This window comes from Lactuca virosa, chromosome 9 (assembly GCF_052849685.1).
Source record: "Lactuca virosa cultivar CGN04683 chromosome 9, Lactuca_virosa_CGN04683_v6, whole genome shotgun sequence".
In the NCBI taxonomy this organism is placed as follows: domain Eukaryota; kingdom Viridiplantae; phylum Streptophyta; class Magnoliopsida; order Asterales; family Asteraceae; genus Lactuca; species Lactuca virosa.
Genome location: NC_136434.1, coordinates 285,059,304 through 285,203,482, shown reverse-complemented (window position 1 = coordinate 285,203,482; position 144,179 = coordinate 285,059,304). Strand labels below are relative to the sequence as shown.

Here is a 144,179-nt window from a genome sequence, read left to right as displayed (position 1 = left end):
CTCAAGGCTTCATCCAAAATGTTTTCTGGTTTTAAGGCTTCCAGCTGAGCCTCTCTGATCTGCGCGGACAGATGGGAATGGATGGTCATTGTTAGTGCCTTCACATTACGCCCTGAATACTCCTTTCGGCTGAGGGCATCTGCTACCACATTGGCCTTTCCGGGATGGTAACGAATTTCGCACTTGTAGTCACTGAGTAGCTCTACCCATCATCGTTGTCTCATGTTTAACTCCTTCTGCTCAAAGATATGTTGCAAGCTCTTATGGTCGGTGAAGATAGTGCACTTGGTTCCATAGAGATAATGTCTCCAGATTTTTAACGCAAAGACCACTGCTCCCAACTCTAAATCGTGAGTTGTGTAATTGACTTCGTGTGTTTTCAACTGCCTCGAGGCATAGGCGATGACCTTTCCTTGCTGCATGAGCACACAGCCTAGGCCCTGATTGGATGCATCACAATAGACCACGAAGTCTTCCGTCCCTTCGAGCAGGGACAAGATAGGTGTGTTGCATAGGGCCTGCTTCAATGTTTGAAACGCAGTGTCTTGCTTGACTCCCCAACTAAAGGTTACTCCTTTTTGTGTCAGGGTAGTTAAAGGCTTAGCGATTCTGGAGAAATTTTGGATAAACCTGCGATAATAGCCTGCGAGACCCAAGAATTGCCGGATTTCTGTGGGTGTCTTTGGTGCAGACCAATTCTCTATCGCTTTGATTTTGGAAGGGTCCACGTGTATACCTTCCTTGCTAACCACGTGTCCAAGGAAGTTCACCTTCCGGGTCCAAAACTCACACTTTGAAAATTTTGCATATAGCTTCTCCGCCCTTAATGTTTCCAGCACCTGCCTCAAGTGTTGTTTATGATCGTCCTCACTCCGTGAATAGACAAGTATATCGTCGATGAACACGATCACGAACTTGTCTAGGAAAGGGCGGCACACTCGATTCATCAGGTCCATGAATACTGTCGGTGCATTGGTCAGACCAAAGGGCATTACTACAAATTCGTAGTGTCCATAGTGAGTTCGGAATGCTGTCTTGGGCACATCATTCTCGTGAACTCGCAACTGATGGTACCCTGATCTTAGATCTATCTTTGAGAAATAACTGGCTCCCTGAAGTTGGTCGAAGAGATCATCGATTCTAGGTAAGGGATATCGGTTCTTGATGGTCAGCTTGTTCAGTTCTCGGTAGTCAATGCACATCCAAAAGGATCCATCTTTCTTTTTCACGCATAAGATCGGAGCTCCCCAAGGTGAGGAACTCGGCCTTATAAACCCCTTACTGATCAGCTCATTGAGCTGGCTGGATAACTCTTGCATCTCCGCTGGCGCTAAACGGTAAGGAGACTTAGCTACAGGAGTAGCTCCGGGGATCAAGTCGATACGAAACTCGACTTGACGCTCGGGAGGAATTCCTGGGAGGTCTTCGGGGAAGACGTCAGGAAAGTTGCAGACTTCGGGGATGCTCCCGAGGTCTTTACCCTTTTGTGTCTCATCAACAACATTAGCTAGAAACGCATGGCATTCCTTCTGCAGGTACTTCTGAGCTTTGATGCACGAGATGATACGAAGGTTCGAACTGATTTTGTCACCATAAATCATGAGGGCTTCGCCAGAGGGAAGGTTGATGCGAATAGCTTTTTCGAAACAAAGGATATCGGCACGATTGGGGCTCAACCAATCCATACCGATAATGACATCGAAACTCTTGATAGGTACAGGCATAAGATCGATAGGAAAGGAATGTTTGCCTAAGGTAAGAGTACAGCCTATGAATATGTCGTTCGCGCTCTCTTTCTCTCCGTTAGCCATTTCAACGGTGAACGTTTTGGTTAAAGGTTGGGATTTACATTAGATTAGATGTTTGAATGCATGACTAACAAAACTCCTCTCCGCACCAGAATCGAAAAGAATGCATGCATGAGAGTTGTCAAGGAGGAATGTACCCGTAACAACGGTAGGATCAGCGACCGCTTCCTCCTGGCCCATCGCCAAAAATCTTCTTGTATTGCCACCAGTTGTTGCCTTGGGGCAGTTTCTCCTGAAGTGCCCAACCTCTCCACATCTATAACAAGCTTGACCAGAACCTGCTCCCGCAGCCTGGTTCGTTGGTTGGACTGGTGCTCTGCAGTATCGCATCGTATGTCCCTTCCTCCCATAGTTGTTGCAATTCAAATCACGGCAAGGTCCGTGATGATGAAAGGTACACTTGTTGCATAGAGGTAGTTTCCCTGAATAACCACCGGTAGAAGCTTGGGTGGTTGGAACAGTAGCTAGAGCAGCAGTAGGAGCAGTAACAGCATGAACTGCCACTATTTGTTGTTTCTTGGAGGGCTCCTGCGAAGACTGACCCTTGCGTTTGTTCCAGAATTTCTTCTTCTTCTCACCACTCTCCTTTTGTGGCTCGGAGACAGCTGCCACCTCATCCAGATCGATTCCATGATCGATCAGAGTCTGAGCCAGATCCTTGGCGCTCTCAAATGTAGCCGGTCTAGCAGCCAAGACATTCCCCTTGGTTGGTTGCGTCAATCCCCAAATGTACCTCTCGATTTTCTTGCTTTACGGGGTGACCATTCCCGGACAGAGGAGAGCCAGATCACAGAGTCTCGCAGTGTAGGAAGCGACGTCGGAACCCTTCATCTTTAAGTTCCAGAGTTCGTGCTCCAACTTTTGCACTTCGCCCCTCGGGCAGTATTCCGCAAGCATGAGTTCCTTCAGTCTTTCCCAACCCATGGCATTAGCCACTGGCAGGGTTAGGGTTTTGACTCGACCATTCCACCAGGTCAAGGCTCTGTCGGTGAAGGTGCAAGCGGCGAACTTCACCTTGTTTGTTTCGGAACAGGCGCAAATTTCGAAGATGGATTCGATCTTCTCGAACCATCGAGTCATAGCGATGACACCTCCATTCCCGTCGAAGGACTTGGGTTTTGCAGTCATGAAGTCCTTGTAGGAACACTCCTTCTAATGTCCCTGACTTTCGTCTTGTCTTTGTGGGTCGGTTCCACCTCCAGCCCTACCAGAGTTTACTTGTGCCATTACTGCAGTCACGGCGGCTGTAACTGCTGCCTGAAACATGACGGGGTCGAACTGAGGGGGTGGTGGTGGTGGCGGAGTGTTGTCGTTTCTTCTGATGGGTCTTGGTCGAGGAGGCATCTTTTTCAAGCGATAAGCACAGGAAGATTACTAATGCAAATAAGTTATCGCTTAAGGAAGAAGAGGTAGCAATACTTAGAGTGATTCTGTATACTGAGTTCGGCTCTAGCTAAAATACTCCTATAGTATTTTATGTGAGATGATTTTTGGTAAGTTTTAGGTCTGCTGTAACACCACAGTCACTCCCAAGCACATGTTGGTCATGTCTCGACTGAATATAGTTGATCATGCTATATTCACCCTAGACAGGATTACATAACTGCCCAGGTTTAACCGCAGCGTCCCAACATCCAAATACTTTTGTTTTGTTCTACTAATGACACGAATTCTGCTATGTTTGCATGCTCGTATACTTTTTATAAAAATACATATATATTTGAAAGTATACTTTTAGTGTAGAGCACTTAGGCCCCTTAGTGTTTATAGTTGTATACCACGTAAGGTTCGGTATACTAGTTTGCTATAAACAAGGGCTCTGATACCAATCTGTCACACCCCGAAACCGATGGCGGAAACATTTCGGGGCGAAGGACGTCACGTATAGCATCACAACCAATATATAATAGCAACTATAGCAACACAACCATCACAGTGTATACATATATAAAAATGTTTACATCAGTTTGAAAACTTATTTGAATTACATCAGAGAGTATATATAAAATATAAACATAAGACTCTTATTGCTCCAGCTTCTCAAAAATACAGCAGGTACCTGTCTACTGATTTCCTGAGAATACAAGCAGTTTGAAAATATCAGCATAAAGCTAGTGAGTTCATAAGCATTTAGTTTTGGTGGAAAAATGTTCTTTGATTCTTTTGAAGAGTGTTTCCCAAGAAAATCCTATATTTTCTTACGAAAGCATGTTTGAAAAACCCATTCCTTCCATGACTTTCCGGTTCGTACTAAATACACACAATCCAAGGAGTCATGGAATGAATACGAACGTCCATTAGTAGAAAATGAACCATCAGTTTTAGAAATGACAGTGTTATCCTGGGAAAATCCTATATTTTCCCTAAAAGCAGGTTATCTGTCCTAGAGGTAGAGATGCCAGTTTAGAGATCCCCGATTACTATTAGCATATATAAAAGTAGTTTTATTACTCAAAATAAAACAAATGAAGATTAGAGTCCGTAAACCAAGGTTAGTTTATACTTATTTGCGAGTCGTATAACCATACTTGATATGACCGAGAGAACTTTATAACGTTCTTCAGGCGTTAAGCTAAATGACATCTGTTCACCCCAGGCGTGCCCGCCTAACTGTAGCTAGCAGTTCAGGTGTGCGATTGTCAGTCCCAAATAGATCTATTCACAAATCTCACGCTCTCCCTCCAGGAGACTCTGGTTATACTGGGATAGGATTTTGTTGGATTAATGTCTAAGTCCATAACTATAATTGGTAAGACTTGACCCGACCCGACATGGTCCATTTGGGTTGCATGGCATCATGCATTTGGATAGACTATAATGAGAGAAATAACACTTAAGGTTGGTTAATATATTATAAGTTCTAATATATTAATAAGGTTATTTAATTAGTATTGATCAAGAATTAATTTGGAATTAATTAAGTGATCAAAAGGAGACTAATTAAATATATGGGTTGATTGTGTAAATCATTCATTCTTATATATGTGGGCTTGTGATCCAAGATTCCTTATGTTGGACTAAGTCCATGGGGTGACCCATGGATACTCCATGGAGGTTAAAATCCATGGAGCATAAGGAATGGGTAAAGTTATGAGTTACATGGTGTAACCCTAATAGCCACCATATAAAAGAATCCCATGGCTCAAGAAATCGTGCACTAATGTGTGAATATGAGGGCTAGACGATTTCAAGGAGTGTTCCATTTTCTCTCAAGTCATTCCATGTGCATTTGGTGTTGTGTGAACCATTTGAGGTGTCACACTTGGGGCACTAGGCACTCAAGCTTCATGGAGACAAGCTACATCAAACAAAGGTATGTATTCTATCCATTTGATTACCCAAGTATCAAGTATTGTATGCTAGATAGGGTAATACCTTGGAAAGTTCATAATTGCATGTATAATAGAGAAAACATAGATCCAAGGTATTTAGGGTTGCATGTACACTTAGGAGTGTTAGAATGTGCAAAACCCATCAGTGGTATCAGAGCCAAGGTTTGTTTTCTTGTTATACTTGCAAAATTAGCTGAAAAATCGAATTGTATTAGTTTAAAAGTTATGCTAATTACTTGAAAAAAAATTTGATGTGAATTATCTTTGTTCATATGAGTTTATTAGATTAATAGAAAAGTTAATTGATTATGTGTTTTCAATCCATTTTAATCTAAGAGTTGATTCTAAAATGTGTTTTTGTAACTTGTCCTCAAGTTATATGAAAAGTCACATTTAAGTTTCATAAAACTCATAAAAAGTTGGCAATGGTTACAAAAGTGAAGAGTCTTGTCCTCATTAAATGGTTTTATGACTCCATAACTTGTCCTCAAGTTATGGAGGTTCAAGAGTCACTTCATTAAATGATAAAATGTGTAACCTTAATTAGTTCCATAAGTTACAAAAATAAAAGAAAAGTTGCATTCTTTTATTAGTTTAAAGTCTTCCATAACTTGTCCTCAAGTTATGGAACTTGAAGAGTTTTTTTTTTTTTAATTAAAACTACTTTAAACACATAAGTTATGGAATTAATTAGTTTTGAATATTTTCAAAACTTGCCCTCAAGTTTTGGAATTTGTAAAGTTTTCCCCATGAATACTTTAATTCCAAGTTAGCCCTTAGAATTTTAAAAGTTAAAATTCAACCCTTATACTTTATAGTATTATAAGTTAATAATAAATATATGTATAAGAGCAAGTCAGTCTTACCGTTAGTAGGCCTCATTCACGAAGCCGGTCTATAAGGGGGGTATAAGGTTACTGCCTATAAAATGGCAGTTTAATGGGTGTCCACTCTCACCCACCGCTTCCTTGACTGGTGGAGGGTCGTTAGTCGAACGGGTAGGACAAGGACTATAATTCTCCCTTCATTAAAAGTATTAATGATAAATACTAAGTAACTAAACACTTATAAATTCCCAATCTTAGTTACTTAGGAAAATATGAATAAGGTGCTAATCCATGAAATTACACTTTGCACTTTGTTTAAACCGTTAGTGGAGCGTGTGTGGTTAACCGGCACACTAACCTGGATTTAACAAAGTAGGCAAAGGGTAACTTAATATTTATCATAGTATCGGTGGAGCTCGTGTGGTTAACCGGCACATCGATTGAGGGGTAAATATTAAGGGTACCAAGTATATTTGCATGGTTACTTCACACCTTGTTTTGTGATCCTCAGCATCCCAGTCACAAAACCTGAAGGGCACACTCGAGATTGAAACATGCCATTGAAAAGTTCAATGAATCTCAAAAGATCTAGGAGTTTCAAATCCAATTAAAAACCTAATTACATTATTTCGTTTTTCATGGTGGAAATTGGTAAATCGTCATTTACCTACCTTCAACTATTTTATAACTCGGATTACGGCATCCCTCTTCCAGTTATAAATAGGTTGTTGGATCCTAGCCTTAATATTTCATATTGGGTGTTATATTAAGGACTTAAATCAACTTTACGTGAATTTCTCCCATTGTTGATGTCTGGTTTATACAACAATGATCTTCCCAAACCAAGCTTTCCTAATGAATATGACTTTCCGAGTTTGGCTCATGGAAGTCATACTTCTCTTCCTCCACCTCCTCCAATTATTCTCCCTAACCCACAAGTTCAAGGTCACTCAAGCCCTAATGGCAAGCAAGGTCTATGTGTGATCACATCTTAGAGATGAAGTCACATATTGACAAGTCGGGAGAGTTGGGTGTCAAAGTCTTGAGAAAGTTGGATGTTCAATCACTTTCTAAGTCACATAGTGAGTTCCTTTGGGACTACTATGAAACAGACTATGACATGAACCTTAATGATCATATCTATTTGCTTGGTGCTGCTGAATCAGCAATGATTTGGAACGATAGTAAAGCAAATTTGATTAGAAGATCAACTTCCCAAAAACTTTATGGACAGTGACAATGGTGACACTGGAAATCCAGAAAAAGCATTCTCTTCCCAATGGAAAGGGATTGGCCATAGTCAACCCGGTTGACCAAATGGTAAAGAGAAAGCTAAGTCTGAGATAGTCCCATTACCAAAGGGTCCATATGTTTATTTTGCCAAAGGAAGGGGCGTTGATTGCAAAGCTGCCAAAATTACCTAAGGATGTTAAAGTCAATAAGTTTGACTCTACATCAGGTAGAGCCCATTATCTAACTCTGTTAAGTTCTATTCTGAGATCCTTATTACATGATGTGATTGGGTCACATGTTGATGTTTTAAGAATCAAAGAATAGAGAGAAATCTTAAAGGAAGTATATGTTGATTCTGATCGCGAAGGTGGATTTCGATCGCATCAGAATTTTGAGCAAGGAATAGATAACAACAATTTTCCATGTGGATTGTAAGGATAAGTTTTTCCGCAAAGTTTTAAAATAAAAGAAAATTGTTTAATTTTATTTATTTGAAGTATCCTTACAATGGCATTTGTGGAAAATTGTTGCTTATATGATTCCACTGACAGCAATATTGGAAAATGGATTTGATTCTTTCATTTGTGGTAGTGTCTAAATTTACCAAATCAGGAAAGTTCCTCATCGCCCAAGTTTCAATTGGACCGAAACTTGGAATCATGCAAGTTGAATAGTATGATGAATGAGAACTTTCAAGCATTGGAAAATCAAGACTAATTACTTGTTCACATGGATGTGTGAGTCAAGTGAAGGACTAAAGGGATCGAGTACACATTCTTGTGCACTGGTCATGTCCACCACAAACCTCGTTAAGACTATTTGATTTACTAAAGTTTAGTAAATATGGTTATACTTACAAGTTTAAGTATAATTCTGAAACATTGGAAAAGTCTCAATGTATGGCAGAACGAATGGGAAGAATCAAATTAGGCAGAAAGATAAAAGTTTCTCAAATCTGAAAAGATGGGAGAGTACTTTAGTATCATGTTTGTGATCATCTTAATGATTTAGAAATCATATCGCAATTAGTCCTCTAAAGGTCATCTTAGTGCATTCTTATGACTAAGAAGAGGAGTCATGAATTGTTGAAATGGTTAGATCAGGAAGATGAGTCATACTTCGTTCCAAAACAATTCTTAGAGTCATACTCCAAGATTGTAACTTGAGTGACATATCTTAAAGAAAGGTTTAAAACATTTGTCAAATGTAAGAGTAAAAGTGTCCTACTCTTGTACATTTGAAGTTGGTAAGTTGTGATGTTTTGGATTAAACAAAGACCAACTAAGGCCAATTGTGTGAAGTGTTTGTCTGGATAAAGAATCCGCACTATCTCTTGAATATTTGGCAAGATAGTCTTATATGTCAAGAGGACAGTGGGAGTCTTAAAGATCCTAAAAAGAATTTCAAGAACTAATCAAGAATAAAACTCGAGGTTCTTCACTAGCACACGACTTGAGGTTTATAACCTATCATGTTGACATATTCTATGCCCATTCCAGTTAAAGTTGGCTTTGCATAGGAGTTCTGAAAGTTCTCAATTGGTTGCATAACAACTTGGAAGCAATGGCAGGCCCTGTACTGCCAGGTGGCAAGAAGTTAAGATTGCATAAGTTCAGTCCATATGAGTTTGGATTTGTCATTATCCTTGTCTTGTGACTATGGTTTTGACGATTCACATTGATAAGAACACATACACCATAAAATCTAAGGGTCATAAGGTTTCTCTCCGATTCATGAAAATGATGGTGAGGAAACACTTCCACCAAGTAGATTTGAAGCAGATGGCAAAAGGTCTAAACAATTGTGACTATGATTACAGCATCCCTTTTCATAGTTCTGAAATTGTTTAGACACACATGCATGCTATCTAAGGAAAGGTGTATGATTTTGATAAAGTTTTATCAAAGCATCTCGTATCAGAAATCTGAACTTTGGTAAGGAAGTCAATAAAGTATTGATTTCTAGAAGTCCAGCTGATTTCTGAGTACATGTCAAAGCTAGTGGGAGCATAAGTGTTATGCTAATAATCATCATGTTAGTGGGAGCATGATAATTATTGTTAGTGTTGCAAGTTAGCAATGTTAATTATAGAAAACAAAAGTTTCAATTCGTGAGGCTGCAGGGATTGAAAAAGTTGTTTTGCTATAATTAAGGGAGAGGATATACTTCATTTCAGTTCTAAAGGCTTAGATTAAGACCTTAATCATCTTTAGTCAAGAATATATATATGAATTTCATGTTGGATTGGTTCAACTTATGGAAATTCTATATATTGCGTTCTCAAAATTCGATTATGATTACGGCATCCCTCTTCATAGTCAAATTTTGAAAACATGGCAAATAAAAATATTGTAGCAAAAGACTGGTCTAGAATCATGTCTTTATGTGAGACATCATGAATCGTGTACCATTTGCTTTGGGTACAGGATCGATTGCATGTGCTATAATATTTGTCATTTCTAAATTTTTCCAAATGCCCAGAGGCATTAAGAAGGGAAAAGGTCTAGAATTGGATATGACTAAAATGATTAAGCAATTGTCGAGGACAATCTGAGGTTTACCAAAGATTGGTTGCTCAGGGACAGTTGGAAGTATAGTGCTAATTTTGGAAGGACCATATTGACATATTCTGAAAAGAGGCATCTCTTATTCAGAAGTGATAGTCAAAATGAGAATATGGAGTTGTCTCCATAGGTGGAAGTTATCTGTGTAAGATTAGAAAACTTAATGCAAGAAGCATGTCCAAAGCAATGTACTTTGAATATGAGACTTAGTTTCCATGGAGTTGATCTCCATTGGAATACCTTATAATGACCGTTGACAAGTCTTTGTGACTTTGTACATATTCATTACAGGAGGGTCAGTGCATATAAGTTTAAAATCTAAACAGATTTCGATAAATGATAGGAATTTGAAATTCTCACATTTTTCGATAAGGATTTGGGAGTGTGAAATTAGAATCATTGAAATTATTTTCAATTGGTTTATTTCACAAAGTAAGGATCATAGAAAAACATAGAGTGCATACTTGGTGTATGGCAAAGCTATTGTTTAAGAAAAACATAGTGTACATGCTTGGAGCATGGGACAACTAGTGTTTTTAATTCAAGTATAAAGTTGATAAAACCGAAACAATGAATAATGACTAATCAGTATGGTGATAAATAAAAGTGTTTATTTATATTCATAGGGTTTGATACCATATTTGATTCATATATTCATAGGGAGACTGTTGGATTAATGTCTAAGTCCATAACTATAATTGGTAAGACTTGACCCGACCCGGCATGGTCCATTTGGGTTGCATGGCATCATGCATTTGGATAGACTATAATGAGAGAAATAACACTTAAGGTTGGTTAATATATTATAAGTTCTAATATATTAATAAGGTTATTTAATTAGTATTGATCAAGAATTAATTTGGAATTAATTAAGTGATCAAAAGGAGACTAATTAAATATATGGGTTGATTGTGTAAATCATTCATTCTTATATATGTGGGCTTGTGATCCAAGATTCCTTATGTTGGACTAAGTCCATGGGGTGACCCATGGATACTCCATGGAGGTTAAAATCCATGGAGCATAAGGAATGGGTAAAGTTATGAGTTACATGGTGTAACCCTAATAGCCACCATATAAAAGAATCCCATGGCTCAAGAAATCGTGCACTAATGTGTGAATATGAGGGCTAGACGATTTCAAGGAGTGTTCCATTTTCTCTCAAGTCATTCCATGTGCATTTGGTGTTGTGTGAACCATTTGAGGTGTCACACTTGGGGCACTAGGCACTCAAGCTTCATGGAGACAAGCTACATCAAACAAAGGTATGTATTCTATCCATTTGATTACCCAAGTATCAAGTATTGTATGCTAGATAGGGTAATACCTTGGAAAGTTCATAATTGCATGTATAATAGAGAAAACATAGATCCAAGGTATTTAGGGTTGCATGTACACTTAGGAGTGTTAGAATATGCAAAACCCATCAGATTTATCACTATACACCTAAGGGTACAGTATTGAAGTAGAGCCTCATAATTCTGTATAATCTAGTTTACTAGCGAGAAAGAGTATAAAACAACAATTATCCTTGAATAATAGTAATATATACTCCTGAGAAAATATATAACATAAACTAAATCTGCCATAGTTTATATATATTCATTTATGAAATCTGATTAGGTAGAGATGCCTAGAGGGTTATCCCAAACTATACCCGTTATAGTTTATTAGAGTTGATATAGAGCTGCTTTGTAAAAACCTTTCTGAAAGCTATAAAATTAGATTTCCAAAATAGTAGTTTCCCTTATGCTCCACATATTACAAAAAGAGATAAAATATCCGAATATGTTATTAATGTGGAAATCGTTGGACTACATTAATAAGTTTAAAACTTAATAAAATACTTTGAGTTTGGCTTGTATTCCCCCCCTGAAAACATTAAAATCACGGAAAATGTAGGGGTATGAACTCACCTTGAGCGAGTGGTTTGATTGAAGGATCGATACGGAAAGTTGGGTGTTCAAGTGAAGCCTTGAACACGATTCGATCCTAAATAACACGCCAAGATACATAAACGAGTCAAATGAAGGTATTTCACCACTATAAGTGATGGAAAACCACTCTAGAGACTTGGATCTACTAGCACTAAGTGTTTGGACCTTGTAGGGTTTCATGAGGGGAGTGTATGGCCACCTTAAAGGTGTGTACGGCCATTGGTGTGCGGTCAGCATGTGTGTGCGGTTGCACACAGGAGTGTGCGGCCATACAGAGGGCGTGTGCGGTCGTACAAGGGAGTGTGCGGCCGTTCATAGAGGTGTGTGGCCGTGCACTCTTCATTCATTCTAAAAATGTCGATTTTCAGGTGTTTCCAAGCCAATACTAAGTCCAACTAGCAAAATGGAGGCCAAACTCTCACTTTGGAGAGTCTTTTAAGGTGTGTGCGGCCACCTTATGAAGGTGTGCGGCCGTACACCTTCATGTGATGAAGAACATGATGAACTTTGATGATTAAGGGCTTAGATTAATGGGTCATTCATGAATGATAAGCTAGGTGATGGAAAACTCACGTTTTTGAGGCCTTGAGAGTGTTCTTGGATGAAGTTCTTAGAGAGAGAAAGTAGAGAGAGAAAGTAGAGTGCAGCCAAGTGAAAGGAACGAGTGAAGGGATCACCCTACATAAATAGGGATGAGTGTACGGCTGGAGGATGGCTGTGCGGCCGTACACTCATGTGTGCGGCCGTACACTCATGTGGGCGGCCGTACACACCTCCCAAGAGGGTGTATGGCCCGGTTTTCTTACTATGGGACGTGCTGACTCATTCCTAAACTCAACCTTGGTCAAATGCAAGCTTAGAACACTTAAATGAACCCTTGAATGGCACCAGAAATCGAAAAAACAAGTTGAATATTGATTGAATCGACTAAGTGTACAGGATTGAAGTTCCGGGTTGTTACATACCGGTTGAAAGATACCGAGGATTATGCATTATTTGGTATGGGTATGATGGGGGAACTCAATAAGCTTTGTGCTTACGGTTTTTAGTTTTGGTTTCAGGTACCTCTTCGTCTAAGGGGAAGGAGTCGGCGGTGTAGCAGCGCATTACACACACATGATTTCCGCATTGAGTTTTCTGGGATTGTACTCTGATTTTTATTACTATTGGTGTTATGGTTTTGAGACACGTTGTTCAGTTTTATAAATTGATATGACATTGGCAATGTTTTTGGTAAACTATTTTACAAGTTACTTAATTAAAAATGAAATTTTTGGCCTTGAAAATTGGGATGTTATAGTGGTGGTTCTAATGGTGTCAGTCTAGTCAATTTGGAATAATAAGGATGTTGAAAGGGGGTGATAGTGAGGATAGTTTTCTAAGGCATATGTTTAGCTAGCCCTATTTTTCTTCATCATTTTTATACACCCATTAATTACAACATACATCTACTTGTTTTGTTTTTACTATTTTGATTTCCTTATTTTAGAAGTTTTTTTAGGTATTTGGTATAATTAGATGATTGCTACATATTACTAACATTAATGCTTCTATATTGGTTAGTGGCAATAATGTTATTTATTTGTTTAATTTGTTCTACATTAACATTACATAGTTCATTAACATTACATAGTTCATTATACACTATCATTTGCTCCATAAGAAACAAAGTACACTACAATCTCATCCATCACAAATATAGTACACAAATATTTGATCATAACAAAAAAGTACATTCACATTTCAGAAAAATATTATCATTTTAGCAAGTACATTACCATTCCATCTGTAAGATACAAACTATTTTATACTCACGTCTAACAAATTACAAATAACACAATTTACATTATATTTTCTAAGACAATTAAAAAAGCACAAATATAAGGATTGTTAAAATAGCCACCACAAACAACCCTACAATGCAATCATCACACTATGTCATATGTTTTTTATTTACTTTTTACATAACCCTTTCATCGCAACAACTTGCTGAGTCTAACCTATTTGAAAAACTTCCAATTACCTTTATGATATTATCAAAAAGCAAGTTATTTCACTAAAAATAATCAAATTATAGAAAAAATTAAAAATTTATTACCTAAAATATAAGGCAAGCCGACAGCTTCTTCCTTGGTTCTCCCATCTTCTTTTAGACCGAAATTGGACAAACATTTTATATATATATATATATATATATATATATATATATATATATATATATATATATATATATATATATATATATATAATGAAAATCTTGTTTCTGAATTGTGAACCTACATTGAATCTCCATTTGGTTCGAGAAGTTGATATTCTACAAAACAGGAAAGCTTGAATCTTTTTTCTTTGTATCATATGTTTGATTTAGTATTGTATTGTATGTCTGATTTAGTAAGGAGATATATGTGAAGTGTGACATTCTATGTGGCGTCTTACTCACCATACACAAAGCATGTAAATAGAGAGTGACCGACTAAGAAGATACAAACCTATTAATTAAATGTAAAAAAGAAAAAAAAATCTTAAGTTATGAGGTTTTTTACAAAAAAAAGTTAATGACTTGAAACGATAACCAATAATAAATTTTGTATATATTTGGTCACATAACGTTTTTTTGATGCACTGTTAACCCTTAAACTTGTATTTTTTTTATTTAAAACATATCATTATTACCTGCAATAGCAGGTAAAACCTGTTTTGAGGGTTTGAGTTCCACCTCCGGCAACATTTTCGACGTTCCTTACCTCCGTTGACTTCTCCAGTCAAGCATGAGTTTTCTGACCATAACAGATGTCAAGTTCATCTATGGCAAATTTTTGGAACACACCCATGTAAAATCAAGTCCATCTATGGTTTTCGAACACATCTGAAACACATGTAAAATCAAGCTCATCCATGGCACATTTTGAGTTCATCCATGGTAGTTTCTCTTGTCTTATTTCTTGAACCCTTCATCTTCATCGAGTTTAAACCCTTCAACACATATTTGGAATTGATTTTGTTTTTGAAGTTAGGGTTCGGTTCTGAGAAACAGTTTGAAACACACATCTGAAATCAATTTTGTTTCTGATGAAGAAACCCTAACAAGAATCTAACTCATTTCGAGTTCACATATGGTAGATTTCAAGTCTCGTTTTTATACCCCTTCATCTTAAACGAGTTTAAAACCTTCAAACACACATTTGGTATTGATTTCGTTTTTAAAGTACAATTAAGATACTAATGGATGATTTCAAACACACATATGAAATCGGTTTTGTTTTCCGATGGACAATTTCAAACATACATCTGAAAATGAAATCAATTCCAAACATACATTTGAATGAACAATTTTGTTATTGAAGAAACCCTAAATCGATCCCTAACTCGTTTCTGACGATGAACAAACTCTAACAAGAATCAAATATTTGAATCATTTTGTGTGTGTGTGTTCTTCAACCGGAAAATCCATAGTTAGCCGGAGAAGGTAACCAAAAAACATGTTTAGCTGGAAAAGACGCATGAAACCAACAAAACCCACTATACCGTGTCGTTATGTGTTTTTTTTTTTTTTTTTTTTTGAACAATTTCGACAAGTTCAATGATATATAAATATAAAAATTAAATTTAATGATTAAATATGTACAAAATCCAAAATTGATTTCCCTTAGAAATCATTATCCTTACCCAAAAAAATAATAATCTCTCTTCCTAATAAAAACCTCTCTAAGGTGCCACATGTCATCCTTTCAATCCACCTTCTTGCCACGTGGCACTCCTCCAACATTTTACTCCCTAATTTTCCCGCCCAGTACCTCATTGCTTCAATCGACCATCATGTCCTATAAATCAGATTTTCGGTTTTCTTTATTTCAAATCCATTTGATTTTTGAACCTAATTCACAACACGGTCTGTTTCCGTCTTTAGCGGTTACCAAGGGATTATGTGAGCGAAATTTTTGTGATGATCACCATATCTCACGAAATCATGAAGGTAATCTCAGTATTTATAGGATTTGAATTCCATAACCACCATAGTAGATATCAATTAGGTTTTTTCGAATTCAAATAACATGAAAAAGATGTACGATTTGTGAAAACTTATTAATTTTTTATGGGTATTTGCACGTTTTACTATTCTTTCTTGTTATTTCATCATCAGGTAATTCTTTTCATTTGTATTTTTCTCCATTTATCCCTCTTAAACCTAAACCTCTTCATCCTCTCGATCAGTTGTGTTTCTTCATCTTATTCATTTTATATCTCTTAAATTTTAACCCTCTTAAAACCTTATATCTAATCGCTATCACGATCGTTTTCTAACCTCACCCCTTGCTATCTGTTGTAATATTGTCGATTTTTATCATAGATAATGTGGTTGTCGGTGACGAAACCATCAATTTCAGGGAACTATTTTATCAGAGCAATGACTATGATGACTGATATTGTGTATCCCATCAGGTATATGATGCTTTTACTTTTCATACATGTAGGTTCTTGAATTCATAGATTTAGAAGTTATGTAAAACAGTTTTACAATGTCTTTACTCGGTTCTTTTAGGTAATACAGTGCATATACAAATGATGCAAAATGTTCCTAAGTTTCTTGACTTTAGTACCCACCGGGTGTTTAACAAAATGTCACAAAGAAACCTACCTTTCCTTTGTTTCTATCATTAAATAAAGTAGAGTCAAAATTTTGATATTTTTGGGGTTTAGCTACTTTTGTTGAGTTTTTAGTAATTATTTTTAACAATATTTCACTGAATTGAAAACTCCATTAGTTTCATATTAAATGATTTTTTTTTGTGAGAACTCATCATGTGACACTTTTTTGATATTAAATGATTTTTTTTGTGAGAACTCATCATGTGACACTTTTTTGATCCGTACAGGTTGCTCGAGATATAGATTATCATCACAATATCTTATCATCTCACCATAAGGTTAATCTAGAAGAAGTGATTGTTGGATGGTAATTCCTCATTAAATGTTCTTCTTGCTTTGTCAACTTCCAAAAATTGTTTCATTTGTTTTCATAGTTTTGTTGAATTATCTGATTGATATGAAATGCAGAGCATGTTATACCAATGCGTTTTTATACAGTTGGTTAAAAGGGGTGGAATATTTGTGCCCTCTAAATTAGTAACAACATGTTTTTGTCTTTGCAGAAGGGTTTTAAGGCTATGTCTGCAGTTTTTGGCATCATATTGGATTATTGGCTATTGGACTAGGTTTGTTAGCATTTATCGAGGTTATAATTTTGATAAAGTTTTATTATTTTTTGTATAATAGTTAAATACAAGAAATAATAATATACTCTCAATGGTTAATATATTATAGCATCGCACTTTCATTTATTCCTATTACGACAATGTTCTTCAAAAATATATCACCTATTAATAAATTAAAGTAGGATGCTATAAGAAATGATTAAATATGACTGCAAGTTATTTCTTGCATTTAGCCTTTCATTTTATTTAACCTGGTTTACCTAATTTTGATAAAATCTAGGTTCAGACGATACATATGTCTTGGGTTTTGCTACATTCACAACTTCTCTACAAGAAGCTACTATATATGCAAGTGTTTTTTTATCGTTTCATTAAATTGTTGTTTCTTGCTTATAGATATCAATTCAACTTCTCCATGGTCAAATCTACTTTTTTCAATCAGAGTTTAAATTAAAAATGCCACAAAGGCTACATGAACATCATGCATTAGATATGTTGGCATGCTTTTAACATAGTTACAATTTTCTTTTAATTAAAAATATGAAGAATGTATATCAATCTTGGAGTAAAAAATTGGTCTTTGACCTCAAAAGTCGAAATTTTACTTCTATTTTTCGTATGGAAGACTAGATCTTCACTTTTTTGGTTATGTAGCATAAAGATCTATTACTTTACAAAAATTCACTATGGATTAAGAGTAAAATGTCCAGTTACTCTCATTCAGACATTTCTATTAAACAAGAAGTTCAATAGTTTGATTTTCACATAGCTGGAGAAAGTTATGCACGTTCACATATACAGACTGATCTGCTTTCCACATTTAGTTGATGTGTATGATAAATATGAAGTAAAACCAACAACTTCCATGACTAAATTTAAATTATTATACTATATAAATGCAAGAATAGGATATTTGTTATGATTGATAAATATAACAGAGTTTTATTATGCGTTGATTAGAGGTTTGAAGTTCATCCTTATAGAACATGATTGATAATGTGAATACTAAGCCCTTTGTTTGTGACAATAGATTTGTGACAATAGAACTGATATGGTGAAGATTGTATATTATTTTTACTCCTTTTATATTTTGATATTTTTTTTATCTTTTATTATATTTCGTTTAAATCTATTTGGTTTGTTATTTAAATCCACAGGTTAGGTTTCTTGGTGATAATGCCCCAAGGGTCGTTATTTTGAGTATCGTAGACAATGACATCTGGTGTTATGGTAGGAATTGGCCAAAATTATGCTTATATAGGATAAAAAAATACCAAAGGGTTTCAATTTATTCTTAATTTAAATTATGCACTTATATATCATTAAAGGTTTTACTAAAGATTACTAAAGAGGTTGTTCGTGAGCTTATTAATACATTTTGATTTGTGTTCATTAGGAAGAACACATTGTAGTGACTTTACTTTAAAAATATATACCGAATTATAGTATAACACCTTGAATTTTTTCTATATTTGGTCATTATATGTAGAATTTTTTTTACCCAATTTTAGCTAATTAATACTTTTTGATGGTTACATTATGTTTACAGTGTATGCAATATAGTGACATTGATATGGAATGAGATAGGGAATAGGAAAAAGAAAAAGATAGACAGATAAGGAAAGTTAGATGTTATAATTCACAAAGTAAGAAATAACAATTTACTTTTATTGATTTGTTTATAATGGCATACTACTTTTAAGTATATTGGTGTTACATATGAATATTTTGTTAGTGTTTATGAGATTGGTTTTTTGTAAGAGAATTATAAGAAAGAACAAAAAAAATAGGGTAAGGTAATTAATAAGTTCGTTTCCTTTTTCCTTTCTTAAATAGTTAAAACTGAAGTTATAGATACTTAAATACATAGACGCACCATGTTTGGTTTTTTGGCAGCTTATCTCATAATTAAGATTTATATTTCAATCAAAATTTACCTTTTTATGTTGGTTATGATTTTGAAATTGTGAAATATTTGTTTATTTTTTAAATTCTTTTTGCCAAATGGGTACATAATGAGTTCCCCATACCCTATGGAAATTATAAGGAGCGTCGTCTGGTATAAGGAGCTAGAGGTGCGCAAACAAAACAATTTTTTTAAACAGAAAAAAAACCTGAATCGATGGTTTGATATAGGTTTTAAAAAAAATTGCAAACCGGTTTTTACCCGGTTTTTTCTATTATAACAAAATCAAATTGGTTTTAACCGAAAATAATAGTTTTTTTTAACTCAATTTCCCTTCCAAAAAAAAATCGTTCCATTTTTTTGCTTTCTAGAAATTATCATTTATAGCATCCTACTTTGTAAATGACATTTTTGAGGATTTCGAGCATTGAGTGGAAAAAAAAATTCTTTTGTAACATTCTATTTTCTGAAAACTATCATTTATAGCACTCTTCGTTATAAAATATTTTTTTTATTTACAATTTCGAATATGGGTTGTACAATAAATAAAAAACAAATCCTTGCATTCTATTTTGTGGAAACTTTTATTTATGTTTCGGAAAAAAAATGATAAACATTATATGGCGTACGTGTGCTTTTGTGTAACAAGCTGTTTATAAGAATGTACGTTTTTTTTAAACATGTTACACTTACCTAACATGTACTTATACTAAACTATTTCAATCGTCATCTTATTTTGTATCATCTTACGCTCATTGTTTTTTCCTTAATATCATTCTACTGTTATCATATTAAATGATAAGTCTAAACAGAAGATAAAATTAAATAATTTATATCCGAATAATGGAAAAAACATTAATTTGTCTACAACATCGATTAATCAAAGTCTATCGACTACAAATGTCTAACCTAATTTCTAAATATTTGAATAGTCATACACGATTTAGATTTATGAAATGTATTTTTCATTAGCTTATGATTTAAAAACATCTATGCTTTTAAATTAATAAAAAAAATTCTTATTGTTGATCGATCATTACCATATGATTTATTTATAATAGGAAAAGGCCTGTGCGTTGCACGAATGAAAGTTTAGTGGCAAAAATATAAAAAAGTAAAAATAAAGTGCCAAAATTATAAAGATGGAAAGTATGTTGAAACTTTAGTGGCAAAATTAGTAAAAATAAAGTACCAAAACTATAAAGAGGAAAAGTTTGTTGAAACTTTAGTGGCAAAATTATAAAAAAGTAAAAATAAAGTGGTAAAATTATAAAAGAATAAAGAAAAAGGGTTTTAAAGAAGTAAAAATGAATGTTTACTGGCAAAAATATGAAGAAGTAAAAATAAAGGGACAAAATTATAAAAAGGAAAAGTTTGTTGAAACTTTAGTGCCAAAATAAAGAAAAAGTAAACATATAGTGTTAAAATTAGACACATGGAAAGTTTCATGTTGAAACTTCCCATGTGCTTTAATATATAATATATAATTTGTTTTTCCTTTTCATCCGTGATGTACACGAGTTATAACCTAATAATAATAATAATAATAATAATAATAATAATAATAATCTCCATTCCTAATAATTGTCTCCCCTAAATGCCACTTGTCCCCTCCTTAAACCCCCAACAATCCACGTGTCATTCTCCTGCCTCTATTCTCACTTCTTTTCCCGCCCATTTCCTACTTCAGGAATGTATATCATATCCTAAAAATCAGCTCTTTGATTACGTTATATTGTCCCTGCATTCAAACAAATTTTCAATTTTCAATTTCAAATCTCCTCATATCCCATATAATCAGCAATGGTTTTGAATTAATTGATCTTTTACCAAATATATAGCCATCAAATTAGGAATTAAATCACGATTAGAATATTCTCTTCTCCTATTCATTGCATTTATAAATACCGAACCCCTAAATATTTTTATATGTTTTGACGACTTTCTGCTTCTTCATCTCTGCAAAGTGCAAAGTACCATCTTCTATCGTACATTTCAATCCATCAGGTTAGTGTAAATCAAAATATTCATACTTTCTTTTATTCTGTTTATTTCTATCTTCTTCTCCTTCTGTTACAAATTTCATATAGCATCCTAGAAACAAGTATGTCGATCTATGTGTGTTGCTCTCTGTGTGTTTCATTCGCATCATATTCATGCTTATACTTGTTTTTTTTTCTTTTTTAATACAAACATATGACTGTTTTACCAATCATAGCAATGAACTTTAAAACTACTTTGCAATGAACTTTAAGATCTTATATTGCATTATACATTAAAGTCGAACATAAATTAATTGTGTATAATTTTTTACTCGCGGTGCAGTTTTTTTTCCTCAATCTGACTTTCACAAATGATTGTTTTGCTACACCATGATATTTAAATAATTATAATTCAGAACCATATTTGAATAAATTAAAGACTTATGATAGTAGAAAAAATACCTGTCATAGAATACATATGTGCTTATCCAAATCTTCATCTCCATTCTTAATAATTGAGATAAAAGGGAGGTATCTGTTGAGGCAGTGAATATATTTTGATATTTTTTTTCGCTATTGACTATTTTGTTTCTAACCTGCAAACTAATTGTAGGAAAATAAATATTCATGAAAGAAAGTGGGGTTGTCCTATACAAGTAGGCAATAATGTTTTCTTCATTCAATTGAGTTTGAAAACAAAATTAATTTGACTGCAATTTTCATATTTATAGATTTTCAGAATTTCATTTCCGCAAACATTATTTACTATTCATATTGATTACATATGATATGAAACTTTTCAGTCTGACTTTCACCAATGACTTTTTTGCCCCTTTATTTGTAATTTAGCAATTTTGGCATAACATCAAGATCCCATGAAAAGGAAGTATGAAAATAAACACAAGACATAGTGTTACAGAATTTTGGCAATAATGCTTTCTTTTGTCTTATATAGTTTAAAAGTATACTTCTTTTAATAATTTGCAATTTGGACTTCTTTATGCAAGTAAATAATGACACTTTGACTACTTTTCATATGCAAAGTCAGTTTCAATATCTTACAACAATTTGTAGTAGTCTAAATTTCTTATTGACACCGAAGTATGAAGTCACACACAAAATTTAGTTTTATTATTCTAATTCTTTCTTATGAGAGCAGAAAAAATTACCTGTCATAGAATACATATGTGCTTATCTTGTCTTTTATTTAATTAATTTTTATTTTTTCTCATTTTTTGCAGATAAATGGCAGCACCAAATATTACCTTCATATCTGACTTTCACCAATGACTATTTTGCCCCTGTCTTTGTAATTTAGCAATTTTGGCAAAACATCAAGATCCCATGATAGACTTTTTTACTCGCGGTGCAGTTTTTTTCCTCAATCTGACTTTCACAAATGACTGTTTTGCCCCTTTCTTTAATTGTGAACTTTAAGATCTTTTGTGTTATATAGTTTTAAAGTATACTTCTTTTAACAATTTGCAATTTGGACTTCTTTATGCAAGTAAATAATGACACTTTGACTACTTTTCATATGCAAAGTTAGTTTCAATATCTTACAACAATTTGTTATGAAGTTGTTATTCTAATTCTTTTTTCACAGAAATGGCAGCAGAAAACATCACCTTTATAGCTGATGTGGATTTAACTAGGGATGACTTGGATTTCAAACTTCGTGTCATAAACTTGTGGAATCAAATGTCTTTCTACAAGAAGGATGAAATTTACTCAATTGAAATGATCTTAATAGATGAACAGGTAATTAGAAAATTTAAAAATATTTTTTCTTTATAGATACAAAATATAATTTTGTTATAAACGCCAATTCATATCAAACTTCTTTTAGGGAAACAAGATCCAAGCAATTGTCCCAACAAAAAACATCTACAAATTCAAACATATTATAAAGGATGGCCATGCATTTTACATAAAATTTCCAATCTTTGAATCACAAAGGATAAGTTGTTTGAGGTTAACTCGGTTTCATCATAAACTTACTTTTGTCCATAACACTGTTATTACGGAGCGTGATGACTTTTCTGGACCTACATTTGGTTTTGAGTTTGTTGATTATCAAACGATTATCTCATTGATACATCCTCAAAACATTGTTATCGGTTAGTTTGTTTTAATTTATATATTGAATAACTTCCTGTATGTGCGTAACATATAAAAAGAATCAGATTTCAAAATTTGAAATCAGTTAGAAAGACCGCTGGAGGTAGGGTCGGTGTATGATGGACTGAGCAGAGAGAGAGAAACACTTCGCTTCTTGAATCTGGATTGATGCGAACAGCAAAGAGCGGAGGGGCAACCATCAGAGTCTGTTTCCATTTAACCCATTTGCAGCAAAATGCAGTTGAATAAACCTTAAAAATTCGTAGATGGAGATATATGTGAAGAGCGAGATTTAGGGAATTGAATGTCACATTTGGTAACTTGGAGCAGATGATTAAGAATTTCAAAATTTTGATTGCACATTTCACGGGATCTGATTTGGAGATTACTTTTCAATTAAGGAGATATATATGAGCGGGAAAATACAATAGCGGGTAAACAGAAAAAGGACACCTGGCAAAATAGAGCGTAAAAAAGTGACACGTGGCGTTTAAGGGAGGTTTTCATTAAGTATGGAGATTATGGATTATACATTTTTTTTCGCATATCTATCTTATAAAAAAAAATTCTTAATGTTTCACCTGTATCTTTCTGCTATTATGTAAAATCATTGCATGGTTACAAAGTGACAAAGCACTTAGGTGTGGTTATCACTAAGTAAAATTTGTTAAATCATTTATTGTTTAATACTGTTAAGAGATGAAAATTATATTAGTCTGTGCCATGAATTAGTTTTATAATAGATAATACTGTTAAGAGACTACACTTTGATTTGATCATTTCTTCAAAAAAAAGTTGTTAATATAATTTAATTAATGTATTATTTTCCTAATAAATTTATGTATTTTATTAGGTGATGGAAATATTTATTGTTTTTTCTTATTGCAAGTAGTTATACTTTTACATGGCATGCATGTTAGTTGCTTCTACAATTATGTTTATTACACATTATTAAAAGTACATTGTTGTTTCTGGTAAATGAAAAAAATATGTTCAATCTTGAAGTTGCACGAGTACTTTGTGCTTGGCTTTATCGATGTATTTTTAAACAGTTATTAGGTAATTAAATAGTTATTACGCATTTTTAAGTACACATAGGATGAACAAAAAAACAATGAAAACAAATGGCAACATTAATAGAAAAGGGCATAATTGTAATTTTTCTATGTCAAAGAAATTATAATTGTTTTATCTTTTGCTTATTATAGGAATTTGACATTTTTGCCCTTTGCCTAAATAACTGTCATACATAAAACTTATTTGGTATAAGATTATATAAATATGAGAAGCAATGTACTTTTACAATGATATAATTTTTAAAACAATAAATATGCTAAGTAGAATGCTAACAATGGTCTAAACTTAAAATTACAACACCATGAAGATATTTACAATAAAAGACAAACCACAAAAAAACGTAAGTATATGCAAAAGGATAATGCTTTATTAGGAATTACCCAATATTTGTATAAGATAATATAAAATGGCATAATTATCATTTTATATTAAAAAAATAAATATGGCAGTTTTATTGTTTGTTCTTGGTACAAGATATTGCCATGTGCTATAAGTTATAGACCAATCAATGTTTGTTCATATACTTTAAGTTAATTTGATCAATATAAAAATAGAAAGCCTGAAACAAGATTTCGTAATTACAGACTAGGGGACATGTGCTATAAGAATTACCTGATTCTCATTACTAACAAATGTAGCATTCCATAATTTTCAAACACTTCAATAGAAGCATGTGGCTTTTGTAGGTTAAGAACATTTTGCGATTCTAAATATCGTTCCAGCCAATTCTGCAAATAATATGATATTCTAAAGCATTAGTCTTTTTTTATAACATCAAATAAAAACAAATATGGCTCTCTCCAAATATACAAAATAATCTTCAATAATTATGAAATCCTGAAAACTTATCAAAAGTCCAAACTACCCTCCAATAATGAAGAAAATGATGTTGACTGCCAATCTATTCCAATGTTTTTTCATAACAGCAACCTGGGCAACTTCTAAGTGAAGTTGCCCTGTGACTTATGTAGTAAAAAATACATGTAAAGATGTTGACTGTTGGTCAAATCATTTAATTGGAAGAAAAAATGGTTTTCGGTATTTTGAAGATTCTGAAAAAGGTTGTTGAACCTGTGTACACAACCATGTCTTTAATTGTTTCTCTTCTACTACCGACAAAAAAAACATTGGAATAGATAAGGTTGTTCACTTATGGTTAAACAGTGAATTCATAATTCATTCCATTCATGAATTTACTCAGATTTATCAAACTTTCTACCTTTCGTAATTTGCATACACACATGTATACCAAATAACATCACACTCTTCTCCTAATCCCTTTTAAAAATGGTAATACAATACCGGGATGTTTGAAATACAAAATGAAATTACACTAGCAGGAAGTAAAATTTTTTAGAGAGATATTCGGGATTTACTTTTTCACATACATAAACAATTGTTATGACCTCAAAATTTAATAACGACAAAGTATTCCACCCGATTTCAACCAATTTGCATCTTCATCTAAAAAAAGCCCTAATTTGTTACCTGTTGAAATCGCATGTAAAGAAGCCTTTCGTCGGTTCACTATTAGCTAAAAGTTCCTGTTTTCACCCTGTAATCGCACGAAATCCATCCTCCTTCGACCACTGTTCTTCCGATTCTGCACAATGTCTCCATCGTATCGTCTGGTATGTTCCTTTTCTCTTTTCCGATGCACCGATTTTGTTAGATGTCAAGACAAAGTTTCTATTTACTCCCTATACTATAAAAAAAATACTATCTGATTATAACCCTTTTATTTGTTGTTTTTATAAATTATTATTATTATTATTATTATTATTATTATTATTTTTGAAATTAACAAATTGATCTGGAATGGGCTTTTCTAACTAGATTTAATATTCGATAAACTGATACATAATTCCAATCCGTTAATATAATCATCACATAAATATTGTTTAACCCGTTCGGGACACAGTTTTATTGCTATTTCATTATTTATCAATTCATGTATTCAACTTTATACATGATTACATGACCTACCGTCTGTAACAGGTAGTTTTAAATTATTAATCTTATTTTTAACTATATTCCATTTTTTTCATTACATACCAAACAAGGACATGAATGCAACATTTGTTTTTATAAATTATTATTATTATTATTATTATTATTATTATTATTATTGAAATTAACAAATGATCTGGAATGGGATTTTCTAACTAGATTTAATATTCGATAAACTTATACATAATTCCAATCCGTTAATATAATCATCACATAAATATTGTTTAACCCGTTCGGGACACAATTTTATTGCTATTTCATTATTTATCAATTCATGTATTCAACTTTATACATGATTACATGACCTACCGTCTGTAACAGGTAGTTTTAAATTATTAATCTTATTTTTAACTATATTCCATTTTTTTCATTACATACCAAATAAGGACATGAATACAACAGACGCTAGAGAGAGAAGAAAAAACAAGAAGTTATATTTGGATAACAAAAAATCCAAAAAACAATTCACCACATCATCGTCTCATCGTACACCTACTACACATGTTATTCATTGTACCCAATACGGTAATTTTCTTAATTTATTTTGCATTAATTATATGTTTTATTTATGTATTTTAAATATGTTATTGACTATTATTTAAAAAATTAAATTAAATTAAAATAAAATATATTTATCTTTTATATCAGACAATATGACTTTAAATTGTTTTCTACTATTTTACAGGTTCAAATAATACTACAGAACCTACAAACGCCAAAGAGAGGAGAAAAATTAGAAAAATATATTTGGATAATAAAACATCCAAAATATTACCTGCCACATCTTTCTATCAAGATTCATCTGTTACACATGTTTCTTACAATTCGAATAATGGTATTTATATTTGTTTTTTTTTTTAATTTAATTTTTAATATTAAAAGTATATAAAATTTGCCACACTCTTTAATTTATTACTTTTTAATAATTAATATTATTTCTATTATTACTAACTATTTTTTCTCATTATATAACAGATGTCTACAGTCGTGGTCGTAGTTTATCTAGAGATAACTATACAGATGTTACCTTAGACAAGGAAAATATAAACTCTGTCAAATCATCTGTATATCTACATACAATTATTAATCCAACTTCAACAAATAGAAACGTTACAACACCATTTTCAACAATTTCAAATGGTATGCTTTCATATACACAAATTTAAAAATATATGCTTCACATTTATATAATTCATAACAATTTATAACATTCTAATTTTTATTTTATTTTTTTCAGGCAATTATATTTTTAATAAAAACGTTCAAACACCACTATCTACTAACACAGATAAGTATGTGTTTGGTACTGCCACGGTATCCACGAATCGTTCGACGATAATTCAGAATTTTCCTTCAATAAATATAAATGTTAGAACTCCACTTTCTAACATTTCAAATGGTATGTATTTCTAAATACACCAATTTAAAAATATATGCTTCACTTTTATATAAATAATACCCATTGCTAACATTTTTTTTTCAGGCAGTTATATATTCAATAATAACCTTCAAACACCACTATCTATTAACAAAGATAATTCTGTGTTTGGTAATGTCACGACATCATGCAATCGTTCGACAATAATCCAGAATTCTTCGTCAATCAAGTTACCAAGAGGAAAACATCAATTAAAAAGGAAGACTTCATCTATATCCGCTATACCTATGTTTGATCTGACATTAGATGAAGAAAATATTGATGATCCTATTATTCAAGATATTTTCTGCGGTATATCCAACGGTGATCATAATTCTAAAAGTTTTAATATTATTAAATTTTATTTTATAGTTTTGTTTTTTATTATTTTTTATATTTTTTGCATTCAACAGATTACTTGGATCATGGAGACCAGATTGTTATATGTCAGATTTGTCATGCAAAATTATGGAAAACTGAATCGATTAGAGGGCAGAAAAAAGGCAATACATCTTATTCCCTATGTTGCGGTTACGGCAAAGTTGAGCTACCATCCTTAAAAGAGGCACCGCCATCATACCGAAATATGTATAGATCGGTAGATTCGAAAAGCAAACTATTCATGAAGAATATTCGACGTTACAATTCGATGTTTTCATTTACATCGATGGGAGGCAAAGTTGATTCATCCATCAACAGAGGCAACGCACCATACATATTCAGACTTGGTGGTCAAAATTATCATAGTATGGGAAGTCTTTTACCTACACCTGGTTCAAGTTCGAAATTCTGTCAGTTATATATATATATATATATATATATATATATATATATATATATATATATATATATATATATATATATATATATATATATGATACGGAGAACGAGATTTCAAATAGATCAACAAGTATTGGGTATATTTTTACAATTAACTCTAATAGATCAATTCAATTCATTGATTTTTTTTACTAACATTAAATAATTGTTTATAATGTTTTCAGTGGACGAACAACCACTTCTACATCAACTTCAAGATCATATGATCTCCAAATTATAGAATTTCTGAAGGATATGTTAGATTCAAACAATGCGTTGGTCAAGTCTTATAGGATGGTAAGAGACACTCTTCATGAAAATCCTTCTGCTAATTTAAAGTTAAGATTAATTGGAAAAAGGGAACAAGATGGAAGGACGTATAACTTACCAAGTTCTTCTGAGGTTGCCGCTTTAGTTGTCGGTGACATTTGTGATTCAATTGAAAAAAGAGATATTGTTGTTCAAACTTCATCAGGATTATTACAACGTATCAGTGAATTGCATCCTTCTTACCTTCCTCTTCAGTATCCATTACTATTTCCATATGGCGATGATGGTTACAGAGTTGACATTCTTCACAGAGGTATTTCATCTTCAAGTAATAGCAAGCGCCTGACCTGTACAATGAGAGAATTTTTCGCTTACAGAATTCAAGACAGGGATCAATCGTTCTCACTAATTCTTAATGCAAAAAGGTTGTTCCATCAATTTTTGGTTGATGGTTATACCATGATTGAAAGTGAGAGACTGTTTTTCATACGTAACCAACAAAAAATTCTCAGATGTGAATCTTATGAGAATTTGCGTAATCAACAAGCACTTGGGAGTACAGATATTTCTAACGTCGGGCAACGTGTGATCTTACCTTCTTCATTTACCGGTGGTGCACGCTATATGATGCAAAACTATTTGGATGCCATGTCACTCTGTAAATGGTTTGGATATCCTGATTTTTTCATAACCTTTACATGTAATCCAAAATGGCCAGAAGTTCAAAGGTTTCTTAAGGACACTTCACTTCATCCAGAAGATAGACCGGATATATTATGTAGGTTGTATAAGATCAAGTTGGATGCATTTATTAAAGATTTAAGGAAAAATGAAGTTTTCGGCAAGGTTCAAGCAGGTATTTAAATTTATAGTTTAATGTATAAGTTTAAATATAATAATTTTTATTTTTCCTAAACATATTTATATTTATTGTTAAACTTATAATTTTAAACAAATTTTATTTGCTAACTTGTATTTTATTTGTATATTTTGCATGCAGTGGTTTATACAATTGAATTTCAAAAAAGAGGTTTGCCTCATAGTCATATATGTCTATTTATGCATGCTGACTGCAAGCTTCCTACAGTTGAATATATCGATCCCATTATTTCTGCTGAGATTCCAAATATCGATGATGATCCAGAATTGCATTCACTTGTCAAGGAGTTCATGATTCACGGTCCATGTGGAGCTGAAAATTTGAATTGCCCATGCATGGTTGACAGAAAGTGTTCTAAAAACTTTCCAAAGCAATTTTGTAATCATACTTCAGTTGATTCAAATGGTTTTCCCTTATATAGGAGAAGAGATGATGGGCATTTTGTTGAAAAATCTGGTGTTCAGTTAGATAACAGAAATGTTGTTCCATACAACAAATATATGTTGAAAATATATCAGGCACACATTAATGTTGAATGTTGCAATCAAGGATCTGCCATAAAATATTTGTTTAAATATATAAACAAGGGTCCTGATAGAGTTACCGTTTCTATGGAGCCGACCAATAATGATTCCGATAACAACGATGCAGTGGATGAAATTAAAGAATACTATGATTGTAGATATATTTCTGCATGTGAAGCATCATGGCGGATTTTTAAATACGATGTTCATTATAGGCATCCTGCTGTGATTAGACTACCTTTTCATCTTCCTGATCAACAATAAGTTGTATATGAGGCAGACGATGACATTGAAGATGTTCTTGACCGCCCTTCAATTGCTTCTTCAATGTTCACATCTTGGATGAAGTGTAATGCAATCAATAAAGAAGCACGAAAACTTACATATGTTGAATTTCCTACAAAATTTGTTTGGAAACGTAAAGATCTGATTTGGAAGCCAAGGGAACTTGGATATGCGATTGGTAGAATTCACTCGGTTTCTCCTAAACTTGGAGAAGCATATTTCTTAAGAATTCTTTTAAATAAAGTGAAAGGTCCTAAATCATTCGAAGAAATTCGCACAGTCAATGGTGAACTATGTTCTTCTTTTAAAGATGCGTGTTATAATCTTGGCCTTTTAGATGATGACAAAGAATTTATCGATGCAATTAAGGAAGCAAGTCTTTCTGGATCTGGTTTTTATCTGCGGTTCTTATTTGCTACGATGCTATTGTCCAACAGTTTGTGTAAACCAGAGATTGTTTGGCAAAACACCTGGGAATACCTGCCAGATGGAATTCTTTACAATCAACAACAGAGATTAAAGTCTCCAGGTAATCTAAAATTTTCTCATTATTATTAAAACACTATCATATGAAATTTTAGTATAAATCCAATTATATTTTACTTTTTAATCAATTTGTTTTTTTATATGTTCTAACTAATATATTATTTTACGTATAGGTTTATCACTAAACGAAGATCAACTTAAAAACTTGACTTTGTTTGAGATAGACCAAATTTTACTCCGTAACAATTCCAGCCTTAAAAATTATGGAAATCTGCCTTACCCAGATGCTGATTCTGTTTCATCTTCAAACAATCGTCTTATTACCGAGGAGCTAGATTATGACATACCAAATTTAAAGAACGAGTTCGATCAGCTATTTGTTGCATTAACAAGTGAGCAACGGGACATTTTTGTTGATATCATGGATGCAGTTAAACATAATAAGGGAGGTGTATTCTTTGTTTATGGTTATGGTGGAACAGGTAAGACATTTCTTTGGAAGACAATTTCTGCAGCAATTAGAGCTCAAGGTCAGATTGTTTTAAATGTTGCTTCAAGTGGGATAGCTTCATTATTATTGACTGGAGGCAGGACAGCACACTCTCGGTTTATAATTCCCATAAATCTTAATGAGGATTCTTTTTGTTCAATAACTCCAAAAAGTGATCTTGCCAGTTTAGTAAGAAAAACCTCATTGATCATTTGGGATGAAGCACCCATGGTACACAAACATGCATTCGAAGCTTTAGATCGAACTCTGAAGGATATATTAAAGTGTGTCAATCCTGCGAATTCAAATATTCCATTTGGAGGGAAAGTGATTGTTTTTGGAGGTGATTTCAGACAAATTCTACCTGTTGTTCCAGGTGGCAGTAGACAAAACATTGTTAATGCTTCTTTAAGTTCTTCTTATTTATGGCAACAATGCAAAGTTCATAAATTAACAAAAAACATGAGGTTAACTGTTGGAAGCGATCCATCTGCTATTGAACAAATAAGGGATTTTGCAGCTTGGCTTTTGGACATAGGAGAAGGTAATCTTGGTGGTCCGAATGACGGTGAAGCAATTGTTGATATTCCACGGGATATTGTTATTACTAATCCACATGATCCTATAGGTTCATTAATCAGTTTTGTATATCCTTCTATACTGGAAAACTTCAACATTGCTGATTATTTTCAAGAAAGAGCAATACTAGCTCCCAAGAATGAAGTTGTCCAAGAAATAAACGATCGTTTGTTGTCATTGTTTCCAGGAGAAAAAAAAAAGAATACTTAAGTTCAGATAGTCTATGCCGATCCGAGTTTGTTCATGATGAGTTTGATGCAAATTTATACTCACCTGATGTTTTAAATGGTCTTAAAGTCTCAGGTCTTCCAAACCATAATCTCATTTTAAAAGTCGGTGTCCCAGTTATGTTATTGAGAAACATTGATCAGAAAAATGGCTTATGTAATGGGACTAGACTACAGGTTAAATCTTTGGGCAAACGTGTTATTGAGGCAGTTATCTTATGTGGAAGTAATGTTGGAAACCGGACTTTTATTCCAAGAATGTCTTTAACTCCTTCTGAAGACAAGATCCCGTTCAAATTCCAAAAAAGACAATTTCCATTAGCTGTGTGTTTTGCAATGACAATTAATAAGAGCCAAGGACAATCTCTATCGAAGGTTGGTTTGTTCCTCAAAGAGCCTGTTTTCACACATGGTCAACTGTATGTTGCTTTATCCAGAGTTCAAAGTAGAGAAGGATTAAAATTGTTGATTTTAGATAAAGATGATAGACTAACAAATAAAACTTCTAATGTTGTGTATAAAGAAGTATTTAGAAATTTGTAAAAAAATTTGTACAATTTTATTATTAATATAAATTTCATTATTTGTTTTTTTTGTTAAATTATATTTCATTTCATAAAATTATAATTTTTTTTGCATATCTACAAATACAAAATGCCAATTGCATATTCAAACCACTACCGGTTCGTATTTTTAACGATTAGTTATGTCGTTATCTTATTATTGCAAAACATATAAACTTTAATAATTACAGTAATTATTATCAATTATTAATATTAATTTTAAATAAATAAGTACAATTTAATTAAAAAAATTAATTTCTAATCTGTGGTGAGTAATAATAATATAACCCAGAGGCAAAATCGTTAAAAAGTTATATCACTAGAATAAATTGAACCCACGCCCTTCACCAATTTCTTTATCCATTTCTTTCTTTTGCTAAAAAACAAACGCATCGCCGGCATATTTAACTTCTCATCGTTCCTATTCCCAACACCGGGGATCTTCCCAACTCTCCCTCCGGTGAGCAACTGACAGATCGATCAACTCTCCTACTCGTATTCACGGCTCCATCTAACGCAATCGCCATCTCTCTTTCTCTCTCTCTCTCTCTCTCTCACACACACACACACACCGGCGATCTTCCGATCTCACCAGCCCCACCTCCTCCGCCTCTTGAAGATTATCAATGTAAGGTTTTGTGATCTTATTTCTTGCATCGAATTTGTGGTTTTGAGCTATTAGGGATATGGGTTCAATTAGTTAATATATCTATATAATGAAAATTCGATTCGTGTTTATGAAAAAAAGGTTTTATTATTTGAATGGTATTCCATTTGAATCTTGGAGTCCACTATTAATTTTTTGCACCCCAGTTTGAAATTGTTTTGATAGAAACTTCTTCATTATGCTTTCCTAATTTGGGTGCTTACAGATCTGTTTAACTTTATTGGATTCTTTCCCTAATTTGTGGGTTCTTTTTGGTTGACCTTTTAAAACACAACTGTGTCCAAAACTCGTGTTTTATGCCATTTCAATGCAAATCTTGTGAATTACACCTTTCTTGTTTTCTTCTGTTCTATCATAAAGTTACACATGTTTCTTGAAGCATCTCTGCTAGCTTTATTGAAAATATCATTTGATTTCGATAATATCAATGGGAAAGCAACTCTGCTAGCTTTATTAAAAATTTCAACGATACTTTTTTTATTTTTGAGCTTTTCTTTTAAATCGCAAATTTCTTTGGAAGCTCATAACTCTTGATATTTACTTCATTTCATTTCATCCAGGTGCTCAACTTATGTTCTACCTAAACAAATGCACCCATCAATGTCATCTTCATCATTATCTTCTTTTTTGGCTCCGGTATTTTCTTGTGAAACGTGGAAACGTGATGTTTTTCTCAGTTTTAAAAGAAATGATACTCGCAAGACTTTTGTGGATCATTTCTACCCAGCTCTTGTACAACAAGGAATCTACACTTACGGGGATGAAAAGACATTTTCTTAAGGTGAACTGATCGGTCTATCCCTTATGAAGGCTATTCTGAGGAATCACAGATTGTCGTCATCGTATTCTCTAAAAACTATGTAGATTCATAGCGTTATTTGGATGAACGTGCATATATTATGAAGTGCAAGGATACAAGTGGGCAGATTGTTATCCCCATCTTTTAAATTGTCATCCCAATATTTTATGATGCGGATCCTATGTACTAACGAAATCAAAAAGAAAATATAGAGAAACATTTGTCAAACATGAGTTAGAGGACAAAAACAAAGTTGAAACTTGGAGTCTTGGAGAAAAACAATTGTGGATACAAACATGAGTCGGAGACAAAAACAAAGTTAAAACTTGAAGAAAAGCAAGTGTAGATACAAAAATGAGTTGAAGAACAAAAACAAAGTTGAAACTTGAAGAAAAGCACTTGTGGATGCAAGTAACCTCTATGCATGAGAACTCAAGTACGTGCCAACCAGTGATTTTCTTCTTTGTTTTTGCACTTTGTATGCTTAGGATTGTGTGTTTTACAATATATATATATATATATATATATATATATATATATATATATATATATATATATACCTCTTATGTTTGAATGTGAACACTTTATTTTATACAACATGAAACAAATTACCTCCATTTGTCAATGTGAGCATATGTTTATTATCCTTGTATATCCAATATGTAGGCATGGATCAAAGTGCATCAAAGAAATTGATATAATTTCGACTTACAACCGTAAATTAACACCCGAGTGGAATAGAAGCTCGCAACAACATTTGAAATGAAAGTTTTAATGGTGTGTGTATGATTGATGGTTGATGTTCATTTTTAATGGTGTGTGTATGATTGATGGTTGATGTATTTTCACATAGTGAAATCTCTAGCAAGTTTGATGGTTGCTGCATTGTTGAAGGCATTTTAGTCGATTCAAGCAAGTATGGTTTAGAAACGTTGTAAGAAAAAAAAAACCTTCAAACATTTCGAAACGAAAATAAATGGAAGTAAACAGAGTTAAAGCAGGATGATGCTTAATAATTAATAGGTTTCACTACAGAATTGTGTTGCTTGTTCTTAATGATGTGGATCATATTGAACATCACATAATTGGTATGATGAATGAAGCCGAATGTTAACCAAAACTAGAGATAATCATTTCATAAATGCTTACAAAGTAGACGTGATATACACTATTAGTTTATTAGATGAGGAGGCTATTGAGCTCTTTTGCAAGCGGATTATTAGTTGCTTTCAAAAAGATGTTTCTTAACGCAGGTGAACTCCCATCAGCATTTAAAATACATGATATGGATGCCACAAAGGAACTTGACATAATTGAAGCAATAACAACATGCAATAGGGATGATCCATCAAAACGTTTTCCTCAAATTGTTGCAACATAACTTTGTTGTATTACATAACTTTGTTATATTGCAAACATGAAGAACCTTTGTTTTATTACATAACTTTGGGAGTGTTATTTAGTCATTCTTGTTGTTTATGTAAAAAGTGGATGATGAATTGTCGACCTGATTTAGAAAGTATATTATAAGTAGTTATAGAATGGAAGTACATGTGTATGTCACTCTAGTTATTGGTGTCGTGTACAACTTGGTTGTAGTTTTATATAACTAGCTTTAGGAATAAAAAGCATAACATGTGTTATATAAATGATTTTTTGTGTTCTCTTAACATGATTTTGGATTTTTTTTGTTGGAAAAGATTATGTTGACTAGAACAAATTTGATGCACACTTTATTCACATGCTGTGCATCACTAGATATAGAAAAACCAATTACCAAGTTAGTTTGTCATACGGAAATCAGCTTTTGGTATAAAGCTGCAAACTGGATTTTGGAAACAGGCTTTTCCAAAAACGGTATTTTTTGAATTGTTTTATAAAATCATAAAAAATATTAATTTTCGACAACTATTTAACCTTCATGAAATACTTATTTGTAGTATATTTGATTATGAATACAGACAAAAAAATAGGACATGAAATACAAATATAGAAAAATATCAATCATCTATTTTGTTTTTACAAAGATATAATATTTATTGTCGCTATTTGTTTTGTTTACTAGATTACTAGATGAATATTCGTGCATGAATATAGTTAAATAGTCAAAATTATAACAAATATATTTTGTTAAAAATATATAAGTCATTTTCATTAACTTTGAAATAATTTTTTTTCTAAACTAAATTGAAATGTTGCTGTAAAACATTATCATTATTTGGAATAATGTGATAACATAGACAACTATTAAAGTTGATGTAACACCCCGTTTCCAAGTCAAACCCTAAAATCTAAAGAGGTGTTTTAAGTATTATTTCATTCCGATATATGAATATATTTAAATAGAGAGGTTAGCGAAAAGGGTGTGTAATTAGCGTTATAATTTGTTTTGGAGGACTAAAGAGTGCTTTCGGGGCTCGTAGCGGAAAGAATATTTGAACATATGGCTAAAGGATAATCAATCGGGCTCGTTTTGTAGTTTGTGGACTTATATTGAAAATATTTTGTAGATGAGGGGCTATTTGGGTAAATTTGAAGTTAATTTGAAAGAAAAAGAGAAGGAAGGGCTGAATATGTCATAATTGAGATCTCGGAGGTTAAAAGGGTAATTTCTGGACTGGTTTTGCAAAGAATTTCGAAAACGGATGGCTGTTTGGTAAATATTGTACCTGAATTGTAATGGATTTTAATGCTGAGGGCTAAAAGGGTAAATTATGGGTTAGTTTCGAAAATATTTCTAAAGGGTGGGACCATTTGCGTCACTATGGCAATAAGTTTACGGGGCTCGGGGTATTGTTGGATCAAAAATATGGTTTATACTTTACTTTTCTAGGAAATTGTAGTTTTCGGTCAAGGACTGAAAACAACATTGGGTTTACGGTTGGGTGGCGTTTATGGTCCATGTGGCGTTTACGGTTACTGTTCCCTATAAATAGTACGGGTGTTCATTTGGATGGATCGGTTTGATCCAATCCAATCAACTGAATCCAAATTGATTTCAATTTTCAAAACAAGGATCCGAATACTCCAAACTAAATTCAAATCCGATCCAATTTCAATTCGGTTGGATCGGTTTTTATAATTCGGTTTTTAAAAACTAAAATATTTTAAAATGACATATAATTATAATATTACCGAATTTTACACAAGAAGCAAAAACAAATTATTTAGTTACGATTTGAAATTTATAAAAACTATTAAGAATGTATATTATATTTTAATATTTTATAGATAAAAAAAAACTTTTGAGAGAAAATGTATATTAATATTTTCTACTAGGTGAAACTTTTTGAACCTATTTCAAAAAATAAATTACAAAATTAATAAATAATTATAGATATATATTAAAAATAAATAAATAATAAACCGTTATTCGGTTTTTTTGGACTATTCAGTTTTTATTTTATAAACCATAATCAATCTGAAATCCAAAATAATAATTCGGTTTTGTCAAAAACCAATCCAAAAATTCAAATATCTGAACCAAATAGTCCAATCCAAATTGTCCATTTGGACAATTCGGTTTTATCCAAATATTAAACAGCCTAATAAATAGTGACAGTAGATGCCAAATGGAATAAGAGAGTTTACGGTCAAGTGTGTGTGTAAATCAAGGTGTTCTAGAGAGAGAAACTAGAGAGAAGAAGAGTGTGTGTGTGTGTGGATCTTATGTGTATGGAACATCATTCATATTATTGAATCCACCATAGATTCATCAAGTTCTTTTTCTTCTTCTTCTCCATTCTATCTTGCATCATCCATTTGATTGGGATTCCGCACCATCAAGTGGATCAGATTGATACTCAAGCTAATTTTTGGGACTTACAATTGGTATCAGAGCCAATCTAGTGTCAAATCTGATCAAGCTTAGTTTACGGCTGTAAACGTGGCTATAAACACATCCATTTTTGGTGATTGTTTAAGCTTCTTATTGCAAATCTTCATTGTTGTTGTTGCTTGTTGCTTGGTTTTTACTAGTGATTGTGACTTCAAGGCTAAAAGGATCCAAATCTGCGTTTTGTCAAAAATCTGGACGTTTGCAGTTGTAATTTGTTTATCAGTTTACAGCTGTAAACTATTTTCCGGCTGTAAACTCTTTGGATTTACAGCTGTAAACCCTCGTTTCCGGTTGTAAACCATTCATGGCTGTAAACCGTTTACGGCCGTAAACCCTCATTGGCAGTAAACCTCTCTCGGCTGTAAACCTTTCACAACTGTAAACCTTTCTCGGTTGTGATTCTCTTTGATTTTTGAACAAGTTTATTTTTGATTAAAATTAAAAAAAAATGGAACCACAAAACAGTGCAATTCATCGGGAGTTGGATTCGATTATGGGAACTACCACAAGAATTTCACGTCTACTGTCTGCCGAAGGATTTCCTGAATGGAAATACAGAATCGAAAAATATATCAAAATGAAAGATTTCAAAGTTTGGCGCAACATTCTTAGAGGCCCTGTTAGGATTACCACTACTCTTGAGAATGGAGTTATAATTGACAAACCAGTGAAAGACTACACGGATGAGGACTTTGAAAAAATTGAGGAACAAGAAAAAGCTTTGGCAACTCTAACTATGGCTCTATCACCTGATATTGCTCAAGGCTTCAGAGAATATGAATCAGCTAAGGCACTGTGGGAAGCATTGATTGAGGTTTATGAGGGTAATGATGACATGAAGCAGAGTAGACAAGACATGCTTCATCAAAAGTTCAACTTGTTTAACCATGTTCTTGGGGATCTTGAGGCTCAACTCCAACGATTCATTACACTCACCACCGAAATGAGCACAACAAGAATTTCTGTACCACGATCTTAGATTAACAAGAAATTACTGAATTCTCTTCCCAAGTCATGGGACATGAACGTTTCTGTAATCAAGAAAACCAAAGATCTCAACCGAATCACTCTGGCGGAAACGATGGCTATCATTAAAGCTTGCGATTTGAATGATAAGCAACGCGAGATAAACCATGTGAACTCCTACTCCACAGCAAATCTGAGCATTTCATCAAACAATGCCTTCTCTTCATTCACTGTCCTACGAAATCAAGCTTTCACCATTCCACAGAATCATGCAATTCCTCAAACCCACACCATTCCACCAACCATGCCTTATCAACACTCTTATCAACACCCTGCCTCTTCATCAAAAGCTCCTATCACCACTTCAGCTCCCAAAGAAGCTGAAGAGAATATGGCTCTAGCCTCTGGTCTAGTAAATTGATACAATGCCTTCGTGGCTGGAGACTTGCCTCCCTAAATTTCATTTGTTGATCTTAACCAAATTCACCCTGAGGATGTGGAGGAAATGGATATTACCTGGCAGATTGCAATGACGGTATTCAGGGCTAAACAGTTTGCCAAGAAGACCGGGAAAAACAACTGGGGCATGAATGTCGATAAGAAGGTTGGGTTTAACAAAGGAAAGCTGAGATGTTTCAACTGTCACGAGCCAGGACACTTTGCTCGTGATTATCCGAAGCCAGATAGAAGAGAGAACCATGATAGGACAATGGTACCAATGATGAACAACAGAGGAACAATATCCAATAGTGAAACTGCAAATTTAGTAGTAGTGGCTCAGTCATTTGGTTGGGAAGATCAAATTTCAAGCATTGAACATTTCAGGACCTGAGAATGCTCACCTAGCACAGATTAGTGAATCTCCTGAAGAAAATGTTGAAGAAGATCCTGAAGCCGAAATGATGCAGCTACAGTTTGCCTTCATGGTATCTACCACTTCTGAGCCTAAGAAGAACGAGGCCAGTGACAATTCTTGTTCTAAAAAATGCATTGATATTGTTAAGTTTTTGCGTGAACAAATTGATTTATTGCGTAGAGAAAATTAGGACCTTAAGTACGAAGTCCATTTTAGTGGCTTGGAGCTTGGAAGGAGAAAGAAGAAGTTGGTGAAGAAGAACTTGTGTAGCTTGAGCTTAAGGATCTGAGACATCATCATCATTTAGCACTCGTTGGAGGTAAAAAGCTCAAAACTTGCCTCATGAATGCTTAGATCTCTTGTAATGGGGTTTTGGACCTTTTTGGTCCCAAAATGGAACTTTATGATTCCAAATCCGTTTTTAGGCTTAGGGTTGCCACCCTTAGTGCTATTTGAGTCCCAAAGACAGAAAAGTTACCATCTTGAAGGTCTTAATGCGGCCATGCATGAGTATTAGGCCTCGTTTGTTTTTCTACAAAAGTACTTTTTGAGCACTTTCCCCTTCTGGCGGGTAGACGTGTCTCAAGTGCACGTCTTCTTCCGCAAACATGGAAAAAGACAAAAGACATTTAACCACTTCCAAAACAAACAACACATTAGTCATTTCTGTGGAAGTAGGTTGCCATATTTCAATTTTGGGTCCATTTTGGGGTTTGCAAGCCACCAAGTAATCGACTTTATTGGTTAAGACACTTTATTGGACTCAGATCTGTGTTTGGAGCTTAAGGTCTTAAGGGATTAAGCCTTTTTGGAGATTATGGCTTAACATGGTAGTACGTTGGGCGTACAAGCCCGTACGCGCAGCGTACAAGCCATGCACCCTGTACGCTTAGCGTACAGAGGAGTACGCCACGCGTACTCACTAGATTTGGGTTTTCGTCATTTGGGCCTCAGGTTGGGCCATTCCATGGACGTTGCTATTTTGGGACATAGTGGGCCATCAGAAATCGGTTATTGTGGGCTAATAATATGTTGGGCTTAAGGGAAGGCCTATTTGAGGAGTTGGGCCCAATTTAGAAAATTGGGCCATTGGTGGGCCAATAGTGACCTTGGGAAGGCTATCTAGATTTGGGCCTTTCATGTTATGGTTTTGGGCCTTAGGCATGGGCCAAATCAGATCAAGGGTAAAATGGTCATTTTACCCTAAAGAAGGATTATTAGTTTTTGACTAAGTGTTATTGTGGTAATGATAGCTCGGGGAGTCGTCGGAGCAGCCGTTAGAGATTCCTTACCATGAGATTCTACATTCAGCTTTGCGAGGTGAGTTTCCTCCTATCGGAATGCGTCGAAGGCACCAATGTCGGCCCGTATGTATGATTACATGTTTCCGGATTTCGATCTGATGTCGGGCGGTGCCCGATGAATGTTTATATGCTTTCCAGACTACGGTCCGATGTTGGGCGATGCCCGAGGAATGTTTGGATGTTTGATGTCTTCGTGATTCTTGCATGTGTCTATATTTGTATGTTTCCGGATTACGGTCCGATGTCGGGCAAAGCCCTAGGAACGTTAGCATGCTTCCGGATTTCGGTTCGATGTCGGGCAAGGGCCCGAGGAATGTTTATATGTTTATGTTATGTGAATATTTTATGTGTATTTGTTGATATGCTATTATGTATACCGAGCTTTGCTCGATGCCGGGCGTGGGCCGATGTCGGACATTGTCCGATGCCGGGCGGGGCCCGATGAAGAGGCGGGTCCCACGATATGTTTATATGTGATGATGTGCTTATGTGTATGGTATGTGGTAGGTTGGGGAGACTCACTAAGCTTCTTGCTTACAATTTTCAGTTTTGGTTTCAGGTACTTCTGGTAGCAAAGGGAAGAGCTCGGGATGATTGTAGAGCACACACCATTATGTTTAGCCTAGGATGATTACTCTGATGTTTTGATTTGGAAACTCTGATAATAATGTTTTTGAGATAGTCTGACTTATGTTTTCGATGAAGTGTTTTGATAACTATGGTTTTATTTAATGATTTAAAACGAAATTTTTGGTCATGATTTTTGGGATGTTTGATATTTACTAGATCTTCAACTCTCTTTTACATTGTTTTGGCTAAAAATCAACCGATCTAAATTTTGAATTATGTGTCGCATGCTACTGTACTGTGTGGCACCAAAACTTCGAAAAATCATAATTTCCTCATACAAAGTCAGATTTGGACGTTCTTTATATGCATGTTTTTGCTTTTACGATTACTACAAAGTTTGTTTAGATTACTTAGGCTAATAATCAACCTATCCCCGATTCAATTTTTATGACACGTTGTGCCGTCTAGGGTTGCACGCGAAAATTCGAAGAATCATAACTTCTTCATACGAAGTCATATTTAAGCATTCTTTATATCTACGAAAATCTTATTGACGTCCACTACATGTTTATGATTATTATTTGGTTAAAATTAATATATTTGTACTTCAAATTTTATAAACAAACGTTTACTACAAAGTGAAAATAGGGTGTTACAACTCCGATGGATGAAATGACGTGTCCAAGGTAATCAATTTGGGTTACTCCAAAGGTAACTTTAAATACTTGGCATGAATTTCATGTTGAGCCAAAGTATCCAAAACTATATGGATATGGTTGTAATGTTGTTCCACCGAGTGGCTATAGACAAGTATGTGGTCGAAAAAGACCAAAACATATTATCAGAAAACGCTGTGGAAAAGATCATTCATTGTAGCTTGAAAGGTTGATGGTTTGTTTGAAAGGCCAAATGACATTACGAGAAATTTATAGTGTTCGTCCACTGTACGGAATGCGGTCTTGTGGGTGTCGTTTATGGCCACTCAAATTTGGTGATAGCCAGAGCGAAGATCGATTTTTTGGAAATACGGAGGCACCATGAAGCTCGTCGAGTAATTCGTCAACAACAGGTATGGGAAATCGGTCTTTGATGGTGATAGCGTTTAGAGCCCGATAATCAACGCAAAATCGCCAGATATCATCCTTCTTTTTGAAGAGTAATACCGAAGATGAGTAAGGGCTTTGGCTAGGCTTGATGATATCATCTTCACGCTTTTTGACAATAAATTTAGTCATGACCTACTTTTGGTAATATGGGTACCTATAAGGTTTCATATGTACTAGGGTGGAAGTGGGTAGAGTAGGGATATTGTGGTCATGGGAGCAAGATGATGGTAATTGTGTTGGTTTATCAAAAATAAATTGATAAGTTTGGAGAAGTTGGTTAATAATTGGGTTGGTTTGAATTGGAATCGTGGGTTTAGTGTGGGAAGCAACAAGTTAAAAGTGGAAATATAATGCATGAAGGGATGCAATACTTTCTTTTTGGATTATTGTTTTGAGTTGTGGGTATGAAACCGACGTGGACAACCCTTCACCTCGTAACATGATTGCTTTGGGCCCAACATTGAAGGCTAATTGTGGAATGGAAAAATCAGCCAAGATGGGCCCCAAGGTGTGAAGCCATGCAAGCCCTTAAATGAAGTTTTCACCTTGAACCGGTAATAAAAAAAAGGAATAATGAACGATGTTTGATCTAGGTGTACAAGTAATTCAAGACATACCCCCAACACATTTAATGTGACCGTCGTTCTTGTCCATCATGGGAAATTCAATAATGCATTTACTTGGTAGTTTGAAGAGCAAGACAAGTTGCGGTTGTATGATTTTGTGAGTCCTTCCATAATCTATCAAAATCGTGACTGGATGGTTTTGAATATACCCGATTATACAAAGTGCTTGAGGAGACATAAAGCCAAAGAGGGTTGTAGTGGAATTGAGAAGAATTGAGGTTCATGTAGTGGTGGTGTCAACTCGACAAACTGGTATGTTGGGTGATCGGTGTCGTGGTCCTCATTACTAACAACAAGCATAAATTGCAGAGGGTTGTACTTATGGTCGAGAAAGTATTTTCTTGGTCATTTGAAACATAGACCTTTAGCTCGTCATTTCTAAAATGTGTTGGAAGACAGTCGGGTAAATGGAAGTAGTGTTTTTGGGGTTGGTGGTAAGGGCAACAAGTTGGTGGTGGGGAGTCTTGGGTGTGTAATGGTCAGTGGTGATTGTGTGGAGCTTTGGAATGTGGCGGAAGAGGGGGTGCTGCTATAGGAAAATGTGTAAGGATAATGGTTTCGACACATATGAGCTTGTCTTCTACGAGTTTTGTGAAGCCATACGCTTGGTTGAGCGAGGTAGGGTGGTGGAGGGACAACTCATTTTGGATATTCGCATAGAGACCTAATAGAAAGCAATTGGGGAGTGCTTCAATATCAAGGTCATTCACAAAGTTTCTCAATTTCTCAAATTCGGCTTGGTAAGTGGTGATTGTGATGATTTGGTGAAGTTTAAAGAGGGTCGTCTGATGATTCTCGTAAGTAGAAGAAAGAATCGGAGCTCTAAAGCTCTTGAAAAACCGCCCCAAGTGTTGAGCAATTTGTTGGTAGCAAGATGTTTATACCAACATAAAAGCATCTCCAGTGAAGTAGAAGACTCATAGATCCAATCGTTGGACAAGTGAGATTGCATAATATACAAAGTAATTGTTGGCCTGAAAAAACCAGTCCAAAGGTTTGGTGCCATCAAAATCGGGGAAGGAAATTTTGGGTGGTCGGGGGTGGTTATCGGTGGTAAAATGGATTCGGTTTTGAAAAAAATGTAGGAAAATTATGGTTTGATTTGGGTTTGGTGAAGGTGACGATGAGGTTATTGGTCTGTTCATATTGTGTTCATATTGTGCAGAGAGTTGTTTCATGATGATATACGGCTGGGTGTGGGATGTGTTTTGTGTAGAGAGTATCAATATTTGTAGCGGAAGAAGTGATGAGTTTGGTGACATTTTCTACTAGAGCTGCCATAGAAGCTTCAATGGAGGGGGTCGTTTTGTGGGGTTGTGTGTGAGGACGACATGGAGGAAAGTAAGTATGGTTTGGGAGGCATGATTGAGAAAGGAGGAATGAAAGCACCAAATGGTAAGGGCCAATTAGAGGAGGCCAATCTCCCAAGTAGTTTGGAGAATAAGTCTTAGAAACGTAAACACAGACACAAGAACTTCCCAACATCATCATTTCATTCACTATGAAACATATGGTTTTACATCAACAGATTACAACTGAAACCTCACTACACAATCACTCACTCTCATATTAAAAATCTATCAGAATCTGTACAAAGAACATGGAATATGAACAAACCCTAGATAGAAAACCCTAACCTACAGTTGAGAGAGAATGAGAGAACAATTCTACAAGGAAAATATCTACTGAATGATAAAAACACCTTCAGCAACACAATTAAGTATACCGGGTAAAAAGATCCATGGATACAACCCAATGTCTGCGCATAAACCCGACCCCTGCATAAACAATTCACAACACACCCCCACAAATATACATATATACACAACTCACCCAATAATGTATAAATTAATGTTTAAGTTTGAATATGAAAAATGTTAACCTTTTTAACACGCCCCCTCAAACTAAACATTAATTTGAGAGAACATATAACTAGTTATTTTTCTTTAATAATATCATCCATATTAAGACGATTTACAATATATGCATGTTGATTACTTCCAAGAGATTTTGTTAATACATCTGCATTTTGGTTTGAAGACACAATTTTATTTACTCTTAAAATTCCATTTTTAATTTTTCCCTAACAAAATGAATATCAACTTCAAAATGTTTCGTTTTTTCATGAAATACAGGATTTAAAGCTAATTTGATTGCATATTCATTATCGCAAAAAATATCAACAGGTAAATTAGGTTTTATACCCAAATCATGAAGCAATTTTAAAATCCAAATTATTTCACACGTAATGCTACCTAAAACTTGTATTCAGACTCTGTGGAGGAGCGAGAAACATTACTTTTTTTCTTGCTCTTCCAAGAGACAAGAGACCCACCTAAATAAACAAGATAACTAGTTACAGTCCTTTGACTAAATAAACATTTAGTCCAGTCTGCATCAACAAACCCAATCAAATTAAAAGAACTAGATTTAGTCAAATGAATACCCATACCTCAACTGTTTTTCAAATACCTCAATAGTCTGAAAGCAATATTAACATGAGATTTATAGGGCTTATGCATATACTGACTTAACAACTGAACAACATAAGAAATGTCAGTTCGTGTGATTGCTAGATAAATCAGTTTACCAATAAGCTTTTGATACTCGGTTATATTAACAAAATAATCTAACTTATCCAAATCACACCCTCTCTTAATGACCAAATTAGATTCAAGAGGAGTTTTAACAGGCTTACATGCAAGCATTCCAAACTCATGAAGTAGCTCCATACAATACTTTCTTTGATTAAGACAAATACCACTATCAGTTCTTAACACTTCTATACCTAAAAAATATTTTAAATCCCCCAGATCCTTTATTAAGAACTGAGAGTTAAGGAAAATTTTAACATTATTTAATTCAACTTTGTTATTTCCAATTATAATGATATCATCCACATAGACAAAAAGCACAACAAATGTATCTTGAAAATTTCTAACAAACAAAGAATAATCATTTATACTCTGTTTGAATCCAAAACTGGAAAGTGAAGAGCACAATTTCTCATTCCACTTTCTAGGGGCCTGTTTAATTCCATAAAGAGATTTTAATAATCTAAAACTATGATATCATCCTTTGAATGATATCCTTCAGGCTGACTCATATAAACACTCTTAGAAAGATTTCCATACAAAAATGCATTGTTAATGTCAAGTTGATAAAGAGGCCATGAATTATAAACAGCTAAAGAAATAACAATACGAACAGTTACTATTTTAGCTACAAGAGAAAAGGTCTCCACATAATCAATACATTCCCTTTGGTTATACCCTTTAGCCACAAGTCTGGCTTTATACCTTTCTATATCACTATTGGATTTATATTTTATTTTATAAATCCAACGACATCATATAGCTTTTCTTCCTTTAGGAAGGCTAGTAATTTCCCATGTATTATTCCTATAGAGGGCTTCCATCTCCTCATTCATAGCTTTAATCCAATTTGGATCTAAAGCTGCTTCACTATAACTTTTTGGCTCAATAATTTTATTAATACTAGAAATAAAACAAAAAGTATCATTATTAAGAGTTGAATAGTTAACAGAACGCTCAATTCCATATTTTTGTTTACCCTCTATAATATAATCATTAAATCTAACTGGCAAGTGAACATTACGTCCAGATCTAGTAAACCTAGTTGACAAGCTGTCTGAAGGATTGGAATTAATTGAATCATTTTCCTCAGTCAAAGTAGAAGAACTTGGAAGCATCTCACCAGAAGGAGGCACATATGCCTCACCAGTCCGGTTGCTGACATTAGAGGGACAAGTCTCATCCAGGTCATGGTCTGCATTAGCACCATCTAACTGATGGTCACTTCTCAAGTTTTCTAATCTAGTGTTATCAAGAAGAATACTAGAATCCAATGACTCATCATAGGAAAACAGGTCACTTGAATTCATAGGAACATCAGATTTATCAGTCAAAGATGAAGATTTAAGCTTGAAAGGAAACACTGATTCATAAAACTTTATATCCCTGGAAACAAAAATGGGATTTGAATCAAGACTAAGAACTTTATAACCTTTTTTATCAAAAGAATAACCAAGAAAAATGCATTTATCATCTCTTTCAGAAAACTTATCAGAATTATTCAATTTAGTGGCAAAACATAAACAACCAAAAACTCTAAGTTTATAAAAAATAGGAGTACTATTGTAAACAAGTTCATAGGGAGAAGCACAATTTAAATAAGAAGTTGGAGTTCTATTAATTAGGAAAACAGAAGTTAAAACTGCATCTCCCTAGTATTTGAGTGGTATACCAGACTGAAACATTAAGGACCTAGCAACATTTAATATATGTTTGTGTTTTGTAACGTCCGCGTTTCTGGGCTAGGCATTAATATTGATGTAATAGTCTAGGTTAACCTTTGTAACTCATTTTGAAATAATAAGAATGTATTATTTGAGTATTATGTGTTTTATGCTTAATTGTGTGGCTTAATTGAATTAAGGATAAAAATAAGCGTCAAAATGAAATGTTAGATAAACCCGATATCTATGAAGGATGTGGTAGTGGTCGTGACGAGGTTTCAGAATATATAAAGAATGCTGAAATCTGAGTTATAACGAAGAAATTATGACCTGTCGAAGTTTCGCGACAGAACCGACACGACGCTGAATGACGTAAAATATGAATTTGAGATAGAGTGATATATAGCCTTAGTGATCTAAACTAAAGTCGTAGAATACGTTAAACCGCGAGCGTGCATAAAAAGAACGTCTAAATCTGACTTCGTATGAGGAAGTTATGATTTTCGAAGTTTCGACTTAGCGGTATGCAGTCCGAATACTCGAAATAGAGATCGAGTGATTTCTAGCCGAAACAATCTAAATGAGAATCGAAGATCTCATCGGTAGTAGTGTAACGACGGAAAGACAGACGAAAACGGACGCCAGACGAAGGAGTTATGATTTTCTAACAGAGTTTTCCTGTCCCGGCCTACTAAAAATAATATAATAAACATATAATAAAAGTAAAATCAAAATTAGCCGACGAAGTCTAAATGAGAGTTGTAGAGCATAATCTCACCTACGCGTGCATATAAAGAACGTCGGAAACAGAGCTCGTATGCGAAAGATATGAATTTCTAAAGTTCAGGGCACGAAATCCGATCCTGTGTCAGAACTCACGACGTGAACTCAAAAAAACGTCACCTGGACTCTGTCAGACCCCACTTGTGATGACGCATGCAGTGACGATCAAGCCCCACGACGTGAGCACTTGAAACTCACGACGTGAACCCAGAAAATTCACCCTATAAATAGAAATCAAGGGTCAGCCGATTTTGGTTGCTCCTCCCTTACTCTCTCACTCCCGATACCCTCTCTAAGCCCTATTTTAACCCCCCGAAGCCCAGGTATCATCCCCAGACCCAAAGCAAGTCCCGAAGCTCCGAAGATCCCGAGAAGAAAAGAGTTTCCGAGCCGAAGCTCTGCCCGCGAGAAGCTCGGTGTGTGAAGATCTTCCGGTTTCACCGAAGAATACTACTTTTAGAGCGGTAGTGTTGTCCGATCATCTTCTGATCAAGTGAGTAACACAATTTAATACAAGTATTGTTGAATGTAACGTTCTATGTGAGTGTATATTCCCTTTCTTCTAACACATAGATATGAAGTATCTACGTTAGAATACGTGTTACGTATGTATAAATATATGTATATATATATATATATGTTATCTGTTTATTTGGGATGAGTATTGAATGAGTATCTTATCAGTTTTTAAGTTGCATATGAATGCATATGTATGTTGTTATCTACAAAAATGTTGGGTAGAACTTGGGTAGATAGTTGATGTGTGATAAACTGATGAGAGGCCTCGATGTCATTGTGATCAAGTCATTCAGCAGAATATGGATGACGACCACGGACTCTTTCTAGACTGTCCTGTAGAACGCTGGCAGGCTCATAACCTGTAGGTGTTGGTGAACTTGGGTATTCATTTGTTGTATTCTATCCCCCTCTTGGTTGCCTTAGGACATTCATTGCTGAGGAAACCCCTTTTCAGTATTGTTCGTCCCGATGAAAATCCTAGATTAGGTCCCTTGTAATAGTTGTTGTTTTAGGGACGTAAACTGAGGATAACGGGAATGGGTAATCGGGTTATTGTTGGTTGGTGAAATTAAATATAATTATTTATTGTGGGTTGAAAACCCTATATGCTCACCAGGCTCCCAAGCCTGACCCACTCAGTTTCTTTGTATTACAGGTAGTGGCGCGAGAGCATAAGTTGGAGAACTTGTGAAGATGTTTTTGTTTATAGACCAGTAGTTATATATAACTGTGTAAGGTCTATGTTTTATTGTTTATGCTTTTGTGTCTGTATCGGAACATGACATCCCGAGTTTTGATATATAATGAAAATACATTTCTTTAAGAAATGCTTTGATAAACCTTATTTTATCATGTAATGTTTTTGGGGACAAATTCCGCAACTCTTTTAAATCAATGGATTTACTCTGAAATTATTTTAAAAGCATAAATGAAACCGGTCTTTTCTGGCCGTGATTTTGGGGATGTCACAGTTGGTATCAGAGCATTAGTTTAAGCGAACTAGGAATTTGTAGGATTTCTAGACTTCAACTTAGAATGCTAAGTGAAGATTGTGAGATGTGTGTTTGTTATATTTAGACATGAGCACTAGTTTATTTTAGGAGAGATGCCTAAAATGCCCTTATGTGTTAAATGTTATATGTTGCCATATATGATATTATTTTTTTAGATCTACGGTTTGTTGCCAACCGGATCTGGCGACCTTATGTGTTTAGGATTCTAAGCGTATGACGACGGTATTAGAACTAGCATGTAAACGTTTCGGAGTGATAAGGATGATTTGATTATCTATCGTGATTGAGGATCTAAATTCACCTTATTCGGTGTATAGATCAAGAATGGCAAGAACAAGAAGCGGAGTTGGAAACGTGAAAGAAAACAAGAATCAACCACCTATAATCAAGCAAATACCTGTTGTAGCAGCAGCACCTAAGCCAATGACAATGGCTGGTGTACAATTGATGATTCAGACGATGTTGGATCGTCAGATGGAAGAAACTAGATGTCTGCTTCAACAAAATCGTGAAGAACTTTCAATACAAGTTGAAGAGCCCGAAGTGAATGGAGGGCCGTCGGATGAAGGGAACTTCAGTGGGGTTGTTGGTCAAGCCAACCCACCGTTAGTTAGACAAAACCACCAGGAGGGAAGAATTGATGGACTTGGATGCAAGTACAAAGATTTCTTGACTTGCAAACCATCGACCTTCACTGGAAAGGAAGATCTGATTGGAGTCATGGATTGGATCTCGGAAATGGAGCTAGCCTTCATGACGTGTGGCTGCAGAGGCAAGTTGCAGACCACTTTCGCAGTTCGTCAGTTCAGAAGTGGCGCAGTTCATTGGTGGAACACTCTAGGGAAGACCCTAAGCCCTAACGAACCACTGCAACTGACGTGGGCAGAGTTCTTAGTGCAATTTAAGCGCAAGTTCTGCTCGGCCCAAAATCTACTGGAGTTGGAGAACAAGTTTCTGACCTTGACAATAGGTAGCATGTCAGTCGACGATTACACCAATGCCTTCACTGACAAAATGGAGTTTGCTTTGCGCATCGTCCCAGATGAGCTGACAAAAGTGGACCGGTACGCGAAGGGACTCCCATAGGAGTACGCGGTGCCAGTACGTCAGGCACCTACTCTGGAGGCAGCTATTTGGGCTGCCAAGTTTGTTGAGGACATGATCAAGGGAAGAACCGCCAGTAAAGTTGAAGTTGGTGAAAAGAGAAAGTTTGAAGGAACTTCAGGTTCCAGCAAGAAAAGCAAATTTTCGAAGTCTGATTCGAAAAAGTTTGGAGGAGGAAAAGGGGGCGAATCAAAATGGTGTGAGAAGTGCAAGAAAAAGCACTCTGGGAAATGTAGTGAGGAAGTGACCTACTACAAGTGTGGAAAGATGGGGCATTACGCCAACGAGTGTCCGTCCAACAAAAGAGTGTGCTTTGGATGTAATGAAGAGGGGCACATTTTGAAAGACTGTCCGAGAAAGAAGAAGGCAACAAAACCCAATATTCCCCCAAAGCCTAAAGAAAGAGCTTTCTAGATGACACTGGAATATGCTAAAGAAGAAGCTGATGTCGCTTCAGGTACCTTTCTCGTAAACAATTTGCCTCCCCAAATTTTATTTGATTCTGGAGCCAACTACTCCTTTATATCGCATGAATTTGGTAGAAAACTAGCTTTGTCTGTTGATAGACTAGATAATGCTTTATTAGTCGAAGTTGCTAGTGGCAAGTTTATACCTGTTAGTCATCGTATGAAAAACATCTTAATCGACCTGAACGGGAATAAGTTCCACGAGGAATTATTGCCTATCGAACTTAACGGTTTCGATATCGTGTTGGGAATGGATTGGCTTAGCGCCAATGATGCTGAAATACTGTGCAAGAAGAAGATTGTAAAAGTAAACCCGCCTGGGAAAGAGTCATTTATGGTGTATGGGGACAAACACAGAGTGAATTCTGGGATCATTTCACTAATGAAAGCCAGAAAGTGTTTGGCCAAAGGATGTACATCATATTTGGCATTCGTGATTGATGCAAAGAAGGAGAAAAAGGAGATGCAGAGCATTCCTGTGGTGTGTGATTATCCGGAAGTATTTCCCGAAGATCTTCCCGGATTACCGCCTGATAGACAAGTGGAGTTCAGAATCGACTTGTTTCCAGGAACGACGCCAATAGCAAAAGCACCTTACCGACTAGCACTGACGTAGATGAAGGAGCTGATGATGCAACTTCAGGAGTTATTGGACAAAGGTTTCATTAGACCTAGTTCATCACCCTGGGGAGCTCCAGTGTTATTCGTAAAGAAAAAGGACGGGAGTATGAGAATGTGCATCGATTACAGAAAGCTGAATAAAGCAACGATAAAGAATAGATATCCGTTGTCGAGGATTGATGACCTGTTCGATCAGCTTCAAGGTTTAAGCTATTTTTCGAAGATCGATCTGAGGTCAGGATATCATTAGCTGAAGGTGAAAGAGCAGGATATAGAGAAGACTGTATTCAGAACGCAATATGGGCACTATGAGTTTTTGGTTATGTCGTTTATACTAACCAATGCTCCAGCAGCATTCATGGATTTAATGAACAGGGTTTGTAATCCATTCCTTGATAAATCTGTAATAGTGTTCATAGATGACATTCTGATTTACTCGAAGAGCCACGAGGAGCATGGCAGACACTTGCGAGAAGTGTTGGAAGTCTTGAAGAAGGAGAAACTGTATGCAAAGTTCTCCAAATGTGATTTTTGGATTCGAGAAGTCCAATTCTTGGGTCACGTGGTCAACCAAGAAGGGATAATGGTTGATCCAGCAAAGATTGAAGCTGTGACGAAGTGGGAACAACCGAAAAGTCCAACGGAGATCCGAAGCTTTTTGGGATTAGCTGGATATTACCGAAGGTTTATCCAAGGCTTTTCTTCGATCGCTACTCCTTTAACAGCTTTGACCCACAAAGGAGCTACCTATGCTTGGAGCGATAAGCACGAAAAAGCATTTGAGAAGCTAAAGAAGAAGCTATGTGAGGCACCGATTTTATCTCTACCCGATGGAGTTGAAGACTTCGCTGTCTATAGCGATGCGTCTGGGGTTGGGTTGGGTTGTGTTTTGACCCAAAGAGAAAAGGTGATAGCATATGCGTCTCGACAGCTGAAAGAGCATGAAAAGAACTACCCCACTCATGATTTGGAGTTGCCAGCAGTAGTTTTCGCTCTGAAAATATGGAGGCATTACCTCTATGGCACGAAGTGCAAACTTTTCACTGATCATAAGAGTCTCCAATATCTCTTTAGTCAGAAGGAATTGAATATGAGGCAGCGACGCTGGCTAGAACTACTTAAGGACTACGATTGTGAGATACTTTACTACCCCGGTAAAGCAAATGTTGTCGCTGATGCTCTCAGTCGGAAAGTCAATCTTGAGAGAAAAAGGCCAAGAGCGTTGAGAATAGAAGTTGTCTCGACAATTGTGGAGAGTATAAAGAAAGCTCAAGAGGAAGCTTCTGAAAAGAATGACCGGAAGGAGGAACGTATGGGCAAAACGTTGGTGTTCGGTACAAACGGTCATGGACTGAAGGTATTCCAAGATCGTATTTTGGTGCCTAAGTCAGGAGGAATAAGAGATCTTCTGATGGAAGAAGCTCACAAAACCATGTACTCGATTCATCCCGGTAGCACTAAAATGTATAGGGACCTAAAACCCTATTACTGGTGGCCGACGATGAAGCTCGACATTGCAAGGTATGTGGCTGAGTGTGTGACATGTGCAAGAGTAAAGGCACAACATCAGAAACCATATGGGAGTTTAGAACCTTTACCTGTGCCGATGGGTAAATGGGAAGACATTGTTATGGATTTTGTCACTAAACTGCCCAGAACAAAGAATGGTCACGACATGATTTGGGTGGTCGTTGATCGCTTCACTAAGAGTGCGCACTTCATAGCAGCCAATGAGAAATTGTCTATGGATAAGCTTGCAAATTCTTACGTGAAGGAAATTGTGAGGCTTCACGGTGTTCCGTTAATGATTGTATCGGATCGTGATAGTCGTTTCACCTCAAGGTTTTGGAAAAGTCTACAAGAGGAATTGGGTACCAAGTTGTGTTTAAGTACAGATTACCATCCACAGACTGATGGGCAGAGCGAACGAACAATACAAACGCTTGAAGATATGTTGAGAGCATGTACCCTGGAATTCCAAGGCAACTGGGATGAACATTTGCCTTTGGTAGAATTTTCCTACAATAATAGTTTCCACTCGAGCATTAAGATGGCACCTTATATAACTTTATACGGACAAAAGTGTCGTATGCCGTCTTGTTGGCTTGAGGCTGGGGAAAAGCAGGTCATGGGACCTGAGATAGTCCATCAGACTGCTGAAAAGCTGAAAATAATCAGGGAAAGAATGTTAGTAGCTCAGGATCGTCAAAAGAGCTATGCTGACAAAAAGCGAAGACCGATGACTTTTGAAGTTTATTGGACCGTTTAAAGTTCTTCAGAGGATTGGGAACCAAGCTTACAAGCTGGAATTACCCGAAGAACTGAAGGGAATTCATAACACTTTCCATGTATGTTATTTGAGGAAGTTCACGAGAGAAGTTCCCGATATAATTCCAATTTCTGAGTTAAGAATTGATGAGAACAAAAGGTTAATTGAAGAACCAGAGGCAATCGTTGACCGAAAGACTAAGAAGTTACGACGCAAGATGGTCGAGTTAGTGCTTGTCCGATGGAAACATGCGAATGGGCCAAATCTCACCTGGGAGACGGAGAGTGACATGATGAGTCGCTATCCGCATTTGTTTGTTGATGTGTGATTCCGGGGACGGAATCATCCTAAGGTGGAGAGAATTGTAACGCCCGCGTTTCTGGGCTAGACATTAATATTGATGTAATAGTCTAGGTTAACCTTTGTAACTCATTTTGAAATAATAAGAATGTATTATTTGAGTATTATGTGTTTTATGCTTAATTTTGTGGCTTAATTGAATTAAGGATAAAAATAAGCGTCAAAATGAAATGTTAGATAAACCCAATGTCTATGAAGGATGTGGTAGTGGTCGTGACGAGGTTTCCGAATATATAAAGAATGCTGAAATCCGAGTTATAACGAAGAAGTTAAGACCTGTCGAAGTTTCGCGACAGAACTGGCACGACGCTGAATGACGTAAAATATGAATTTGAGATAGAGCGATATATAGCCTTAGTGATCTAAACGAAATTCATTGATTAAGACAAATACCACTATCAGTTCTTAACACTTCTATACCTAAAAAATATTTTAAATCCCCCAGATCCTTGATTAAGAACTGAGAGTTAAGGAAAATATTAACATTATTTAATTCAACTTTGTTATTTCCAATTATAATGATATCATCCACATAGACAAAAAGCACAACAAATGTATCTTGAAAATTTCTAACAAATAAAGAATAATCATTTATACTTTGTTTGAATCCAAAACTGGAAAGTGAAGAGCACAATTTCTCATTCCACTTTTTAGGGGCCTGTTTAATTCCATAAAGAGATTTTAATAATCTACAAACTATGATATCATCCTTTAAATGATATCCTTCAGGCTGACTCATATAAACACTCTTAGAAAGATTTCCATACAAAAATGCATTGTTAATGTCAAGTTGATAAAGAGGCCATGAATTATAAACAGCTAAAGAAATAACAATACGAACAGTTACTATTTTAGCTACAAGAGAAAAGGTCTCCACATAATCAATACATTCCCTTTGGTTATACCCTTTAGCCACAAGTCTGGCTTTATACCTTTCTATATCACTATTGGATTTATATTTTATTTTATAAATCCAACGACATCCTATAGCTTTTCTTCCTTTAGGAAGGCTAGTAATTTCCCAGGTATTATTCCTATAGAGGGCTTCCATCTCCTCATTCATAGCTTTAATCCAATTTGGATCTAAAACTGCTTCACTATAACTTTTTGGCTCAACAATTTTATTAATACTAGAAATAAAACAAAAAGTATCATTATTAAGAGTTGAATAGTTAACAGAACGCTCAATTCCATATTTTTGTTTACCCTCTATAATATAATCATTAAATCTAACCGGCAAGTGAACATTACGTCCAGATCTAGTAAACCTAGTTGACAAGCTGTCTGAAGGATTGGAATTAATTGAATCATTTTCCTCAGTCAAAGTAGAAGAACTTGGAAGCATCTCACCAGAAGGAGGCACATATGCCTCACCAGTCCGGTTGCTGACATTAGAGGGACAAGTCTCATCCAGGTCATGGTCTGCATTAGCACCATCTAACTGATGGTCACTTCTCAAGTTTTCTAATCTAGTGTTATCAAGAAGAATACTAGAATCCAATGACTCATCATAGGAAAACAGGTCACTTGAATTCATAGGAACATCAGATTTATCAGTCAAAGATGAAGATTTAAGCTTGAAAGGAAACACTGATTCATAAAACTTTATATCCCTGGAAACAAAAATGAGATTTGAATCAAGACTAAGAACTTTATAACCTTTTTTATCAGAAGAATAACCAAGAAAAATGTATTTATCATATCTTTCAGAAAACTTATCAGAATTATTCAATTTAGTGGCAAAACATAAACAACCAAAAACTCTAAGTTTATAAAAAATAGGAGTACTATTGTAAACAAGTTCATAGGGAGAAGCACCATTTAAATAAGAAGTTGGAGTTCTATTAATTAGGAAAACAGAAGTTAAAACTGCATCTCCCTAGTATTTGAGTGGTATACCAGACTGAAACATTAAGGTCCTAGCAACATATAATATATGTTTGTGTTTTGTAACGCCCGCGTTTCTGGGCTAGGCATTAATATTGATGTAATAGTCTAGGTTAACCTTTGTAACTCATTTTGAAATAATAAGAATGTATTATTTAAGTATTATGTGTTTTATGCTTAATTTTGTGGCTTAATTGAATTAAGGATAAAAATAAGCGTCAAAATGAAATGTTAGATAAACCCGATATCTATGAAGGATGTGGTAGTGGTCGTGACGAGGTTTCCGAATATATAAAGAATGCTGAAATCCGAGTTATAACGAAGAAGTTATGTCCTGTCGAAGTTTCGCGACAGAACCGGCACGACGCTGAATGACGTAAAATATGAATTTGAGATAGAGCGATATATAGCCTTAGCGATCTAAACGAAAGTCGTAGAATACGTTAAACCACGAGCGTGCATAAAAAGAACGTCTAAACCTGACTTCGTATGAGGAAGTTATGATTTTCGAAGTTTCGACTTAGCGGTATGCAGCCCGAATACTCGAAATAGAGATCGAGTGATTTCTAGCCGAAACAATCTAAATGAGAATCGAAGATCTCATCGGTAGTAGTGTAACGACGGAAAGACAGACGAAAACGGACGCCAGACGAAGGAGTTATGATTTTCTAACAGAGTTTTCCTGTCCCGGCCTACTAAAAATAATATAATAAAAATATAATAAAAATAAATTCAAAGTTAGCCGACGAAGTCTAAAAGAAAGTTGTAGAGCATAATCTCACCTACGCGTGTATATAAAGAACGTCGAAAACGGAGCTCGTATGCGAAAGATATGAATTTCTAAAGTTCGGGGCACGAAATCCGATCCTGTGTCAGAACTCACGACGTGAAACACTGTGTTCACGACGTGAACTCAGAAAAACGTCACCTGGACTCTGTCAGACCCCACTTGTGATGACGCATGCAGTGACAATCAAGCCCCACGACGTGAGCACTTGAAACTCACGACGTGAACCCAGAAAACTGACCCTATAAATAGAAATCAAGGGTCAGCCGATTTTGGTTGCTCCTCCCTTACTCTCTCACTCCCGATACCCTCTCTAAGCCCTATTTTAACCCCCCGAAGCCCCGGTATCATCCCGAGACCCGAAGCAAGTTCCGAAGCTCCGAAGATCCCGAGAAGAAAAGAGTTTCCGAGCCGAAGCTCTGCCCGCGAGAAGCCCGGTGTGTGAAGATCTTCCGGTTTCACCGAAGAATACTACTTTTAGAGCGGTAGTGCTGTCCGATCATCTTTTGATCAAGTGAGTGCATAGTCTCTTTCATAAACACGATATAATACAAGTATTGTTGAATGTATTAAGTATACGTTCTATGTTAGTGTATATTCCCTTTCTTCTAACACATAGATATGAAGTATCTACTTTAGAATACGTGTTACGTGTGTATAAATATACGTGTATATATATGTTATCTGTTTATTTGGGATGAGTATTGAATGAGTATCTTATTAGTTTTTAAGTTGCATATGAATGCATATGTATGTTGTTATCTACAAAAATGTTGGGTAGAACTTGGGTAGATTGTTGATGTGTGATAAAATGATGAGAGGCCTCGATGTGATTATGATCTAGTCATTCAGCAGAATATGGATGACGACTACGGACTCTTTCTAGACTGTCCTGTGGAACGCTGGCAGGCTCATAACCTGTAGATGTTGGTGAACTTAGGTGTTCATTTGTTGTATTCTATCCCCCTCATGGTTGCCTTAGGACATTCATTGCTGAGGAAACCCCTTTGCAGTATTGTCCGTCCCGATGAAAATCCTAGATTAGGTCCCTTGTAATAGTTGTTGTTTTAGGGACGTAAAGTGAGGATAACATGAATGGGTAATCGGGTTATTGTTGGTTGGTGAAATTAAATATAATTATTTATTGTGGGTTGAAAACCCTATATGCTCACCAGGCTCCCAAGTCTGATCCACTCAGTTTCTTTGTATTACAGATAGTGGCGCGAGAGCATAAGTTGGAGAACTTGTGAAGATGTTTTTGTTTATAGACCAGTAGTTATATATAACTGTGTAAGGTCTATGTTTTATTGTTTATGCTTTTGTGTCTGTATCGGAACATGACATCCCGAGTTTTGATATATAATGAAAATACATTTCTTTAAGAAATGCTTTGATAAACCTTATTTTATCATGTAATGTTTTTGGGGACAAATTCCGCAACTCTTTTAAATCAATGGATTTACTCTGAAATTATTTTAAAAGCATAAATAAAACCGGTCTTTTCTGGCCGTGATTTTGTGGATGTCACATGTTTCCTCTCCACAACCCCATTCTGTTGTGGAGTATGAACACAAGAAGTCTGATGTAAAATTCCTTTTGACTCAATCAATTGTCTCATTCTGTTGTTTAAAAACTCAGTACCATTATCTGATCTAACAACTTTAATTTTAACACAAAACAGATTGAGTAAGATATTAAAGAAAATAAGAACACAATCATAAACTTCATCTTTAGACTTTAACAGATAAACCCAAGTTGCCCTAGTGAAGTCATCCACAATGGTCAAAAAATACCTAAATCCTTCTACAGTTGTCACTCTATGGGTCCCCAAACATCTGGATGAATTAACTCACCAAGTTTAGAAGTAGATGTTGACTAATAGGAAATGGTTCTCTAGTTTGTTTAGCTTTATGACAAATATCACAAGGTGGAAGGACTTCATTACCAATTTTAAGTTTGTTTTTTAAAGAACCCAAGGCTTGATCAGAAGGATGACCAAGTCTATTGTGCCAAGTCAATTTAGACACACAACAAACAGAAGAAGAATTAACAGAACTAGATGGAATACCTGAAGGCACACAATTTATGTAATAGAGACCTCCAGACTCTATACCATTCCCCACCATCACCTTTGACTGTAAACCCTGAATTTTACAACTATGCTCATTAAAAACAACCTCACAATTACTCTTTGCAAACCTTATGGACAGACAACAAATTAACATTGAAATCAGGAACAACAAACACATCAAACATGGTTAAGAAATTAGACAAATTCATATTACCATTTTTTTTCAATATTAGCAGATGTACCATTAGGATGAATGACAAGTAGATCTAACTTAGACACGTCCACAATGCCATGAAGTAGTGACTCAGAAGCTATCATATGTTGATTAGCTCCAGAGTCAACAATCCACTTTTGAGAATTAACAGAAGCATTAAAGGCTTGAAATAAGCAAGTACCTGCCATATTAGCATTAATAGATGATTCCTCATTGACTTGCCTATCACCAATAAGTTGTATAAATTTGATGTATTGATCCTTAATTCCTTAGTAAGTTGATGAAACTCAGAATCCCCAACAGAATAAGAGAAGTTGTAAGTAGTAGCACTTCCAGAAGTAGTAGTGGAGTTGGCAGAAAAGTTTTTAACAAAATTATTCTGATTATTAGTTTCATTTCTTGGTTTAAAATCCTTAGGATACCCAATTAAATTGTAACATTTTTCTATGGTATGACCCTTAATACCACAGTTCTTACACTGAATAATTTGACTCTTATTCTTATTAGTATTAGGTGTGTTATTAAACCTGTTATTAAAAGCAGTAGACTGAGACTTTGAAACAGACTGAGATGACTGAAGAGAAGTCAAAGAGCCATTTCTTTGAAGAGATTCTTCTCTTGACACAATGGAAAAAGCAGTTTTCACATTAGGTAAAGGATCCATTAATAAAATGTGACTTTTCACTTGACTATATGAGTCATCAAGTCCAGACAAAAACTGCATAAGTTTCATGAGATTAGAGTGATCCTTGAGTTTAATAGAAGCATCACAGGTACATTCAGTTAAACTAGTAAGACCATTAAATTATTTCCATAAAGAATCAAGCTTATTGAAGTAATCTGACAGAGAAATACCATTTTGTTTAAGAGAACTAATCTGTTGGTGAATGTTAAACACAACTGAACCATCAGACTTATTGTAAGTTTCGAAAATATTTTCCTAGATATCCTCAGCAACTTCAGAATAAGCTTGACTCTGATAAATGGATTAAGAAATAGAAGATAAAAGTCAAGAACAAACAACAACATTAGCTCTATTCCATTTAGTCTTTTTTGACTCATCAACATTACTCTTTTTAAAAGTAATCAACAAAACCTAACTTATTTCTGGCCTTAAGAGCCCTAGAAATAGAACTTCTCCATAGTCTAAAGTTTTCATTACCAGTTACCTTGGCCGTAATAATTGAAGTAACAACATTATCAGATGGGTGAATGTAGAGAGGATCATCAAAGTTAATCTGATCATCCTTCCCACTTCCACCAGGCGGATCAGTGGAACCACCAACCATAAAGCACAGATAAGAAAACAACCAAGAAAGAAACCTTCCCCCTGCGCTGATCTTATGTCCAGATGGTCACCACATATGTCGGGGCCCAAGACAATCAGTATAGAGGCAAAAATAAACCAAGCAAACGTAATAGTAAAGTAAAAATAACTGTTGTACACAAGACAGCCAAGATCTCCCAGAACAGATATAGAAACAAGAAGAAAGGAACAAGAAGATCCTCACAAGGCTTTTGAGATGAGGCAAGAAGGAATCGACTCTCTTTGTATGTTCCCTACTAGTGTTTATCGGTGAAGAAATTCGACCCCAAGAAAGTTATTTCAGACTAGGAGATTAATCCATTAAGTTTCAACCGATGATGACAGCATTCGAATCGATGAAACACACCACAACAGAAACCTGCAAGATCACACAACAACCTCGCAGTACCAGGATCTAAAACGTAAAATACAGATGTTCGTTTCGATTCACAAAAGAAAACCCTAAATCGAAGCGAATAACCAATAGAACACAGTTTATGAACCAAAAATAATAAGAGTTTAGAAGAACCCTTAGATCGATCAAAAATCTATGTTAATCAAAACGAAAACAAGAACAAAAGGATTCAGAGAATACCTCAGCGATCGTGAGAAGAACAAATCTCAACGAGCATCGAAGAACAACAAAGGAGCCTAAAGCTCTGATACCATCTTAGAAACGTAAACAACTCAAGAACTTCCCAACATCATCATTTCATTCATTATGAAACATATGGTTTTACATCAACAGATTACAACTGAAACCTCACTACACAATCGCTCACTCTCATATTACAAATCTATCAGAATCTATACAAAGAACACGGAATATGAACAAACCCTAGATTGAAAACCCTAATCTACAGTTGAGAGAGAATGAAAGAACAGTTCTACAAGGAAAATATCTATTGAATGATAAAACACCTTCAACAACACACTTAAGTATATCGTGTAAAAAGATCCATGGATACAACCCAAAGTCCGCGCATAAACTCCACCCCCTTCATAAACAATTCACATCACACCCGCACAAATATATATATATATATATATATATATATATATATATATATATATATATATATATATAACTCACCCAATAATCTATAAATTAATGTTTACGTTTGAATATTAAAAATGTTAACCTTTTTATCAAGAAGACACGTAAATTGATACAATTTTTTGTAAGTTTAATTCCACCAAAGAGATTACAATTTAGAGAAGCACTAGCTTTTCTTATTGACTCTTGTCTTAGAAGGCGAGAACAAGTTTACTATGCAAAATGGAAAACATGCTTTGACTTCAATCTTGATAATAGGCTGGTGGTAGCTTCCTATTCCTAGTGGGCCGATTGTTTGGGCTACATTCTTGTGGGCTGGTTGTAGTGGGCTCCGGGTCTGTATCACCTTATGGTTGGGTTAGTAACACGTATTTATTATACTTGGTAGTATACATTGATGATATACGTGTGAACGTAAAAGGTTGAAAATGCTACTTAGCTTTAGTTTAATACTCTATAGAGCTAAAGATGGTTTGAGTTGCCGCTAATCGACCTTTGGAGGGTTTGAGAGGATATCCAAATATCTAAATATAATGAATATATTCATATTAATTATCTATCGAAATATGTTTTTTCCCCTAAAAAATATAACTATTTAGCATGTTTAATTTGAATTGTCAACTAAATTAAATTGTTATTTTATTCTATTTATTGACCCAATAATTCACTAGATTTGTCTATCGGAGAAAGACTCAGGATTTCCAAATCTTGGAAAGGCAACCAACAGCCGTTCCTTTTTCCATCCGCGGGTCCCTCAAATGACTTGATAATTAATAGATAAAAATATCGGTTTTTGTTATTGGAAAATAAATGGTAATTGTTTAAGGTTTGATTTTTGTTATAAATAACTTATTTAAATATGCATAATCACAAATTTAAGACACTAGGATTAAAATATCGAATATCATTATCAAAAGAAATGAAAGGAAAGAAATTAAAATATCCAAGAGGTAAAGTAGAAGTCAAAATACCCAACACTTGTAAGCTCCTGCCTCCATGTGTTTGTCTCCTCCTCCATTTTTGGCGGAATCTTCAAGATTTCTTGATAGCGAGACACAGAAGAACCCTTTTTTCTTCACAATCTTATCTCTTTGTGTGATCAAGAAATAATATCTGCTTCATCTAAGGAAACTAGAAAGAGAGAGAGTAAATGGGCATTCTAAATGATGATGCAGTGTTGATTAAAGAAGCAGAAAAAGCAGGAGACAAGACTCTAATCACTGTAAATTGTCCAGACAAAACAGGTCTTGGCTGTGATTTGTGTCGAATTATTCTCCTCTTTGGCCTCAGTATTGCTAAAGGAGGTATATCTTTTACCCTTTATATCGCATTTCGAATATATGTTTACTTTTTTGTGTAATATTTGAAACTACCTTTGATTCATTGCAAAACTTTGTTTCTTTATTAACTTTACTTTATTTTTAGGCATATATTCATATTTCTGTGATCTTGGTTGTCAATTAAAATGAAAAAAATCCCGTTATTAACTTTATTATTTATTAATTAGAGCTTTTGTCGGTCTCCCACGTTCGATCCCAAATCTATATTTTGATAATTATTTTAAAATATAAATAAAATCTTCGATTTTTTTTTTTTTTGACAGATGCATCAACAGATGGGAAATGGTGTTATTTGGTTTTCTGGGTGGTGGGTAAGCCGACAACCAGGTGGTATTTATTAAGAGAGAGACTACGTGAAGTATGTCCACCGTGCACCCTGCCAATGGCGGAGATCTACTACTTCCGGCCGGAGTTTCAGCAGCCGAAGCCACCAAAAGTTTTCCTTTTAAAGTTCTGGTGTACCTTTGATCGGAAAGGCCTCTTACATGGTACCCCACCTTCTTACATTATATTAATTTTAACATCGCAAAATATGTAGAATGCAAAGAATAATTTTATTTACTCCACAATTTTACAAAGTTACACATATATATATATATAACCGACACATTCTTCAAGAATGACGGTTAGGAATAACCAACCAAAATACATGAATTAACGGTCGTAATTACTTACACAAAAACTACCTTTTGAAATTGCCAAACTAGCCTTAAGTCTAGCTTACATTTCAACTGTTTTTAAAAAAACATGACAAAAAAGTGTGCAGGCTACATAATGTCACTTATAGTGTTTAGAGTGGCATACCGTAGCTTTGTACACTGTAATCTTTAAAATCATGAGAAAGAAGTGTAAGCTACAGTATGCCACTCAAAGTGTCTGCAGGATGCAATATGTCATTCAAAGTTTTTTTACAATGACATATTGCATCCATTTAGACCGTATTCTTTAAAAACCTTAAAAGAATACGTGCTGGTTGTAATATGCCATTCCAAATGTTATTTTGGCATAATGCAGCCATGCACACCTTATTCTTTTAAAACACGATAAGAAAGTGTGACAGGCTGCAGTATTCCAGTGAGTGATTATAGTGGCATACTGCAGCCATGTACACCGTGTTTTTAGAAAGTATGACAATGTCATTTGGTTTTCTTCGGTATGCTACTTAGAGTTTATACAGTGGTTTGTATTCTTAAAGGGTTAAATGCAAGAAATAGCAATGTACTTTCATTGATTTTGTTTATGCTAGCGTCTTACTCTCATTTCTTCCTAATATAGTATTGCACTTTGAAAAATAAACCCAACAACGTCATCTAAATATTCTTTAGAGAGTGATACAAGATTCCTTTCCCACTTTTCAGGATGTTTTCACATTCATTTGAACTTACAAAGATATAGTCAACATCGTGTGCAATTTTTTAATGCAACTAGGTTCCTTAAAAAGCTGGAGAAATATAGCTTACTCTGACTAAGAAGATTAATTGTTTATGTGGGAGTCGGCATTATCTTGAGTATATTATCAATAGCATGACAGAATTGTTTCAATATATTATATGTGTTGAAAGGGACTTGAAACTATTGACCCGACAACAACCATTTTATAGCATTAGCAGCTGATTTCTATGTCCACCAACTATCCAAAGTAGGTAACCTAGAAAATGGTATTCTTAAACTGTAAAAAAAATATTAATCACCAACGGAAATAGTTAAATGATTAAATCGATTAAACAATGGAAGTACCATTTTTTTTCTCTATTTCGCCATTCTTTAAAAAAAATGAATAAGAAGTCTCTTACAATAAATTTCTCTAATCTGCCTTAGCAAGTGCCAATGACTGTATTGATGTTCCTAAATTACCTTTTCTTCGAAAGATCGGATAGCATTTTTTTTGTTCATTTGTATTTGATCATTTGTAAAGTTGTACACAAATTGTCTTTAGATTCCTTTAATATTTAAGCCTTCCTAGTTCCTACATATATTTAAATCAGTACAAAGGCAACTAGGCAAGTCGATATTATATATTTTAATCTCATTGGATTTTTTTTCTTAATTTCTTTTATAGATGTAACAAAGGTCCTTTGCAAGCTAGAGCTTTCAGTTAAGAGAGTAAAAGTATTTACAGCGCCAGATGGGACAGTGATGGACCTTCTGTTTGTCACAGATACAAGGTACACATCGGTCATTTTGACCTCAAAAGTCAAAGTATATGGACACGAGTTTTTTACATTGATTATTAAGAAGAACAACATACTATTATTATAACAATAAAAATGTTACGTATTTGGTATATCTTTTACTTAACGACCTTCTTATCCTCACTGAATGAGCAGAGAACTTCTTCATACAAAAAAGCGACAAGAGGAAACAAAGAGTCAATTGAACGCGATGTTAGGAGATAACATAATTAGTTTTGAGATCGAATTGGCTGGTCATGAAGTCACAGCTAACCCTCAAGGATCAGCATTTCTTCCACCTGCAATCACAGATGACATGGACAATGCACTCATCTCTAAACGTGTATCCGTAAAATTCGACAACGAGCTTAGTCCTTCGCACACTCTCATGCAAATACTTTGCCAAGATCATAAAGGCTTGATCTATGACATCATGCGGACCTTAAAAGACTACAACATTCAGGTACTAATTTATGCTAGACTGGCTGTTGTGTACCTGATTTACATCTCACATGATGCCCTCACAGGTAGACCTGGCAATCTGTGTCTGCGTGTTGTGTATACGTGTCAGACACGAATTTACACGACATGAATTTGGCAAAAACGAACACGACATGAATTGTAAAACTTGTCTTGGGTATGAAACACGAACATGACACGTAATTAATTTGTGTGACACGTGACATGATACGAAATGACATGTTTTTAACCGTGTTACATGAAAACACGAATAAACACAAATTTAATTTGTGTCTATACGTGTTTATATCAGTGTTGCAGAAATCGGCCTTGGCGGCCGATTAATCGCTTGGCGGCCTCGAACCGATTACGATTAGGGTGCTTGGCGGAAATTGGTCAAAATCGGTCAAACTCGGGCTTGGCGGTCCTTGGCGGTCCTCGGCGGTCATAGGCGGGAAATATTTAAAAAATTCAAAAAAAAATAATTTTCAAATATTACACCAAAATTTTAAAATTTTAAATTTTTAAGCTTTCAAATTTTAAAATATTATACTAAAATTTTTAAAATTTCAAAATTTTAAAATTTAAAATTTCCAAATACTTAATTTTTTAAGGAAATATTAATTTTTTAAATAATTTTATTAATAATTTAGGGTCCCCGATTAATCCCCGCTGAGTCTGATTAATCGCTTATCGCCAGTCGACCGCCAAGCTACCGCCGAGCGATTTTTACAACCTTGGTTTATATGTGTCACGTGTTTATACGTGTCGTGTGTCGACACGAATTAAATTTGTGTTTGTACGTGTTTAAACAGGTAAAATCGTGTTTGACACGTGTAAGACACGAAACACGAATTTTAAAATTCATGTCGACACCAGTAAACATGAAACACGAATTTCTAAAACTCATACACAGAAAACTCGTGTCGTGTTCGTGTCAATCGTGTCGTGTATCAAATTGTCAGGTCTACTCGCAGGGTGGTGTGTGCCAGCTGAGGGGTTGTTGGAAGAATAACATGTTTTGGAGAAATATTTTATGAAATGAATTGATGATTTTTTATAATGTGATAGGTTTCATATGGGCGATTTACGGCGAAAGCGAAAGATTATGAAGTGGACTTGTTTATAATGCAAGTAGATGGAAAGAAGATAATGGACCCCGAGAAGCAAAAGGTGATTTGCTCGCGTCTTAGAATGGAACTTGTTCGACCTCTTCGAGTGGAAGTGATGAGTCGTGGTCCGGATACCGAGTTGTTGGTGGCTAACCCGGTCGAGTTTGCTGGAAAAGGGCGGCCACTTGTGTTTTATGACATCACACTTGCAATAACAAGTCTCAGTATACGAATCTTCTCGGTAGGTACAAAAGACGAAAATGCCCCCGTCATCCTCAAAAATAGCCATAAAAGCTTTCTTAGTCAACAGATGACTCTCTCTTGGTGCTACTTGTGTTAACAATTGATTTTATTTCTTCATAGGTTGAGATTGCAAGGCACAGAATTCATGATCGAGAATGGGAAGTCTATAGGGTACTTCTAGATGAAGGTGACGTGGCTTTGGTGCCAAGGAGCACGATCAAAGAGTGTGTTGTCAAAAACTTGATGGGATGGGAATGATAGTGGAAATAGAATCGTTGTACATTAGAAATTTGTCATGAATCCAAGGGTATTAGTATAATAGATAAGTTGTATAGTACAAGTTAGCAATGCAATCAAGTGTAGAATATAGTATGTAAGGGGGTATGAGTCATGACCCCGATCGTATATACACCATATATCATCCTGTACAATGTGCAGCTTAATGTGTACATATTTTGGCTTATAAATCATCTTAATGTGGTTGGTTGCTTTTACTTTGTGTTTTAGTAAGAATTAGTCGATAAATCAAATTACATTGATGCAATTTTGCAAATAGTGTTAGAATAGACTTGATCATTGATAGAACAGATTTTGAATCCTATAAAGTTGTTAATACTAAATATGGGCGTTACTATTCGTATCACTCACTCACATAAATCTTTCAATCACGAGGGGCACACAAACAAATTTGGGGGTATATATAGAATTTCTCAATTTTGATCTGTTAGAGATTATGACTGGACCAAAGTTGTAGTTTTTCAGAACATTTAGGGCCAGTCCGTTATTAGTTCAAAATACAGGGTTCTGATCTGAACAAATAGGTTAAAAAATATATTCATTTTCCCTCTTCACAGAAACACTAGCCGTCTCTCTGTCGCTAGGTTTCTTCACGACGGCGTACATAACTGCTGCGTATTTACTCCGCTGACCACCGGCAAGTATTCTTCACTAGTAAATGAACTTCTTTTCCCCCAAATTTGATTGATTTATGCTTCACATCTCTACTAGAACATCGTATTTACTATAATCGATTTACAAATGGGTTCCGGAAGTTTGATTTTGCATGTTTTTTGTTTATGCGGAATTGACCATTTTCTTCATTCTATCTTCGTTTTCCAGAAGATTAGGCCCAATTTTAAGAAACGTGTGAAATTGATTACGACGCATTGTCTTGAATTTCTTGGTTAAATTCCTTCCTGTAATTGAATATGAATAGTCATTCATCGTTTCCAATTGTCATAAACCTTCTGCTAGACTCTTAACTTAACTGTTTAGCTTAGGAATTAGGCTAATCCACGAGAGTCATAATTGAACACAAGATGGAATGGGATTATAACTTAGTATCATGTTTGTGCTCACATTGTTGCAGGTATTTGAGGATCTTTTAACTACATTCTTTTCACAAGTTATTGGATTCTTCCATATTTATGTATTTGTAAGTACTATTTACTCTGAAATATCTTTAAATATCTAACATACATAAGAAAATTTACTTTCTCCAATGTGTTGTGACAAGAATGCTGAGCCCAAGCAGTTTCCTTCACAACACTCCCACCCATCAAGTTGGTGTTACTTCAGCCTTACATTATAAATTACAAAAGAGGAACTTCAACAACACCTCTTTTTCTTCATGCTCTTCTTCTTCTTCATGTTCAATAATCAACCAACAAGTTAATCACACCATAACTTGTCGTGCATCCATGGAAACTGATTTTTCACAAAGGTTATATTACACTTATACAACATTTTTTCTATATATAGTTTCATGAATCTAGGGTTTCTATTTTGTAACCCTGTTTAAGTTTCAAAAATGTAGGAAGGAGAATGCATCAGCTCATGGAGTTTCTGAAACAGTTGTGGGTGTTTTAGGTGGAGGACAATTAGGACGCATGCTTTGTCAAGCAGCTTCCCAAATGTCAATAAAAATCAACATTTTGGATCCTATTTTGGTCAACATTTCCAAACCTAACTTAACTTTTTTTTTTACATAGGTGTGGAATACTAACATATGTCACATTGTTAAGTCTCCTGCTAATGTGTCATGGTAGATTATGAAAGTTGCAACTGATATTGCTTCAAAAGCTGTTGCTTCATTGGAAGGTGCTGGTGTGTATGCAGTTGAGTTGTTTCTAACAGAAGATGACCAGGTTATTAATTCTTAATTCTTTCTTTTCATTTTTATTTATAGGTAAAATTACTGAAAATGTTAAATTATAATGTATAATGTTTGAATGAATACAGATTTTATTAAATGAAGTTGCTTCTAGACCTCATAATAGTGGACACCATACAATTGAATCTTGTTACACTTCACAATATGAGCAACATTTGAGGGCAGTTGTTGGTCTTCCTCTTGGTGATCCATCAATGAAGGTGCCAGCTGGCATCATGTATAACATTTTAGGTGAAGATGAAGTATAAGTTTTATTAAATTTTTCAATAGATGAATATTAAATTTAGAAAAGTGTATTTAATATTGTATAGGGAGAAGGAGGTTTTATTTTGGCACATGAGGTTATTAGAAGGGCATTGTGTACTCCAGGGGCATCTGTTCATTGGTATGATAAACCAGGTAGGTATTTATTTTATTTAATATAAATTATAATCAGGCACTTACTAAATATTACATTTTTAGTCCCTGAGTGTAGCTGAATTTTTCAAATTTTTTTTTTTCGTGATTTGAGGTTTTGGGTCTCTGTTCCAAGTAAAATGACTATATTGCTGGGATCAAAATTGCAAATATCAGCTATAATCAGGGACCAAAAGTGTTACAAGAACCTCGAATTTTGGGACCAAAACTGCAAAAATCTGCTATACTTGGGGACTAGAAATGTAATTTACTTTGTATATTATTAATGATAGAATAATTAAGATTTTTGGTCTCTGAGTAAATTGTGGTTCTCATTTGAGATTCTTGTAATTTATTGGTCCTTGTTCAAAGCAAAATGACTAATTTTGGACCCAGAAATCGTCATTTTCTTAGAATAAGGACTAAAAATGTTACAAAATCCTGAAACAAGGACCAAAATTGCAAATAGTTTCAGGTATGTAATTTACTCTTTGTGATTATTATAGAAATGCGAAAGCAAAGGAAGATGGGACACATCACGGTTGTGGGCCCATCAATGGGAATTGTGGAAAAACGGTTGAAATCATTTGTAAATGAAGACAATGCAGATGACACTCCAGGTATGTTTTTGTAATTACGAATGGGACAAAAAGTGTAGCGAAAAAGGTGGAATTTTGTGTATGTAAAAAGACGTAAATACCCTCTCTCCTCATAATGTTTGATGCAGTGGCTCCACGTGTCGGAATCATAATGGGTTCTGATTCAGATCTTCCGGTGATGAAAGAAGCTGCCAAAGTTTTGAACGATTTTGATGTGTCTGCTGAGGTTATTGTTATTTCTTCATCTTTTGCCTTTTATTATTTGTTATTTATTTATTACAAATACAAAGCAATACTTGGGTAATTAATAAGAATTTTTTTTTTTTTTTTTTTTTTTTTTTTTTTTTTTTTGCATTCAGGTTAGAATAGTATCAGCACACAGAACAGCTGAATTGATGTTTTCATATGCTTCATCTGCTGGAGAACGAGGCATCCAAGTTATTATTGCTGGTGCAGGGGGTGCAGCCCATTTGCCAGGTTTTAATTCTCTACTTTACACTTTTATTTCTTCCAAATACAACAATTTCAATTTTTTATATTTTTCATTTTTTTCCCAAAATTTGTGATTAGGTATGGTAGCTGCATTGACACCCTTACCTGTGCGTGCTTCTGCATTAGATGGCCTTGACTCCCTTCTCTCAATTGTTCAGGTATATTATATTATATTATATACACCAATCTACTTTCATCTATTTCTTTATAGTATTCTACAAAACCTTAATAGAAAGAAATAAAAGTAAGATGTTAAATTTTACTGAAATAAATGCTATGTCTTGCAGATGCCAAGAGGAGTTCCTGTTGCAACAGTTGCAATCAACAATGCTACTAACGCAGCCTTGTTAGCTCTCCGAATCTTGGGACTTTCCGATACTGCCCTCCAAGCAAGGTTCTCTCTCTCTCTCTCTCTCTCTCTGATAAAATCTAAACACAAAGTAAAATCTTGACGTGGGCATAATTGTCATTTTACAGAATGGCACAATTCCAACAAGATGCAAGAGATGCTGTATTGGAAAAAACCCAGAAGCTAGAAAAACTGGGTTGGGAAGATTACGTGAAATCTTGACCTATTTTCCTACTATAATAGATTTCTAAATTTTAAATTTAGGAATAATTTAACAAGACTCTTCACTTGGAACCTGTTTCCTTCATCCATAAGTTGGTCATATGGGGGTTATTTTGGTCATTAAATTTGCACTCCATGCCCAATGTATGGTTGAACAATTTTGTTTGTGTTATACCTTTTTAGGGCAAGTTGTAGGAAATAGCAACATACTTCACTTTTTTTAATCAAACTAGGAAATATACTTATAATTTATTACTCAAAATAGCAGTGTAGTTGTATTTCTTTATCAATAATAGCAAATATGTGATATTTTAAGTATTATGCCAATATTGAAATTGGAATCTAAGTATGTAAGCACATTACTATTTCGAATAAAAAGTTTATTGCTTATATTGTTATTGTTAACTTAAATTAAGTGTTTAAGTTAATTAATTTGGTTAGTATTGAGCACTGATGAATAGCTATTTTGATTGTCTTATGTAACTAAGAAATCTATTTTATAAACTGTTTAATATTGAAAAAAATAAAAATTTATTGGTACTATACGTCCTTTTTTTAAGTGAAAAGTTAAATTAATGACCGAAAATAAATAGAGCTTGAGGGGTATAATAAATTCTCATATACGTACTTTATAAAAGTGTTCATAAATTGGGATAATGTATACCAAGGTTATTCAAGTATACAAAAAGCGGTAACAGTTCGCGAAATAATAACAAAAATTTGAAAGTAATGTACAAATTATAATTTGGCTTGTAATAATGAAATAAAATCATAGATCTAGTTTTAGCCTAAAAATGATCTAGTTTTAGCCTAAAAATGATGAACTTAATACTATAAGATCATAGATCTAGTTTTAGCCTAAAAATGATGGGTTTGTTTGATCAAAGGGAATCGTTTAGTACTCGATAATTTCAACGTCTTCATGGTTAACAAAATGTAAGGTTTCTTAACAATTTACAGACTTTTGATTCGAGACTCTGTCAAACACTCAAATGTGACCCATAAGTTGAGATTTTTACAACACCGAGTAAAACTAAACAAAAAAGAGAGAAAAAAGCTACAAACTTTTCTTGACGATATCCTTTGTAATCATTTGTAAGGTTTAATAAAAAAAATGTCAATTTATTACAAGACCCAATCCAGTTCCGGTTAGTTTAGTGATTTAAAGCATTAGTAACTAACATTTATGAGAACATCTTAAATGATTGTTGCAGAGAAAGTTGTAGTAGACTCAAATACGAACACGTGAATATAAACATCGTTAAAATCCGAGATCATATGTAGAAGTAACGACGTTCAGAACACAATACCTAAGCTAAACCATAAGACCTAAGCAACCAACCAGTCGAGGCTGCGGTGGCCATAAACATCAACAACACCGAACACCTTATTAATTATTGTTTCACGTAGTAGGATGCCGTGAGAAAAACCTAAAGAAATCAGTCCGTACAAAAACAACAAATACTTATTTTACAAAAAAAAAAATTATTACGGACTAAACGTGCACAAAAATATTAAGGACAAAATATGTACAAAATAAGAAATATATTATCCTGTTAAGTCAATTTTTCCTGCTTACCTGGAGTAGTCGGTCATTAGGGCTAAATGTGCACAGTTTAACAAGTTGAAGGAGGTAAATGTGGACGAAAAAAACTTAATGAACAAATGTGTACAAATTAAAAAGTATATTACCCTTTTAAGTCATTATCCATTCTAAAAATGATAAAATTAAAAAAAAAAATACAAAAATAGGGGCATTTTTGTAATTTCCTACGTACTTAACAAATGATAATTGGGGGTAGGGCTGTAAACGAACCGAACGAACACGAACATGGGCTTGTTCATGTTTGTTCATTTAAGTTAGCCGAACAAATGAACGAACACGAACGGATAAACGAACGAATTTTCTTGTTCATGTTTGTTCGTTTAACAAATTACATTGTTCATATTCGTGAACAAGTTAAACGAACATAAACAAACGAACGTAAACGAACAAAGATAAAAAAAACATGATTGAACATATATGAACATATAATATAGTAATGTAATCAAACACGATTAATTATATATGAATATAAAATGAACTTATATGAACAAACATAAACGAACTTAAATGAACAACATAAACGAGCGTTCACGAACATAATTGAACGAACGAGATCATTGTTCATGTTCGTTCGTTTAACTAAACGAACGATAATTTATGTTCGTGTTCGTTCATTTATTAAATAAACGAACATAAACGAACTTCCCGCCGAACGGTTCATGAACTGTTCGATGAACGTTAAGTTCGTTTACAACCCTAATTGGGGGAGTTAGTTTAGGGACCATACATGCGGCTTTTTGAAAACTAGAAATACGAGCTATGCGAAAAAAATTCAAAAACGGACTAAAACTGCAAATGAATGTAAACCAAGAACCAAAAGTGTAATTTACTCTTTTACAAAATAAAGTCACATACCTTCTTTTCACTGAATTTGAGATTTAAACTCTATTCCAAAATATGAGGGGGCGTTAGGTGCAATCTTCAACGAGGAAAAGTAAGTGAGAGAAGAGTGGAAGCAAGAAAACAAAGAGATGTGTGGTGAGCAATTCTTCCCTAAACACGTGGATGGCTTCAACTGTCGTATATTGCTTGCTCTCTGTTTCGTAGTCTTCAATGGAAGAGGAAGATACCTTCGAATCTTCTCGTTTTCATTTCTGATCCTCTTTCGATTCAACTCTCTCCTTCAATACCATTCAAATATCACATACCTATCTCTCTATGTACATATATACACGCAAACTTGATTGTTTGTAGAAAAAGAAAGAGAGAAATAAAGAAAACGATGAGCGCTTTGAATTCCCATTTTGTGCTTGTTGATCTGAACACGTCATGGCAATCAATTAACCAAATTCCAGCATCAACTTTTGCTTACCTTCAAACCTCCAAAATCCCAAGTTCCTTCTCAGCGGCATTTCGTCGAACACGTGGTGGTACTGGTAGGATCTCCTCCACGAGGTCATCATCGGTGCCACCCATTCGATCGCCGGAAGTACGCAGACCGAGAGATCGGTCATCTCTTGGAAATGGGTTTTTATCCCCTTCCTCGAATCCGACTTCGACATCTCAATCCCAAGTCGGATCGGAGCTCGATCTCTTTCTTGAATTGGTGCCCTTAAGGATGAGGAATAAGCTGTTTGAACATTCAGAGATTGGGAATATGATCGAGGTTGTGATGGATTTGGGTAGACAGCCCCTTGCTAGATTCCCATCAGGAGATTGGATTATCTCCGATGAGCCTGTCAATCTTGAAGATCTACGCCATGCAATTTCAAAGGTTAATTAACTAAATTACAAAAAGAACTCTTATTTAGTTATGCACACAATTAAGATAATTTGATTTGAAGTTTAAAATAAAGAAGTTAACTTTTTTTTTTTGTCCTATATAGAAAGATAACCGACTAAGATCCTATTGTATTATTAAATTAAGGTTGTTAATATATATTTTATATATCTTGTTTCTTTCCTTATAATAGATTGGTGAATTTTCGGATGACAACCGATCAGGCATTGATCATTCTTTACACCGAATAAGTGCAATTCGAAACCGCAAAAGGCAAATAATCGGTCTCACGTGTCGTGTGGGTCGAGCTGTTTCCGGTAGTGCAGAAATTATTCGTGATTTGATTGAAGGAAGCGGTTCCATTTTGGTTATAGGACCGCCCGGGGTTGGCAAAACAACCCTAATAAGGTATACCCTGTTCTGAGTCTCAGCAGCTGCAGTGTGAGAGTTTCAGTTTCAATGTGGATCTGTATTATATGTCAGTCACCTAGTGGACCACTGTATACCTGATTTATGCTTTGGGCAGGACAGTGTGGGCCAGCCCAGGGGTTGCTAACTTTTGACTGCTGTTATTTAATTAAATCTTATCTTCTTTGAATTTATGTATGTAGAGAAATTGCTAGAATGTTGGCAGATGAGCGAAAAAAACGTGTGGTGATAATAGATACTTCAAATGAGATTGGAGGAGATGGTGATGTTCCACATTCGGGTATAGGGCGTGCAAGAAGGATGCAAGTTCCAAATGTTAATATGCAACACAATGTGTGTGTGTGTTTTTTTTTTTTTTTCTTTTTTGTTAAACTTCATCTTTTGATTTACTTTTAATTAATATGTAGGTAATTTGATGCAACAATATTGTTGAATGTTTTAACAGGTGATGATTGAAGCAGTTGAAAATCACATGCCTCAGACTATTATAATTGATGAGATTGGGACAGAGCTTGAGGCTATGGCAGCAAGTACAATTGCTCAAAGAGGAGTTCAGCTTGTTGCAACTGCACATGGAGTAACAATAGAAAGCATAATCAAAAACCCTTCTCTTCAAATCCTTGTTGGTGACATTGAGGTTTGTGATTCATTTCAACTTTTCTTTTTATTTTACTTCATTCATATATTGAGTGTTTCTGATTGACTTAAATCAAAAAGAATATCTTAAATTTACAAATTTGGCCTCGTAGAGTGTGACTCTTGGTGATGATGAAGCAAGGAAACGGAAAGTGCAAAAGACTATACTTGAGAGGAAAGGGCCTCCTACATTTTCATGTGCTGTTGAAATGATCTCTAGAACAGAGTGTTGTGTTCATCATCGATTGGATGCCACTGTGGATGCCATACTTGCAGGTGCTTTATACCTCTTCAATCTTAATAATCATCGTACTTTTGTCTACAAAAGGATTATTGGGCCCACAAGGAGCCCAAATAGAACTTTGAGATTTGATCATACGATGTCGTTATTGAAAACAAAACAGGTAGACCTCCTTTGTATGAAATTCGTCGTATGGCGGATGAATCTGAAAGATCTAAAGATGTCTCCGATCCCCCTAAAGAAGCAACAATGGTTGAGATATCATACAAGGAAGATGTATCAGATGCGGAAGATGAACATCTTTCACCTGATTTTGAAAAATCGAGACGCTATGAAGATAAAAAGATACGTAAACAGGAAAATTCGCGTATTTCAACGCCAAAATTGAACAAATCAGATAACACCGAGCGTGTTTTTCAAGACATTAAGAATGACGTCGAGTCTGATGGGGAAGAACAAGATCGTTCTTCCAATATCAGAAAACTTAACAGTAAACCACAAAGCAGGACAAAGACAAAGACCCCTGTTTATGTTTATACGTATAAGGTAACCTATTTTTGATATAAAAAGGGAAAATCTTGCGTTTAATTTTTGGATTATTTTCGCTTAAAAGGTTTTATTTTTGAATGTGCCCTAGATATTGGAAGCTGACTTACAACAAGTAGCAATGGTAATGGGGCTTACAGAAGAGATTGATGTAACAGATGATATTAGTAATGCGGATGCTATTTTAGCATCAAGTTATGAAATGAAGGAGAATCCATGGATACGCAGTGTAGCAAAATTTCACCAGTTACCAGTGTTTGTTATCAAGGTATTTATTTAGTTATGTTTTTGGTTTGAGTACAAATAGAATATGTGGATTATTTAATTGTGTTATTTAGTAAAGTTTTGTTGAATCACAGTCAACTACCATGGCTCAAATGGTGAAAGCAATTAGAATGATTCTCGGGAGGGACTTATTCGGTGCAAAACTGAAACAACTGAAAAAAAACTCGGTGGATATTGAAATTGAAGACGATGTTCCAAGAAGAAAACCATCATTAGAGGAGATTGATGCCTTAGAGGTATTTTTGTTCCATTGTTGTGCAAATTTTTAAGGCAATTTTATCCTTTGTTATGTTAGTACTGAACTACTGATAATATATATTGATTGTATTGATTATAGGAAGTTCGACTTGCTATAGAGTATATTGTGATTCCAAGTGGAGAACCTGTAGAGCTTCTACCTCGATGCTCAGAGATAATAGCTCAACAACTTGAGCTTGTAAAAAGTTATCAACTGGCTGTAGAAAACTCGGGCACTGACCTCAATCCAAGGCTGCAGATTCTACCACAAAAGTTAAACAAGAAATCAGGGAAAAACTCCAAAACTAGTGCAGGCTTCATTGCACCTACGGGTGGTGTTGCAGGTACAAGTGTTGCTAGGCTGCCGCTTTTGCCTGAATAGTGCATACAACAAAGATATTGTCTCTAATTATATAACTTGTTTCACCAAATCATGTATAGTCATTTAAATTATGACCGGTCTGGTGTGGTGGTGGGGCCAGCTTAAGGGTTGTTGACACTTAAATTGTTTGTGTGGCTCGTGATTGGCCCCATGGTTGTATATTATTGTAATGTATATGATGTTGATGTTGATTTGTTATTATAAATGTACAAAATTCACACATTACCTAATGCCTTACTTGTTTATGGTGCCTCTTTCTTTTCGCCATACGGTTTTTGAGGGTTACGTTGTGCTTTACGACTTTCCACTCCACCAAGAAAGTTGTAAAACCATGTATTTATAGATATTACAACTATTTGAATCAAGAGATATTAACAAAACAAATCCTTATAAACGAGCTGATTAACAAAAATAACCTTTTTATTTTGGAATTTGGAAAATAACAATTTTCTCCGAATGTCGCATTGTGGACTAGTGATGTCCGTTCCGGAGGTGGTGGTGGTGGGTGAGATGTGACATAAAGGTATTCTAGAATCTGACATCGTACATTTCAGAGTAAAGTCCAGTCCAGAATGTACAATCTACAAGTAACCGGTGTAATCGGTTTTTTAAGTACATCGTAACATGTGTAATTTTGAGCAATATAATGCAAAATATGTCTATTCACTCTCATTGCCCTTCGCTACAAACATACAAACATAATCTGACATCGTACATTCCAAAGTAGAGTCAGAATTTACAAATGTACAGGTACTCCAAAGTGATGTTTCGAAGTTACTTGTATTCGGTTTTTTAGAGTATTTGTTTGTAGTGAAGGGCAATAAGAGTAAATAGAAATATATTCTTTTATATTGCTAAGAATTACACATGTTACGATGTAGATTTTAGCAATGACATCAACTTTTTTGGGTTGGTTAAGTTGAATGCTTCAAAGTCTAGGTTACGTAGTAATCATTTTCATTTGTCTTTTTAATGTCCTAGATCAAATATAGTTGTTTATCTTATTGACGATATTGATGTTAGATATTTTTTTAGTATTGTAACTAGTATGCCTCCTAACACATTAAAATTGTTTGATGTTAAGCATGTTCAGGAAAATAGTGTTAATCGATTCGAAGGAGAAAAAAATCATTGTCACAATTTTTTTTTGTATGTGTGTGTGTGTGCCGAAGTAATCAAATATGTCATTTATTACCTATGACACTGATTAAGTTCTTTGTTACGGCGGGTTGTAATCGAGGGTGATCTTATGTATAATGGTAAGGATGTTGCTGATGTTGTAACATCTGACGGTGATGAATCAGCAATCGATCTGGCAAAATTGATGATGTTGGTTGATGATGCAAACTTACTTCCACACGGACACGGACAACCGGTGGATTTCTAGTTATTTTCAGAAATTGATGATGATGAATCTGATTCTGGTGAAGAGGAAATTGATCCCCGACAAGCCCGTAAGGATAATTACACATATTATTTTTCTGATTATAAAGAAACAAAACTACTTTGTTAGGGTCAAGCCCAATGATTTGATGAGTCAAAGTGTTATCAGCCGGTTACAATTTAGTGAAAATGTTGGTATAGAGTTTTTGTTACTACTTTAAGATTTTTAATAAGGACCATATCTATTTCAAGTGAACATAGAGTTTCCATGTTTACAGAAAACAACTCCTTGGTCCTTATGGATTGCATGGACGACGACCATACCTAGTATTTATGTAATCCTAATTTTTTTTATTATCAAGACTTTTGTAGTCATTTTAAGAAAAGAGTTCTAAATGAACCCTATTCTTGAGAGTGTTTTAATCAAAATTGGTTTATGATTAATTCTCATGTGTATGAAGTTGTTTCATTGATAAAAGAATCATTTTTTTTGTAGTCCTTCATGTTCTTTATATATTATAGTTGATTGGTTGCATAGTTAAGGAACAAAAACTAGTATTAGAGCGATTTATCTTAAATTCATCTACTTTTGCAATCATCAAATGCTTCTTCATCAAAATCCAACAACTTTTAATAAAACTCCATCAACATGTGTCTATAATTCAACGATAAGAACTTCACCATGTGGTTAAGATAAAAACACATGGTTCTTGAAACTATGGACTATAATATATTTGAAATCATCATTGAAGGGTCATATATTCTTCTGATAAGCATGATTACAGAAGAATGAGTTCCATCTATAACTATCAGATCTCATATGAACTCATGGACTTAAGATGACAAGAGAAAGGTGAATCTTTATGTAAATACAATAGCAACAATCTTTAATGCTTTGTTATATGATGTGTATCATATGGTTGAAAATTGCAACTCAACCAAAGAGATGATCAATACATAGAAGGTGGCTTATGATGGATTTGAAGAGGTTAAGGCTAATCAATAAAATAGCCTTAATCGGAGGTATGAATATTTTTTTCATTTTATAAGAATGAATCTTTAACTCACACATTCAACCTATTTAATTGCTTGGTGATTGATATGAGAAAATTCAATATCAAAAAAAGTAACTATATGCTAGTATTAAAAGTTTTTTGATTCACTTGGTTAAAGATGGGAACACCATGTTGATGTTACTCATTGATCTCCAGAGTATGTTCGGAAATCCAAGGAATTATGAGCAATCAAAATCTTAAAGGTGAGAAAACATTATAGACACTAAGGAGGGTCAAAAATCTTATTTTGTTGCTTTGTTGTCAAGGAACAAGAAACCATTTATGAACCGTTAAGTAAAGAAGAAGCCCAATTTTGAAATAGACGATGAAGGATTTCAAAATTCTCTGAGTTAGCTTCCCATGTTGCCCTAATTATAAAGCATTACACTAGCTTCAAGAATTCCACGAAATTAAGGTTTGGACAAAAAAAGGTTTGAAACTTGCACAAAGAAGGTTGAAGCCGATGCAACTCCTCGAGCTAATAAGAAAACAATCATCTTCAACTGAAAAAAGCTTCAAGTGTAGAGAAACATGGCACTTTCTTAAAGATTATAAAGCTAGAAGAACTTACAAGAAGGAAGATTCATATGAGGCTAAATACAAAAGGCTTGTTGCATCTTTGAAAATGCACATGGGGTCAAAGGTTATCTAGCTGAAGAAGAAATCTTGGAAGATGAAGATACTGATGAACGTACCTGATGATGATACTGATGACTGTACTGGTATAGGGCAAGAATAGAATCGTCTCCCATGGTCGAACGATGTCCATGAGGTGCATACCATAACAAAATTTCCACAGTAGATCACCATCTTCTTGGTTGTGGGTTTGAAATAACGGTTGGATTGGAAAAGACGACAATTAATAGTTGAAATGCAAATATCTGACTTGTCCGTCAACTAGAAAAGAAGAAAATATGCTAAAGAAAACAAATAACATTTTTAACATATATTATACTTAGAGATTAAATCTACAATTAAACTCTTAAATACGAGACATTTGTGTAATTTAAAACTTTTTGAACCTCTGTAAAAAAACCGGTTCACACTTGATGGACCATTTTTGTAGTTTTCTCATTATCTAAAAGCAAACAAAGTTAACAAGACAATAAACAACATAAAGAATAAAACATTCTTAATAAATCAAAATTAAGAAATTTATAAATAATTAAAAGCTATCAAAATATCTTGAATTTGTTCATATACATGAATAACAAATCTATGATTGATTTAAAAAAAAAAATCTTTAACAATAAAAAGATTTTCCAAAAAACAGAAAAAATATTAGTAAATTACTCTTTATTTATATACCAAATTGAAATGGCAAATACTAATTTTGACCTTTTATTGGTGAAACAAGATTCTAAAATCCCATATAAATCATGATATTTCTGGGTTTTTATCTAGATTAGGTTTAATAAGCCCGTGTTCATCCCAGATTTCAGACAAGAAGGAAGATCGTAGGAAACAATACCAATCATGAGATCATACTTTTGCTTCCTTGTCAATTCTTGATTCCTTATAAAGCGGACGGATTTTCTTCCAACTTTCTGCTCTAAAAGACTTCAAACGACCCAAAATTTGTACCAAAGTTCAGATGATTTGCTACTAAAAAAGTGAAGTGAGATTAATCCGAGCTCAATGATGGTGGCTTGGTGGTGTGAAGACCTAATTTTACAGTCTGCAGACGCTTTCAGTTTCCCGATCTCTCGCTCTCTGGATCTCAATCAACAAGGTACGATCTATCAATGTTTGTAATTTCATGTTATGTTCTTTCTATGAAACAACACAGATTATTCAACAACTTACACTTCTCCTCTTTTGTTTGCTCGAAAATGTATTAGGGTTTAAGTTGCTGATGGAATGCTCTCTATGGATATATCTGTATCTGTATATGTAGAACCGTAGAAGTAGAGTAACACAGAGGAAAAAAGCTACGGAAATACCGATTTTAGGGATTAGGTTTTGGATATATCATCACTATGTTTAAGATTATTAAGGGGAAGAAGAAAGGTTCGAAACAAGAAGCCATTGAACCACCTCCAGGGCCTAACCCTTCATCTGATGTAACTGTAAACCACGCTTCTCGTTCAGCTATTGTCATCGACCAACAGCCTATCGTCAGGCCACCGCTAACCACCATTTCCACATCTCCACCACAACCTGGCGTCGTTGAAATCTTACCTATGTTGAAAGATGTCCCTGTAGCAGATCGGCATGTTTTGTTTCTCAAAAAGCTTCAGATCTGTTCATACATTTTCGATTTCACAGACACATTGAAGAACACTATGGAGAAGGAGATCAAAAAGCAGAACCTTTTAGAGCTTGTGGAGTTAGTACAATCAGGTTCAAGTAAGATGAATGAAATCATGCAAGGTGAGATGATCAAGATGATATCTTTAAACATCTTTCGCTGTTTACCCCCTCAAGCACATGAAAACACAGGAACTGAAAATCTTGACCCTGAAGAAGATGACATGTTCTTAGATCCCTCATGGCCACACCTACAAGTTGTCTATGAATTGCTTCTAAGATACGTTGTGTCATCTGATACAGATACTAAAGTAGCAAAAAGATATCTGAATCATTCATTCGTATTAAACTTACTTGATTTATTTGATACAGAAGATCCAAGAGAACGTGAGTATTTGAAAACTATACTTCATAGGGTATATGGTAAATTCATGGTGCATCGACCTTTTATAAGGAAAGCAATAAATAATATCTTTTATAGGTTTATATTTGAAACAGAAAGGCATCCTGGAATTAGTGAATTGTTGGAGATTCTTGGAAGTATAATAAATGGTTTTGCTGTTCCTATGAAGGAAGAACATAAGTTGTTTCTTTCAAGGGCTCTTATTCCACTTCATAAGCCGAAATCTGTTAATTTATATCATCAACAGTTGTCATACTGTGTAACACAGTTTGTTGAAAAGGATTATAAGTTGGCTGATATTGTTATTAAAGGGTTATTGAAGTATTGGCCTGTTACTAATTGTGGAAAAGAAATTTTGTTTCTTGGAGAATTGGAAGAAGTTTTGGATGCTACTCAACCTGTTGAATTTCAACGTGTTATGCTTCCTTTGTTTACAAGAATTGGAAGATGCATTAATAGCACTCATTTTCAGGTTTGTCATTTCTGAATTTCTATTCTTCTTTTTTTTATTTTTTTATTTCAGTTTCAAAATTCAGTTAATGCCTCTGTTTCTTGATTAAAGCAATAGTTTAATTTAACTCAACTAGTGATGTTAATCTCACAAGATAAATTAAGATGGTGTATTCTTTAGGTTTAATAGTGTCGATGTTAAATTTTTAAAGTTGGAATAAACATAATGAAAATTTTATTTTTATGTATCTTTCTTATGGTGTTTATTCCAACTTCTCTGTTAAAAAAAATAATAAAAAATTAGGACTTCATCAAAAATTTTCCAAAATAATGAGATTTTTCTGCATAAAACCGATACTTTTAACTTGACTCTAAACATAACTTGATGTGATAATTAATTAATTTTATATCTACAAAATTGAAAGTTCACACATAATAAAAGCTCATTAACACCCAAATAAGATTATAATATGGAATATACTTTCTAGTTAATTTTAGAAAATAACATTATCATTGATAGTTAAAGTTTAAAAAAAAATCATGAATAAAAATGTATTTCATTTCATTCCATATTGGAATGTTAAAAAATAAAAACCACCCTCGTGCTTAGGAGTAAGGAATGACAATTAACAAAATGGAAAGGAATGGAATGGCCGATTCCATTCCGATCTTTCAATTCCGACGTGTGATGAGTTCTGATTCCATTCCGACTTATTTTGTAGGTAGCGGAACGCGCACTTTTTTTATGGAACAACGAACGCGTAGTGACATTGATCGCACAAAATCGACACATGATTTTGCCCATAATATTTGAATCATTAGAGAAGAACATACAAGGTCATTGGAATCAGTCAATCAATGAGTTGACCACAAATGTCAGAAGAATGTTCATTGAAATGGACCCCGACCTCTTTGAAGAATGTCAGACTCGCTACATGGATAAAGAAGCCATGGTCAACGAAAAAGTCAAGCAACGTGAGTTGACTTGGAAGAAACTTGAGTCAATCGCCTCATAATTTTCATGTATTTTTTTTTTAAATTTATTTTATCGTTGTTTTTCTGTTTAGTGTGCTTACCGGTTCTTAAATTCATAGTATACTTTTAATAACGGAATTTTAAAGATATTAAAATTAGTTTTGCATTATTTTAATTCGGTTTATTTATTGTGTGAATAAATATACTTACGTGTGTTATGCCCTATTTTAGGGCAAATTGTCGTTTATTTTTACCCATACTTTATTTGTTATATATTGTTATTTATCTTTAAAGAAATGTAAATATATTGCTATTAATAGTAAGAAACTATAAGTATGTTATTACTCTATACAAATTATATAAATAATTTTTAATTAGCAATTACGTATTGATATTATTGGTTACAAAAGTAAGTTACATGGTTATTATGGGTAAAAAATGCAAATACATTGCTAATACAGATAACAAATAAAATACATTGTCTATATTGGTAAATTGAGTAAAGTAAGTTTCTATTCTTTGAGTAAGTTCCATTATTTTTTGGAATTATTTTGAATTTACAGATACAATCATCAAAATTCATTTGGGATGTTATTTATAATGATAGCGATTGATTACCTTCAAAATCTGTAAAAAGATGTCAACAAAAAAGTGATGTGGCTTTTGTTTTGACAAGGCATACAACTGTGCCCCAAACACTCGACAAGGCATGTGGATTTTTTTTTTAATCTCTCACTTTGTTCTTTATCTACCAACTTTGTTATCCAAAATTGTTCAATCATGGATTATTAGTATGTTTTCATGGGATTTGACATTTCAGATGGAAAGTTGAAAATAAAGTTTTAATAATCTTATAATTTTAAACTGAAGATAGTTGAGTTAATCGGGACTATGTAAGAGAAACTATGAAAATTTGTTATAAGTTACAAATATGATAATGACTTGTAAGTGTAGATTATTACACCCCATGTACACGATTCATCATTTTTTTTGTAGATCAAACTAAAGTGATTTTTTTTATTGAAATTACTTCATTATGATAGGCTATATCATGTTAAACCGGTCATGACCCGAGTTGGGTTTCCGGTAGGAAGAAAAACCAAAAATTTATGTTTCTTCTTCAAATGTATCGTCATTAGATATTTAAACTTGTTTTAGCAAGTTGTTCAACTAAAGAACCTTATTGTAACTTCATCGTTGGTGATGTTAATGGTGGTGATTGGTGAATTTTCAGTAGAGGGGCGATCCTGATCAACAACTTGGTAAATGGTCTTAGAAACCCTAATTTGTGTTATGACAAAAGTAATCAAATATTAAATTGGGCAAACAGAAACATAAATAAATCAAATTAATATACAAAGACTCTTAAATCAAAAGAACATACTTGTATTTGGATGTTTACAACAATTTCACTATTCACGTAAATAAGTAGAGATTGAGGCCTGCTTTGTAGTGTCCTAAGACAGAAATTTCCCTGGTAGGGATCTGTCTATAGGATACAACAATCCGATCAAGATTCAATCTTGATCCTGACGAAATTCTTCATGCTTCCTTGATTTCCTAGAAAAAACGAGAGTGAAAGAAGTGGTGTTATTGTGTATGTGATCAACCCTTTAATCTGTCAATTGATCATCTATTTATAGCCTATCAAATAGCAGTTAAAAACTGCCAACCATCATACCTGTTCCAAAATCGAAATTAACTGCCTAATTAACTTTCAATAAGTTAATTAACAATTAACAGATTTTGTAATTAAAAAATCAATTTCGGAATTTGTGTATATAAAAATTAATTAATTAGTCAAGAAGAGCCCCAAGGCCCAAGGCCCTCTTTTGACCATTAATTATATTTAATGACAAACTTAATCCAAGACTAATTTGATAGCCCAATACCACAAGTCTAGCCCAAATGCCCTTTTGTCTTGCTTTATCCATTTAAGAATATGTGGAGACAAAGGCTTATAAAGCTAGTCAAGGTTCTTTCTTTCTCCAATGTGAGATAATGCTTTTAGGCTATAACCAAAGTTCCAAAAATACCTCACATTTTCTATTAAAACTCCAACAATACCCCACATTTGAATAGAAAATAAGAGAATTTTGATATTCAAATAAGGAAAGTAGAATATGATATGCATCTGAAGAGGTGTTTTAAAAACTTGAACCTTTCATAGTGTATACTATTTGCATCTACTTTGTGGCTAGTGAACTAGAGTCTTGAACTAACCACTTTGTTTAGTAGAGTCAAAACAAAAGGTATCACACATATCATATCTAAAAATGGATCATTTCTTATCGTTGTGTTCATTTCGGTCGTGAACAATCCTTTCTTCATGAGACTTCTATAGAGCTTAGCCATATCAGCTCCCAAAGATGCGACCTCACATCCATCTCACATAGGTAATGATAATCTAGAACAATCCGTATTATTGCACTATAAGAGCTATCAACATTATTAAGAATAAAACTCATCCCTATATCATCAACGAATAACGCAAATAAGTATCATAGGAGTGAGCATACCTTTGTGTTAGTGCTACTTTGAGTCTTCCCCAACTAGTTGGCCTATTGAACCTAAACCATTGCTAGGTTAGATTTCCGCCAGGTGGCGACTCATTGTATTGGCTGTAAGCCCATTCCCCTCGATGAGAAGAGAACTTGCTCTCTACTAAGGCCTTTTGTCTAAGGATCAACTATATTTTCCTTCGACTTTATGTAACTAATGGAAATTATTCCATTCTTCAGCAGGTCTCTTATTGTAATGTGTCCGCGCCTAATGTGTCTTGACTTGCCATAGTATATCTTACTTTGTTCTCTAGTGAGATCAGCCATGCTATCACAATGTATACCGATGGCAGTAACAGGTTTAGGCCACACAGGAATACCTTCTAGGAAGCTTTTAAGCCATTCAGCTTCTTCAACAGGTTTATCTAAAGCAACAAGCTATGCTACCATTGTAGAGCGAGTATTCACAGTTTGCTTAGATGATTTCCAAGAGATAGCGGCTCCACCAAGAGTGAACACATATCTACTTGTGGATTTTGCCTCAGAAGTATTGGAAATCCAATTTGCATCACAATATCCTTCGAGGCCAGGAGGATATCTCGTGTAATGCAATCCATAATCCATTATATGATTTAAATATCTAAGCACTCTCACTAATGCATATCAATGATATTTCCCAGGATTGTGGGAGTAATGATTCAATCTACTTACACTGTATGCCAAGTCCGGTATAGTACAATTTATAATATACATTAAGCTACCAAGAACTTGAGTATATTCTAACTGAGCTACACTATCACCTTTATTCTTCTTAAGATGACTTGAAGGATCAAAAGGGGTGACTACCGACTTGTTATCATAGTGTCCAAACTTCTTGAGTACACTTTCAATATAATGGGAATGAGTAAGAGTATATCCATCTGGTCTTCTTTGAACTCTTACACCAAGGATCATATCTACTACTCCAAAGTCCTTCATGGAAAAGGAGGAGTGTAGCATTTTCTTGGTTTGATTAATCACATCCAAACTAGTACCCATTATAAGCATATCATCCACATACAAGCATATGATGACACAAGCATTCTTGTATTGTTTGAAATAAACACATTTATCACATTCATTAATTCTAAATCCATTAGAGAATAATGTGTTGTCAAACTTCTCATGCCATTGCTTTGGATCCTGTTTTACTCCATAAAGTGATCTAACTAACTTACATGCTTTGTTTTCTCGACCTTTAACCACAAACCCTTCAGGATGATTCATATATATCTTTTCATCTAGTTCACCATACAAGAAAGCAGTTTTCACATCCATTTGGCGTATTTCCAAATTGTGAATGGCTGCAATTGCTACCAATGTACGAATTGATGTAATTCTTGTAACAGGTGAATAGGTGTAAAAGAAGTCTTGACCCTCCTTTTGACGATACCCTTTAGCTACTAAACGAGCTTTGTACTTCTCAATGGTACCATCAGGTCTAAACTTCTTCTTGAATATCAATTTGTGCCAAATTGGGTTTTGCCCAGGTGGCAAATCTACCAATTTCCAAGTGTTATTCTGCACAATGGAGTCAATCTCACTTTTGATTGCCTCTTTCCAAAAAGGAGCTTCAGAAGAATCCATAACATCCTTTTAGGTTTGTGGTTCTTTATTCACTACATAGGTCATGTAATCAGGTCCAAAATCTTTGGCTATTTTGCCCAGTTTGCTTCTTCTAGGTTCTAAGTTCTCTTCTTGAACCTTTGAAGAACTCTCTTCATTTGACTATAAACTTTTGTCAAGAATAGTATCATTCAGTCCATCATCTAGAGGTCTTTTCCTAGAACAGGTAACCTCTTTCCATTTATCCTTAAAAGGAAAAATATTTTCAATGTTGATTCCATGATGGTTTGGTTATGGATATCATCAACATGTGATTTATACACAAGAAACCTATAGGATGCACTATTCATGGCAAGGCCAAGATAGATGCAATATATGGTTTTTGCCTTTTTGGTCCAAGTTTAGTCCTCTTAGGAAGAGGTACTTGTACCTTAGCAAGGCAACCCCGCACTTTCATCCTTTTGTAAGAGGGTAACCTCCCTTTCCACAGATGATAGGGTGATTTATCATTCTTTTTATGAGGAATTCTATTAAGTATTGAATTTGCCGCAAGACATGCTTTTCCCAATAGATTATGTGGTGCTCCAGAAGTAATTAACATTGAATTAATCATATTTTTCAATGTTCTATTCTTTCTCTCTGCCACTCCATTTTGTTGAAGAGTATATGGAGCAGTTGTTTGATGTATAATACCATTTAAAGAACAAAATTAAGCAAAGTCTTTGGATTCATATTCTCCTCCTCGATCAGACCTTAGAATTTTGATCTTTTTGTCAAGTTGATTTTCAGCTTCAGCCTTGTAATTCTTAAAAGAATTCAAGGCTTCATCCTTGGTATTTAACAAATAAATAAAACAATACTTGCTGCAATCATCAATAAAGGAAACATAATAATTTTTTCCTCCTCTTGTAGGTGTTGCTCTAAAATCACATAAATCAGAGTGGATTAAGCCAAGTATTTCATTAGATTTTTCAACTGATTTATGAGGATGTTGCGAAAATTTTGACTCTACACAAACCTCACATTTTATGTTTTATCTAATGAACATTTTGGTAACATGCCAAGTTTTTCCATTATTTGAATAGAACGAAAATGGACATGTCCCAATCGAGAATGCCACATAAATGAAGGATCATGCATATACATAGAATATGGGCTAGTAGTGCCCATTATTGCATTAGCATTAACATTGGTTACATCATTTTTTGGTGTTTCAACACCATAGTACAAAGGTAAGACACTGACTTTGAAGAGACCGTCACTAAGGTATCCCTTTCCAGCATACATCCTACCCTTGGTGAGGACAAACTTATCAGACTCAAATACAAGTTTGAATCCCTTCTTACTAAGAATAGGACCAAAAATCCGATTCTTAGTAATTTCAGGAACATGCAAGACATCACTTAAAACAAGTTCTTTTTCAGAAGTCAGTTGTAGCTTCACTTTTCCCTTTCCTTTAATTTTTTGCAGTAAAGCCATTCCCCGTAAACATTGGTTCAGAATCAGAGACTTTCTGGTATGTAGAGAACATGGTTCGAGAGTTGAAAATGTGCCTTATGGCTCCAGTATCAATCCACCAATCCACATAGTTTCTAACCATGTTGGTTTGAATCACACAACAACAAACTAATTTGGTGATTCAACCATGTTGGTTTGACCAGAAGTTCCTCCACCAGAATTACCACCATTGTTTCCATTGTTCCCTCCATTGTTTCCTCCATTGTTTCCTCCATGACCCCTCCTGAATCTGCAATCTCTGGCCTTGTGTCCAGTTTTGACACAAACATAGCATGGACTGAAATTCTTATTGTTTGGGCCATGATTTTTGCCATCCTTGGAAGAGTTTTTGGAGCCTTGCTTCCCTTTCTTGTTGTTATGATTTGCCCTTGAAGTACTTGCTTCTCCAACAAAGTTTGCACCTGGTTCCAAGGAATTTTCATATGCCTTCTCATTCAACCTGTTATCTTCTTCCACACGAATTCTCAATACAAGTTGCTCAAAACTCATGTCATTAGTTAAGTGCTTAAGATATAGTTTGAAATTCTTACAAGAAGGAGGAAGTTTTTCAATGATTGAACCAACAAGAAAGTTAAAGTTTATACCCATAACTTCAACTTCAATATCATGTGCAATGACTTGAATTTCCTCCACTTGTTTGAGGACATATTTGGTATCCACCATCTTGAAATTCATGAACTTTCCAATCACGAATTTCTTGGAACATGCCACTTCTGTTTTGTATTTATTTTCCAGTGATCCCCATATCTCTCTTGCAGTAGTCATGGTAGAGTAGATATCATAGAGGGAATCATCCAAGGCATTCAGAATATAATTTCTGCAATTATATTCATTTGTGTTCCATTTTTCCACAGCCCTTTGATGTTCTGCCAATTGGGCTGCAGTGGGTGGTGTTGTTCCTTCTGCAGTGGTTACATCAATAGGAGGAGAGGGAGAATCATTAGTGAGAACATTGGAAACATGAAGAATTGTTAGATAAAACAACATCTTCTATTGCCATCTCCGAAAATCTGAGCCTTTGAATTTCTCAGACTTTTCCACATGTGTTTTGATGATGAAATTTTGATCCATTCTTCACTTTTTGATTTCTGTCTTAGATTGTTATGACAAAAGTAATCAAATATTAAATTGGACAAACATAAACATAAATAAATCAAATTAATATACAAACACTCTCAAATCAGAAGAACATACTTGTATTTAGATGTTTACAACAGTTTCACTAATCACGAAAATAAGTAGAGATTGAGGCCTACTTTGCAGTGTCCTAAGACAGAAATTTCCCTGGTAGGGATCTGTCTAGAGGATACAACAATCTGATCAAGATTGAATCTTGATCCTGATGAAATTCTTCATGCTTCCTTGATTTCCCAGAAAAACGAGAGTGAAAGAAGTGGTGTTATTGTGTACGTGATCAACCCTGTAATCTGTCAATTGATCATCTATTTATAGCCTATCAAATAGCAGTTAAAAATTGCCAACCATCATGCCTGTTCCAAAACCTAAATTAACTGCCTAATTAACTTCCAATCAATTAATTAATAATTAACAGATTTTGTAATTGAAAAATCAATTTTGGAATTTGTGTATATAAAAATTAATTGATTAGTTAGGAAGAGCCCAAGAGCCCAAAGGCCCACGACCATCTTTTAACCATTAATTATATTTAATGACAAGCTTAATCCTAGACTAATTTGATATCCCAATACCACAATTCTAGCCCAAATGCCATTTTGTCTTGCTTTATCCATTTAAGAATATGTGGAGACAAAGGCTTATAAAGCTAGTCAAGGTTCTTTCTTTCTCCAATATGGGATAATGATTTTAGGCTATAACAAAAGTTCCAATAATTTGAACATATCATCAAAAATTTCAAGATCCAAAGTTGTAACGTCCCAAAATTCATGACTAAAAATTTCATTTTTAATTAAGTAATTTATAAAAACGATATTCTGAAAGCATCGACAATGTCATCCCATATCATAATCAAAACCAATATGTCAAATATCCAAAACATGTCATAGAAAAGTATTATCAGAGTACAACTCCCAAAGATATCATGTGTGGAAAAACCATGGTGTGATGCGCTGAGATAATGCCGACTCCTTTCCTTTAGAAGAAGAAGTACATGAAACCAAAACTGAAAATCGTAAGCACGAAGCTTAGTGAAATCCCTCATCATACCACATACCATACACCAAATATGCTACCAAGCATATCTGGGTGCTGGCCTCCCCTTTGGTCTGTTTCAACCGGATACTGCATATTGTTGGATTTGATGTCTAAGGCCATAACCATAACTGGTATGTACTTGACCCGATTGTAGCATGATCCTTTTGGTTGCCTTCACCAGTGCAATTTGATAGGTCGGATTTTGAGAATAAGGTTATTTATGGTTTATTAATATATTACAAGTATAATATATTAATATGAAATTATTTAATTAGTATTGATCAATAATTAATTTATTAATTTTGTGATCAAAAGAGACTAATTAAATATATGGGGATTGATTATGTAAATCAATCATTCTTGTAGTGTGGGCTAATGATCCATGATTATGGGCTAAACTAATCCATGGATAGTCCATGGAGATTAAACCCATGGAGAATGAGAATGTGGAAAGTCATGGGTTATTAGGGTTTACCAAGTGTAACCCTAGCATGTCCAACACTATAAATAGAACCCTTCATAGACCAAAATCGGTTGCCTCTTCTCTTTGAGATAAATAGATTATTCTCTTAAATCATCCTCTTGCATATTGGTGTTTGTGAACCATTAGAGGCATCACACTTGAGGTGCTCAAGCTTTCAAAGTTCAAGAACTACAAGTCCTTCAAAAGGTATGTCATCTAACTAGATGTTTTATTCATTTGGCAATTTGTATGCTAGTTAGGACAATGCTTTGGAAAAATTGAAAATATGCATGTATAATAGAGAAAACATAGATCCAAAGCATTTAGGGTTGCATGTGCACCATAGGAGTGTTATAGTGCTCAAAACCCAATAGTGGTATCAGAGCCTAGGATTGTTTTCTGTTATATGGTTGCATTGTGTTATTTTCAAAGTTGGAAAATCTGCCAATTTCGTTTCTGCATGCCCACCACGACGTGGCAATAATTACCACGGCGTGGTGATGCACCTGTGTGCAGAATTTCGAGTTTTTGGCCAAAATTGGGTTATAATCATTACCTCAAACTGTTTTTGAACCATGAAATCTGTTTTTTGATATGGTAATGATCATGCTTATCCATTTAAAAGATAACTGTCATAATTTCAAGATTTGTATTAGTTTATATGATTAGGCTAATTTCTTGAAGATTGTTGATATGAATTATATTGTTATTATGAGTTTAATTAGATCATGTAAGAATTATTTGATTATTGTGTTAATTAAAATATTAATCTAAATTCCTTTAATGGACTCCATAATTTGTCCTCAAGTTATGGAAAATGAAAAGTCTCATACATTAAAATGACATTAAACTCATAAGTTATGGAAATGAAAGGACAATTATCAAATATTAAGATAATAGGTTAATTATTTGTATTATTTGATATGAATTGCCTTGCTATATGAGTTAGATTAGATCAATAGAATATTATATGATACTTTTCCTTGTTAGAATTGATCTAAATGTTCCTTAATGAGTTTCATAACTTGTCCTCAAGTTATGGAACATGAAAAGTCTTATCATAAATGTTTTAATGAACTCCATAACTTGTCCTCAAGTTATGGAAAATCAAGAGTCTTTTCATAAAACCAACATTAAACTCATAAGTTATAGAATTGAAGAGTTTTGACAAGTTTCAAAACTTTCCCTCAAGTTTTGGAATTTGTAAAGTCTCACTAATGAAACTTTAATTCCAAACCTTAGAGTTTTAAAAGTTAAAATTCAACCCTTATACTATTATTATATTAAAAGTTAATATTTATATATGTATAAGACAAGTCAGTCTTACCGTTTGTAGGCCTCATTCACGAAGCCGGTGTATAAGGGGGGTATAAGGTTACTGCCTATAAAATGGCAGTTTAATGGGTGTCCACTCTTATCCACCGCTTCCTTGACTGGTGGAGGGTCGTTAGCCGAACAAGTAGGATAGGACATTAAGTCTCCCTCATTAAAAGTATATAAAGTAACTAAAATTTTATTAAATTCCCAATCTTAGTTACTTTAGGAAAATGTGAAAATGGTGCTAATCCATGAAATTACACTTTGCACCTTGTTAAGTCGTTAGTGGAGCGTGTGTGGTTAACCGGCACACTAAGTTGGGACTGACAATGTGTGGCAAAGGGTAGCTTGATGTTAATCATAGATTAATGGATCGTGTGTGGTTAACCGACATCCTAGTCACAAACTTGAAGGGCACAATCGAGATTTAAACATGACATTGAAAAGTTCAATGAATCTCAAAGGATCTAGGAATTTCAATCCAATTAAAACTTAATAATCTATTTCGTTTTTCATGGTGGAAATTGGTAAATCGTCATTTACCTACCTTCAAATATTTTACAATTGGATTACGGCATCCCTCTTCGCAATTGTAAAATATTGTGTTGGGTCCTAGCCTTAATGTTTCGTTTTAGGTGTTATATTAAGGACTTAAATCAACTAACTTGAATTTCTCCCTTGTAGATGTCTAGTTCAGAGAACTATGGTCTTCCCGAATCTTTTGGAAAAAGCTTTCCACATGAAGATGATATTCCACAATATCATACTTCACTTCCTCCACCTCCTCCAATTATTCTCCATGATGCACAAGTTCGAAGACTTGAAAAGTTCAAGGTCACTCAATCCCTATTGGCTAGTAAAAACCAAGATGGAAGGTCTATGTGTGCACATGTCTTGGATATGAAGTCACACATTGACAAGCTGGGAATGTTGGGTGTCATTTTCCCGAGGAAGTTGGCTGTTGACTTGGTTCTTCAGTCACTTACCGAGTCGTATAGTCAGTTTGTTAAAGACTACTATATGACAGACCGCGACGTTACCCTTATTGATCTTACCTATTTGCTTATTGCTGCTGAGTCAGCAATGATTTGGCGCAATGGTGAAGCAAATTTGATTGGAAGATCTATTTCCCAAGCTGCCATGGACATAGGCAATGACATAGATAGTCCAGAAAAGATCCTTTCTCCTATGGGAGGGGAATTGGCTATGGTCAAAAGATTTGACCATAAGAGAAAAGCCAGTTCTGAGATAGTTCCGTGTACAAATGCCAAAGAGTCCACTTGTTTCTACTGCCATTTGAAGGGACATTGGAAGCGAAGCTACCCTGAATACCTGAAAGATCTAAGAGAAGGTAAAGTAAAAAAGGTTTGACTCTACTTCTGGTAAATCCACTATCTAACTCTATTAAGTAGATTCTTAATACATGATGTGATAAGATTACATTTTGATGTTTTGTAGGATCGAAGAAAAGAAAGGAAGCTTAAAGAAAAAGCATGTTGAGTCTGATCGCGAAGAGATGGATTTCAATCGCATGGTTCGATGACCAGATTTTTGAGCTGCTGATTGGGAGTTATGATAGATTGCTTAGAAATATGTAGTAACATAGTTTTCATTTGTAATTGCATTGTAAGGAAAAGTCTTTCCGCACCTTTTATAAATAAATAAAATTTTGAATTTTTTATATTTCCTTGCAATGGCATTTGTGAAAATTGATGTTTGTATGTTTGTATTTTAGCAATATGGATTTGATTCTTTCGTTTGTGGTAGTGTCTAAATTTACCAAATAAGGGAAGATTCTGATCACCTAAGTTTTAGTTGGATAAAAACTTGGAATCATGCAACTTGTATTGCATGATGAATGAGAACCTTTGTCTTTGGGAAATTAAGACTAATTCCTTGTTCACATGTATATGTGAGTCAAGTGAAGGACTAGGGGATCGGGTACACTTGGTAGTGCACTGATCAGGTCCACCACAAAGAACGATAAGACTATTCATTATGGTTTACTAAAGTTAGTAAATATGGTTATGCATACAAGATTAAGTATAATTCTGAGTCATTGAAAAGTCTCAATGTATAGCAGAACGAATAAGAAGAATCAAAGTAGGTAGAAAGATAAAAGTTTCTCCAATCTGAAAGGATGGGAAAGTACTTTAGTATCGTGTTTTATGATCATCTTAGTGATTATGGAACCATATCACAATTGATCCTCTAAGTGCATTTGTATGTCTAGGAAGAGGAATAGAAAATTATTGAAATGGTTAAATCAAAAGATGAATCATACTTCGTTCCAAAATCAAATCTTAGAATCATACACCAAGATTGTATATTGAGTGACATATCAGCAAATGTAAAGTAAAAAAGTTTTCTACTCTTGTACATTTGAAATTGGTAAGTTGTAATGTTTTGGATAAAACAAATATCAACTAAGACCGATTGTCAAAAAGTGTTCGTCTTGATAAGAAACTGCACTAACTCTTGAATATTTATTGTCAAGTAATGTTTCTTGACAAAGAGAATCTTATATGTCAAGATGTCAGTGGGAGTCTTAAAGATCTTGAAAAGTTTCGAGAACTAATCAAGAGTAAACTTATTGTTAATCACTAGCACACGACTTGAGGTTTGTAACCTATCATGTTGACATATTCTTGTTTCCGTGCCCATTCCAGTTGAAGTTGACTATGCATGTGAGTTCTATGAGTTCTCAATTGTTTGCATAACAACCTGGAAGCAATGGTAGGCTCTTGAGCTGCCAGGTGGCAAGAAATTAAGATTGAACAGGTTCAGTCCATATGATTTTGGATCTGTCACTAACTTTGTCTTATGATTATGGTTTTGACAAATTCACATGGATAGGAACACTTGCACCACAAAATCTAAGTTTCATAAGGTTTCTCTCCAATTCATGAAAATGGTTGTGAGGAAACGCTTTCACTAAGTAGATTTTAAAGAGTTAGAAATTATGATATTTGCATTCTCAAATTCGATTATGACTACAACATCCCTCTTCATAGTTCGAATTGTGAAAAATGGGAAAAGGTCTAAACTTTTGAGACTTATTACTGTAAGTTCTAAAATTGTTTAGACACACATATGATCATTCTAATAAAAGGTATGTGAGCTTAGATAAAGGATTATCGAAGCATCTCGTGTCAGAAATCTGAATTTTGGTAAGAAAGTCAATAAAGTATTGATTTCTAGATGTCCAGCTGGTTTCTGGATTTATGTCACAGCTAGTGGGAGCATAAATGTTATGCAAGTAACAAAATAATTGTTATGCTAGTGGGAGCATAACGTGACATCCCCAAAACCACGGCCAGAAAAGACCGATTTAATTTTATGCTTTTAAATAAAATCAGAGTAATCCTTTGATTAAAAGAGTTGCAGAATTTGTTCCCAAAACAAAATATGATAATAATTTATCAAAGCATTTCATAAAGAAATGTATTTTCATTATATAACAAAACCTCGGGATGTCATGTTCCGATACAACCAAAAGCATAAACAATACAAAATAGACCTTACAACAGTTACATATAACTACTGGTCTATAATCCAAAAATATCTTGACAATGTCATCCAACTTATGCTCTCGTGACACTACCTGTAATACAAAGAAAAACTTAGTGGGTCAGACTTGGGAGCCTGGTGAGCATATAGGGTTTTCAACCCACAATAAATAATTATATTTAGTTCATCAACCAACAATAACCCGATTACCCATTCCCGTTATCCTCACTTTATGTCCCTAAAACAACTATCACAAGGGACCTAGTCTAAGGATTTTCATCGGGGTGGACATTACTGCGAAGGGGTTTCCTCCACAATAAATGTCCTAAAGGCAACCACGAGGGGGGATAGAGTACACTGGTGAACACATCGTTCACAAACACCTACAGGTTATGAGCCTGCTAGCGTTCCACTGGACTGTCTAGAAAGAGTCCGTGGTCGTCATCCATACTCCGCTAGATGAATAGATCAACAACAACATCGAGGCCTCTCATCCTTTTATTTCATCACACACCAACTGTCTACCCATGTTCTACCCAACATATTAGTAGATAAAATATATACATTTATATACAGCTTAAAACCTGTACAAAAACATCCGTTCAACAACTAGTTCAAATAAACAAATAATATATAAACACATAGCACGTATTTTATAAAGAATACTTCATATCTATGTGTTAGAAGAAAACGCATATACACTCACTTGATAAGACGATGACCAGACAGCACCTCGTCTCTTAAAACAATCGTTTCCGATAAAACCGGGATGCTTTTCTTGAAAACCGGGCTTCTCGCGGGCAGAGTTTCGGCTTGGAAACTTTACTTCTCGGGATCTTCGGGGCTTTGGGACTTGCTTCGGGTCTCGGGAATGATATCGGGGCTTCGGGGGTATTTCTTGCACGCAAAACGAGGAAATATGGGAGAGAGAAGGATTTTGAGCAAAAAAGATCGGCAGCCTCGGCCTTCTATTTATAGCAGCGAGACCTCGGACTACGCTGGGCGTACCGAGGCCCTACGCTGGGCGTACTTCGGATAAGGTGCCAGGTGGCGAAGTCTCGGTGGTGGAACGTGGCTCTTCTTCGGACCACACAATGCAGCAGTACGCTGCGCGTAACTTCCTCGTATGCAGGGCGTACTTCGGTGTCGACATGTACGCGGGGCGTACACCTAGTACGCTGGGCGTACCCTTCGGATCAGGTCAGGTGAGTCACGGATTCCGATATTATCCGAATAAATAATTAAATTTATATATTTTAATTATTTAAAAACTTCAAAAAATCATATCTTCCTCATACGAGCTCCGTTTTCGACGTTCTTTATATCCACGCGTAGGTGAGACTAAGATCTACAACTTTCATTTAGATTTTGTCGGCAAATTTTGACTTTATTTTTATTATATTATTTTTAGTAGGCCGGGACAGGAAAACTCCGTTATAAAATCATAACTTCTTCATCTGACGTCCGTTTTCGTCTGTCTTTTCACCGTTGGACTACTATCGACGAGATCTTCGATTCTCGTTTAGATTGTTTCGGCCAATTATCACTCGATCTCAATTTCGAGATTTGGGCTGCACACTGCTAAGTCGAAACTTCGAAAAATCATAACTTCCTCATACGAAGTCAGATTTAGACGTTCTTTTTATGCACGCTCTCGGTTTAATGTATTCTACGACTTTCGTTTAGATCACTAAGGCTAAATGACGCTCTATCTTAAATTCATATTTTACGTCATACAGTGTCGTGCCGGTTTTATCGCGAAACTTCGACAGGTCATAACTTCTTCGTTATAACTCGGCTTTCGGCATTCTTTATATATTCGGAAACCTTGCCACGACCACTACAACTTCATGTATCGATATCGGGTTTATCTAACATTTTATTTTTAACGCTTAAATTATCCTTAATTCAATTAAGTCACAACAATTAGGCATAAATCACATAATACTCAAATAATACATTCTTATTATTTCAAAATGAGTTACAAAGGTTAACCTAGACTATTACATCAACATTAATGCCTAGCCCAGAAACACGGACGTTACAATTCTCTCCACCTTAGAATGATTCCGTCCCCGGAATCACACATCAACAAACAAATGCGGATAGCGACTCATCATGTCACTCTCCGTTTCCCAGGTGAGATTTGGCCCATTCGCATGTTTCCAACGGACAAGCACCAATTCGACCCTCTTGTGTCGTAATTTCTTAGTCTTTCGGTCAACGATTGTCTCTGGTTCTTCAATTAACCTTTTGTTCTCATCAATTCTTAACTCAGAAATTGAAATTATATCGGGAACTTCTCCCGTGAACTTCCTCAAATAACACACATGGAAAGTGTTATGAATTCCATTCAGTTCTTCGGGTAATTCGAGCTTGTAATCTTGGTTCCCAATCCTCTGAAGAACTTTAACAGTCCAATAAACCTTGGACTTAACTTTCCCCTTTTACCAAATCTTATAAGTCCCTTCCACGGTGAGACTTTAAGCAAAACCGAATCTCCAACTTCAAAAGTCATCGGTCGTCTTTTCTTGTCAGCATAGCTCTTTTGACGATCTTGAGCTGCTAACATTCTCTCCTTAATTATTTTCAACTTTTCAGCAGTTTGATGGACTATCTCCGGTCCTATAAACTGCTTTTCCCCAGCCTCAAGCCAACAAGACGGTGTACGACACTTCTGTCCGTACAAAGCTTGATAAGGTGCCATCTTTATGCTCGAGTGGAAACTATTATTGTAGGAAAATTCTACCAAAGGTAAATGTTCGTCCCAGTTACCTTGGAATTCCAGGGTACATGCTCTCAGCATATCTTCAAGTGTTTGTATCGTTCGTTCGCTCTGACCATCAGTCTGTGGATGGTAAGCTGTACTCAAACACAACTTGGTACCCAATTCCTCTTGTAGACTTTTCCAAAACCGCAAGGTGAAACGGCTGTCACGATCTGATACAATCGTTAACGGAACACCGTGAAGCCTCACAATTTCCTTCACGTAAGAATTCGCAAGCTTATCCATAGACCATTTCTCATTGGCTGCTATGAAGTGCACACTCTTAGTGAAGCGATCAACGACCACCCAAATCATGTCGTGACCATTCTTTGTTCTGCACAGTTTAGTGACAAAATCCATGGCAATGTCTTCCCACTTACCCATCGGGTAGAGAAAGAATCGGTGCTTCACATAGCTTCTTCTTTAGCAACTCGAATGCTTCTTTGTGTTTATCACTCCAAGCATAAGTAGCTCCCTTGTGGGTCAAAGCTGTTAGTGGAGTAGCGATCGAAGAAAAGCCTTGGAAACTTCTGTAATATCCGGCTAATCCTAAAAAGCTTCGGATCTCCGTGGGACTTTTCGGTTGTTCCCACTTCATCACAGCTTCAATCTTTGCTGGATCAACCATTATCCCTTCTTGGTTGACCACGTGACCCAAGAATTGGACTTCTCGAATCCAAAAATCACATTTGGAGAACTTAGCATACAGCTTCTCCTTCTTCAAGACTTCTAACACTTCTCGCAAGTGTCTGCCATGCTCCTCTTGGCTTTTCGAATAAATCAGAATGTCATCTATGAACACTATCACAGATTTATCAAGGAACGGATTGCAAACTCTGTTCATTAAATCCATGAATGTTGCTGGAGCATTGGTTAGTCCAACAGACATAACCAAAAACTCGTAGTGTCCATATCGTGTTCTGAATGTAGTCTTCTCGATATCCTGCTCTCTCACCTTCAGCTGATGATATCCTGACCTTAGGTCGATCTTTGAAAAATAACTTGAATTCGTATTTTACGTCATACAGTGTCGTGCCGGTTCTGTCGCGAAACTTCGACAGGTCATAACTTCTTCGTTATAACTCGGATTTCGGCATTCTTTATATATTCGGAAACCTTGCCACGACCACTACAACTTCATGTATCGATATCGGGTTTATCTAACATTTTATTTTTAACGCTTAAATTATCCTTAATTCAATTAAGTCACAACAATTAGGCATAAATCACATAATACTCAAATAATACGTTCTTATTATTTCAAAAATGAGTTACAAAGGTTAACCTAGACTATTACATCAACATTAATGCCTAGCATAGAAACACAGGCGTTACACATAATTATTATGGTAAGTGTGGCAAGTTAGCAATGTTAATTATAGAAAACAAAGTTTTCAATTCGCAAAGTTGCAGGGTTGAAAGGTTGTTTTGCTATAATTAAGGGAGAGGAACTTATACTTCATTTCAATTCTAAAAGTTTACATTGAGATTTTAATCAAACTTAGTCAAGGATTTATATGAATACCATGTTGAAATGCTTCAACATTGGAAATTCTATGGGAATATTATAGCAAAAGACTGGTCAAGTATCATGTCTTTATGTAAGACATTATGAATCGTATCCTATATGCTTCGGGTATAGGATAGATTACATATTCTATAATATTCATGTGTTCTAATTTTCCAAAAATGCCTAGGGAATTAAGAGGGAAAAAGGACTAGAACTGGATATGACTAAAGTTATTAAATAATTGTTAAGAACAATCCGAGGTTTGCCAAAGATTGGTTGCTTATGGATAGTTGGAAGTATAGTAATGGATGGACCATATTGACATTATTATGAATAGACAAGATTCTATTAACAATGAGTTGTCATATGGAAAATATGGAAATGTTTCCATAATGGAAGTTGGATATCAAGAATCTATGAGAAAGTTAGAAACTTTTATGCAAGAAGGATGTTCAAAGGAATGTGCTTTGAATATGAGACTTCGGATCTATGGAATTGTCTTGTAACAATCTCCAATGGAAAGTTTGTAATTGACAAAGTCTCTGTGACTTGTGTACATAGTCATTACAAAAGGATCACTGCATATAAGTTTAGAATCTAACAGATTACAGTAAGTGGCAAGAACTTGGTATTCTTACACTTACGATAAGGATTTGGAATTGTGAAATGAGTATCGTTGGAAATGTTTGCAATTGATCTGTTTCACAAAGTAAGGACCGTAGGTAAACATAGTGCGCATGCTTGGAGCATGGGATACCTATTGTTTTAATTCAAGTATTAGTTGATAAATCGAAACAATATATAATGAATAATGTGTAATCAATATGGTGATTAAATAAAAGGTGTTTTATTTACACTCAAAAGTTTTGGGGCCATATAGGATTAGTATTATTCTTGTGTTTCACTTTGCATGTTTTGACTTCCCGAATAATAAAATTATTCAAACTATCCACAGTCGATCATACGTTAGAAGTAACTATGAAATAAGACTGTCATGAGTTGGCTTGTAGATTGTCTAAGGCGTTAGACATAGCAAAAGTTTGCTACACCATTCATGAGTGCTCCTGAAATAAGATTTGAGTATTGGATTCAACCCGCGCTCACCTGAATCACTTCATGGAATTTATCACGAGTGATTGTGAGACGATAATGTCATATAATCTTCAAACTAAGATATATGAGTTGTTGACTACGAGTTGGTTGTGCATTGATGGCATGAAAACGCATCAGTAATTTGATGTTATAAAACGTGTCGTTGTGCATGATTTGATGAGTAGTTAGTACAAGCATATAATGTCAAAGTTTATCTGTTCCTTTTATCCTAAGAGGATTAAAAGCGATATTTGGGGCCCCTCAGTGATTCTGTTTTGACTATGTGTCGGGCCCGGTCAGAACTAAAATGATGTGTTCAGTTATGTTCTATGTCAGACGAATCAGAAACCGGGAAACTAATTGCAGGACAATAAGTATTACTATGTTCCATTTATTTTTTCCGCATAGATATCTTGAGAACAGAGGAGTATATGATCCCTTATCTGAAGGACGCGTCACTGACTAGGTTAGAGTTCGACAACGGCTTTTGAAAGCGTACGATTGCTAAGTCGGATCCTGAAGTGCATAAGTAGTAATAGTTATTAGACTTATCCAAGTGGGAGACTGTTAGATTTGATGTCTAAGCCCATTACTATAATTGGTATGTACTTGACCCGATTGTAGCATGGTCCTTTTGGGTTGCCTTCACCAGTGCAATTTTATAGGATGGATTTTGAGAATAAGGTTATTTATGGTTTATTAACATATTACAAGTATAATATATTAATATGAAATTATTTAATTAGTATTGATCAATAATTAATTTATTAATTTTGTGATCAAAAGAGACTAATTAAATATATGGGGATTGATTATGTAAATCAATCATTCTTGTAGTGTGGGCTAATGATCCGTGATTATGGGCTAAACTAATCCATGGATAGTCCATGGAGGTTAAACCCATGGAGCATGAGAATATGGAAAGTCATGGGTTATTAGGGTTTACCAAGTGTAATCCTAGCATGTCCAACACTATAAATAGAACCCTTCATAGACCAAAATCGGGTGCCTCTTCTCTTTGAGATAAATAGATTATTCTCTTAAATCATCCTCTTGCATATTGGTGTTTGTGAACCATTAGAGGCATCACACTTGAGGTGCTCAAGCTTTCAAAGGTCAAGAACTACAAGTCCTTCAAAAGGTATGTCATATAACTAGATGTTTTATTCATTTGGCAATTTGTATGCTAGTTAGGACAATGCTTTGGAAAAATTGAAAATATGCATGTATAATAGAGAAAACATAGATCCAAAGCATTTAGGGTTGCATGTGCACCATATGAGTGTTATAGTGCTCAAAACCCAACACATATCTGGATGCTGGCCTCCCCTTCGGTCTAGTTCAACCGGATACTGCCGAGCATATCTGGGTGTTGGCCTCCCATTCGGTCTATTTCAACCGGATACTGGGTCTATCTCACCCCTACTACTACCACATAATAACATAGCAAATAAACACATAAATCATAACAGATAGTGGCATACCAGACAATTATCACAAAGACAATCTTCTATACTATAAATAACTACTAGTGGGCCGACATTGGTGCCTTCGACCCACTCATACAGGGAATGTAACTCACCTCGAATACTGGAAGGTAGCTGAACAGTCCCCGGCTCCGAATATCAACCCAAGTCAATCCCCTAAACATAAAAGATTTCCTTAAGTACCCTTTCATACTCATAACCCCTTAACGGTCAACGTTGGTCAAATTCAAAGTCAAAGTCAAGGTCAAAGTCAACGCTGATAGTTGACTCAACTCGTCGAGCTACCCTTCAACTCGCCGAGTTTCCATGAATTACAAAATCGTGATTTTGTGATCCAACTTGTCGAGTTCTTCCATGAACTCTTCGAATTCTTTCGTATCAACAGAATCGGGACACTTCACTTCAACTCGTCGAATTCCTCCATGAAATCGTCGAGTTCTTCAGTCTGTTAACGCCTTCTCAATGCATTAAGCCATTATTCTTCAGATCTAAACTCTAAACTTCAGATCTCGACTGGAAATGCCTCTAGAAGGGTAAAGTTTCCAACTTTATCCATTAATATCCTTCCTAAAGAGATTAGGCTCAAACCCTAACCCAAAAGACCAAAGTCTTAATCCAAAAACCACCAAAACTACAAGATAGATCATGAGGTCATAGATCTGGACTCTAGGGACTAAAAGATCATGTAAAGTTCCAGATTTCTCTTCATGCATGGCCATAAGAAGCTCCAAAAGGCCAAAATGATGGTTTAAAGGTTGCATGGGACTTCCATGGCCATAAAGCTGGCACCTTTATGCCATGAAAACCCCTCAAGACCCTAGATCTGAAGTGTTAACCCATTTGGGACGTCCAACTCCCAAGGGCCATGATATTTGGACAAAACCAAGCAAAATAACCCTAAAAGAAGATCTAATCAACTACAAGGCAAGGTTCAAGCTTTATACCAGAAAAGTGACGTGGAGGAGGCAAGGATTCTGGATCTATGAGCTCCTTCTTGGGTCTTCAAGCTTTTCCTTCTTCCAATGGCTTCAACACACACTAAAAACACGCCAAGATGGCTCACAATCACTCAAAGTAGCTTAGGGTTTCGAGATTTAGGGTTAGGACAGTGGAGGCTGGAAATGAGGCCAACATGAAGGGTTTAAGGTGTTCAAAAAGGGTGCAAAACCCCATAATTAGGGTTTCATTTCACCCAGTCAAATCGTCGAGTTGAAACCTCCCAACTTGTCGAATTGGTCATCAAAACGTGCGGTCCAAAATATCTCTACTCGACGAGTTTGGGGCCTCCAACTCGTCGAGTTTCTCTATAAAAATGAATAATTTAAGTTAAAGTACATACCAGAAACTAGGCGTTACAATTCTCCCCCACTTGTCTCAGACTTCGTCCTCGAAGTCCGATGCCTCAAATAATCCTAGGTAATGCTCTCTCATTTCCTCCTCTGGCTCCCATTTCCACTCTGACCCCTTGCAGTGCAGCCACTGCACCTTTACCAACTGAACAACCTTGTTCCTCAAGGTTTTTGTTTTCCGATCCAAAATCGCCACTGGCCTTTCGACGTAGTTTAGGCGGTCGTCCACCTGAATATCCTCCAAAGGCACAACTGCGGAATCATCCACTAAGCATTTCCGCAGTTGGGAGATATGAAAAGTGTTGTGGATCTGATTAAGCTCGGCTGGAAGATCTAGTCGATATGCTACTCGGCCTACCCGAGCCAAAATCCCGAACGGACCAATGTACCTGGGACCCAGCTTGCCCCGCTTCTTGAACCGGATGACACCTTTCCAAGGTGACATCTTCAGGAGAACCATATCCCCTACCTGAAACTCTAGGTCCGACTGGCACTTGTCGGCATAGCTTTTCTGCCGACTCTGAGCAGTCTGGAGCCTGCTCCGGACCTGCTGGATCGTCTCAGTAGTCTTGAGTACCACTTCGGTACTCCTCATGACTCTCTGACCGACCTTGCTCCAACAGATTGGGGTCCTACATTTCCTCCCATAGAGCATCTCGAAGGGAGGTCGATCTATGCTAGCGTGATAACTGTTGTTATACGAAAATTCCGCTAGCGGAAGATACGTATCCCAACTCCCACCAAAATCCAGTACACATGCGCGTAGCATATCCTCCAGAGTCTGAATCGTCCTCTCGCTCTGGCCATTCGTCTGAGGGTGAAAATCTTTATTGAAGTGGAGGTGAGTACCCAACTCGTCATGAAATTTCTTCCAGAATCTGGAAGTGAATCGCACATCCCTGTCAGGAATCACAGCAACCGGCACCGCATGTCAAGCTACTACCTCCCTGATGTAGATGTCCGCTAGCTTCTCGGCCGAAATACTCTCCTGAATTGGTATGAAAAGGGAACTCTTGGTCAATCGATCCATGATGACCCATATCGCGTCAGCTCCGCGCGCCGTCCGAGGTAACTTTGTAATGAAGTCCATAGTGATCTCCTCCCACTTCCACACAGGAATATACAACAACTGCATTTTGCCATGCGATCTCTGGTGCTCTGATTTGACTTTCCTGCAAGTCAAGCATCTCTCAAAGTACCAAGCTACATCCCGCTTCATGCAGGGCCACCAATAGTCAGGACGAAGATCCCTATACATCTTCGTCTCCCCGGGATGGATAGAAAATCTAGATTTGTGCGCCTCCTCCATCAGAACCTGGCACACACCATCCAGATACGACACCCAAACCCTCCGATGCAGGGTCAATAACCCATGGCTATCATAATCAAAGGAAGCCACCTGACCCACAACGCGCTCACTCTTCTGGTGCTCTTCCTTCATAACCTCTACCCGTGCTTCTCGGATCTGCTCCAGCAATGGAGTAATCACTGTCATCCTCAGACAGATGTCTCTGATCGAGGCCGCGAATGCCTTATGTCTAAGAGCATTGGCCACAACATTGGCCTTTCCTGGGTGGTAGAGGATCTCGCAATCGTAATCCTGCACCACATCCAACCACCGTCGCTGTCTCATGTTCAGATTTGGCTGGTCCATCAAGTACCTCAGGCTCTTGTGATCCGTGTAAATAGTACAACAGACTCCATATAGGTAGTGTCGCCAAATCTTGAGTACAAAAACAACTGCCCCCAACTCCAGGTCGTGTGTCGTGTAATTCTGCTCGTGAGGCTTCAACTCCCTCGAGGCGTAAGCGATGACACGTCCTCTCTGCATCAGCACTGCACCTAATCCCGTGATAGACATGTCACAATACACTACGAAATCCTCAACGCCCTCTGGCAGGGTCAATATCGGTGCCTCGCACTGCCTCAAAGTGTCAAAAGATTCCTGCTGCTCAGGCCCCCAGCGGAATGTCACCAACTTCTTGGTCAGTCGGGTCAGTGGAAGAACAATCTTGGAGAAATCCTGGATGAATCTCCGATAGTAACCCGTCAGACCAAGAAAACTCCAAATCTCGGATGGAGACCTCGGAACCTCCCATCTCATCATAGCCTCTACCTTGGCCGGATCGACCAGTATACCGTTCTGACTGACAAGGTGCCGCAGAAACTGGACCTCGCATAACCAAAACTCGCACTTGGAGAACTTTGCGAAAAGTCTCTCCCTCCTCAATGTCTCCAACATCTCCCTCAAGTGCTCCTCGTGATGCTCTTGAGTCTTGGAGTAAACCAAGATATCATCGATAAAGATTATCACAGAACGATCCAACATCGGTCTGCATACGCGGTTCATGAGATCCATGAACTCAACAGGAGCATTGGTGAGACCAAACGACATTACCACGAACTCGTAATGACCATATCAAGTCCAAAAGGCTGTCTTCTGCACATCTTAGTCCCTGACTCTCATCTGGTGATAACCTGATCGCAAATCAATCTTGGAAAACCAAGATGCTCCCTGAAGCTGGTCGAAGAGATCGCCGATCCTCGGGAGTGGGTAACGGTTCTTCACCGTTACCTTATTCAACTCTCGGTAGTCTATACACCTCCGGTGGGATCCGTCCTTCTTCTTCACAAATAAAATCGGGGATCCCTAGGGTGAACTGCTCGGTCTAATGAATCACTTGTCTAACAGCTCCTGCAGTTGTGTAGACAACTCCTGCATCTCTAGAGGAGCCAACCGATATGGTGCCTTGGCTATCGGAGCCGCACCCGGAGCGAGGTCAATTCTGAACTCCACCTGTCTCTCCGGAGGTACCCCAGGAAAATCATCCGGAAATACGTCCGGATATTCCCGCACCACCGACACATCATCCACGGTTGCCTTACCCTTCTCCCGGGTATCCATTATGTAGGAGACAAAACCTGCACATCCCTGATGAAGGTAGCATCTGGCCCTCACTGCAGAGTACATAACCAATCCACGACGTGGTCTCTCACACTGAATCACCAGCTCTCCCCCACCTGGGGTCCTAACTCGAACCAACTGCTGCTCACAGTCGATCACCGCCCCATTTGGGCTCAACCAATCCATACCTATGATGACCTTCTTCCCACGTAAAGGAATGGGAACCAAATCCATGAGATAACGATCGCCATACATCCTCAAAACACAATCCCTATAAACCTCCGAAGCCCGTACAGATCGATCTTCCGCAATCTCGACCTCTTAAGGATAGTCCAACATGATCGTAGACTCGACAAACTTCTTGCTGAGTGCAAGAGATATGAATGATCGGGTAGCCCCCGAGTCGAATAATACCAACACTGGGGTACTGTTCACATGGAACGATCATAAAACAAAATACATGAAACATAAATATCAAACCCGACATATAATAAAAGTTAGGCAGAAGAAACATACCCGTCACCACATCTACTGCGATACGCGCCTCCTCGGCGGCCAGCTGGAAGGCTCGGATCCTCTCCACAGGAGCATCTGACTTGCCCTGACGGCCATCTGTGATCCGCAGGGTCACTGGAGCTGGCGCTGCCACTGGCGCTCCTGATACCAATCTCGGGCAGTTGGCCTTTTTATGGCCTCGCTGATTGAAGTGAAAACAAAGTAGGTCTGATGTCTGAATAGTGGGGGTAGGGGCAGTACAATCCCTACTAAAGTGCCCAGTCTAGCCGCACTTATAGCAGCCCGATCCCCCTACTCTACAAACTCCCTCATGCGCATTGCCGCATTTTCCACATCGGCTCCGACCCTGCTGGCTCTTCGACCTCGAGTCGAATCCCTTGGGTTTCTTCACCGAAACCCAGTCGTCTGCCCAGTCTCCGCCTTCCTTTTCCTAATGTGCTATATATCAATCTCCCTCTCTGGTGCCCTGGCTATCATATCATCCAAAGTCGGGTACGTCGAATAGCTAATATACTTCCTAATGTCCGCCCTCAGCATATCATGGTACCGGGTTTTCTTCATCTCCTCATCACCTGTGTACTGGGGCACCAACAAGGCCCCCTCCTTGAATTTGGCGGTAATCTCTGCCACCGTATCAGTAGTCTGTCTCATGTCCAAAAACTCCCTAGCCAATTTCTGAACCTCCATAGCTGGCGCAAACTCTGCCCGAAACCTGGACACAAAATCCGACTAGGTCATGGCCTTAATGGCTGGGGCTCCCAAAGTATCACAAACTGCCTCCCACCAGTCCCTAACTCGCTCCCTCAAACAACCAGCATCAAACCTAACCTTCGACCCCTCACGGAAAAAGCTCGTCATCTGTGCAGACTCCATGTATGCAATCCATCACCTATCTACAATAGGGTCCTTCACCCTGTAGAATTCTGGTGCCCCGCATCCCCTGAAATCCTTGAAGGAGAGCGTACGAGTCCCAGAATGGCCGGGTGCCATGTCACTCCTGAATGCCCTAAGACGATCCTCCATCAGCTCAATGATACCCTCCTTGATCGACCCGAAAATCACAGGAGTCGCCTCAAAGATGCCTCTCGTAATCTCGGATGCAATGAACTCGCGCAATCCATCATAAATTGGTTCGAAACCCGTACCCGAACCAGACCCAGATCCTGAGCCCCCTGCTCCATGGCGCGTCACCACCATTCTGAAACAAACCATACAATTGTCAGGATCATACATAATTATCGAGATATCTCACACTCTGCCACTCCTGGTTCCCCGCAACCCTACAAGAGTCAAGTACGGATCCTCTGCTTCCAGTAGTACGGGCCCATACTACCTTCCACATCTATCCGTACTTTCCTCCTGGGTTGCCTTGGGTCACCAAAGCCGTTTCCTATTCATACATACAATTCACAATCAGATAACTCATGTCACTAATCTCATCCTAGGCTTACCCTAGGGTAATCTCCGTTCCACTCTCTGCCATCAGCTACATAAGAAGTCCCTGCTATCTCTCCCTAACTAGCTCGCGAATACCATTACATATCACTAAGACCAGATAATTCTTCGAATGAGAGGTCTCTCCCTACAATGGTTAGACTCAAACGAGACCTGTGAAATAGGGCTAAACCTGACCTTCTAAAATTATTTAGTCCTCGTAATATGTAACTTAGCATATTAGTTTACTAGTTAGCTAAAGATAACTAGGACTCCTAAAAGCACAAAGCAAACAACATTCGGACATTGAGTAAACAAAACCAAACATATCCTAATCAGGCCATCATATCACTGACTAATCAGTACTAGCATGCAGTTCAATAAGCACATACAACAGTCATACAAGGCATCCTTCCTAGATCCTTAGCCCTAATCTAGCATGCAATTCTCATAATCATAACATACATCATAACAAATATGTATGGTATCTTGGGGAAACTTACTTGAGCTCGGCCGATTTCACGCATCACACTCCTTGTTCTTTATCAAAAACCCTTAATTTTAACTTTATAAAAATTATTTTTCTTCTAAAAACCTCTCAAACCCTCGATTTGAGTCCAAACACCCCCGAAAGTGTGTCCGAATCCCTCAAACCAAGACTCTGATAGCAACTTGTAACGTCCCAAAATTCATGACCAAAAATTTCATTTTAATTAAGTAATTTATAAAACCGATATTCTGAAAACATCGACAATGTGATCCCATATCATAATCAAAACCAATATGTCAAATATCCAAAACATGTCATAGAAAAGTAATATCAGAGTACAACTCCCAAAGATCTCATGTGCGGAAAAACCATGGTGTGATGTGCTGCGATCATGCCGACTCCTTTCCTTTCGAAGAAGAAGTACCTGAAACCAAAACTGAAAACCGTAAGCACGAAGCTTAGTGAGTTCCCCCATCATACCACATACCATACAACAAATACGCTACCAAGCATATCTAGGTGCTGGCCTCCCCTTCGGTCTATTTCAACCGGATACTGCCGAGCATAACTGGGTGCTGGCCTCCCCATTCGGTCTATTTCTTCTGGATACCGCCGAGCATATCTACGTGCCGGCCTCCTATTCGGTCTATTTCAACCAGATACTGTCGAGCATATTTGGGTGCTGGCCTCCCCTTTGTTCTATTTCAACTGGATACTGGGTCTTTCTAACCCCTACCACTACCACAAAATAACATAGCAAATAAACACATAAATCATAACATACAGTGGCATACCAGAAAATTATCACAAATATAATCATCTTTACTATAAACAACTACTAGTGGGCTGACATTGGTGCCTTCGACCCACTGATACAGGGAAGGTAACTCACCTCGAATATTGGAAGGTAGCTGAACAGTCCCCGGCTCCGAATATCAACCCAACTCAATCCCATAAACATAAAAGATTTCCTTAAGTACCCCTTAAGGGTCAAATTTGGTCAAAGTCAAAGTCAAAGTCAAAGTCAAATTCAAGGTCAAAGTCAACGCTCCGAGTTGACTCAACTCGTCGAGTTACCCTTCAACTCGCCGAGTTTCCATGAATCACAAAATCATGATTTTACGATCCAACTCGTCGAGTTCTTCCATGAACTCATCGAATTCTTTTGTATCAACATAATCGGGACACTTCACTTCAACTCGTCGAGTTCCTCCATGAACTCGTCAAGTTCCTCCATGAACTCGTCGAGTTCTTCAGTCTTTTAACCCCTTCTCAATGCATTAAGCCATTATTCTGCAGATCCAAACCCTAAACTTCAGATCTCGACTGGAAATGCCTCTAGAAGGGTAAAGTTTCCAAATTTACCCATTAATATCCTTCCTAAAGAGATTAGGCTCAAACCCGAACCCAAAAAGACCAAAGTCTTAATCCAAAAACTACCAAAACTACAAGATAGACAATGAGGTCATAGATCTGGATTCTAGGGACTAAAAGATCACATAAAGTTCCAACTTTCTCTGCTTGCATGGCCATAAGAAGCTACAAAAGGCCAAAATGATGGTTTAAAGGTTGCATGGGACTTACATGGCCATAAAGTTGGCACCCTTATGCCATGAAAACCCCTCAAGACCGTAGATATGAAGTGTTAACCCATTTGGGACATCCAACTCCCAAGGACCATGATATTTGGACAAAACCAAGCAAAATAACCCTAAAAGAAGATCTAATCAACTACAAGGCAAGGTTCAAACTTTATACCAGAAAAGTGACGTGGAGCAGGCAAGGATTCTTGATCTATGAGCTCCTTATTGGGTCTTCAAGCTTTTCCTTCTTCCAATGGCTTCAACACACACCAAAAACACCCCAAAATGGCTCACAATCACTCAAAGTAGCTTAGGGTTTCGAGATTTAGGGTTAGGACAGTGGAGGATGGAAATGAGGCCAACATGAAGGGTTTAAGGTGTTTAAATAGGGTGCAAAACCCCGAAATTAGGGTTTCATTTCACCCAGCCAACTCGTCGAGTTGGTCACCAAAACGCGCAGTCCAAAACATCTCTACTCGACGAGTTTGGGGCCTCCAAATCGTCGAGTTGCTCTATAAAATGAATAATTTAAGTTAAAGTACATACCAGAAACCAGGCGTTACAAAAGTGCTTTGATTTTTGATGTAATCATAATGTTGATGGGGAAAACCTTATGTTTCGTATGGTATTGATTCAATAGATAAATTATATTAGTGGTCCTGTTGATGGTATTCCATACATAATATTAACCACATAGCAACTTGAAGTTCTTGTATGGTGATATGAAGATGGTTGCTGATGGCACAATTGGGTGAATAACTATTTCACATGTTCAACAAACACCAATGAATTATAAAATTATTATTAGAAGGTAAGCAACTATTACTTTTGTTAAAAATAATACCATAGTTACCTTTGATATCATGTTTTACTGGTTGATTGGTCATGGGCATGACCATAAGGTTGTTACAATACTCATGTGAAATGATTTTATGTTCTAAATTATTACCATAGACTCTCACACACCTAACTACTTCCATGTAGACATATTATCATGAAATCTTGTATTAATACCCCTTTTTGAGATGACCTTGACCCGAAGGATCAAATGTGGGATATATTAAGATAACCTCTTAAGCACATGTCACTTGTTTGATAGGGCTACCTTCCCATTAGATCAACCACTCTATATGAGCATGATTATGCATTTTTAATATAACTATGCCCAACAAAGTTGCATGTTCACTCATAGAAGTATGGAAGTGAAACCAAGGAAGGGAAATAGAAGATGTTAAAGGGTCATTGTGTTTTTTAGTAGGGAAACATAAAATATGGGATGAATACATGAAATTGAAGGAAGTCGGAGTGTGTATGCAACTTTTCCGACCTTAGTTATGATATGATAGAGACTATAATACTTAGTTACAAGCTTTTGATTGATCCCAAATTTCGCTAAGGAATGCCTATAGAGCCGAAGTTTAAGATAAACCCATTCACCTATCGAAAATTCTCCTTCTAACAAATGTTTTTCCTCCAACTGCTTCATTCTATTTTGGGTCTTTGATAAGTTGTGCTTCAACACACAAATGATGTTTTTTTTGACTTGTTAAACTTTATCTACTACACCAACTTTTCTTTCCCCGGGTAGGTAAGGTAAATGAAGAGGAGGCGGTGTCCATAAACAATCTCATAAAAAGTGGTTTTGACAGTTGTGTGATATTTAGTATTATACCATCCACAAGGGGTTACCACTTTATATCATTATATGGGTCTGAAAAAATATACATCTAAAATAGCTTTCTAAGCATCTATTGATAACTTCATATTGACCATCTGAGTGAGGATGGTTATCACTTTAAAGGATTTGATCATTGCCATGTATTTCTAGTGTTAGAGCAGGAAATTCTCTGTAATGATAAGGGACAGTTTGGTGTGTAAAAGCACGTTCCTTACACTAGTATATACAAGGTTGTAGAACTCGTTACTCGGTACCTATTCGGCCGACTACCGAGTAGCGAGTATCCGGGAGTACTCGGGAATACTCGAGGAGTACTCGGATTTGGTAATTCATGTAGAAATATTTTTAGGGAAATTATATATGTCAAAATCATAAGTTAAAATCATAAGTTGATTGAAATATATAACAAAATTAGATACATGTGAATACATAAAAGCTAAAAAACACATAATGGTCTCACTTCGTGAATAATTACTGAAAATTTAAGATATATATATATATATATATATATATATATATATATATATGTAGTAATAATCACATGTGTGTGTTAAATAATAAATCATTAAGTATATTATACATATTAATCACCGAGTTGACCGCGTTTTACAACGCTACGCAGTTCAGTAAGGAGTTGATCAGGGAGTACTCGGGATTCTGTAACTCGCCTCAGTAACGGGCCGAGTAGGGAGTACTCGGAGGAGTAATCGGCCGACTCGGCGATTTTTACAACACTGAGTATATAAAGTGGGGGAATTGGTTATTTGTGAGTTTGTACCCCCAAATGTAGACATTGGATATATATATATATATATATATATATATATATATATATATATATATATATATATATATATATATATATATATATATATGATGTGTGTAAATTCAACTGGTTTTAATCCTACTTTTAATTATAAAACTGACACACAAAGGCAGTGGACCTGTCAATTGTGGTGTAGTTAAATAAATAGGGTATCGAACTCAGGGAACGGAAAATTAAAACTAAAAACTAGAATTAACTAAAAACAAGTAATATAAAATAGGGGTTTCTCTAGTTTTGCAAGACTAGAAACTTAACTAAAAATTTACTACTCAATTAAAAGCTGAAAACACGTAAAAACAAACTAAATTCAATGATCAAAAAGGGTTTCTGTTTAGGTTCAACTTATTTACTCATATTGTTAATTTTTATGATAATATAATAGATTAATTGTTATTGGTTACCGACTCTAGTGATTAGATTCTCATTCGCTATTACTAATCCTTAGAAAACATACCAATTCAAACCATGGCCAGTTGATTAAACTAATAGATTTCCTAGGTTGATTATTCGGGTTAAATAAGACTTGTAGCTAGCTATCTAAGTTTGGTGATTCAATTAACCTCTTGTTGATGGTGTATCATACAAGCTCACACATTAATTTACCCATTCTCTAATTAATCCTAGTTTCATGTTCATTATTCCTAGGCATATAGTATTGTGTTCACATAAATTATATGAGATAAGCAATTAAGAGATGTTCATGCAGCTTAATCACTTAGCAATTAACAGAAAATAGTTGTAGTTAATGCATAAGGGTCTTTAACAAGCTTAATTTAACAATATCACCAACTAACAATTAATCAAAAGAGTAAATTAAACCATAGGAGCAAATTTGTCTTCCCCAAACAGAAACTAACGAAATAGTTCATGATTTCAGTGTAGGCAAGCTTAAAAACGAATTCAAATAAACCTAACCTAATTCTATTCAAAGGTAAGTGGAAAATTAAACCTAAAGTGCCTTAATCTCTTAAGAATGAAGGATTAGGGTTCTTCACACGTTCTTCTGATCTCCAGCAAGTTCCTTAGTCGCCAAGTAAGTTCTCCAAAAATCCAGAGAGTCCTCAATTCGGGTTTGTGAAGTTTATTTATAATTTTCTCAAAACAGAGGCTACTCGTCGAGTAGATAACGGACTCGACGAGTCCCCTTGTTGAATCCGTATGCGGCAAGGACTTCTCGTATTTCCTCGCGAATCTTCGTGTCTACTCGTCGAGTAGACGACCCTACTCGCCGAGTAGCTTCAGATTTAAGCCTTTTTCTTCTTTCTTCCATTCCCGAGCTTTCGTTCATGACTCCTGCTTCCTTTAGCTTCCGAGCTTCTTTTTTGAACTGAAAATATAATTTGAGCAATATTAAGTACCTTTTGTCCATAATATGCAAATAATTAGCTAATAATTGATAAAAATCTATACTAAATATATGGCTAAATATGCAAATATCAATATATATATATATATATATATATATATATATATATATATATGTATATATATATACAGAGAGAGAGAGAATGGTTGCTGTGAATTCTTTTATGTTCTTTATTGTATTATCTTTCTCTCATATATAATACATTATCATTTCTATTATCTATAATATATTATCATTTCACTCTTAACTATTAACTATTATTCATATTCTACATTTTCAAATCATCCATGGGATTCTACATTTGGTATCATAGTTGTACTTATTTTTCTACGATGAATGATCCTTATTGAGTATTTATCTTGAGGATTCTTCAAGTTCTATAAAAAAGATCCTCACATTTGCATCTTTATTCTTTTGATGAGTTTTTACAGATTTTTTTAGTTGATTTAAACCAAAAATAAGATCATGTTGCTTCTGTTCGTCAACTCTTACTGCTATTCATATGAGGTCATCAAGATTTTTTTATGTTGCTGAAGAAGAAAAAGAAGATGATGCCTTTATTTTAGATTAATTTCATCAATTGTAGTCCATACATGTATATTATTAAGAATCAGGTACCACTTTTCAATAAATAAAAGTGATTTGATGCCACTTGCCAAGTTTTGATACCTATTTATAGACTGAGGACTAGATCTAAAACCATAATAGGCTAGACCAATAAGTTCTAAGGTCCAAACAGACATGAACCAATCACATCACGCTATGTAGTCGCTTTTAGAGACTTCGACCTTAAGTAACAGTGCATAGGCACCAACCATGCATATGGAGCGCACCATGATGCCACAAGGGGGAATCATGTGCCATGGGGGGAATGATGCTCCATGAGGGCATATCATGATCCATGAAGGAATAATCCTTAAGTATATTAACTAGTAATGAATCCTTAGACCTCCTTGAACATCATAGTGCATCATCATAATAAGAAAATGAGCACCATCCAGCCAAGGGGCATCTTGAACCATAGCGGACACATCATGCAAAATAAGGGCACATCATGCAAAATAAGGGCACATCATGCTCCTTAAGGGCACATCATCATTCAAGCAACACATCATGAGCACATCGAGACCAGTAGCAATATGAAACACATCAAAACATGCCCGCAGTTCATTTGGAAATGCCTAAGGTGCACTTGGTGACCTTGGGGTCACATCCTATTGTCCACGGGCGCTATATGCTAAGACTCTTCCAGGATGCTCTATACTGCTTCCAAATGCTCCAACATTTATTCTAGATGCTCCAACTCTGATTTCCAAATACTCAAGTCACATTTTAGCAATCTCCACCCTCACTTGAGTATTATCCAAACTACAGAAACCAAAACTTCCTCTCTCATGCTAATTTTCCCTAAGGGAATTAACACCTGCAGAATTTCAACCAAGTCCAATAAAATATTGAAGTTATTTGTGGGAAATGACCTAATCAACGTATCTGGTAAATTCTCCATGGTATCAATCCTTTTGAATGAAAAACCTATCACATAACACAATATGGTTATGCAACTTTAAACCAAGGCTCTGAACGAGACCATACACTATTGATATTCTTTTCACTGGATTGCCTCTATGGTCTGAGTCTATAGATCCAACCAAGTCTCTATGTCATGAGTTAGCACCATACAACAGAAAAACATCAGGCATCCCCATGATGTATCACATTATCCATTTAATTTCTTCCCAATGAGATTTTCTCGGATTACACCGAATCTCCAAACGAGTTCTAAAAAGTTTATATTGATCAAAATAGAACGACTACAAAGATTTCTCAATGTAGTCAGAAATGTATAACTGTCTGCTCTTTTTCCTTCTGAATCTTCATCACTGATATCTTATTTTTAGCTCCCATATCGTTTTTCACAAACTCATTCTTCAGAAGTGCCTTCAATTCATCATCTTAGAATCAACATCACAAGACTCTTATTCTCTAGGTTGTTCATGGGGTTCCTCATATTTATGTTGTTCCTTGCCACCTTGTTGTTCCACATTTATCAGAACTCTATTTTGGGTTTAAGTTACAAACTCCACCTTCTATCTAGCATCGAGAACATTCTCTATAACACCTGTACAACCTCCTTTCTAGTTACACATAGAAATTTCATCAAAGGTCACATATTTTCTAATAACGGATTTTGGAGTCTTTCCTTCTTCTTTACACCACAAACGATGATCTTTTGCTCCCATCACACGTCCTAGAAATATGCACTTCGTTGTCCTTGGCTCCAGTTTACCATCATTCACACGAGCTTTTGTTTGTCCATTCTTAGTACTATTCATATGAGGTCATTGAGATTTTTATGTTGTCGAAGAAGAAGAGGCCTTTGTTTTTGGTTAATTTGACTTATTGTAGTCCATACGTTCATATTGTTAAGAATCAGGTACCACTTGTCAAGCAACAAAAATGATCTGATGCCATTTTCCAAGTTCTGATAGCACTTGTAATGGAATAAAAGAGAAAGCGTGTGGAGAACAAACAACCATAAAAAAACCATATTTAACGTGGTTTGGTCAAGGTGACTTATGTCCACACAGTAGGAGAGGGTATTATTATTCACAAGCTTTCAAAAAGAGTTACATGCAACATCCTGATTCTAAACCAAGATTTTCATTTTTGAAACAAAGTAAAAAGACTTAATAGCCTTTTCATTAAAGAAGATTGTAGTGAAGAATTCATTTAAATATTAGGAAAACATGAGAAAGAGTTTTTAGCAGAGTTCTTAAAGCATAGTTCTTTCTTCAATGCGTGTACAGTCATGCTGGAGCTTTACCACGATCAGAGGAACTACCTAAAAAACATTTAATCAACATATGTAAGCGCAAAGCTTAGTGAGTTCCCTAAAATATCATACATCACAATACCTATGCATACATACAAATAATGGTTCATGAAATTTCTCCGTTTCATCAATAATGAGTGTATCTAGACGTACGGCCTGTCGTTGTTCCGTCGTCAACACGATTCTATAGGATCATGGCCTGTCGTTGTTCCGCTGTCAACTCCTTATACATACATAATGAATGGATCTTATAAAAAACATTAAATCATATAGAGACTATGATAGTCTATGTATACAACTCTAACCTACTAGTCTTTATATCTTAGCATACAAGGATATATAATGTAACACAGTATAGTGAGATAACTCACATGAATGGTCTCGAAGCAGCTAAGTAGGTTGGTTTGTAGACGGCTCAACCAACACGCGACAACCAATAATACTATACTGATTACTAACTATCTGAGCATAAGAGTTAATATTTAGATCCTTCACTAATTCCAAAATATACTTTTATGGATATCAAATAAGGATCAGCTAGTTAAGAAAGTCGGGAGACAGGTGTGACATCCCTATTTTCACGGCCAGAAAAGACCGATTTTGTGTATGCTTTATAAAAAACCAGAGTACCTCTTTTAATAAAAAAATGTTGCGGAATTTGTTCCCAGAAAAACATGATAAATATGTTATCAAAGCATTTCCGAAGAAATGTATTTTTGTTCATTTTAAAACATTTGGGATGTCATCATCAATACAGAAACATAAGCATAAACAGAACTTACATTCATTTACACTAGTGATCTACATCTCTTTAATCTCTCAGTGTAATGTAACTTCATATCGACACCTGTGATACAAATAAGTTTGAGTGGGTCAGGTTGGGAAACCTGGTGAGTACATAGGGTTTTTAACCCACAATAATTTAATTATTATGTTTAAACATCAAACAATCAACCCAATTACCCATCCTCATTATCTTCCTTACTCTTAAGGTCTACCCTAAGAGTCATTTATCCCGCATTCGTTCATTCAGAAATCCATTGCTTCCAAGGTTTATATGACAGGCACTAAGTCCATAGCTGCCAATGCTCGTTCGTAAAGCACTAATTCCATAGCTGCTACAGTTCATTCATCGGGTACTAAATCCATAGCTATCGGTGTTTATCTAATAGGTACTAAGTCCATAGCTACCAACGTTGATCTAACAGGTACTAAGTCCATAGCTACCAACGTTTATTCAATAGGCACTAAGTCCATAACTGTCGATGTTATTTGTTAGGCACTAAGTCTATAGCTGCCAATGTTCACTCATATCATCTTTCATCTCTCATCATTCATCTACCCATGTTTTACCCAACATATTCGTACATATAAAATACATATACAGTTTAAATTATTTAAAACATGTATAAAATCGTTCATCCAGTATAGATAACAAGTATACAGATAATATGCACACATAGCACGTAATTTATATAAAATATTTCATATCTATGTGTAAGATGAAAGTAACTATGCACTCATTTGTTAAAGTGATGATTCCAAACTCGGACAGCGTTTCGCTTCTTAACAATATAATTTCCTTCGAAGAAACCTAGTATTACTACCACTAGATTTTAGTCTAATATTTACCGTGACTAATTATTAGTCTTACTATTATTCCTATTATTATATAAGCGTTTAAGCAATATTTTCCAACCACTATGTACAGACAGGGGCCAGACATAAAACACCGGAGGGCAGGACCATTTTGGCATATAGCACTTTTGAAATCCAACAACCCTATGCGGCCCTTTAAACCAGATTCTCCGTACCGCGAGTAGTTAAAAAAGATATTATAACGACACTTATATAAGTCATAATAATAGCCCAAATATTTATTATAAGTTCATAATAACAATACTAATTTTAAATATAAGTTATATTTAAAATAGGGTAAGCATAACTTACTTACAAGAGAGTTTTAGCTAGGAGTCGGGCTCTGCAGGGGTAGAACTCCGTCGCTGAATCTTTCTAAGAAAGATTCTTGCAGCGCTTCAACGCTCACCTTACTATACTAAAACTACAGAAAGAGAAGTCGAATCACGAGGGACCGAAATGCTTGGAGGATAAGAAGGGAAAGACTCTTGAATCAAGAGAATGGTGCAAGAAATATGAGAGCTAGAGGCTCTTATTTATAGTGATTGAATTTTCAAAAACTACCCTCCATAGTTACTTAATGACCTTATAGTTATATAAATGACTAAACACCCCTTTATAATACTATTTTAAATAGATTTAATGATATTTGTACTAAACTAATGTCGAAAGTACTCAACACTAGTCTTATAACGACCGCATCGTCGATACCTTTCTAACGATATATACATATGTATATGTATGTATACGTATATATGATTTACACTTTATTTTAATACGTAAACGTGCTATTAAAAATTATAACTCGTTCATACGAACTTTGTTTTTGACGTTCTTTATATCCATGTGTAGCTATCGACGAGATATACAACTTTCGTTTAGACTCTGTCGACTAATTTTGAATTTATATTTTTGTCCATTTTTTTTATAAAATTAAATGATTTTGCTAAAATCATAACTCTCTCGTACGGACTCCGTTTTTGACATTCTTTTTCTCAAAATTCATATTTTAAGGAGTACTACGATTTTCATTTTGGTCGCATTAGCTAAAAGTCAACCATTCTCTTCGTAGCTTTTTACGTCATACATTCGTTGTGCGCGGCTGACTTTTATATATTATAAAAATCATATCTAATTCATACGGATTCGGATTTCGACGAAATTTATATTTTCGGGATCGGGACGACGTATACTTCGTAAATATAATATATATATATATATATATATATATATATATATATATATATATATATATGTTTTGGCACACTTATTTTTACGATTTACGGACGATTCGACTGATTTTTCCTATTTTATTATATTATAATAATCATGAAACATATAATATTCAAGTAATTATTCTTTATTACGTCAAATAGGTTACAATTGTTAACCCTAACTATTACTTTGGTTAAGATTATTTATCCTAAATAATCTTCTATATAAAAAAAAATCATTTTTAACGCTTATTATTTTAATTGACTAGCCCGAATATGCGGGTGTTACAATTATCTCCCCCTTAGGATGATTACGTACCGGAATCATCAAAAAAACAGGGCTTGTATAATGACTCTGTTCATTTCCTTTCCATCCTAGGTGGTAATCATAACTCTTATGTCCTTTCAAATGAGTATCTAACTCTAGGACTCCTTGACTACTGGCGGTGCGCAATCTTGCACCCGCTCTTTATCCTATGTTGGACTTTTAATCTTAACCTTCGAGTTACAAACTCAGTCCTTATTGGAAACTCTTGCTCTTTCTTAAACATACTTAAATTAAGATAAGTTCTTTACTTCGATTACCGTAACAGACTGATGGGACATGTTCTAATGAGATCTCGTCGTATGATGCAACGCTTAGACTCGGGTCTTTTAGAGTCAAATTCCAGAACGGAATATACCTTCCTTCATGTTCTAACGTGATATAATCACATTCTAGCATGTAGCACATCTAGCAACAAGCTCCTTATCTTAACAACGGTTGCGATACTTCTATTGATCGCTTTGATTATCTTTTACTTAAATCTTTTGACTTAAGTCAGATGCTACATCGATCTTGGTACTTTGAACCACGTAACATATTCATCTTAGTCGGACTTGATTTGATATGACCACTAGGGTCGGATTAAAAATCATATTCTTAGTCATTACCGAAACGATGGTAACGACATACATGAACAAAACAAATTCAATTACTAGTGCCTTGGTAACTTTGTGACTTTCCCTGATCCAAGCGTGAGTCCTGTGCTTCCGGTAGTATAGGCCTCTACTACCATTCACACCTACTCATACTCGTTCCAAGTATTGTCTCGCAGTTCTCCAAGTTATTATCATAAAAACAATTTTAACACATACAAATGTGTCTAAACAATCATATAATTTTCCCTAGACTCTACTAGGACTTCTTCCATGTGTATCTTCAATCATCAATTCTGATTCAACTCGGTTGGTGATGGAAATGTCAGACGATGGGATAACTTCATGGATTATACCAAAAATATTTCTTTCTGCTAATCGAACGTGTACTAGACATATTATTTATTAGACACATTCTAAAGGCAAGATATCAGTCTTACGATATCTTCCGGTAGTTATCATTCACTATCGTAAGCCTTCTCATTTCCTCCATTTACTCAATTCACTACGAGTCTTCACCATGACGTTCTGCACACCAAAGCAGTCGTTTGGTGTATCGAGATGAGAATATAGGTAGAGGAAGGTTTAGACGCGTATTCCTCCTTATTACTTCGAAAAGTTACATGCCAGTTCTAATACCGTATTTAAACGTTTAGAAATCTGAACACATAAAGTTTCCAGATCCGGTCGGCAACCGACCATAGATCCGATCAAACGATAGCATCATATAGCATCACAAATCATTTAGTACATAAAAGCATTTTAGGCATCTTCCTTAAATAAGCTAGTGCTTGTGTCTATTCAGGTGTACTACGTAAAATATAGTAGACACACTCCTCACGATCATTGCTTAGCATTCTAAGTTTATGTCTATTAATTTCCTACAATTCCTAGTTCGCTTAAACTAATGCTCTGATACTAACCGTGACATCCCCATTTTCACGGCCAGAAAAGACCGATTTTGTGTATGCTTTATAAATCAGAGTACCTCTTTTAATAAAAAAAATGTTGCGGAATTTGTTCCCAGAAAAACATGATAAATACGTTATCAAAGCATTTCCGAAGAAATGTATTTTTGTTCATTTTAAAACATTTGGGATGTCATCATCAATACAGAAACATAAGCATAAACAAAACTTACATTCATTTACACTAGTGATCTACATCTCTTTAATCTCTCAGTGTAATGTAACTTCATATCGACACCTGTGATACAAATAAGCTTGAGTGAGTAAGGTTGGGAAACCTGGTGAGTACATAGGGTTTTCAACCCACAATAATTTAATTATTATGTTTAAACATCAAACAATCAACCAAATTACCCATCCCCATTATCTTCCTTCCTCTTAATGTCTACCCTAAGAGTCATTTATCCTGCATTCGTTCATTCCGAAGTCCATTGCTTCCAGGGTTTATATGACAGGCACTAAGTCAATAGCTGTCAATGCTCGTTCGTAAAGCACTAATTCCATAGCTGCTACAGTTCATTCATCGGGTACTAAATCCATAGCTACCAGTGTTTATCTAATAGGTACTAAGTCCATAGCTACCAACGTTTATCTAACACGTACTAAGTCCATAGCTACCAACGTTTATTCAATAGGCACTAAGTCCATAACTGTCGATGTTATTTGTTAGACACTAAGTCTATAGCTGCCAATGTTCACTCATATCATCTTTCATCTCTCATCATTCATCTACCCATGTTTTACCCAACATATTCGTAGATATAAAATACATATACAATTTAAATTATTTAAAACATGTATAAAATCGTTCATCCAGCATAGATAACAAGTATACATATAATATGCACACATAGCACGTAATTTATATAAAATACTTCATATCTATGTGTAAGATGAAAGTAACTATGCAATCACTTGTTAAAGTGATGATTCCAAACTCGGACAGCGTTTCGCTTCTTAACAATATAATTTCCTTCGAAGAAACCTAGTATTACTACCACTAGATTTTAGTCTAATATTTACCGTGACTAATTATTAGTCTTACTACTATTATTATTATTATATAAGCGTTTAAACAATATTTTCCAACCACTATGTACAGACAGGGGCCAGACATAAAACACCGGAGGGTAGGACCATTTTGGCATATAGCACTTTTGAAATACAACAACCCTATGCGACCCTTTAAACGAGATTCTCCGTACCGCGAGTAGTTAAAAAAGATATTATAACGACACTTATATAAGTCATAATAATAGCCCAAATATTTATTATAAGTTCATAATAACAATACTAATTTTAAATATAAGTTATATTTAAAATAGGGTAAGCATAACTTACTTACAATGGAGTTTTAGCTAGGAGTCGGGCTCTGCAGGGGTAGAACTTCATCGCTGAATCTTTATAAGAAAGATTCTTGCAGCGCTTCAGCGCTCACCTTACTATACTAAAACTATAGAAAGAGAAGTCGAATCACGAAGGACCGAAATGCTCGGGGGATAAGAAGGGAAGGACTCTTGAATCAAGAGAATGGTGCAAGAAATATGAGAGCTAGAGGCTCTTATTTATAGTGATTGAATTTTCAAAAACTACCCTCCATAGTTACTTAATGACCTTATTGTTATATAAATGACTAAACACCCATTTATAATACTATTTTAAATAGATTTAATGATATTTGTACTAAACTAATGTCGAAAGTACTCAACACTAGTCTTATAACGACCGCATCGTCGATACCTTTATAACGATATATACATATGTATATGTATGTATACGTATATATGATTTACACTTTATTTTAATACGTAAACGTGCTATTAAAAATTATAACTCGTTCATACGAACATCGTTTTTGACGTTCTTTAGATCCATGCGTAGCTATCGACGAGATATACAACTTTCGTTTAGACTCTGTTGGCTAATTTTGAATTTATATTTTTGTCCATTTTTTCATAAAATTAAATGATTTTGCTAAAATCATAAATCTCTCGTACGGACTCCGTTTTTGGCATTCTTTTTCTCAAAATTCCTATTTTAAGGAGTACTACGATTTTCATTTTGGTCGCATTAGCTAAAAGTCAACCATTCTCTTCGTAGCTTTTTACATCATACATTTGTTGTGCGCGACTGACTTTTATATCTTATAAAAATCATATCTATTTCATACGGATTCAGATTTCTACGAAAATTTTCGGGATCGGGACGACGTATACTTCCTAAATATAGAATAATATATATATATGTTTTGGCGCACTTATTTTTACGATTTACGGACGATTCGACTGATTTTTTGTATTTTATTAAATTATAATAATCATGAAACATATAATATTCAAGTAATTATTCTTTATTACGTCAAATAGGTTACAATTGTTAACCCTAACTATTACTTTGGTTAAGATTATTTATCCTAAATAATCTTCTATATAAAAAAAATCATTTTTAACGCTTATTATTTTAATTGACTAACCCGAATCTGCGGGTGTTACAACAGGACCATTTCAGCATATAGCCTTTCTGAAATCCAATAATAAGGCCAACGTGTTTGTCCTAGACACCTCTCTCGCAAGTAGACCAATCGGTACTTTAATTGGAATTAATGACTAATCTAATACTATAGGTTCATAACAACAACTTTGAATATAATCAGTTATAGATAAGAGTAAGTGTAACTTACTTGAGGAAGTCTGAATGATTGCAAGTATATATTCAATGCTTCATTTTGTTAAAGTATCCTTTCAAAACTTTCATTGCTTCGTTGCTGATATTTCAGAACGAGAAATTGAATCACGAGGGACGAATATCTCGATAGGATATAGAGTTTTGCGAGTGAAAATGGTGCAAGAAATGAGAACCTCAAACCCTCTATTTATAAGACTGAAAAAACGGTGCCACGGTTTATGTAGGGTCGTGACGTGGTTCTGGCCTGGCCAGCCTTGTTCTCGCTTGCACGCAACCTTGGATCGTTGGTGAAAGACGCATTCAATGCGCCACACCGTGCTTTCTTGGGACCACGCCACGAATTTTATAAAAAATGTAAAAATTGTAACATTCTCATACGAACTTCGTTTTCAACATTTTTTATATCCACACGTTCATGTTGACGCCTGCTACAACTTTCATGTTGATCATTTCAGATAAAACACAATATATTTTCTCCTTCATTTTTATGACAAAGGATTGTATTTTTTAACTTTTATAAGTGAAAATGGGTGTTACAACTCTCCCCCACATACAACGATTTCGTCCCCAAAATCTAACTAAATAATTTCGGATAGTAGTTACTCATTTATTCTTATGGTTCCCAAGTCCATTATGATCCTTTCAAGTGCTGCCACTACACCTTTACCAATCCTGCCACCTTGTTGCACACAATCATCATCTTCTTATCCAAGATTGAAACTTGTCTCTCCATATAGTTTAGGCGTTCATCCACTTGAATATCCTCTAAAGTTACAACTGTGGATTCGTCCACTAAGCACTTCCACAACTAAGAAACATGGAAATTATTGTGGATCTGACTAAGCTTCTCCGACAAATCCAAATGGCAGGGAACCCTGCTTACCATAGCAATAACCTGAAAGAGTCCTCTATACATGGGATGCAACTTGCCCCTATACATGGGATACAACATGCCCCTCTTCTGGAACCGGATGACACTCTTCCATGGTGAAATATTTAGCATCACAAATTCTCCAACCAAAATCTAAAGATTGGACCGACATTGATATGCATAACACTTCTACCAACTCTGAGCAGTCTACAGTCTCGCACGTACCTACTGAATAAGTTTAATAGTCTTAATCACGACATTAGTACTTCCCATAACTCTTTGACCGACCTCTCCCCAAAAAATCGGTGTCCGATTATATCCTCCTATAAATCATCTCAAAGGGAGGCCTACCAATACTGGAGTGAAAGTTGTTGTTGTAGGAAAGCTCTTCCAATGGTAGATACGAATCCTAGCTCCCACCAAAGTCAAGTACGCATGCCCGCATCATATCTTCAAGAATTTGTATCATCCTTTCATTCAGTCCAGTGGTATGAGGATGATAAGATATGCTAAAATTGATGGGGTTTATAGGTTATAAAATACATGTACATGTGGAAAATCACATAACATTTATGGTCACATGCAACGTATAAGGATTTATGACATAACATTTTGAACGAAACATACAATGAACAACAAAACCTAACATGAATCCTAATGTAATTGAAATTAGTAGATCTAGGGTTACATACCTTTGAATTGTTGTAGTAAACAATTCCTTGAATCCCTTCCTTTGTATATCTTGGAAATCTAGCACCAAAAGTATGATGCCTCTAATGGCTCACACCCACAACTAGAAACCTTAGAATGAAGAGAAGAAAGATGAGATAATTTTCAGCCAGAGTAACCCTCTTGGAAAAGAATGAACGAGAATTATAAGACTTAGGGTCCTATTTAGAGCGTGGTTGACATCATGGAAACCCTAGATTTGAATAATAAAAAAATATTATTTTATATATTCAAATATGGTATCCTTATCAGCTTTAGGAATATTACAGAAACCCTAGAAGACTTCCCAAATTCGTCCACCCCTATTAAGGTTCTATAATTTTCTTTCCTTGCTCAATTAAGAACAATTACAATTCAAATCTTGGACCTTTATTTAATTCCAAATAATACATAATTAATTCTAGAATAATTCGAATTAATAATTAATTAATTCTTATTGATTTCATATTAATTTATTACTCATATAAATTAACAAATCAATTATTTAACTATTGATACATATTAATCATTTAATATATTAACAAATCATTTATCTCTCTCTTTCTCTTTCTCTCTCTCTCTCTCTCTCTCTCTCTCTCCTAATATCATTCCTAGCCTATTCTTGGTTATGAGGGCAACCCAAAAGGACTTTTCTTTTAATTACAAGAATATACTAATTTAGTTATGATCTTAGACACCTTAATCCAATAGTCTTCTACTTGGATAAGTCTATAACTACAATTTCAAGTATAACCTTGAACCAAATAGCAAAGTGTGCTTTCCAAAGCCACTATCGAACTCTGATTCAAATCAAATGTTGGCCCTAAGATAATTGATTCGTTATTCCTTCATTCTACAAGATATTGTATGAACTGAGTTATGGATTAAATTATCAACCTCATTTTTATTTATTTGTTTCGCGACCTATGATTTTAATGATCAAATTCAGACTACAAAATTGAACACATCAACTAGTCCAGACCAGGCGCCTGGTTTTTCATAGATCAACTTAAATCACTGAGGGCGCAAAGTATCACTTTTCATATTAAGGCAAAGGAACAAATAAACTTTGACTACATAATTGTAACCTTTACTCATCAAGTCCCACATGACACTACGTTTTATAACATCAATTTATTGATGCGTTTACGTAATACCAATGCACAACCGAATTGTAAATTACAACTTATGTATATCCGTTTGAAGAATAGAAGTTGTTATCGTCTTATAATTACTTTTGATTGAATCTATGAAGTAATCTCTAAGTGTGGGTTTATCCGATACTTAAATTCCTATTTCCAAGTACTCATGAATATTACAACAATCCGTATGCAATGTCTAATCTCCATATATAATATGGAAACAATTCATGACAATCTTAATTCACTACTTACTTCCAAAAGTATGAGCGACTGTGGAATTTTGAATAATATTTAAATTATTCAGGGAAGTAAATAAGCAAAGTGAAACATAATAATAAACTAATTAACTATGGTATCATACTTGCTGAATATAAATAAATCCCTATTATTTAATAACCATAACAATTACAAATTTATTCATTGTATAATGTTTCGAGTAATCAACTAACCACTTGAATTAAATAAAATTAGTCATGCCATGCTATAAACATGCATACTATGCCTCTCTATGGTGCTTCCTTTATGAACAGATTGACTGCATATTACTCTAATGATGCTCATTTCATAATTCCAAATTCTTATCATTATCTAAGATATAGTGGAATTCCATCTTTACATGCATTGACCTTCTTTTATGTCGAGGTTCAAAAGTCATAGGGATTGAACCTTCGATATTACAGAATGTTCAACTAGAACTTTGTTACTTGAAACGATTACATGGTAATGAAGTCTTAAATTCAAGGTACACTCCTTGAACACTTCTCTTGCATTAATGTTTCTAACTCACATGTAGACTTTATAACCATGTCCCATTATGGAAACATTTCCATATTCCCGTATGACCATCAATTCCGACCAAGAATCATCTTAATCCAATACGTGTCACTATGGTCCTTCCCAAATAATTTCATACTTCTAACTGTCCACAAGCAACCAGTCTTCGGTAAAACCTTAGAATGTTCTTGATAGTTGTTTAACAACTATAGTCACATCAAAATTCTAATCATTTTCTCATAATGCTCAAGGCATTAGAAAAATTAGAAGAAGAGAATATTATATCATACATGATCGATCCTATATCCGAATCATATGGAAATCGACTCATTATCATATGTACAATGATTTAACATCTGTTCAATTTCTTGCTATAATATTTTGCATATAGAATCTCCTGTGTTGAACATTTCAACAAGATATTCATACATTTCTTTGATTAAGTTCTATTAAACTAAACAATATAAACCTTTAGATTCAAAACGAAGTATGAGTGCTCTCTCCCTTAAGTCTATTATATCAAAACAATTCCTAACCTCTGCAATTTGAAAATTTGAAACTTTGTTCCCTACGAAAGTATCGCCCTCACGCAATTCCAACAAAAACAATTATGCTCCCACTAGCTTTGACATGTACCCAAAAATCAAGTGGACTTCTAGAAATAAATACATTTTGGCTTTCTTACAGAAGTGCGTATTTCTATTATGTGATGCTTCGTTAAGTCTCTAATTAGACTTCTTAAGCTTATACACCTTAGTTGGATAGTATATGTGTCCGTTAGAACCCTTTAAGTCTGATAGATATATCTCTTGAATGTTCAAACACTTCCTTTCCATTCCTCACAATTCGAAATATGAAGAGGGATGCCATAATCATATTATGAATTTGAGAGTGCAAATAACACAACCAATATTCATATTGATCTTTATCAGATCTGTAAAATCTATTAGCAAAAGTATTTCCTCATAATCATTTTTCATGAGTTAGAACGAAACCTTTGCCACTTAGATTTGAAGGTGCATATATTCCTATCCATTTAGATATTTCATTTCAAACCTACAATTATAAGACTAGGTTTAGGACAAACCAAGTTCAAACTTATTTTTCCTTCATGGACCAAACTTTTCTATTCTTAATTTCTTTCCTCTTTGACAGCTTAAGGCCTACCAATGCTTCCGTGTTGTTAGCAGCTCATCCGTATTGATCAGTGTGCCTTCATTGACCAACGTGTTTTACTTTTGCATTAAAATGAAAACAAAAAAATCAAAAGCATTTCCAACTTTAATTGGAAGTGAATAAAAATAAGAATGTTTCAACTGAAACACAACAGGTTTTCAACCTCAGGTCGCGTGCTAGTGATAACTAAATGGTTTATTGTCGGTTGACTCTTGAAATGCATAAGATCAATACAACTCCCACTGACTTCTTGACATACGATTTTTCTCTAAATGAACATATCTTGATGAACTAAAACAAATATTCAAAAGCTTTTGCGGATTCCCGACAAGAAAACACTTCATAGAATTTATCTCAGTCTATCTTTTGTTTATCGATCAACGAAAACATCACAACTCCAACTCTAAATGTTCTAGAGTAAGAAAAACATTATTACTCCACATATTATGAGGTGGTATCAACCTTCTTAGTTTGAAATGGGTTTCAAGATACAATCCATATGATGGGTTTTGAGCATAACATCAATCCTATGGTGTTCATGCAACCCTAATTGCTTGGATCTAGTTTTTCTACTTTGAACATGCAATAAACTTCCAAGACTTATAAACCTTACATCTAGCACACAATTAATCAAATTAACATATAAACTAGGGTTCAGATCTTACCTTGATTGTTATGTAGCAATAACAATCAATTCCTTGGCTTCAGAAAGCTTAGTGCCTCAAGTATTGCACCTCTAATGGAGTCACAAACACCACTAAGCAACTTGGATGAAGAGGGAGGAGAGAGGAGGCACCAAAAACGGCTGGAAACCCTAATCCAAGTGTTAGCCACGTTTTTGGTGCCCAAGGGTTCCTTATATACTTAGGCTATTAGGGTTATCCAACAATGAAACCCTAATTTGACTGCTTAAGCCCTAAGCAGCCCATGGACCCCTTCTGGAACATGCCTTGGACGATTTATAATGGGCTTCCCCATAGAATTTGTCCAACCTATTATTCCAAGGTGATCCGTAGCCCAATTGCAATTATCCTATAATTACAATTCCAGTCCCCTAAGTTTAATTAATCTCTTTTAGACACAAAATTAATTCTTAATTAATTCTTGACTAATATTAATTAAACAATATGATTTCTCATTTAATATATTATTCTTATAATATATTAATAAATCATAATTATACCTTTCTCTCCTTAATTCATCCTACATATTGCTATGGTGAAGGCAACCCAAAAGGACCATGCTTATAATCGGGTCAAGTACATACCAAAATAGTTATGGACTTAGACACTAATCCAACAGTCTCCCACTTGGATAAGTCTAATAACTATTTTGCATAACTTCAGAACCTGATCAGCAATCGTAGCTTTCAAAAGCCGCTGTCAACTCTGATCTTATCAGATACGCGTGTCCTTTAGATAAGGGATCATATATTCCTCCATTCTACAAGATATTGTATAGACATGAGACATGGATTTAAATCATTCTCTCTGTCTATGTATTGTTTCCCGACATCTGATTTATGACGACTGACAACAGACTACAATTGAACATATCAACTTAGTCCCGGCTTGGCCAAGCGCTTAGGTGTCATCACTAAATCATCGAGGGGCCCACATATATCGCTTTTATCCCACTTTGGGTAAAAGGAATGGATAAACTTTGACTCAAATTCTTGCTTGCACCTACTAATCGAATCACACACAACAATAAGTTTTATAACACCAAGTTATTGGTGCGTTTACTTATCATCAATGTGCAACCGACCAGCAAATAACAACTCACACGTCTTGGTTTCAAGAATATACAATGTTATCGTGTCACTAATCACCCGTGATAAATCCATGAAGTGATTCAAGTGAGCGTGAGTTTAATCCAATACTTTAATCTTATCAAAGCACTCATGAACTCTGCAACAAAATTGTGCTATGTCTAAACACTTTAGATAATCTACAGAAAAATTCATGACAGTCTTCCTTCATACCTACTTCCAACGTATGACCGACTGTGGAGGTTCGAATAACCCAATTATTCTGGAAGTCAAAACATCCAGAGTGAAACACAATAATAATATTAATCCTATATGGCCCCAAAACTTTTGAGCGTAAATAAAAACACTTTTATTTAAACACCATATTGATTACTCATTATTCATTGCTTACTGTTTCAGAAAATCAACTTATTTCTCGAATTATAACCACAATTGTCCCATGCTCCAAGCATGCACACTTTGGTTTCCTATGGTCCATACTTTGTGAAATAGATCAATTGAAAAACTTTTCCAATGAAACTCATTTCACAATCCCCAATCCTTATTATTAGTATAAGAATACCAAATTCTTGCCACTTTTAGAATATGTCAGATTCTAACATTTTATGCAATGATTCTTTTGTAATGTCATAGCACAAAAGTCATAAAGACTCGGCCAATGAAATCACAAGGTACTCTATCAGAAATTGTTACAAAACAATTATATAGATGTGATGTCTCTCACTCAAAGTACATTCATTTGAACATCCTTTTCGCATAAAATTTTCTAATCTAGACATAAATTCTTAATTTCCAACTCCCAATTATGGAAACATTTCCATGTTTGCTATATGACAACTCATTCTTAATAGAATCTTATCTATTCATAATAATGTCGATATAGTCCATCCAGTACTATACTTCCAACTACTCACAAGCGACAAATCCTTAGTGAACCTCAGATTGTCCTTTGATAGTTGTTTAATTATTTTAGTCAAAACCGATTCTAGTCCCTTTTTCCCTCTTAATGCCCTAGGCATTTGGAAAATTTTAGAACGGTCAAATATTATAGCATATGCAATCGATCCTATACCCAAAGCGTATTGGACACGATGCATAATGTCTCACATAAAGACGTGATACTTTATCAGCCTTCTGCCATAATATTTTATGTGCCCTGTTCCCACAACTCGAACTATGAAGAGGGATGCCGTAATCATAATCGAATTTTGAGAATGCACTATGTATCCTTGACTAAATTTTATTAACATTTCTCGATCTAAGCTTTAGAATTTTGAAACGAAGTATAATATTCTCTCCCTTAATTATAGCAAAACAACTTTTCAACCCTTGCAAATTTGCAAAGTGAATATTTGTTTTCTATAATTAATATTGCTAACTTGCAATACTTACCATAATAATCATGCTCCCACTAACATGATGATTATTTTCTTACCAGCATAACACTTATGCTCCCACTAGCTTTGACATGTATTCAGAAAACAATTGAACTTCTAGAAAACAATGCTTATTGAATTCCTTAAGTTCATATTTCTATACCTAATGCTTTGATAAGCCTTTATGTAAGCTTTGTAAGCTCATACACCTTTGCCTTAGATAGCTCACATATGTGTCTAAAGAAATTCAGAACTTATGTTACTAAGTCCTAAATGTTCAGACTAATTGCCAAATCTCACAATTCGAACTATGAAGAGGGATGCCGTAATCATAATCGAATTTGAGAATACAATTTTTCACAATTGCTATCTTCTGAAAATCTCTCTTAGTGAAAGCATTTCCTCACAATCATTTTCATGAAGGAGGGAAACCTTATGACACTTAGATTTTATGATGTATGTGTTCCTATCCATGTGAATTTGTCAAAACAAAGGTTTGCGACAAATCCAAAACCATATGGACTGAACTTGTTCAATCTTGATTTCTTGCCTCATGGTAACACGAGTGCCCACCATGTCTTCCAAGCAAATCACCCTTTCATATCAATGTACTTTCCATTGATCAAGGTGCTTTGTCTTTATGCATTCAAATGAGAACTCATAGAACTCACATGCATAATTAACTCAATTGGAATGGCACAGAAAAAGAGTATGTCATCCACGATAGGCTTTAAACCTCAAGTCGTGTGCTAGTGATGATCAACTAGGTTTAACTCTTGATTTGTTCTTGAAACCTTTCAAGACCATTAAGACTCCCACTGACTCCTTGACATATAAGATTCTCTTGTCAAGAAACATTCCTTGACAAAACAAATATTCAAGAGTTAGTGTAGTTTTTATCAAGACTATCACTTCATATAATTGGTTCTAGTTGGTCTTTGTCTTATCCAAGACATCACAACTTACCAATATCAAATGTGCAGGAATAATAAGACTTTTTCCAATTCCACATTTGTTGAGTGTTATAAACTTACTAAAGACGTGTCACTCAAGTCACAATCTTGGAGTATGACTCTTAAGACTTGATATTGGAACGAAGTATGATTGACTTATTGATTTAACTATTTCCATAATTCTCGATTCCTCTTCTTAGACATGCAAATGCACTAAGACTCACTTAGAGGACCAATTGAGAAATAGTTCTTAATCATTATGACCTATCATAAAACACAATAAAAGGTACTCTCCCTTCTTCTTAGAATAGAGAAACTTTTATCTTTCTGCCTACTTGATTCTTCTTATTCGTTCTGCTATTGATTGAAACTCTTTCAATCAACTCAGAATTATACTTAATCTTATAAGTATAACCATATTTACCAAACTTGAGTAAATCATGACGAATATCTTTATCACTCTTGTGGTGGACTTGATCAAAGGACAACCTAGTGTACTTGATCTCCCAGTCCTTCTCTTGACACTTTGTCAAAATAGTCTAATTTCCAAATATGAAGTTTCTCATTCATCACGCAACCTAGTGTATGATTCCAAGTTTCTGTCCAATTGAAACTTGGGCGATGAGAATCTTCCCTTATTTGGAAAATTCTCGACATTTCCACAAATAACATAATTAAGAATCAAATCCATTATTGCTAATAATAGAAACAATTAAACATCAATTTTTCATACACACCATTGCAAGGATAAATAAATAAGACAAAATCAAAATTTATTTTATTGCGGAACAATTTGTCCTTACAATGCAATTCAACTGAAAAACTACGCTATTTCATATTTCTTATCATTCTATCCTAACTCTAGATTAGCAGCTCAAAAATCTGATCTTTGAATCCATGCGATTGAAATCCATTTCTTCATGATCAGATTCAACACGCTTCTTCTTTAAGCTTCCTCTCTTTTCTTCGATCCTGCAAAACATCAAAATGTAATCTTATCACAACATGTATCAAGAATCAAAGAATAGGAACTTATAGAGTTAGATAATGGATTTTAACTGAAGTAGAGCCATATTCCTTGACTCTCCCATCTCTTAGATCTCTCAGGTAGTTTGGGCAGCTTCGTCTCTAATGCCCCTTCTCTAGGCAATAAAAGAAAATGGACTCCTTTGGCACAACACATGGGACAATCTCATGCTTAGTCCTTTCTGGACTTCCAATGTTGCCAGTGTCCATTGAAGTTTGGGAGTTTGATTCACCAGACAAATTTTCTTGACCAACATGCCAAATCATTGCTGATTCAGCAGCTATAAGCAAATAGGTGAGATCAATGAGGGTCACGTCGTTTTCCATCATATAGTACTCTCTTACGAACTCACTATATGATTCAGGAAGTGACTGAAGAACCCAGTCAACAGCCAACTCACGTGAAATCTCGACACCCAACATCCTTAACCTGTCAATGTGTGACTTTATCTCCAAGACGTGTGCACACACAGGTTTCCCATTTTCGTGTTTACTTGCCAATAGGGCTTGAGTGAGCTTGAACTTTTCAAGCCTTTGAACTTGTGGGTTAGGGAGAATAATTGGAGGAGGTGGAGGAAGTGAAGCATGACTCTCATTTCCTTGATCGTATCGTGGAACGGCATCTTCATTTGGAAAGCTTGTTCCAAGGGACTTGGGAAGACCATTGTAAGATTTAGACATCTACAAAACGAGAGAAATTCAAGTCAAGTCGATTAGAATCCTTGATGTAACACCCAAACGAAACATCAAGGCTAGGATCCAACACAATACTCTACAACCTAGAAGAGGGATGCCGTAATCTAGTTGCAAAATATTTGAAGGTAGGTAAATGACGATTTACCAATTTCCACCATGAAAAAACGAAAAAGAAATTTAAGTTTTAAATGAATTGAAACTCCTATATCTTTTGAGATTCATTGAAGTTTTCAATGGCATGTTTAATCTCGATTATGCCCTTCAAATTTGCGACTGGGATGCCGAGGATCACAAACAAGGTGTGAATAACCATGCGAACCTACGCGGTGCACTCAATGCTACTACCACCTAATCAAAGTGCCGGTTAACCACACACACTCCATTGATCTATGATAAACATCGAGCCACCCTTCACTACCAATTTCAACCCCAAATTAGTGTGTCGGTTAACCACACACGCTCCACTAATGTTTGGCAAGGGTGTGAAGTGTAATTCCATGGATTAGCATACAATTTCACATTTTGCCTAAAGTAACTATGATTTGGGAATTTATAAAAGCATTTAGTTACTTTGTACTTCATTATACTTATAATGGAATGTTTCGTCCTATCCTACCCGTTCGGCTAACGACCCTCCACTAGTCAAGAGTGCGGTGGGTAAGAGTGGATACCCATTCAATTGCCATTTTATAGGTAATTTCCTTAAACACCCCTTATAGACCAGCTTCGTGAATGAGGCCTACTAACGGTAAGACTGACTGTTTACTCATACATATATATAATATTAGACTTTTAATGTTATATAGTATAGGTGTATTTTACACTTTTAAAATACTAGGTGGTCTAATTTAATAAATTATATTTTTAATTTTGATTAAATGTAAACCAAAACTTTATGGATTTATTAACTCTCTTTTAATTATACACTTTAATTAATTAACAAAACCATAAGGGTGTAATTTGAAAATTTCAAAATGCGAGGGTTTTAGAATTTAACATTTCAAAATCAAACTTTTAATCAACTTTTAAATTCCAAAACTTGAGGGCAAGTTTTGAAACTTTTCAAAACATTTGGGATTAGAATTTAAATATTTCAAAATTAACTTTTAATCAAAAATTTAAAATCCAAAACTTGAGGGCAAGTTTTTGAAACTTTTCAAAACATTAGGGTTTAACTATTTAAATTTCAAAAACAAAACTATTAAGTCCAAATTTAAACTATAAAACCTAAAGGGTGTAAATTGAAACTTTTCAAACTTACTAGGTCAAATATTTATCTTATAATAATCCTATATTATCCATATTTAACCAAACCCATCAATTTTGATAAGGATAATCATTCCAAAAATAAAAAAACGATTTTAGGCAATAAAAACGAGTTTTGGTAATTATCCACATCAAAATCTGATCAAAAATTCGAAAAAACCCGGCAACTGAACAGCCAACTCGTCGAGTCCTCTTTGGAACTCGTCGAGTTCAAGCTACTCGTCGAGTTCTAAGAGCAACTCGGCGAGTTCATCAGGCAGACAACAAGAAATTTCGATTTTCAGGTCTTTGGCAGTTCAATTATGCATCTATTCAATAGAAAAACGACCTAGGCTCTGATACCACTGATGAGTTTTGAGCATAACATCAATCCTATGGTGTTCATGCAACCCTAATTGCTTGGATCTAGTTTTTCTACTTTGAACATGCAATAAACTTCCAAGAATTATAAACCCTAGATCTAGCACACAATTAATCAAATTAACATATAAACTAGGGTTCAGATCTTACCTTGATTGTTATGTAGCAATAACAATCAATTCCTTGGCTTCAGAAAGCTTAGTGCCTCAAGTATTGCACCTCTAATGGAGTCACAAACACCACTAAGCAACTTGGATGAAGAGGGAGGAGAGAGGAGGCACCAAAAACGGCTAGAAACCCTAATCCAAGTGTTAGCCACGTTTTTGGTGCCCAAGGGTTCCTTATATACTTAGGCTATTAGGGTTATCCAACAATGAAACCCTAATTTGACTGCTTAAGCCCTAAGCAGTCCATGGACCCCTTCTGGAACATGCCTTGGACGATTTATAATGGGCTTCCCCATAGAATTTGTCCAACCTATTATTCAAAGGTGATCCGTAGCCCAATTGCAATTATCCTATAATTACAATTCCAGTCCCCTAAGTTTAATTAATCTCTTTTAGACACAAAATTAATTCTTAACTAATTCTTGACTAATATTAATTAAACAATATGATTTCTCCTTTAATATATTATTCTTATAATATATTAATAAATCATAATTATACCTTTCTCTCCTTAATTCATCCTACATATTGCTATGGTGAAGGCAACCCAAAAGGACCATGCTCATAATCGGGTCAAGTACATACCAAAATAGTTATGGACTTAGACACTAATCCAACACTATATTTACTAGAGCACAACTCTAAAACTTGATTGGAACGAATCATGACTCATCTATGATCGAACCATTTCAAACAATGTTCGATTCCCCTTTTTAGTCATACAATTACACTAAGATGTTCTTTGAGGTTCAGTCGTGATATAATTCCATAATTACTAATATGAGCATAAAAAAAGATACTAAGTACTCTCCATTCCTTTCAGATTGGAGAATCTTTTATCTTTCTGCCTAATAGATTTTTCTCTTCGTTCTGCTACTCTTTGAACCTTTCAAAAGTATCAGAATTCTGCTTAATCTTATAAAAACAATCATATTTTCTGAATCATCAGTAAATCATGACGAACAGAGTTATCATCCATATTGATGGATTTGAAGATTCCATATCAACATGTACTAGATCCATCAATCATTCTCTTGCCTCCCATAAGAATGTGAACAATGAATTAGTCATAATTTTTTTTCCAATGAACACGATCCTCATGCATCATGCAATTAATATTGTATGACTCCAAGTTTTTGTGAAATTGAAAATTGTGTTGGATTTTATTTCATAAATAATTTCACAAACTAGAGAAATTGGCAAACGGAAGACTTTTTTTTCAGAAAATAACACAAATAATTTATACCCACCAAGGATCATCTTGCAAGTTATAGAAAGATTAAATCACCAACCAAAGAAGAGATAAAGAAATGAAAACCTTTCTAGTTCTTTGGGTACTCTTGGGAGGCTTGGAAGTTGATGAAATTTAGAGACAACAACAATGACTCAACTTGATGTAGATGCTAGTCCAAAACTCCTAACTCTTAAGCTTGAAGTTCACAACCAATATGAACTTCAAAGGAGCAAAATAATGCAAGTGTTCTTCAAATGTTTTAACCAAAAACTAGAGAGAAGTAAGAGAGGGAGATAGGTCATGGTTTTTGCATGAAAAATGCACCAAAAATGAAAGCTTTCATGTTATGGTCTGAAAGCAAATGTAATACCCATATGGTCTTAGCATTTTGAGACCTACCATGTCCCTAATGTTCCCCATAACTTTAAGCCATTCTTTCTTTTGATTTAAATAATCAAAAGGCCATTCTTCTTTTATTCATTCTTATAAAGATATAAAAGAAGACAAAAGTTTACAAATTTTGTAAACTTCTTTATAAAAGAAGACAAAAGTTTATAAATTTTGTAAACTTCTTTTTATAAAATATAAACTTTGGCTTTTGGATAAACGACAAAAGTCTTTGTAGTCCAAAATAATGTACATGATTTAATAAATCATACAATATGATATATTGTGTTACTTGCCATTGAAAATTAATATTTCCATGAAATAAATAATTTCCAATTAATAATAAGAGTTTACTGAATATTTATTAAAATCAATTTCTTATAAATAACCAATAGTATCAAGTTTTCATTAGTGTGACCCATTAGTATCAAATTTTAATTAGTAATATCACTTTAATATGATTCTTAAGCATACAATATCTTTCAATCTCCAACTTACGCAAGACTCATATTAGACTGATGTAGAGAGTGGTGAACGTCTAGCAACATTTCACTGCCCCCAACAACATATGACTGTATGCATTCTATCAACGTCCAATTCCCCAAAGCTCAAAGCTACAATTGGTGTATAAGGTAAGTTTATGAGTTTTTCCTTTGTCACAAACATAATGTGGAACATGAGATATGGATCACGAACAATCTCATTAGGTGTTCAACTTTTGGTAAGGCACCTTATATGTCTAACTCTCAACACATAAGAGGAAAAAGTCTCATCTTGATTACATAAGCCTCTTGCGTAGATCACACCGTACCTGAAATGGCTTTTATAATTGCCCGGTTAAGGACCAACATTTGACCATAACAAATAACATTACTCCCTACACTTAAGTTCCATAATGTATCTCAGGTGTTAAGGATACAAAGATAGTACCTTTTGATCAAGTATCACTCATGATAGAAATCCATGAGGTGATCTTGATGTGAGTCTGTTCAATACTAGTTCTCTGACAACTACCTATGAAACTTGGTCACAACCCAATGCCTACCTTCATCTACTGAAATTCAACCAATCCAATTCATATTAATCTTACTTCCTAATTTCTCCCACAATTATAACCGACAATGAACTATTAGAATAATAATATTATTCATGGATTAAACAAGTTAATATAGAACACAACAAGTATTGATGTTATGATCATATCCGATTATATCGAAACATTATATAATAAGTGTTGTCATAATGTTCCAATATCCAAATATTAAATCCAAATCAAAATCCCATTTCTAGAATAATAAAGTCTTATAGCTGAAGTGTGACCATTCATTCTTAGATCAGAAGAAGGACTTTATTAATGGTTTCGAATAAACTTAATTTGTGTGAATTCTACGAATACTATCATCTCCATATTTGACTTTACTCTAAGTATAGTTAAATATCTTGGAGTATATGATTGGTTTTCTTTCGTGACATAGAGTCTCTTAGCTTGATTAAGTATATTTTCGAAGTCACAACGATTTCTATGAGATCCTCGAATGACAGAAATCAACATAGTTTTTCAAGGAACTCATTCATCCAATCATATTAGATTTCAACTTATATATTAGTGTATTCTTAATTTTGTAGTTTATTGTGTCATTATGTTTTGGTTGGACCTCATTCCAACTAAACTTACTCTTCATACCATAATGAAGTCATAATCTAATTATAATTCATAATTATCTATATTTGTTTAGAAAGAAGAATCTTATGTAGCTCTTTACATTAAGATTTTATTTTAAACTAATTATCTCATATACATTCTCTTAGTTCTTCTAAAGTACTCTTAGAATGTTCCTATAGTCATCTAGTGACTTAACCATGTTTTCAAATGGTATATTATGATATGCTCATAACATGATCATATACCAAGTCTTATGCATAATATGGAATAAACAATGGATTCATTTACTAAGTAAATGTAATATAAATCATTTCAGTTAGTCAAACGTATGAGCTAGGTCTTTTTGAGGCTGGCTTAGAACTTAGTTCCATGTGACAATGTCAAGATTCCTCCAAAGGAATTTTGTGTCTTGATCTCTTTCAAGATGTTGTTCATATATGCATACAGATACAAAAATTTAACATTCATTTTATCTATCTCTACAGATTTTACATTTCAAGAATATATCTTATCCTTCCTGGATCTTTCATCTTAGAAACACATTCCAAGTCAATGTGAAAAGGCCTGGCCTGGTTAGAATGTAATTTCTCATGATTAAATATGTCTCATTCACACAAGATTAAGAATGTCACTATGCTCCCACTAGTTCTTAGTAAACACACATTTTCTATTCATTTTTATATAAAAGCATACGTTGTGGTTTCATATTAAAATGATGATTACAACATTGAGATGTTTTCTTCATATCCACAAGTGGATCTCAAGCTTTACACATTTTGTTAGGACAACATAAATTACGAAATCCTCCAGGAAAATCTATATAGATATCTTCTACTAGATGTCTATTAAGAAAACCGGTCTTTCTTGAAATCTATTTGCTATATGTCATATTAATAATATGAATTAACAGTAAATAATATCCTTGTTGATCTAATCATAACTACATTTGAAAAAGGTTTGATCATAGTCAATGTCATGGGTATGAGAAAATCGTTTTATAGTAAGTCTTGCTTTAAATATGTATAGTTATCCGTGTAATGTATTCTTTCTAGAAGAGTAACTTACTACTTCCAGCCTTGCTATAGAGAGGAATTTTAATCAAGACCATACTTGATTATCATACATGGACTACATCTCATATTCATGATTCTAGGTTATTAATCAGATTCGAGATCCGACATAACATCTTGGTATTTGATGGATTTTCCAGAAACCATTAATAAAAGCTCATCAATTAGAGATTCCATATTTCTCAAGTCATAGATAATTTGTACCACTAATGTAAACAATCTGTGTTTATGAATAACTATTATTCAAGTTCAACAATCCTTGCTAAAACTAGTGCCAACTATAACTACATCAGGTTATGGTTCTTGAGCTGCTTCAAGTTCCATGTACCTTCCACTTGCTTTGTTATTAGAAGCTCACTTTGTACTAAATCAACTATCAAAGCAATAAGAAAATTTATTCTTGGTGGGTTTGCATATTGATACATAATTATTAGACCTACTTGTAAGTTTTACCAACTATTTAACTAACTATTACGTTTTTAGGCAGTGTACCTTTTTGCAAATAATATAGCACTAACAGTCGGGTATCGAACACATGGAACATATTTAATTAACTAATTTAACTACTAAAAATTAACCTAAAACTACCAAAAGTTAAATTGGTTTTTATTTGATTTTGTAAGTTCATACAAACTTAAATACTTAACTAATGAATTTAATCAATATACTAAAAACACTTCTGTTTAGTTCGAATCCATTTCTCCTCTATGGTTAGCTACTAATTATGGATTATTAATGTTGGTTATTTTATTATTATGTAATTAGCAATTCAAGTCCAAATTTACTAATATTTTCTCTAATTCATGTAAAACTATATATGGTCATACGCCAACAAACACAAAATCAGATATAAGATGTAGACAAACTATGTAAGATTAATCCAAATAAACACAATTATGGTCACAATTTATGTTCTCCAGCACAGCTAAATCATTTACAATAATTACTTATCTAAGATTGGGTCGATCCTAGCTCTGGCAATTCAATGGTGACTAAATCACTAGGTATCAAGTTCATGTAATTTAGTGGTCACTAAGTTACA

The 144,179-nt window shown here is 35.1% G+C and overlaps 5 protein-coding genes, 1 long non-coding RNA gene and 1 pseudogene across 7 annotated transcripts; 6 read left to right on the top strand and 1 right to left on the bottom strand.

The window, feature by feature from the left end:
- Positions 1-28,540: 28,540 nt before the first annotated feature.
- LOC145140606 (uncharacterized) lies at positions 28,541-32,530 on the top strand. The gene is made up of 5 exons (XM_079074039.1): positions 28,541-29,372; positions 29,517-30,092; positions 30,201-30,734; positions 30,865-31,926; positions 31,977-32,530. The coding sequence occupies exons 1-5, from the start codon at positions 28,541-28,543 to the stop codon at positions 32,528-32,530; spliced, it is 3,558 nt and encodes a 1,185-aa protein (XP_078930165.1).
- A 373-nt stretch (positions 32,531-32,903) lies between these two features.
- On the top strand, positions 32,904-34,641 carry LOC145136212 (uncharacterized). Its single transcript, XR_013720306.1, has 2 exons — positions 32,904-33,178; positions 33,778-34,641. It is a non-coding gene; the product is annotated as an uncharacterized LOC145136212 (long non-coding RNA).
- An 11,023-nt stretch (positions 34,642-45,664) lies between these two features.
- Positions 45,665-60,924, bottom strand: LOC145140604 (uncharacterized). The gene is made up of 11 exons (XM_079074038.1): positions 60,805-60,924; positions 59,817-60,353; positions 59,636-59,769; positions 59,419-59,549; positions 58,879-59,009; positions 55,274-56,390; positions 46,856-47,308; positions 46,395-46,585; positions 46,248-46,308; positions 45,755-46,070; positions 45,665-45,674 (listed from the first exon to the last, which is right to left on the bottom strand). Exons 1-11 carry the CDS (start codon positions 60,922-60,924, stop codon positions 45,665-45,667), a joined length of 3,201 nt encoding a protein of 1,066 aa, XP_078930164.1.
- Positions 60,925-63,004: 2,080 nt separating this feature from the next.
- Positions 63,005-67,817, top strand: LOC145137593 (ACT domain-containing protein ACR10-like). The gene is made up of 6 exons (XM_079071722.1): positions 63,005-63,302; positions 63,602-63,826; positions 65,398-65,503; positions 65,666-65,972; positions 67,040-67,321; positions 67,444-67,817. Exons 1-6 carry the CDS (start codon positions 63,149-63,151, stop codon positions 67,579-67,581), a joined length of 1,212 nt encoding a protein of 403 aa, XP_078927848.1. The 5' UTR covers positions 63,005-63,148; the 3' UTR covers positions 67,582-67,817.
- Positions 67,818-68,186: 369 nt separating this feature from the next.
- On the top strand, positions 68,187-71,872 carry LOC145135751 (phosphoribosylaminoimidazole carboxylase, chloroplastic-like; annotated as a pseudogene). Its single transcript, XR_013720020.1, has 12 exons — positions 68,187-68,274; positions 68,693-68,758; positions 68,840-69,046; positions 69,140-69,179; positions 69,315-69,470; positions 69,565-69,895; positions 70,399-70,512; positions 70,620-70,717; positions 70,851-70,968; positions 71,062-71,141; positions 71,271-71,377; positions 71,461-71,872. The product of XR_013720020.1 is annotated as a phosphoribosylaminoimidazole carboxylase, chloroplastic-like (transcript).
- Positions 71,873-74,213: 2,341 nt separating this feature from the next.
- SPD1 (P-loop containing nucleoside triphosphate hydrolases superfamily protein) lies at positions 74,214-77,866 on the top strand. The gene is made up of 9 exons (XM_079069976.1): positions 74,214-74,874; positions 75,074-75,288; positions 75,492-75,642; positions 75,755-75,946; positions 76,059-76,221; positions 76,350-76,732; positions 76,824-77,000; positions 77,092-77,253; positions 77,355-77,866. The coding sequence occupies exons 1-9, from the start codon at positions 74,383-74,385 to the stop codon at positions 77,634-77,636; spliced, it is 2,217 nt and encodes a 738-aa protein (XP_078926102.1). The 5' UTR covers positions 74,214-74,382; the 3' UTR covers positions 77,637-77,866.
- A 3,559-nt stretch (positions 77,867-81,425) lies between these two features.
- On the top strand, positions 81,426-84,327 carry LOC145135750 (serine/threonine protein phosphatase 2A 57 kDa regulatory subunit B' beta isoform-like). The gene is made up of 3 exons (XM_079069977.1): positions 81,426-81,806; positions 81,916-83,199; positions 83,900-84,327. The coding sequence occupies exons 2-3, from the start codon at positions 82,054-82,056 to the stop codon at positions 84,191-84,193; spliced, it is 1,440 nt and encodes a 479-aa protein (XP_078926103.1). The 5' UTR covers positions 81,426-81,806; positions 81,916-82,053; the 3' UTR covers positions 84,194-84,327.
- Positions 84,328-144,179: the final 59,852 nt, after the last annotated feature.

Coding starts and splice junctions, on each gene's coding strand:
- LOC145140606 (XM_079074039.1), top strand. CDS start 28,541: ATGGTAAGAGACACTCTTCATGAAAATCCTTCTGCTAATTTAAAGTTA. Junction 30,735..30,864: donor ACAGAGATTAAAGTCTCCAG/GTAATCTAAAAT, acceptor TTTTACGTATAG/GTTTATCACTAAACGAAGAT. Junction 31,927..31,976: donor TGTCCAAGAAATAAACGATC/GTTTGTTGTCAT, acceptor ACTTAAGTTCAG/ATAGTCTATGCCGATCCGAG.
- LOC145140604 (XM_079074038.1), bottom strand. CDS start 60,924: ATGGTTGGTGGTTCCACTGATCCGCCTGGTGGAAGTGGGAAGGATGAT. Junction 60,354..60,804: donor CTTCAATTATTACGGCCAAG/GTAACTGGTAAT, acceptor AAACTTATGCAG/TTTTTGTCTGGACTTGATGA. Junction 59,550..59,635: donor GCTAATATTGAAAAAAAATG/GTAATATGAATT, acceptor TCTGTCCATAAG/GTTTGCAAAGAGTAATTGTG.
- LOC145137593 (XM_079071722.1), top strand. CDS start 63,149: ATGGGCATTCTAAATGATGATGCAGTGTTGATTAAAGAAGCAGAAAAA. Junction 65,973..67,039: donor TAAAAGACTACAACATTCAG/GTACTAATTTAT, acceptor ATAATGTGATAG/GTTTCATATGGGCGATTTAC. Junction 67,322..67,443: donor TCAGTATACGAATCTTCTCG/GTAGGTACAAAA, acceptor ATTTCTTCATAG/GTTGAGATTGCAAGGCACAG.
- SPD1 (XM_079069976.1), top strand. CDS start 74,383: ATGAGCGCTTTGAATTCCCATTTTGTGCTTGTTGATCTGAACACGTCA. Junction 74,875..75,073: donor TACGCCATGCAATTTCAAAG/GTTAATTAACTA, acceptor TCCTTATAATAG/ATTGGTGAATTTTCGGATGA. Junction 77,001..77,091: donor TACCAGTGTTTGTTATCAAG/GTATTTATTTAG, acceptor GTTGAATCACAG/TCAACTACCATGGCTCAAAT.
- LOC145135750 (XM_079069977.1), top strand. CDS start 82,054: ATGTTTAAGATTATTAAGGGGAAGAAGAAAGGTTCGAAACAAGAAGCC. Junction 83,200..83,899: donor TTAATAGCACTCATTTTCAG/GTTTGTCATTTC, acceptor CTTATTTTGTAG/GTAGCGGAACGCGCACTTTT.